A 123055-nucleotide genomic window follows, 5' to 3' on the forward strand; every position below is an offset into this window, starting at 1 on the left:
AAACTAAAGTGTTCATATCCTTGTCATTTACTTTAGCTCGTCACCACCCCTCCCCCACATCCTTCTCTCCATCAGAGTCATATTTTTGTAATAAACTTTTTCTTTCTGTCCACTTTCCTGTCCTTCACAAACCCTATTTCCCTTGATTACCCAAGCATCTGGCAAAAGGAAAACTACTTACTGTACAGAAATCTGGTTCTCATTGTCATTTATTTCAACTCATCATCAAAACAACTCCCTCTGTCAGTGAATTAATTCATTTCACAAACTTTCACCTTCCTGTCATTCACAGAGCAATCACTCCTGGCCTTCACCTCCCACTACCATCGGAGCGAATGAGGCTGAGAAGGGGCAGACCTATGTCATTGACGTTGATTATGCTGGCCGTTATCCTTGGGGCTCCCCGTTACGCTGGTTTGCGAAGTGCAAATCTTATGCTGCACGTACAAACCTGCGTTTGTTGAGACTTCGAGGAACTTTGGGCAACAGCAATTGGTTAGATTTATTCAGTTGTTTTTAAGTTAAAACAAATCAGATATTTTTGCATTCAGGGATTTTTAAATGTCCACGACAAGTAGTCCTGCATGGACTCGTTGACAGGGCATGTGAAATGTGAGTTTGGAAAAAAATTGTAAGGAAAATTTCAAATAACGGAACAATTGAAAGCAAGTAGTTAGTTGCTTTGTTTTAAAACAACGAGTTCTTGAACTTTCTCAAAGGGTGTGATCAATCATGTGTGAGATTTTACTGAGCTGTGAAAATCAGCAAAAGTAGTCGCCCTTTCTTGAAGTTTCAAATAACAATTCCATAATTTTTAAATTTTGTTTTTGTTTCTCCAGGACCGATTTGGCTCTTGGTGAGGAGCCAGAGCAACAGATAATAACAACATCCTGCTCCATCGGTAAGCTCGCTGCCGTGGAGACGAAGTATCCATCATCAGACGGCACCATCTACTTCTCAAGGCAGATGCCTCACCTCAGCTTCGGGGCCTACCTTCGTGGACTTGTCAACAGGGCATGTGAAATGTGAGTTTAAAGTTTGGAACTTTCAGAGGAGTGGCCAAATGAAATTGTTGTCTCAGTGGTAACAAATAAATCAAAATCAATCAGTAAAAGATGTTCTTAAAGCAGAGACCACTTCTTGATCAATAAACTCCATTTTCCAGGAGCTTCAAAATATGCAAAAGCAATTTTTATGAAATCAATACAAACTGCAATTTTATGAGATAACAACCAGCCAATGAAATGGGGTGTGTGTAAATAAACCTGATTTCTTCTGCTTATTTCAGAGAGATCAAGAACATCAATGTCCTGGACACCAATACCCAAGACCGTTTCGTCTGTAAAGGTTGCACGAGCAACGGCGGTATTTCATCCTCGGAGCAAGGCATCACGACTCTCCTTCCGCTGCTTCCCTTCACTGCCAAGCCAGCACCCACGGTCAACCACTTCGCTTACTTCATCAAGAATGCTTTTATGTTGACATCAACCTTCATTCCGTGGCGCCAGGGGAACTTCACCGGTGTTCGACACATAACCTGTATCTTTGCATGCATCACGTCCACCATGTTGGCTGTACAGGGGGTGTCGATGCCACTCCTTGAGCCGCCTCTTGGTGACCTCATAGTGACACGTTTTACAGGCTACGGAGTCACCTTCCAGGTGGTTGTCAAGGCATTGGGAGTAGGTCTCCTGGTATATCCATTTGTCTTGCTGGTCGAGTTGCTATTTCGTTGTCTCCCAACAGTGATGTCTTCTCATAAGAAGTCAACCGGTAAACAGCAAGGAAGTGCCTCCTTTCACAATATAATACCTCAATACCAGCCCGAGACTGAGAGTCAAACCGAAGATGGTTCTATACCAAGTCTCCCATCCTCAGACATCTTATATGGCGAGTCATCTTCTCAAGACACCATTCAAAGAGAAATCTCACCTAGCTTGGATGGAGACATCGTCAACAAAAACAACAACAAGAATGATGTGACGATCGTAGAGATTGACCCAGCTGATGACCTGCCTAATGGTATGCAAATTAGCTGTAGTGACAGTGTTTCTGTGGCAACGGCGACACCCTCAATGAGCTCGAGTCTAGACACTTCTAGCTGTGTGACCATCATCAACATTGAAGATGATGACGTGAAAACCGACCAACTTGTCATGGATGCTGATTCAAAATCTCAGTCCGACTTGGTTCAAACCAAGACGCATCGCGACCATGGACACTGCGCACCGGTTATCGCCCTCGCTTGCCATATTCTGCTGGTTGGGCTCGGCATGCTTTCCCTTCTTGCCTCAATGATGTTCATTCATGGTTTGTGCTGGGATGCTTTCTGGGATTGGGTCGTCACTTCAACCATTGCCATTTTGACTCAGATTGTAGTCTTGGATTTGATTAAAGCAATTGCTATGACCGGGGTCAGAGCACGTACTAACAAATGAAGCTGCTGTATCTAAGCCACACTCCATTATTTACTAATGGTATTTTGCAAGACTTTGGGACCCAAGACTTTGGAACACGCCGGGCTACGTTTGCTGTTGGGGAAACACTGTTTATAAAGAACACAAAGCTCTATCCATTAAAAATGTTGATGCAAACAAAAACTTGATACTATTTTAATTTCATTTGGTAAAGAGGATCGTGCTTGAAAGATCAGTAGAGCCATTGTTTAAAAAACTTTTTTAGCAGTCAGTTATGAAAAGGTCCCAATTTCATAAAGGTGCTTAAGCATGAAACTAGCTAAGCACAACAAAACTGTGCCTTTCAAAACAGTTTGCCGGTCAACCTACCATGTCACAACTTGTGACTGGTATCCTGCTTATTTCTGCTTAGCACAAAATAGTTAAGTATCATTTTCTGCTTAAGAACCTCTATGAAAATGGGCCAAGATCAGCTTCAAGTTTTACACCGATTCAATTATTCCTGATAATTATTTCCAATACAGTTTGGATTTTTTATTAAACCGGAAGAGAGTACAAACTACACGAACCATGCAACAAGTTTAAAGAAAAAATATATAAGCTCTATAATTTTTAATGATTGTAATTAATAGAAACAATGAAGACAGGTACATTACCACAAAATATTCTATTGAACCATCTCATGGTGCACAGTGCACATTGACCTGTGCCTGACCTCTCCACCATTTTGGGAGTCAATGTCCACAAAGGAATTTACTCCCAAAATGATTGAAATGGTGGACACGAACATGCTTTGTGCAGAATACGAAGTGAAGTCCTCGATGTGCAATGGATCAACGGGGCCCAATTTCATGACTGTGCTTATCGCCGAGTTCTGCGCTTATGATCACCATTCTCTGCTTGCAAGGCGAGCGCCTACTGCGCTAGCTGTGTAAGCAAAGAATGCCTAGTAACTTGGGAGTACGCATGCTCACAAGCCAAAATTCCCTGCTAACCTGGGAAATGCTTGACATAAGCACATAATTCCCTGCTTCTGCAAGCGCCGATTCTTTGCTTGAAATTGGGAACCACCTACATGAATTTGATATTTATATTATAAAAGTAAATATTTTTACTGTTCAGAATTTGCAATTGGGTAAATTTCAAGCAAAACCATCTAATAAATATAGATAAATGGAAACTAAAATTTAGGAACTATTTTTGAGAAAAATAATTGGAAAATAATTCACCAAATACTTCACTGAAAGAAACTGCCATTGCAATCAAGAAATCAAAATGCAATTATTTTTCAAACAAATTTTCCATTTTTTTTAATAAAGCAATTGTGGTAAAAATAAATTTTAAATAAAACAAAACTATTAATAGAAACATAAAAAGGTTTAAAATAAGTGTCCAGTTATTCAGTCTTAATCAGTGTCCATCATCCCACCAAAATAAATGTTGACATCTCTTGAATGGATTTCAAACATTTAAAAAAAAGACTTAAAAGGCACTGGACATGTTTGGTAATTGTCTACGGCCAGTATTGACCCATTTCACCTGACGTCATCATCAGAAAAATCTTGAATGCCATACTGGTGGGCAATTTCACTGTGCGTTTTCATATATAACTCTATGCATAGAGTATGCTGTGCGTTACGAAGTGAAGTGCGCATTTTAGGCGACGCGGCGTTAATACACGTAAACCGTACTGCCCACCAACATGGTGAGCGTGGCACCAGTCGCCGCGTGTGAAGCGCGTGCAAGGGGCCAATTCTCACCGTTTTATACTTTCAGCAGCTCTCCATTGGATGTTACCGAGTAAGTTTTTATGCTAACAATTATTTTGAGTTATAACCAATAGTGTCTAGTGTCTTTTATTCAATTAAAACAAAACTTTTTTTGTGTAAATCTGCCAATTTTCCTAGCCTAAACTTTCTACTTTGACTTCAATGACTTAGTATTCAATCCAAAAGAACAGGTTTTCAATCGGAATATTCCCATTTTTGTTTGATCTTCATTAATGATATCACCTGACACAAGAGGGCAGTTTTTACACACTGCCTGCTCAACATCACTCCATTTCCCCCCCCCCCCCCCCCACTTCTTGTTGCTCTCGAGAGGGAAATGCATTATGACCAACTCTCATTAACCTGATTCCTCAAGCATCTAATGATTCCTCTTCTCCATAGTCGTTCCTACAGAGTTATCATCAACCATCAACCATCCCCAATTACAGTTTCCTTTTTTCATTTTTAGCTCCCTTTTTACTCTTTTTCTTTGACGACACAAGATCAAGTGCTCCTTCATTGTCTATTATTCTTTCCAACTCGGATTTTAAAAGCTCTGCATCCTCCTTTTTGCGTTTCTTCTTCTGTTTCTTTGAAACTATTTCATCACTATTATCTTCCGACTCAACAGATATCACGATTCCATTATCCTTGCATTCCACAATTTCAAGATCCTGATCATCATTTCTCTTGTGTTTCTTCTTCTTTCTTTTCTTTGACGGCTCGCTATCTCCATTGTCAGTTTCTTCAGTGGCATCAGTCGTTTCATTCAAACCATTATGTGTACTACCATCATCCCGCTTCTTGCGCTTGTGCTTTTTATGTTTCTTTGAAACTAGTTCATCACTATTATCTTCCGACTCGACAGATATCACGATTCCATTATCCTCTTCGCGTTCCAAAATTTCAAGATCCTGATCATTATTTCTACTGTGTTTCTTCTTCTTTCTTTTCTTTGACGGCTCGCTATCTCCATTGTCAGTTTCTTCAGTGGCATCGGTCGTTTCATTCAAACCATTATGTGTACTAACATCATCCCCCTTCTTGCGCTTGTGCTTCTTGCGTTTCTTTGCATCTCCGCTTTCTTCATCGGAAGCTTTCCTATCCTCCTCTTCCTCACCATTTGAAATTGATTCTTCCGACTTGTCATGACGTTTCTTATGTTTGTGTTTCTTTGATGATTTCTTGGCTTCATCAGAGGAAGGTCTCTCCTCATCACTCTCATCAGCTTCAAAGACTTCCTTATCCCTCTTCTCCTTCTTGTTCTTCTTCTTGTTCTTCTTCTTCTTGTCACTCTTTATAGATTCCCTGTCATCTTGTCCAATTTTTTCTCCACCATCCACGACCATCTCCTTATGCGACTTATCTTTTTTCTTCTTTTTGAGGTCCGCCTTAGTGTCGTCGCCTTGGCCAGAAGGTTCTCCCGAAGAGGTACCATTCTCCTGAGTTGTATTCACCGTCACCTGTTTGGTTCCTTCTTCAGTCTTTGCTGAAGTTGTGTTTTTCTGTTATAAAAGCAGAGTTTGGGATTTTGAAAAATGGTCCAGTCTAAATTAACAGTAACTGAAAAAGTCAAAATGAAAGGATCTTACGAAATGTGGCCAGCAGAGGGCGCTGTGATGATCGACGACACAGCCTTGAAAAGCTACATCAATATCGTAGTGAAATAACAATGTGTTTTTTTCCGGCCGGTTTCTGTATAGAATAAATCCATGTGACCAGACTTGTCCATCATTCTTGTGTTTTAAAATACGAATACAAATACAAACGGTATACTAAACTGTATTTGTAAGTCTAAAATACAAATACAAACGATATACTAAACTGTATTTGTAAGTCTAAAATACAAATACAAACGATATACTTAACTGTATTTGTAAGTTTAAAACACAAATACAAACGATATACTAAACTGTATTTGTAAGTCTAAAATACAAATACAAACGGTATACTAAACTGTATTTGTAAGTCTTTCCTTGATGTTTAAACGAGTCTTGTAAAACTCTGCTTCTTAAAAATGTTGAGAGACAAGCCCATCATTTTTGTTGGTTTTCCAGTTCCACCCCAACACAATCCATATAAGTTGGGTATTAAGATATTTACTCAAAACTACAGCAAATTGTACCTGTTTGGCTCCTGCCTCACTAAACACAGTCCAGATCTGCTCGATGAGACTTACATCACGCACATTCAGACCATTCTGTAAAAATCTCTGAAAAATTGAGAAATAATTTTTTGTGAAACATGCAAGGTACAAGAATACCGGTAGTCAACCTTTTTACAGCACGAGCAGTAGTATATTCAACAAGTTCACTTCAGGGTTAAAAATCCTTTTCCCGTTACCTATGCAGAATTATTAAAAAAAAATAAATCTCCTTTAAGGCACCCATAAAAATATGTTTACTCATTGACATTGCAGATTTGAGTGGCTCATAATTTTTGTTGCGGTCGTGTTTTTGAACACACCGTTAGAAAGCCGTTATGGCAAATCATCACCCAGTGTTTATAAAGGAACAAGTCTTCATCAAGGGCATTAGGCACAAATCTATTCCCCGAGTTGAGGCCTGGTCCCACTGCAGCGATAAAGAGAACGACGACGCAAATAGAGCGCATTCTATTGGTTGAATTAGCGTGTGCGTATTCTGCGTGGAGCAATTCAACCAATAGAACGCGTTCTCTTTGCGTCAGGATTGCTATCGTTCTCGTTATCCCTGCAGTGGGACCAAGCCTTTAGCCTGTTCATTACTTCAGTGCCTTTTGTCTGGGGCCACCAAAACCATGACCACAGAAGCTATGTGAACAGTTGTTGCCAGTGAACATGCAACCAGCCACAGTGGCTCACCACATGTGGTGTGTTGCCATATTTACCACCAAACACGCAAAGAGACTTGAATACCAGTTTTAATAATAATACTAATTACGTGTTTATATAAAGCACTATTCACACCCGGAGGGCGTCCCAAAGCGCTTCGCATTATTACCCCTGGTTACTGGGCCTTAATTCACTCCTTAAACCATCTCAGCTCCCTGGTGGGGAGTATAAATGCAATGCAGACTCACTTCAAATTTGACCTTCTTGCGAGGAATGTTGTCGTAGTTCGACAGACGCTCTAGTAGACTTCTCACTCTTGGACTCAGTGACTGTGAGGAACTTGCCGCCTGAACGCACTGCAAAACAAAACAAAGGTAAACTTTCTTCAATTGACTCAGCTCAGGTCAAAATTAGCAACACATGGAATACAAAATTACAAAATGGAATAAAAACATTTACAAAGGCTGCCTTTTCCTGTTCAATAAACTTTGTTGACATGCACAACCCCAGCATAGACTCCTCTTCAAAGAACCCACAGACTTCACGTTTATTTTGCCATCACAGGTTCTGATAATTTTGTAGGCAAGTCAGTGGCAGATCAAAGTTAAAAGGGGGCAGGAGGGGCATGAGACATAAACAAAGTCCATTGATGCCAGGTGCTGTAACCTTGTAAACAAGGTTTGAAACCAGGCTCAAATCCCAGTCAAACCAGGTTCGATTTCCCACGCAAACTTGTTCAAATCCCAGTCAAACTAGTTCACATCCCAGGCAAACCAGGGGTGCGTTCCACTCGCGCAAACGTTGCCAACAGTTGCGCACGTTCGCCAACAATTTCAAGTGGAACGAGTTGTTCGCCGCCACCGTTGGCGAACGTTGGCAACTTTAGGCGAACATACTTCGGAGGTGTTGGCGAGTGATTTTTAAAATGGCGGACAAGCATACGGTATTATTTCTTTGTCACAAACATAATTACATTGTATTTTCGGTGGATGATAATGCAGATTTGGAATAACAAAGTTAATTAGTTGATGTAATGATGTCAAAAAGAGGACTATTGCAGCAAAAACGAAGTAAACAAAAAAACTACGTATGGTGCGCGCCATCTTCATTTCAGGGCGCCGCCATATTGACATCGCGTATACGCACCAATCGTTCAAACGATAAAAAAACGTTTGCGCGAACAGTTGCAAGTCGTTTGCGCGAGTGGAACGCACCCCAGTTCAAATCCCAGTCAAACCAGGCTCAAATCCCAGTCAAACCAGGTTCGATTTTCCAGGCAAACCAGTTCAAACCAGTTAAAATCCCAGTCAAACCAGGTCCAAATCCCAGCCAAACCAGGTTCGATCCCAGTCAATACAGGTTGGATCCCAATTCTACCAAGTTGAATCCCCGCCAGGATTGACTTACCTCAATCCACTGAGACTGTTTTACTTCTCCCTTGTTGGCCTTGGCATTAGCTACATAGTCTTTTCCTCCGTACTTCTCATTCTCCGTTATGCATTTTGTATGTAGTTTATAATCATCTCCACTGTACGAAAAAAACAAGAAGAGAACATAACAGAATTGAAAGCTGATCCCCGGAGTGTGGTGGCTTAGTAGTTTTGTTAACCGCACTCAAATTCTGGTGTTGTTGGTAGGAGAGTGTGGGTTCAAATCCCAGTCACTGCATGTGTGTCCTTCAGCAAGGTGTTTCACCACAACTGCTCCACCCTTTGGATGGGACATATAGTCATGGGCTTAAAGAGTGTTGTGTGGTGCACATAAAAGAAGCCAGAACAATCATAGTCAAATAAATCATGTTTTTACACTGTCACCCTAAACTGCATCAAAGGCAATGGACCCTATAAAAATATATTAAACGGCATTTATAAAGCGCCGTATATCCATTAAATTGCTTAACAAAGGGACTGTACGTAACACTCAACATTATTAAAAACTAAATAAATGCTACAAAGATAAAAAATTGATACAAATCAAGTCAGGAGAACTGTTTAAAAGTAAAGATGGTACAATTCACAGCAAAAATGCTTGAATGACGATGAAACAAGTGGCCAGAAATCTGACCGCCGTTACTCACAAGAAGTCTTTGCCACAATCCATACAAGAGAGAACTTCACAGTTACGACACTCTCTCATGTAGTGCTTCTCAACATGAATTTTCTTGACGCATTGGCCACAGGCATTACACGTGAAGAACACCATGGTGAATCTTGGCACTGCAATCAAGATTCTTTCAATCTGGAAAACAAAACAAAAAGTTCACTGTATTGTAAGGCACAGTTGAATAGTTAGTATTTAGTAAGCCTCGTGCTGGAACAGGTAAGTTGTAAAATAAGCTGCCGTGTCATGGCCGAGCGGTTAAGAGCACAGGATTCAACCTCTGGTCTTTGATCGCCAGGGTGTGGGTTCGAATCCCGGTCGTGACATTCGCTACGTAAAATTGGGGAGGTAGTGCTTTCTGCTCTACCGGCCAGGCTTCGGACTGATGATACCCAAGCCTCAACCGTATGGACTGTAAAAGGGGTAACCCTGTTTCAGCCCTAAGAGTAGGTGGCAACGACCTCTGGAAAAAAATAATTGTAGCCCACACCTTGAAGTGGCCTTCAGACCTTGTGTGTCTGGTGACTTGCATAAAAAAAGCTAGCTTGGTCACTGAAGAAAATTCAAGACTGTGGATCCTTTCAAGTTTTACAAACTTTCCAGAAGTACATTCAAGAATAAGAAGTATGCCTGGGGGCTGGTGCCTTTAAAATTGTGATTGTACACCGCAAAGATCAATCAATGGCAAACGTGTCTTCGCATTGACACAAATGCCACAGCACAAAACATAAATGCGCAGGAGGCACGACACAATAAATAAAAGGCGCGATACTGGTTGCTGTACGGTACAAACGACGGGTATGTATTTTTTTAAGGGTAGGAATACAGGATACAACGGTAAACTTTCTGTACCCTGCTACCACTTATTCACTATTTAGGGTCCGTTCGTTTAGCTTCCCTGGGTCGACCCCGGTCTGCCCCGATATGTTCGAATAGCTTTGACCACTGTCCTTACTCTATGCTTTGACGGGGCTCACCCGGGTCAGCCCCCAGTGCCCTGCTTGTGGAGTGGGTCACTTGGGGGTGACCTGAGGTGCATGCCGTCACCATGAGAGGGCGAGTGTGATCATTCGATTAGCTCGTCAGGGGCTAACCCGGAGTGTGAGCACTGCGGGGTCGAATGCATTTGCCATTAAATGTTGAGCACCTCGCCACCAGACCATATGGTCAGTCAACTGAGGTCAAAGATCATGAGGTGTACTACAGTATAGTACTACTACTAGATTAGTAACTAATCTAGTACTATACTACTGTGTTATGTGTATACAAAAAAAGGGTAAACTAAAAATAGATTTAGAATAGGTTTAGTCCACCTTGTTGAGCTGTTAATGGCTCCGCTTTTAACATCGGTCTCATCAGAATGGTGACAGTGAATAGTGATGAGACCGATGTTAAAAGCGGAGCCATTAATTAACAGCTCAACAAGGTGGGCAGAATAGGTTGATCACTGAAAATTATCAATACATACTCAATCAAAAATGGCTAAATCTATGGTCCAATTTAACATCTAATCTGTGATTCATCTGTGTGTAATACCCATTACTATTAAACAATGTTTACTAAATCATCAAACCTGTTCCTTAGTTTGTCATCAACGCATGGAGGTAATAGAGCTATGCACGATACACGCCACTCACTCCACGTGTGCGGCGATGTGCGGTAAAAACTACGTACAAAACTATTGGTCTTGTGTCCTTTCACGCGACATGAAATACAGTAGCCCTTTAAAAACATTTTAAGGAAACAGACGTTCCAGACTTAAACAGATCCCCTGAAAATATTTGTTGCAAATTTGCCTGCTACGAGTCGGGAACTTAGATTAACAGGGGCATTCCATTTGGGTTGTGGGGGTGGCCTACCTCTGCTCCTTTTAGGGTTGATGAATAAAGTTCTAATTCACTTTTGTTTATTGAGGCACTTTGTCCAAAATAAAAAGCTATTGTGAATAACCACATTATAGATAATTTTCTTCTTTAATTATAACATATTCACGTCTTTAAATTGTCTGTTTTTGACGTTTTTTTATAGGATACTACTTGAACTGTCCCACTGTTTTGAGATAATCCCTTACTGCTGCTTAACTTTTTCATTGTTGAGAGTGCGTATGTGATGTGTGTGAGCATGCAGCTGACTGCATGATGCTGAACTCAAGAAGTTGTTTATCTCAGAAGTTCAGAGAGAGCGCGAGAAACGGGGTAGAAAGAACAGCATAAGATCAACAGCTAAAGTAAAAATTTCGGGAAATTATTACCACCAAAACGTCATGTTCTTTACCCAGTTACTTCTCCTCGCAATAGTGGGTTATTCCCTCAGCCAGCGGATCGACACAGATGACCGGGTAGACTGCGAGTTGTGTGACAAGTCAGCGTGTCCCACCGATCTCCCCTGCCTGGCCGAGCTCGTGCTGGACCGTTGCTCGTGCTGCCAAGTCTGCGCTAAAGTTCTCGGTGAACGGTGCGGTGGCCCGGAGTCCGTAGACGGGCGGTGTGCAGACGAGTACATCTGCGCCGGGAAATCTGTCTATGACCCCGTGAAGGAAGGAGGCGTCGGGCAATGCGTCTGCAAGAGTTTCGATCAAGTTTGCGGGTCAGATGGAGTGGTTTATGAGAACGAATGCGAGATGAAAATGGAGAGTTATGGAAGAGTTCAGAGGGGGTTGTCGGCCATTGAGGTAGACGAAACAGACGTGTTGTGCTTGACCCGTAAGTATTTAGAAAGTTTTATAAACGTGAATTTTATCACCAGATCTAGGCCCACTTGTGTGGCCAAGGATAGCTGAACTAATCCTTGGCCACACAAGTGGGGCTACACCAGATGGTGAGTGGCAGATCTTGCTTTGAACGAATGGACCTGCTCAGCAGTAAGAATCGTTTCACTTCTTTGCAAATGCTTTATTTTCTTAATCTTCCATTTTCAATGTTTGTTGTTTTGTTTTCCTTTGCTTTGTACTTAATTACTTTTTTGTTAAATGCAATCATTAATTGAATAATACATTTTCTTATTGTATGGAGTCACGGTCCCCACTACATCTCACTACATATGGCACTATATTGGTCCATGAAATCCTCTTTTTCTCTTGTCTCTTTTTTATTAATTACTATAAAAAGTTGAATGCTGTCTGTCCGATGCAGTTTCTTCTCTCCCGAAATAACCTACTGGTGGAACCGGGTAACAGTAACAACTTTTTACTAATATATTAGTCATTGGTTTTCAGATTTATAACAAATTAAAAAAATAGGCTGACTCCAGTTGTGTCCAAAATATTTACAAATACTAAGAGTGAAAGTTTTTTGGAGTAAAACATCCTTATAAATGTAGTGATTGGATTCAGCTAGCCCACCTTGTTGAGCTGTTAATGGCTCCGCTTTTAACATTGGTCTCATCACTGTCACCATTGTAATGGTGACTCTGAGACCGATGTTAAAAGCGGAGCCATTAACAGCTCAACAAGGTGGGCTAGGATTCAGCATGTTTTCTAGCATTTCTTGTAGAAAAATGAAAGGTTAATTTTATTACTAGAAAGTGGTAATTCTCACCTACTTTTTATATTCATTGAATTTTAAAAGTTATTGGAATGGATTTGTTCCCAAATGCCACTACATTTATTGTTAAATGTATGAATTCTGACCTATTAGGGAAGGCTATGCAAACAGCCTTTTGTACGTTTACCTAAATGATAACAGCATGAAAGAAATAGTTTGACATCCTGGCGTCTGAATGCCCTACCCCAAAACACCCCTGTTTACATTAATAACAATCAAGTTTTTACTTCATAAAGGAACTTGATTGTTATTAAATTATGCAAACATGGGCCGGTTGTCCTTGACTGTGCATTCTGTTTCAATTGTACAATGTAATTTAACATTGCTTATTATTAATAGAATGTGTGGGAGCCCGGACTATGTACTTAATAGGGACAATTAGTTATTGGAAACAAATTATTGGGCTGTTTCAAGCGCATTGAAGTCCATGCTGGAAGTTCTGGATACGATGAGATTTGTATTTTTTTGGCCAGCCAGCTGGCTTGTGGGGGGAGGACTGTGATGAGAATGACTGGGGTGGGAGAGAGTAGCTTAGATTTAAAAAAAAGTTTATTTTTGACATTGTTGTCATCCCTTAGATCGATCTTTGATGCAAATTAATCTTAATTGACTGTGATGTCACAAAACTAATTTGGTAATACTGACGGCGTGTCTCAGGGATAAATCTTAATAGTCGTGCTTTGAGAAATGATCCCACCTGGCAGTGAGGATCATTATTTTACACTAGGCCAATAAAGATTAAATCTTGGTTTTTATATGACCCCTATTATATTTTGTGTATAGTTAGAATGTAGCTCAAATTAGTTCATCTGAAGTTCCCAAATGATTATAAATCAATAAAAGTAAAATGTCAAAAAAATGTGAAAGATCTAGAATGAAATGTTATTAACCCCAACGGAATGGGTATGGGCCTTCACATAACCCACACTCTCCTCCCTTCGAGTAAACTGCTATGGATTTTTACCCTTCTTCCAGTTTTGCAGGATCTGGTCCAAGTTGTCTCTTCCTTTTCTACTCAAGTCTACATAATACATACATACATGTAGGTCATTTGGCTGAGACTTTCCAACAACAGCATTATATTTCATATGTTGATACTGCAAATAACTTGCATAGCTTTACAACATCTGGGCCCAATTTCATAGAGCTGCCAAGCACAAAATTTCGCTTAGCATGAAATTTCTTCATTGATTAAAACAGGATACAACCAAATTCCTTTTGTTGCACTTAGCTTGTTAATATAAGTATTCAGCTGTCGTTTGCTCATCCTGAAAATCACATGGAAATTTATCAAGGACAAAATTTCAATGTTACGCAAGTTGTTGTGCTTAGCAGCTCTATGAAATTGGGCCCTGGTTTGGTGGTTCATAGCGCATTGTGTGTCATAGCCGTACTCACTCTTTTTAAATTTGAACAGAGGCTTATAGAGTTCTTTTCGTTCTTAAACAAGGTTATGAATTTATCTTTCATCAGCCAAACATGTCATTTTTGTATGGGACTTGTAGTTTGTAGGCCTATATATATTAACAATTTAGCCAGACTTATTTTTCCAAGAAATTCGACCAGTCCTCAGGTTTTCACTGGTGTTTGGCAAGCCAACTAGTTCTGATTTAACAAATTCAGATATCATTCTTGTCCCGGATACATGTTTTAACAACATGTTTTTACTTCCATGCTTATGCTTGCAATTTGTATGCTTTTTTTGAAGTACATGTGTCTGCGTTTATTTCTACCTCCATGGTTAAACGGTGCACTGCTCTGTGATTGTATACACTGTACACCAACATTCAGACATGTCTTGGATTTTGTAGACACCACATTCTTAGAAATAGGAAACTTCACTTGTGTCCAGAGACCCTGCCAAATATAGTATGGATACCCTTTGCAGCATTGTCTAGAAAGAGTGCAGACCAAGTCTGTCTAAGAGAACTGTATAACCAACATTTTTTTTTTTTTTTTTTTTTTTTGGGGGGGGGGGGGGCTAAAAGGTCACAATTACAAGTGTTTCTGAATGATTTTGTGCCAATAAAGGGAGGGTGCAGCCTACTTTGGAGTTTGGTGTAGTATCCAACATTAGTAACCATATTATTAAACTTTCTTGGTGAGAGGCACTGCACCTGTTCATAATGTACAACAACATAGTTGAGAAATGATTCCTTTCATGGGAATGTGGTTTTAGAGAGCGGGATTTAAAAACATTTCAATCTGAGATTGAACATACATACATGTATAATAACCGCTCCAAATTTTTGGTGATATCGCAAAAATGCTACCCATTTATAAATTAAATTTTCACAGGTTTGTTGTATGATTATTGAATTATCTTCATTGTATCCACATTCATAATATAGGGTTAAAACTAAGTAAATGGTTATTTAAACCAATATACTAACCCGTTAATCATGTTAATACAGTTGCGTTGATAAAAGACTGTTTGCTGAAGAGATTTTATCCAAACTTTTGTGTCATCATAAAATTATAAGGGTAGGGTCCAATGTAGTCGCACAGTTGTACTGAACTTGTAGACAAGATGTGCGTTTTGAACTGAACCCCAGTTCCTGTCTAGACCAGTACTAGTGACTGATTGAGACACTTTCTCACTCAGTCTGGTACTAAATGTAAATGTCATTACTTAAATAGTAATACAGTGCAACAAGGAAACCCATACAGGGCTTAAAACCAGGGTTTGCCCAAGCCAGCAAGACTTGTCAGTAAGCTTAAATTCTAGTCAGTCAGCTCATGGTCAGCTTTTTCAATAACTCATATTTCAAATGAAAACCGGAGGCTTTTCAACACCAAAATAACCAGGCGGATTTAATTTTGACTTGTCCTCTGCATGGTTTTTAATTGGCCTTTGTTAAAGCCAGTGGACACTATTGGTAATTGTTAAAATCCAGTCTTCTCACTTGGTGTATCTCAACATATGCATAAAATAACAAACCTGTGAAAATTTGAGCTTGATTGGCCGTCGAAGTTGCGAGATATCTATGAAAGAAAAAAACACCCATGTCACACCAAGTTGTGTGCTTTCAGATGCTTGATTTCGAGACCTCAAATTCTAAACTTGAGGTCTCGAAGTCAAGATCGTGGAAAATTACTTCTCACTCGAAAACTACGTCATTTCAGAGGGAGCCGTTTCTCACAATGTTTTATACTATCAACCTCTCCCTATTACTGGTTAGCAAGTGAGGTTTTATGCTGATAATTATTTTCAGTAATTACCAACAGTGTCCACTGCCTTTAAGGGAGAATCTCCACTTTACCACTGGCCAGAGATTAAGACCAGTACAGGCCCATTATTTGCAAAATTGATGAGGGCTACAAATTTACAGTAGGCCACAGGGCTGAGGTAAGCAATTTGAGCTTTGGGCCAGTACTGTATTAATTTCATGACTGTCCAAGTCTGGTTGTCTTGTGTTCAACAAGTCAAAGGTAGCTTTTGACATCAAATAAATTATCATCAATAATCTAAAGGCCCTCATAAATGAAGACGCTGTTAAACATGAAACTAGCCCAAATCCTTCATTTCAACACTGGTTTTTCAATGGGGTGGTAGTGTTTAGTTTCAGTCTCAACCTACACTATTGTACTAGAATGGTGAGTAAAACTAATGCTGGTATTGAAACAGGAGTGAACTTTTTGATGTGGTCCCTTAAACTGTCAGCCATCCATCTCCATATCTAAGCCCAAGGCTCTGGTTACCTAGCAACAGTTGGCCAGCTTTAAAGGGAATGTTTGAAACATGATGATGTCAAGGTCCTTTTGACAATGGATAGTTACTCACTCGGAAAAGATCTGAGTTTGTGAGTACCTTTTGAGTTTTCTTGGTTTCATGGATTTCAAAAAATCTTTTTGGGCCTACTTTTTGAGTCTGTTATTATTCTTAATGGGGGACTTTCAGGACGCTTGGTGGCAGCAAACTTACCAGGTAAAATCCATTGTTCTCGGTAATGTGCGCATGCTCAGAAGTACAAAACAATGACAATTTACCTGGTAAGTCTGCTGCCACCTAGCGTTCCAAAGTCTACCATTGTAACATCTGGGGAGGTTCCAGGTCTCCCTATCAGCCCTTTATTTAAATGTGAAACATTTCACCTGAAATGGGCACTTGACAAGGTGCCACAATGCCAAGACCAGAGTGACAGAGAGGCAGTGAACTCTGCAATGATGAAGCCTTGAATTAAAAACAAATGATAATTTAGAAAATGATTGGGGAGACTGACTTGGTTTTGTTAAGTCTTTGTTTGGAGTTGACCTTTAAAGGGAAGGTATACGTTTGTTAATTACTCAAAACAAATATTAACTTAAAAACTGACTTGGTAACGGGCATTGGAGAGCTGTTGATAGTATAAAACATTGTGGGAAACGACTCCCTCTGAATTAACGTAGTTTTTGAGACAGAGGTACTTTCTCACTAAAATAATAAAAGACTTCTAGCTAGAAGTATTTTATTCCTATCTGAAAGCAAACAAAATCGTCTAGCAAGGGTGTTTTTTCTTTCATAATTTTCTCGCAACTTTGAAGACCAATTGAGCCCAATTTTTCACAGGCTTGTTATTTTATGGTTATGATGGGATACACCAAGTGAGTTTGGCAACTACCAAACGTGTACCTTCCCTTTAACAAAACTGAGACCCAAGCTGGCATTCCAAAGTTGTTAATCAGTCATGGAGTGGGGTTTGGTGTCAGGGTGTTTACACCAGGCATGGTCTCAAGAACTGTAGAAACATACACCCAAGGTGAACTTGTCAAAACATATTACTTCTCAAAAACCAGAACCTAAACATTGCTTCGTTTTTAGCCTAAACCCTGGAGGTAAAGGACCTGAGAGTGACTAAAATAAATGTGTGGATTTTTTTGGACATCCTGCGGAGCTGAAACTATTTTAGGTGGATATTTTTTAAAGTTTTGGAATAAAAAGTGGTTTTGCGGTGTCTGAGTCATGACTATTGTGAACACAGGGGGGTAATTGAATTATATCAGTTTCATTCATTAAATTTAATTCAAAACAAATTTCGGGAAATCTTTTCTGACTGCTCAAAATTGAACTGTATGACTCTGGACAAAGTTGTTTTTTGAGAAAACTCTTTTGATATGGTTTGATCTTGATCAGTTTTAAATAGTTGACATTTTCATGGAAGATTTATTTTATGTTGTCATGACCCCAAATCCATATGGAATTTAAAGACACCATCATGTGCCTCCGGCTAGAGCAGTATGCCACATTTCCAATCAAAGACTGAACTCCTTGTGTTTTGTGTGTTGTTTTTTTGCTACCATTCACACAGGAAGAAAATAAACCATGAAACCTCTAGCCTTGTTTCACCATGGTTTCACTCGGTATAATCGGCAAATTAGTGTTTAGGGTGTTCATTTCTCAAAGTATGATTGACCATAACAACAAATCATTTCAAAGTAATGTATTTGTAAATAGTAGTAGTTTTTTTCCAGAACAACAAGCCATTTCAAAGTAATGTATGTAGTTATTTTTCCCGATTACGTATTATTAGCACTGTTACTGTGTATGTAGGCTATAGGCCCTATAATCAGCAGGCTTACTTTCCTGAGTTCTGTAACAAACAAAAACCCACATGCATATCATTCGGGTTGAATTCCAATCCAACCAACGACCTTTGACATTCTAGAGCAGATGTCTTATATTACCACTATTGGCAGGGTAGCTAGAGAGGCAGTTTCAATTCTATATCTTTGCAGCTGGTACCGCAACAATTTCACAGTATGTTAAACTTGTGTCGGGGCTAAAGAATATTATTTGGTTTTACCCATACACCGATGTGTGTAAAAACCACTGAATACTCAGTATTTTTCCAAGTCCTGTGAAAGCGCCGTAAAGCCCCCTACTTTTGGTGAATCGCTGTGCCAGTGTATAGTATTGAATGCAGTGTTGATTGAATGGGACAGCAAAATTCGCTAAGGATGTCTTTACCTAGGTGCCTGTTTGCATATGTACACCAGATTGGAGGCCTGTAGGTAGATTTATGGACCAAGGGCGTATTGACTGCTTAGGAGGTCAACTACTAAAGTTGACAGGATTTGTGACACCCAAGGAAAAACAGCCTGAATTGATTGTCCTGAAGTGACAGTCTCACCAGATTTTTACCAATAAACTCAGAGGATCTGCTGACTAAAGTTGTTCTGTAATTGCACCTGTTAAAAGTATCTTCCTTTGCTGTGTTGAAAATGTGACAAAACAAAGCAAGTGTTAAAGGAACACGTTGCCTTGGGATCGGTCGAGTTGGTCTTTGAAAAGCGTTTGTAACCGTTTGTTATAAAATACATATGGTTAGAAAGATGTTTAAAAAGTAGAATACAATGATCCACACACATTTGCCTCGAAATTGCGTGGTTTTCCTTTTACTTTGCGAACTAACACAGTCGGCCATTTATGGGAGTCAAAATTTTGACTCCCATAAATGGCCGACCGTGTTTGTCGACGAGATAAAAGGAAAACCACGCAATTTCGAGTGATACTTGTATGGATCATTATATTCTACTTTTAAAATATCTCTCTAATCATGTGCATTCTATAACAATTGGTTACATACGCTTTTCAAAGACCAACTCGACCGATCCAAGGCAACGTGTTCCTTTAAGGATTGTGAGGCAACAAGTTTGTCCAAGTTTGTCCTAGCCTTGCTCAAGGCAGTCGAATTATTCACTCCGAAAAAAGACCGCCGCTGTATAAAAATCCCAGCCGTATTCACTGTGCGTAACATCGCACGACATGATGCCCCCGTACACTATCCACATGCGGAGGCCGTCAGGCATCCGCATGCGGTTAGTGGTACGAGCGCGAATGACTTGTGTGCACAGTAGTCGTACGATGTGACAGTGTGTATACGGGTGGGTCATGCGGTGTGATCGCACGCACCACGCACAGGGTATACGGGTGGGTTTACAGCGGCGTCTTTTCGGAGCAAATAATGCGACTGCCTTGAGCAAGGCTAAGTTTGTCCATGATAGCACACCCTCTTATGGCAAATTGAGGAGAGTCTTGAACCAAGACTAGGCTGAGCTTAGAGAGCTGAGCTGAGCCTTAGGCACTGGCATCTTCCTGAGTACAGGTATGGAAAGTGCACATTTCCTAGTGCAAGTCTGGTTTTCGTCTGAAACGGTAAATGCCAACCACCTGAACCAGCCTCTGCCTTGTCAATAAGGAAGTCCCTGGTGTAGTAGTCTGTCTCTACCCACCAGACTCCAGTCAGCTGCTTGGAGGCAATTAGCAAAGACCCCCCATGTGGGGCCTGGCCAGCCTGCCATTCCCCCCTGAGCTAGAATGGAACTGTTCAATAATGCAGTGTAAACATTCCATTGTGGGAGTAATTTGTTGGGCCAGATAATTTTTGATATTTTGACTCCTAGTCCTATTTAGCTCACACCAAGTGAGTTATTTTTGAAACAAAGAAACAGCTTTTTAGTTGTATCATTGATTTTGGACAAGTATACTTTGGTCTGGTATGACTCCCCAAATGTTACTAAAATTTAATATATATGATTTTGTTTGTTTTTGCTTTCTGTACATTCATCGAGGGTTGAGATACTTTCATGAAAATCGTTTACTATTCTTACCAGGATCTTTGTTTTACCCCCCTGTAAATTAAGTAATTCATTTTGTTTATTTTCAGCTCCTTTCATCACATCTCCACCAAAGGACGCCTTCCTGAAGCTTGACTCTCAGTCGGAGCTGAGTTGCGAGGCTATCGGAAGACCCGTCCCTGACATCATCTGGACTAAGGATGGGGAAGAGTTGCCAGGCAACCATATCAACATAGCAACGCGCAAGAGAAACGGGCCAACCAAATTTGGGATGACGAGTTGGGTGCTGGTAAGTTTTTATCACTCTGAGCTGCTTGATTAGTTGATTCAGATGCACTCGACAAACTCGGCCATGAAAACACATAAGACCCTTAAATTTGTCCTCATCAACGAGGTCCCCCCCCCTCTCCCCTCATCAGTGTCTAAAAATGATTATGTCTAGGGATACAAAATATTAATTTTGGTTTTAACCCTTACATCGATGTGTGTAAGCACTGTACTTTTCCCGAGTTCTGTAAAAAAAAATCCCAGGCATATTTCTAGATTAGGATTCAAACCAAGGACCTTTGCAATTGAGGTTGTTGTTGTCAGGGATGAGGAAAAGAGCTCCCTCAATCCCTTGATCAGCTTATCTTTGGGGCCTGTCAATCAACCATAAGCAGTAAACCTGTTCTACTGTTCAGCCACCCTAGTTTTCCTACAACCACCCACCCCTCCTTCCGGTCCCTCGAAAGCCACCGACCCATCTTACTCAAAAAATTGCGTCTGGAATGATCCGGGACTTGCGTCTGAACTGGAAGGTGTGTCCATGAAAGTCATCTATCAGTCGTTGGCCTACAAATAATAGACAGTGAACTTCCTGGCAGTAATTGATGACTTTGAATCCGGTGGTGGGCAACTGCTGCTTGCCGGCAAAGCAGACAGATCATGAATAGTACGTTGACCTGCAATTTTGGGGGCCAATTTTAAAAAGCTGCTTTAGGTAGAAAATATTGCTTTTGCTGCTAAATGTTAATATAAGCACCGTCACAGATGATATGGTATTTTAGCTGGTAAACCTATTCTGGTTAGCATAATTTTATTGTGCTTAGCTCATTTTTGTGCTTAAGCAGCTCCAAATTTCATTTGATTTATGCTTAACAATATTTTGTTAAGCAAAAACAAGCAGGATACCATTCACAAATAGTAAATGTGAAATTTTGCTTTTGTATTTACTTCACATCTCTATTAACTTTTGCTTCTCTTGTGTTTTCATTTTTAAGCGCATAGGGACTTCTCTGTGATTGTAATATGCGCTCTACAAAAATGGTTCATTATTATTATTATTATTATTATTATTATTATTATTATTATATGGTATTATAGCTAGTACTAGTAAGCATAATTTAGTTGTGCTTAGCTCAGTTTTGTGCTTTTTAAAAAGCATATCTATAAAGTTAGGCCCTGTTCCCATTTTCATAGAGTTGCTAAAACAAATGGTATAGCTTATCAAGTTTCTGTTGAGCAAAAACTGGCAGGTTACCAGTCAAAGATTGTATATGTGAAATGGCATTTTTGCTACCATCTTAGCTTAGGCCACTTGAGGAAATTTGGATCAATGTTTGATTAAAGTGTTGTTTTCTGTTTCAGCTCAATGTGTCTCCAAATGATGGAGGAACCTACATGTGTAAAGCTATGAATAGCCAAGGAGAGACCAGTGTCTCGGTCACCATCTTGGTCCCCACTCCTGAAGATATGAACAACAACAGTGCTAATGATGTTGCCCTCGAGTTGTAGAAGGTGAAGATAACATTTCAACACTTCTATAAAAAACTTAAGTTAGCCTCAAACCAGCCTTCTCCATGTTAGCGTAGGTTTGCTGGCCAAGTGCTACTTTTAACAACTGAGGCAGGTCTGCAGCCGCTTTCACAAAACTTTACGCAACTACGTAAGTACACTTGCGCAACGTTTATGGCGTAAGTTGCGCCGTGAACGTTGCGCAGGTGGACTTCTGCAGTTGCGTAAAGTTTTGTGAAATCGACTGCTGGAATAACATGAAGGCGATGGCCTCTGTTGCCCTCGTCTTGCCCTTGATGCCCCTTCAAAAGTTTCCAATAGACTTTCAACTTTTCTAATTGAAGTGCCCTTTGCCAAATGAAAATGGCCTTGCCCTCTCAAAGATGAAATTCCAGGCCTGCAACATTCCTACAAACTTTGGTTAGCTTTGAACCATTCTTTTCCTGCAAGAGTGGGTTGGCTGGCCCAGTGCTGGTTTTAACAACTAAGGCAGGTCTGGATTAACATGGATTCCAGGAGGAGAGGCCATGACCTCTGTTGCCCCCTGGTCTTGGCCTCGGTGCCCCTTCAAACGTTTTCCATAGACTTTGAGATTTTCCAATGGAACCCCCTTTGCCAAATGAAAATGGTCTTGCCCTCTCAAAGATGAAATTCCAGGCCTGCAACATTCCTAAAAACTTTGGTTAGCTTTGAACCATTCTTTTCCTGCAAGAGTGGGTTGGCTGGCCCAGTGCTGGTTTTAACAACTAAGGCAGGTCTGGATTAACATGGATTCCAGGAGGAGAGGCCATGACCTCTGTTGCCCCCTGGTCTTGGCCTCGGTGCCCCTTCAAACGTTTTCCATAGACTTTGAGATTTTCCAATGGAACCCCCTTTGCCGAATGAAAATGGCCTTGCCCTCTCAAAGATGAAATTCCAGGCCTGCAACATTCCTAAAAACTTTGGTTAGCTTTGAACCAGCCTATTTTTTAAAGAGTGGGTTGGCTGGAAGGGCTGATTACAACAACTGAGGCAGACCTGGAAGTACATGAAGGCGATGGTCTCTGTTGCCCTCGTCTTGACCTTGGTGCACCTTCAAGACTTGCATCTGCCCAGCAAGTAGATATACACATGGTGTTACCACAAACCATCACACTGTTGGCTTCAAGTTTTGACGTTTTATCTTCCTTTTTATTCCGTTTTACAGGTCAGTGCTTTCTGTGACACTTTCTCAGATTTATCTTCGGTGTATAGAAACCAAACCAAATACAAGAATGGCTAGGGTATAGCTTGATGCTTGCAGACTGCTCATGGTGCTAGAGTATCAAGAGAGGGCGCTATATAGATAGCCATTTAAATCAATGATAGAATGTTGTTTACTTCTGCATACTGCATGACTATAAGGAGAAGAAACTGGCATTAAGAAAAGCTTATAAAATTTTAAAGATCGTTTAAAAATTTGTGTTGATTTCTCAACCAAAATTAATTCCCGAAAACCCTCCTGTAAGCCAAGTTTAGATATTTGAACCCCCCCCCCTGCTATAATAATGTGTTTAAATAGAATTTATAAACTAATTTTTAATAACAGCCACTTTCTTTCAACCATTTTCAAAATACATGTATTAATCTTTCCCAGAATCATTGAAATGTTTCTGAATAACCTGTTTTGAAGGCTTTCATGATAACTTAATGTTACAGTTTCAGTATTTTAAAACTAATTTATTCATGTATTTATGAAACAGAGTTTGTAGATAGAATTTAGGTTAAAGCAACAGTGCATTTTTGGCTTGTTTGTTTAAGCTGTTATAGAAGATATACAAAGAACAGAGCACACAGCAAAGGGATGGAAACAAACAAAAACAGATACAAAAACAATCTTACGACTAGTCAAGAAAACTAACCAGAAAGAGGAGGAAGTTTTGATCATTGGAAGTGTCTTAATTAAGGAAATGTGCATGCACGTGTAAACATGGCCATCGACTCAGCTTCTCTTAAACTTGTATCTAGCGTGTTCCACATGCAGCAACTGCAAAGGCTGTCCGAAGATTCCCCCCCCCTCCCCCTCCCCCCAAAGTTGACAAATTGCTTTTTACAATCAATAAATCTTGCCTAGATGATGAATGGTGCTAAGTTTAGATAGACTGGGTAATATGATATTTACTTCACTTTTTGAACTATGCAACTAAACTTTTTAGTTTTAGAAAGGACGACTTATATTTAAATGTCCAGAGTTTTGTATTAGTATTTTTAAAGCATTTTTTACATATTTAACCAGCAAAACGTGCCTTATCTTATGTAGGTATTTATATACATTGTCTAGAAATATATTTATAGTTGGATCTCTGAATGGCTCTTTTTGGATTGATGTGAACCATTGGTTCTTACTGAATTGTTATTAGCATGCATGTGCTGTGATTTTGTATTTTGATGCGTTTTGATTGTTTAAAGGCAGTGGACACTATTGGTAATTGTCAAAGACTAGCCTTCACAGTTGGTGTATCTCAACATATGCATAAATAACTAACCTGTGAAAATTTGAGCTCAATCGGTCATCAAAGTTGCGAGATAATAATGAAAGAAGAAAACACCCTAGTCACACGAAGTTGTGTGTGTTCAGATGGTTGATTTCGAGACCTCAAGTTCTAAACTTGAGGTCTCGAAAATCAAATTCGTGGAAAATTACTTCTGTCTCGGAAACTACTCCACTTCAGAGGGAGCCGTTTCTCACAATGTTTTATACTGCCAACCTCTCCCCATTACTCTTTACCAAGTGAGGTTTAATGCTAACAATTATTTTGAGTAATTACCAATAGTGTCCATTGCCTTTAAATATCAATATTTTCTGTTCAAGTCTTTCTAAGGCCATCAGTATCACTTTATCTCAGTAAGTAAATTGTGAATTTTGGTCGCTAGAGAATTCAAATTCAGTTCAAATTCATATTGAGGAACTATGGTTCAAGTCTGCTTCTAAACAGTTGTAGGTTGCAAAAGTCTCAGATTCAAAAGGGTTGGTCTCAGTCTTTGCCTCGTTCTCAGATATCAAGGCCTCGGTCTTGATTTTCCTAGTCTCAACTCAGGCCTGATTTACTGAGGCAACTGCCTCCATGCTCATGTGCCCCCTGGACATGCCCTGGTGCCCTTGAAATGCTTCAGTAGAAATTTAAAATTTCCTCGTAGGGTGACCTTTACCAATGAGAAAATGCAATGGTGCCCTTACCCTTTTGAAAAAAACACAGCATACAGGCCATGCCTGTCAACTACAATACTGCTTCCAAAACCCAATGGTGTATCATATACCTTAAATTAATTATGACTACTACCCGGTCAGAAATCAATGTTTATGTTATAATAGATGTAAAATTTGCATCGGGGATAAAGAATATTAATTTTGTTTTTTTATTATCGTTGCAGTACCCGCTGCCAAAACATAGGATTCGAACTGCCTCTAGCTACCGGCCAACCTCGGTAGTCTAGTTGGTAAGACACTGCTCTAGAATTGCAAGGGTCGTGGGTTCGAATCCCACCCGAGTAACATGCCTGTGATAATTGTTCACGTTGTATGGGTAAAAAACCAAAATTAATAATGTTTATGTTGTTTTTTAGAATCTTGAGCCACTACTAACTCTGTTCAAGAATTTGTTAGAATGTATTTTTTATTATCTTGTTCTATTATTAGATTTTGTAAAATGCTGCATATTTTGTACTTAAACTCATTTTTGAGTAAAAGGCAAAAACAACAAAAGATGTCTTCCATTCTTTCTGTAAAAATTATTTTAATTCACATGTAATGTAAAACAGACACATGAGGCTTCCCTAAAAACAGCGTCAAATGTTAACAGCGATCTCTTTCACATGCTGAATTGAACATTTTTACAGTTTATACTAATATTGTAAACATATTTACTTTTTAAAATATATGGCTTAAAGCTTACAATAAAATAATAAGTTTTGCGATGAAAAATATTTGTATGGTGTGCTTCTTTTCAGTTTAATTAAGGGTCCACCTTCATGGAGCTGCTTAAGCAGAAAATATTACTTAAAAGTTTTCTGCTTAGCAGAAAAGAGCAGGGTACCAGTCACAAATGGTACATGTGACATGGTATTTTGGGCGGTAAACCTTATTCTGGTAAGCAAAGTTTGGTTGTGCTGAGCTAATAATTGTGATTAAGCAGCTCTATGAAAATGGGCCCAGTATTCGAGTCTAAGTCCTGGAAGTGTTTTTCTGTGACTTGTTCAGACATTTTGATTTCTTGCAGAGTCAAATTAATTCACTCTTAGCCCACCAAATTATTTAAAACCATTTATTCACATGGCATTTATAAAGTTAGAAATATTAAGATTATTAGGTACATAATATTAGTGATACATGTACATGAGTAACTAGTTCAATTTCATTTGAGGTTACATTGGCACAATTTAATTAATATAATTGAATAACACTTAAACACCAAGTATATTACAAAGGAAAGTAACAAAACATGAAATTTATCGTGAAACTAAATACAAAAGTATTTCTGTACAAAAGCTTAAATCGGTTGGACCTATTTAATGTTTTAGTGGCAAGTTTAACCAACAAAAAGTTTCTTAAAAAACTGATTTTGCCTACAAACTATCAACAACAAATGTTTGTGTCACAATTGTTCGTGATACTGGTAATATTTCCTTTAATTATCCTAATAATGTGGGAAATGAATTTGACAATTATTCATTTTTTTCTAAATTAGGTTTAAATGAATTACCCTCATTGCAAAGCTTGTTGAAAAGGCATATAGATAGATGTTTTCCCCAACCCAATTGTTTCCTCATCAATTGGAAAACAATTTTGCTTTCTTTTGAAAGCCTACCATTGATTGCACTGAAGTTTAAAGACTCTGGAGTCTTCTCACTTGGTGTATCTCAAAATATGAATAAATTAACAAACCTGTGAAAATTTGAGCTCAATTGGTGGTTGAAGTTGCAAGATAACTATGAAAAAGAAATCCACCTTTTTCACACGAAGTTGTATGCTTTCAGATGCTTGATTGCGAGACATCAAATTCTATATATCTCAGGTCTCATAATCAAATTCGTGGAAAATCACTTTTTTTCTCGAAAACTAATAATTCTATCACTAACCACTGATTCTCAGATTACCAAAAAGAGGACAGTCTAGATTTCTATATTTTTGGTAATAATATTGCAAGACCAAGGCCAAGTTTTAATAAGCAGACAATTCTGCTGAGCAAATTCTTTGCTAAGCAAAAAACAAAACAATGGGGTACCAGTCACAGCAATGGTAAGCGCTATAAGCGCATAGTGTCCCGGCTGGTAACTTATTTTTTGCTGAGCAAGATATGTTGTGCTTAGCACGTTTGTTTGCCTCAGACTTTGAAATACGGCCCATGGCCCAATTTCATCTTACAAAGCTGCTTAAAATAAATGTTCTGCTAAGCACTAAAGAACAGGATACCAGTCATACATTGTACACGTGACACAGTATTTTGGCTGGTAACCTTATTCTAGTATTACACATAATTATGCGTAGCATGTTGTGCTTAGCTGCTCTATGAAGTTGGGCCCAGTAAACCAACTTTGAATTTTACTTGGCCCAATTTTATTGGATGAAGGTCGCCACTAGAGGGCAGTATACATAAACATTAACAGTGAGTCAGTTGGAATCACATGTCTGTGGTTGGAATTATAAATCTTCGGTTGAACACTGAAGTTTGGAGCAATAACATCCCTCCATCCTCCCTGGAATTTACTCATGAGTCATCGTCGTCACTCAGGTCGAGGGATGAATCATCATCATCACTTGAGACATAGGAAGACACTTCAGATATATCATCTGGATGGGAATAAACAAAAGACTGTTCATTTAAAGGAGGATGGTAAGTTTACATGCTTCTTGGGAAAAGTTTCCGTATCCTGCCACCACTTTTTAATTTCTTATGAAATAAAATAGTATCTAATTTACTCAAATGATAACTATATCCTTTTTGTAAACATGAGTGAGAAAGTTGTGGCAGGATACAGACAGTTTTCCGCTTCTTAATTGTATCTTGCTTGCTAAATAAAAACGTGTTGTATCTAGACCCAGTAACTGGGGCGCTGTACTCCTTTTCTCCCGAAATGTTGCTAGTATGACAGATAATGTCAAAATTTCGAAAGGGGAGTACAGTGCCCCAGCTGGGTCTATATGTTGGTTATGCCATGGAGGATAGTAAGGCCCGTTTTAGTTTTATCTTGGTGATTGCTTGCGTAGCCAAATGTACATGTACGTCTACACTTGCTCGGATTTGTAACTTGTATCTTGAATAATCTGTTGCTTGTATTTTGTTAAAAAAAAAAACGTCCTGTCTTGGTTGCATGCAAGTTGTACCAGTACTTGTTGTATTGTAATTTTGTAAATTGTATCATGCGTGCTTGTATTGCGAAGTAGTTACAACTACTTTCTTTACAAGAAAACATGATACAATTTACATCTTGATACTGTGGATAAATAAATAAACTGGGACAAATAAATAAACTGTAGACATTAAATCACAAGATAAAACAGCTAAACAAGTGTCAGGTGTGACTGGTTCTTCACCTCAAAAGTTGATACAAATCAGACAAACAGTTTTTCATTTAAGATTTTGTGTTTCAAATTTCCCCAATGTGCGTCAAAAACTTGCCTGCATCAATCCAGGCTCTATTGCTCCTTTGTATTTTCCCATGTGATGTTACAGGTTACTTTTTTGTATGCAGTAAAACAAACCAATTTGAACAGTTGTGGATTTTGCGTGAATCAAAGTGGTGTCTTTGCATTCATTGGCTAAGACTATAGTTTATACTGGCACTTTGACTTTGAGCAGTCCGAGACAGACCCACTCAGTGATAAAACCATTGTCTTTTTTTTTTACCTGGTCTTAATTTTTTTAATATATATGGCTTCAGTCAATTTGGAAATAAAAAATCACTTTTACCAAAGTTATTTTCAAAGAGGAAAAAATACTTACCCATATTGTTTTCAGCGACTGCCAGAAGTTTCTTGGCAGATCCGATGAGACGTTTTACATTGACTTTCTTTTTACGAGCAGACCCTCCTGAAAAAAACCAAGTTGAGATCATAAAAAGTGTAAGAAATGTAATAAAATATACAAAATATAATATATATATGTTTTTTTTACCCCCAATGCATGCAAATTTAACATCTATAAGAAATGTCTACTTGTCTAGAGAGTTTCCAGCAAAATTTTACTTAAACCTGAAGAGGTTGTCTTTAAATCAACAAAAATTGCACCATGTCCCGAAGGATGTTGGCTTCACTCAATTTTCACTCTCCATTCCACTATCATGCGTTCTTCATTGTTCCAGATAGAATGTCATTTTCCCATCTTTTCCTCAGCCTACAGCCTCAGCTCTTATAATTATACCTCTTTGTATTGTAATATGTTTTTACCATGAGATATGGTCAGGGTTTTCGGGGGTGGTAGCAATCTGGCAAGCTTCTAATTTATTTTGCTGTCATCCTGATGGTCCAGGCTGCTGAGCCATACAGGAAAATAGGATATAATATGTAAACTAATAATGCATTTACCAAGTTGGTTTAACCTTCGAGAGAGATTCTGCTAGGGCCAAAACATTAGTCCAACAAAAAAGAACTATTGTTTTCATTTATACCATAGGTCCTTTTGGTTGGTAAACTGTTTGCAATCAGCTAGATCCATTTTCTCAAAGTAACTATTTTTAAGGTACTTTTTCAGAATTATTCAAAGTTAATAATCATAAAATCTTCTCTTACCATTGTCGTCCAACTTGACTGTATCTATTCCTTCCACGATCGTCTTCACCTTCTTCGCCTGGAACAACCCTTCCACGTTGCCTCTAACCTTCGGATTCAGCATGCTCTCAAAAACCTTCAAGTTGCGGACCCATGTCGCGTACTTCTGGAACTTCTTCGGCGTTTTCTTGGAGGAGGTGGCTTCCTCGGACTCCGGGATCTTTTTGAGAGTCTTCTCGTAGCGGTCCTCGTAGATGAAGTCAGGGAGACCGTAAATCTCGCTGCTCGTGTTGAGACGTTTCTCTTCAACGCTTCGCCAGGAGACGTATTGGTTCCGGAAACGGCGAACTTGCTCCTCGTCAAATCGGTCTCTAGCCTGGAAAATTAAAAGTTGAAGCAATAACTATTTAAAGACCTCGAACATCAATGCTGATTATATTTGTCATACTATTTGAAATAAGCCTGTGTAGATGTGCCAAAATCCTGGAAAAAACTTTCTTATTGGTTGGTTTTCAAAACAAAAGGATGGATTGGAATGATTGTACTCTCTCACAAGTCAATGATGTAATGTAACCTGTAATTATAAGGAATTGATATCAAACAACCTGTTTTCATTGACAGGCAATGTTGGTCACGTGCTTTGTGCTTGGTCCTGTTCTGTATGTAATAATACCTCTAATGTGATTGTTTTGTGGATGTGGCACTCCCAACACAAGCTGTGCTTACTTGACTCTACCGCTTATTCCTTAAATTATTGTATCAATTTGTTTAAGTTGTATTTACATTGATTGAGGAATTTTGGAAATTAATGTTGTTGAATTGAATGGAGATTGAATCTTGCTGCTTTAGTGCAGATATCTTTAAAACCTTGACAGTGGCTGAAAAATAGTCATAAAGGACTTACTCGTTTCAGAGCCATTCTCTGCCTGACGACACTCGCCATTCGTTGGTTCTGTTTGTCTTTCAACTCCTGATTAAACTCCTCAATCTCTTTCCTCTGTACTTGTTCCATCTTCTTCAGCACTCGTATCTGTCTCTGATACTTAACCGTCTTATTCCCGTAGACCGATTGCAAGGATTTCTGCTTGATGACACTCTTCCTTGTGATAATAACAGGCCTTCGGATTCGTTTCTTCTTGGCAGGCTTTCCAGGCTTCACACGACTTTGTTGAGTTGTACTGGTGCTCTGGCTATCTCGAGAATCAGTCTGCACTCTGATGTTCGGAGTTTTGTTCAAAGGTGATGCCGAAGCTTCTGAGTTTTGTCTCGTCACGTCTGAACGACTGGTAAGAACGGCACTAGATTTACTTCGTAATGGCACTCTTTGTTTCACTTTAGTGTCAATCTTCGACACGGACGTAGTTCTCATGCCTTCTTTAAGTGCAGTTTCTTTAACAGGTTTATTTGTAGCGTTTAATTCAAAACTGCTTTTAGATTTTTGCTCTTGAGCCTCAGTTCTCCGACTTCCTTTGTCATGCTGCGTATGTGATTTGGGGTCTGGTTCTTTAGAAGGCTTAACAGGCGAAATACTACCAGTTCCAGGAGTTGATGACTTTGTTGATGGGGAGGTTTTTGGTGTGTCCTGCATCTGCTGGTTGCTTTGTCTTGCGGATGGAGTCTTAACTGGAGAGGCAATATTGCTGGCTGGTTGGCTAGAGTTGTCAGATGTTGGGACTCTGTCATCAGAACAAAAATACAAACCTACAATTATAAATAAGGCCCAACTAGAAGTAGTATATAAAATGAGTTGGAGAATGTCAAAGTTATACTGCTAGTCCATACAGTCCATTGAAGAACTATTGACTTAAACAAAACTGAAATAAAGGAAAGGAGGGGATAATAATAGCCCACATGGGGAACAGCCACACACGGTAGATGGCTCTCACCAGCTTGGCCAGTGCTAAGGAGATCAGCTCTTGCATGCTGGACAAGAGTCTTGTGGACCAAGGATCACTGGATAGGCTCAAGGAGCCATATATGTACATGATGTGTACCTAGTATGATTTGGGATAGCAAAAGTATTTTCTTCTCATTTAAAAAGAATAGTTGGACGGCTTTCAAACATAATGAGGCAAGTCAGAAGTCTGAGGAGGAAGCGCCTCATGTATCTCTCTCCGCAACGATTTCTCAGTAACCCCATCAATTTCTCTCGAAACACCAGGGCTCAATAATAGTATGCTTACCAGAATAAGGTTACCAGCCAGAATACCATGTCACATGTACAATTTTTGACTGATACCCTGCTAATTTCTGCTTAGCGGTACATTGTTACGCTCTATGAAATTGGGCCCAGATAGGGTTCCCCTTTAATCATGCCCACCTTATTTCATCCCTTGTTGTGGGGTTTGTTGCCCTGGCACCAGCCCAGGAAGATGCCCACCGTTTCCCGCCTTTTTCCTTCCGTCCTGTTTCAGTTGCTGTTGATGTTCCATGTACCTGCTGTTGCATGGGTTCTGGAAACAAAGAATTAAAGCTTCAATTTACAAAGACATGTCTGACTAGGGTCTACCTCCATGGTTAAAGGCATCGTTTCATTAGCATAAAAAACTTCGCTTATAACGAGTAATGGGGAGCTGTTGATAGTATAAAACATTGTTAGCAACGGCTCCCTCTGATGTAGTTTTTGAGAAAGATATGATTTCTCACTCCAATATTTGAATCTGAGAAAAACTTCAGGCCTGAAGCCTATACGCATTTGAAAGCGCATAATTTGTGTAACAAGGGTGTTTTTTCTTCCATTATTCTCTTGCTACTTTAATGACCAATTTGGTCAAATTTTCAAATAATTGTTATTTTAAATTTATTCATTTGGAAACATCATGGAGGAATACACCAAGTGAGAATATTGGTCTTTGATAATCACCATTTGATAACCAACATGTGTAGGCCTATCTCTTTGTGAAATAGTGGATTATTTTTTCCTAGGACGAACGTGGGCAATTTACATAAATGGGCGTACACATGTAGTTAACTATACATTTTCCCATGCACATGCGTACTTCGACGTAATAATAGTTGTGGAAATACACTCACGCATCTTAAACATGTACACATACACGCATACACAAACAGATGTTACATGTACAATGTACATGTATATTTAGTACCATGTACCATGTAAAACTGCGTATTATTTTGTACAACTCTACCTTTTGTCCATAAAATGCGTCGCGCTTGCTGCCATTGCCAAGTCTTGATTGCCCGATAAAATATATTTGGATAAGGTTGGGAGGGGGAGGGAGGGCAATTATGAAAACAGACAGACGGTCATAATGAACGGTTGTGGACCCTAAACTAATGTTTTTTTGATGAAATTTAATAGTACACTGCATTACAAACATCACTTATGCATCTGGAGCCCACAAAATTATGCAACAAAAATAATGGGTTTTTTTCCACAGGTTTGTTATCTTATGCATGTTGGGATACATCAAGTGAAAATACTGGTTTTCGACAATAATTACAAAATCGAAGTGTGACGTCAGTAACACGCATTCCGTTATTGATCTCAGGAAAGTATAGACACAATGTATTGATTTGTTTCGTTACCAAGTGGGGATAGTTACATCTTCAAGCAAGTGAACAATAAGACCTCTCCAAGGATTAACACAATGTTTTCTTATTGCTGCTCTAATCTGCTAAGAAAGTTCGGACAAATCCATTAATCTGGGTTTGCCTAACCCTCTTAACAAAGCCTGCCCTCTCGATCACCTCTCCAATGTTACTTGGTTAGCAACAACATCCCAGCCATTTTGTGACCACCAAGGTCTTATGGTGGAAGCACATACCCTTTATAAAGGAATATACCCTTGTTTTCTTGTGACCGTTTTATTTTGTTCAAACCTTCTAAGAAAGTTCAGACAAAGCCATTAATTTGGGTTTGTCTATTCCTCTTGAAAAAGCCTGCCTTCTCCCAAAATGTTACATGGTGAAAATAACGGTCTGTTATCAACAACACGGTCATTTTGTGGACATCATGAACTTATAGAAGCAGTGCATATGTCTTGACAGGTATACTTTTAAATTGTGATTTTTGTTTTACCGAAAACTTGGCATTATTGATAAAATTGTATTAAAAATATAAATGTAAAGATGCTCATGGTGGAAAACTTCCCTTTACAAACGTTTTGCCTGAAACTCTCAAGGTTTGGGAAAAAAAGGGGTTTAAAAATATTGTCTTTTCAATTTCGAAATCGGATTTGATGCCAGCCACCGCTGATGAATAAATGTTCTAAAGATTATTGATCTCGAAGAATGTTTTGCCTAAATTATCAAGGTTTTGAAAAAAGGGTAAAAAATATGGTATTTAAATTTCGAAATCGGATGTGGTGCCAGCCACCGCTTACGGATTATGTTCTCACCTTTGAGTAGATTATTGATCTTTGGAAGTTTTGGGAGACGAGTTCCTGGTTTTCTGTCATGGTTGCTTCGATGATGACCATTTGGCATCGGGGCTGAGTTGCTTCCACGATCTGCTGAGAAAAATAATAGTGAATGTGATGAATGCTAAAATAATGCAAAAAAGAAAAGAAAAAAAAATCCTAAAGAATTTTTGATAAAGAAATAATAGAAACTATCCATGTGCCTCTCTGAAATTCTTTCTTAAGCTTGTCTTGTCTTTAAAAAAAATAAAAATAACAAAAGTCTTAATAATGGCACCACAACCTCAGGGGAATTTCACAACGTTATTTAAAAAAATATATATATAAAACAAATAATATGTAAACATATTAAGATAAGATTATTAATCTAAGACAAATTTTAGATAAACCTCTCTTTAAAAAAAAAATTAACCTGGTTGTTTAAAAGAACGTGTTTTAACTTTAAATCCACCGTAATTTGCAGCTCAAGACTCGTGTACAGATAATCTATTTTTTTTTGTGGGAAACAATATTACTCTTTTTTTTTTTTTGGGGGGGGGGTTGAAAAATGTTCTACAAGAAAAAACATACATGATTTTTGTAGACGGAAACTACCTTCATTTTGCTCGTGCCTATACAGGGAAACACCTTTGGGGAGATTTATGCGTTTAAAAATATTTTCTACATGAACAAAAATCCATCTTCGGTGATGGAAACTATACCTTCATTTTGCTTGTGTCTCGCTGAATGCACAGGGACACTTCTCGTCACATAGCGTGAGTCGTCTTGTAATGTTTTCTCCCGTCTTCCTTTCGGTTGTGGTAAGGCGACAAGAGGGTCTTGAGTTCTTCTAACAGTCTTCTCTTGCCGTGGTTTGGGTTGGTATTTCACGTTGCCTCCGCCACTCAAACTGCAAGAAAGTAGATAATAGTAACAATTAGTGATTTTTAAGTTAAAACTATAAGTGCTTTCGAATATTAGTTAATAAACATGTTTACTATGAATTGAATCTGTTAAAAAAGGTAGGACCTGTGTTAAAGTTCAGTGGTCCAGTTTGTAAAAACAAAATCACAAAAAGAATACCATTGGTTGATAACAGAAAGGTCACATAATATTAGTGTGCGTTTTCATAAAGTTAATGATGGCAAGTTCAAATGTCAACCCATAAAAGGGAACACAATTTTATTTAATAGGTATCCTCCCCTGAACCTTATCTCAAAATGCTTGTCATAAACAAGGCCATTCAAACACTACGTCGTAATTTTATATGCTTCAAAGTTCAAAGGTGTTCGATAAATTCTGTGTTTAATGAAAGAATAAAATCAGTACTTCGGTTTTGAAGTTCGGGTTGACAAGATGAAAATATCCAAAGAAGGAACGGGGAAAATTTTTCTTGTTTGGAAAGAGTACATCCGATACTTCTGATAACCAAATAGTGGTGTAGATTGTGTCAGTTCGAAACGATCGTTTTATAGGAATCCTTTAGGCTTTGAAACTTTGCCAGTGGTGTGAAATTAGTACAAATATATTAAGGTTTGCGCTGACTTGGGGCCTAAACACCTGCATACCTATCAGTTATTCTAAGCATGTATTCAAAAACAATAATATGATTTTTTTCTGATTAAAAAATAATCTTGTTCTCTTTCTCTTTATTGTGATCTTGTATACTTTTATTAATTTGAATTTGTCTTACCAACCAAGTGGTTTTAATTTTGAAGTTAACACGATTAAACTTTAAATTCTGATGTAAAAAATGTTTAAGTAATAATATGCCCATCAGGGGCTACTTTCGATTACACTTGGTTTTGTACTTTTTATACTTCCCTTGACGACCTGTCATGGTGGTTTTATCGTCCAAAGTTAAATACTAATTAGTGTGTTAATTGTGGTGAAAGTATTCAACAAAAATCAACTACTAATGAAATTTGGATTTGAAAAGAGGAAACAACATTTTTACTGAACATGGCCAACTCAAAGAACAAGGTAGATCAGATACCAAATATGGCGTACACAAACCACCCAAATATACACCGTTTTAAATTACAAGCGAGTTTCAAATTGCTGCTTGATTGGGAAATAAAATACACAAAAAAAACACATGTTACATCGTGTTAATTAAACAAACCCAGTAGTGTTTACATCAGGGGGAGTATATACAAAACTACAAAATGGCTTCCCAAAACAACTTGACACGTCGCTAAGGTAATGACATCCAATACACCTATTGATGGTTTGCGTTGTTGTCAAGGGGGGCGTATTGTTCGGAATCAAAAGCTATGTTAACCAATTTCAGGAGATTTATTTATAGCATTGCGGAACTAACAAAGGGCTACTGAATAATACACGATTCAACGGCATTTGGAAAACCTACAAGCCTGCTTAGAAAAAAATGTATAATATTCATGATTGGTGAACCGTTTAGGGTGAGCAGTACGGGAGGGAACTTTTTTATTCTTTCGATATTTTGTTAGAATTTTTTCAAGGTAAACATTGGTAACTATAAACAGAGATTTTGTGGAAGTTTTAACAATGCTTTTCGGTGCGCTTGGCAAGTTATGGGACAGTGGGAGTCGTAGGCCTACATGTAATATAAATAATGCACCATGCTCCGGATTTGTTACAAAGAAAGAAACAAAGGGATTGGGAGCGTTTCGCCCTGAACTTTTCCAGTCATCGTTACTTATTAAATTTCTGATAGATCATTAGATCATTAGGTCATTAGGAGCAAAAATTCGAATGAATTCAAAAAGAATTTGACTCACTGTCTTTAAACTAGTTAAATTACACAATGAATGAGTTGTTATAGACTGACAGAGCAATCTGTGTTTTTATGGTGTTGAGTATGTAAACCACAGATGGTGTATATTATAACCCACCACAGACCGTTGGCTTGTAATGGTATAGGGATGAAGGGAAATAGTGTATTTTTATGATAAAAACATGGACCAAAGTATGACAACTAAATAATGACAAATAGTTTTCATGTAAAATATGTCTCATCCCACTTGTCCCATCCCCTCTTGCCCCATTCCATTCGCGCCACTGATCCATTGTATCTGTTCACAGCAACAACAAATTGGTACAACAAAAAGTTGTGTTCATTTTATAAACAACGTTTTAAAAACCACTGTAGTTACCTCCATTTTAATTACATATTGTATCAATTAACAGTCGCTATGTCAATTGAATGAATTAATAAGTGCTCCACAAGATCTCCAACAAGTTAGTCCTAGGACTACGGATGTGTTTCTTGTAACAACAAGTGTAGGCCATATCCATGATTTTGAATGTGCACACATACTGTATGTTTTTTGTAGTTTGATAAATTATGTACAGTAACAACTGAAGCTGGCGCAATTTCGCAAAATAAAAACTGGTTAGATATTTTGCTAGACATTTTGATTGCCCGTGCCGTCGCCGACCGCCGACGGACGGTAGGATCACACCGTACCGCATGACGCTCTGCACACCCCTCCTCCCGCACTCACCTCGGCAAAGAACACCATCCCACTGCCCCAGAAGTAACATCCGATGTGACCATTTAGACTTCAATAAAAATCCCACCCCGTCAGGCATAAGTCTCTCCTTGTCACAACGAAATAGGCTGGAAAGTTTAAGTCCTCCATCGGCTCCATGGGATGAGGGTGGAAATGGGTGCAAACGTACCCCTCATAAAGAAATCACAAAGTGTCACAGTGCCGGTCTATCGCCGAGCGGTACACGGTTAATCCATGGAGGTAGAATTAGCCTCCATGGTTAGTCCAATGCGTGTTATTGATAACAAAATGGATTCTTCACGCATTACGAAATACAGCTTAGGCCTAAGGGCAGCACGTACCGTAGCTCTAACAATTCGGTTGAGGTGCATTGAGCATGCAATGAGGAATGTTTATCGTGCCCTTCTTGCTTGGGTGACGATCTTTTCCAAAAAATGAAAAGAACTCGAACTTTCCCGTTTGGAAACAGATTTGCACCACTATGTAAATGAAGCTGATGCATATTCATTAAGCATATTTAAATGAAGCTAACACTCAACAGCTTGGCAGGCTGTTGTTGTCCCTAGCTACCTGCATAAGCAATCACTAATTGTTATCTCATCCGTGGAATCTTTGATCCGGCTCTATTGCCCGATAACGCCGTTTTAAGTGTTGAGCAATCATGAAACGGATTAGTAAGATCCCTTTGGCATATAAACTGTGTCTGAAATCTCTTTATAACTATCATGGGTGCGTATTATTAATGGATTCATGATGGATCAAAACTGGTTAGTGTGTGCCTATAAACTGTGATTTAATGGCACTGTTTGCAGGCCTATTATATACAAACTTTACTCTAGTTAGAAAAGTTTACTGGTGAGCTGTTGATTGTATAAAACATTAATGTTAGGAATGACCACAAATTTAATGTAAGAAAGGCGCCAGGCATGTCAGGAATATGACACTACACAATTCTATGCAACAATGGTGTTTTCCGTCTTTCATGTCTTGCAACTTTGATGGCCAATGTTGAGCCCAAATTCCACAGGTTATACGGAAAGTTTGATGCAGTAGGCCTTTGTTGGGAATACACCAAGATTGAAAGTTATACCAAACGCTGACCGTTACCAGAGCACTAGAAAAATCATGACACAGGCTCGTGCATGCTTCCAGGCCTCCCTGCTCCATGCTTTTACCGACGGAGGCCGAGGGTTCGGAAACTTGATGTTCCGGGTGCGAAGATGCACATCATGAACCGAGCTCGGGACCATCTGGTGATGTCCCGTATTGCCCTGGCACAACAATAACGAAATGCAAGTGTTTTCTCACAGAAACATGTACAGTTTTCGTTTATCCTTGAGACATTGAAGTCAGATCACTCTTTGAATTTGATAAAGGAAAGGGGATCCTTGGATCCATTAAAAGATGTTTTTGATGGTGAGCGGCCGGGTCATAGTTTGGCGGAGCTAGGTAGATTTTCGGGGCTGTCCCGTTTCGGGCCAACAGGTAATGAGACACTAACTTTTATTTATGGTGATTGATGCCTCAGGGAAGTATTTGGGGGTATTGTGCCTTCAACAATGCGGACACTTTGGGCACTGGACACTATTGGTAAATACTCAAAATAGTTGTTAGCATAAAAACTTACTTGGTAACAAGCAATGGAGAACTTGATAGTACAACACATTGTGAGAAACGGCTCCCTCTGAGGTAACTTAGTTTTTGAGAAAGAGATGGTTTCTCTAAAAAATATTTGAATAGAAATAAAGAGACCTCATGCAGCTGAGATCTCGAATTCAACCATCTGAAGGCACACAATTTGTGCGACAAGGATGCTTTTTTTTCCATTATTGTCTCGCAAGGTCGACGACCAATATACGTCCCCTCATGGAGTACTGTTGCCATATTTGGGCTGGAGCTTCTGCCTGCCTTTAATCTTTACTGGATCGAGTGCAGAAGCGTATTATAAACCTGGTAGGAGAAGAATTAGGATCTACACTACAACCCCTTTCTCACCGAAGGTCTGTAGCCAGCCTCTGCCTGTTTTACAGATATTTCCATGGTCAATGTTCCACCAGTCTATCCAACCTTGTTCCTCCTGTCAGGGTGTTTGAGCGCGGACCAGGCTTTCTGCTTTTTCTCATCCTTATACGGTGGCTGTGCCGAGATGTAGAACAAAGAGCTACTCCAGTAGCTTTTTCCCTCGTACTGCATCTCTTTGGAACTCCTTGCCTGGTGCATGTTTCCCTTCAACCTATGATCTTCCATCTTTTAAGAGGAATGCCAATTCCTACCTTCAGCTCCACTGAGTTTCTGCATGTCTATGTTTTCTTCCTTGTATCCCTTAACCTAGAGTGGCTTTTAGCCATGTTTTGGGCGACTTGCATAAAAAAAAAAAACATCAAAAAAAGTTCAAATTTTCACAGGTTTGTTATTTTGTGCATATGTTGAGATACACCAAGTGAGAACATGGTCTTTGTTGACACTTTACCAAAGGCGTCCATGCCTTTAATGGTATGGAATTTGGCACTCAGTCAGAAATATGCAGCGAAAGAGATATCTGGCAGTAGGGCCATCTCAGATTTATCATTTGAAAAAAATAAATACAGAGGGTAACGAACTGTGACCTAAAGTCTATATAATTCATGGAGTATGGACATTTCTATACCTCCACGATGAGTTAAATTGAGGATTTTTACGGAGTCCTATCATAAATTACATCACAGGGGAAACTGGGTAAAATAAATGTTTAATGATTATTTTGTCCCTTAAAAACTTGAGGAAAACTAGAGCGGGATTTGAACCAACGATCTCCGGATTAACGGAGCATACCAAAATCTAGCCCTATTACATTGTGTATATGGCGGTCTCTGTATTTTGTCACATCTTTGTTCGGGCGCCAGTCAGAAGCCATACAACCGCTATACTGACGTGTAGCCAGGGATACTAAGGCCATGTCCGAAACGACGACTTCGGCTACAGCTACGGCTAGATCGCGCGCGTCTGCTATTCTTCAACACTGGTAGACGCGCTGATCTAGACGTAGCTGTAGCCGAAGTCACCGTTTCGGACACGGCCTAAGTTAAAGGAACACGTTGCCTTGGTTCGGTCGAGTTGGTCTTTGAAAAGCGTTTGTAACCGTTTGTTATAAAATGCATATGGTTAGAAAGATGTTTTAAAAGTAGAATATAATGATCCACGCACATTTGCCTCGAAATTGCACGGTTTTCCTTTTACTTTGCGAACTAACACGGTCGGCCATTTGTGGGAGTCAAAAGATTGACTCCCATAAATGGCCGACCGTGTTTGTCGAGGAGGTAAAAGGAAAACCTCGTCGACATACCAAACGCTGACCATTACCAGAGCACTAGAAAAATCATGACACAGGCTCGTGCATGCTTCCAGACCTCCCTGCTCCATGCTTTTACCGACGGAGGCCGAGGGTTCGGAAACTTGATGTTCCGGGTGCGAAGATGCACATCATGAACCGAGCTCGGGACCATCTGGTGATGTCCCGTATTGCCCTGGCACAACAATAACGAAATGCAAGTGTTTTCTCACAGAAACATGTACAGTTTTCGTTTATCCTTGAGACATTGAAGTCAGATCACTCTTTGAATTTGATAAAGGAAAGGGGATCCTTGGATCCATTAAAAGATGTTTTTGATGGTGAGCGGCCGGGTCATAGTTTGGCGGAGCTAGGTAGATTTTCGGGGCTGTCCCGTTTCGGGCCAACAGGTAATGAGACACTAACTTTTGTTTATGGTGATTGATGCCTCAGGGAAGTATTTGGGGGTATTGTGCCTTCAACAATGCGGACACTTTGGGCACTGGTCACTATTGATAAATACTCAAAATAGTTGTTAGCATAAAAACTTACTTGGTAACAAGCAATGGAGAACTTGATAGTACAACACATTGTGAGAAACGGCTCCCTCTGAGGTAACTTAGTTTTTGAGAAAGAGATGGTTTCTCTAAAAAATATTTGAATAGAAATAAAGAGACCTCATGCAGCTGAGATCTCGAATTCAACCATCTGAAGGCACACAATTTGTGCGACAAGGATGCTTTTTTTTCCATTATTGTCTCGCAAGGTCGACGACCAATATACGTCCCCTCATGGAGTACTGTTGCCATATTTGGGCTGGAGCTTCTGCCTGCCTTTAATCTTTACTGGATCGAGTGCAGAAGCGTATTATAAACCTGGTAGGAGAAGAATTAGGATCTACACTACAACCCCTTTCTCACCGAAGGTCTGTAGCCAGCCTCTGCCTGTTTTACAGATATTTCCATGGTCAATGTTCCACCAGTCTATCCAACCTTGTTCCTCCTGTCAGGGTGTTTGAGCGCGGACCAGGCTTTCTGCTTTTTCTCGTCCTTCCCGGTGGCTGTGCCGAGATGTAGAACAAAGAGCTACTCCAGTAGCTTTTTCCCTCGTACTGCATCTCTTTGGAACTCCTTGCCTGGTGCATGTTTCCCTTCAACCTATGATCTTCCATCTTTTAAGAGGAATGTCAATTCCTACCTTCAGCTCCACTGAGTTTCTGCATGTCTATGTTTTCTTCCTTGTATCCCTTAACCAAGAGTGGCTTTTAGCCTTGTTTTGGGCGACTTGCATAAAAAAAAAACATAAAAAAAAGTTCAAATTTTCACAGGTTTGTTATTTTGTGCATATGTTGAGATACACCAAGTGAGAACATGGTCTTTGTTGACACTTTACCAAAGGCGTCCATGCCTTTAATGGTATGGAATTTGGCACTCAGTCAGAAATATGCAGCGAAAGATATATCTGGCTGTAGGGCCATCTCAGATTTATCATTTGAAAAAAATAAATACAGAGGGTAACGAACTGTGACCTAAAGTCTATAAAATTCATGGAGTATGGACATTTCTATACCTCCACGATGAGTTAAATTGAGGATTTTTACGGAGTCCTATCAGAAATTACATCACAGGGGAAACTGGGTAAATGTTTAATGATTATTTTGTCCCTTAAAAACTTGAGGAAAACTAGAGCGGGATTTGAACCAACGATCTCCGGATTAACGGAGCATACCAAAATCTAGCCCTATTATATGGCGGTCTCTGTATTTTGTCACATCTTTGTTCGGGCGCCAGTCAGAAGCCATACAACCGCTATACTGACGTGTAGCCAGGGATACTAAGGCCGTGTCCGAAACGACGACTTCGGCTACAGCTACGGCTAGATCGCGCGCGTCTGCTATTCTTCAACACCGGTAGACGCGCTGATCTAGACGTAGCTGTAGCCGAAGTCGCCGTTTCGGACACGGCCTAAGTTAAAGGAACACGTTGCCTTGGTTCGGTCGAGTTGGTCTTTGAAAAGCGTTTGTAACCGTTTGTTATAAAATACATATGGTTAGAAAGATGTTTTAAAAGTAGAATATAATGATCCACGCACATTTGCCTCGAAATTGCACGGTTTTCCTTTTACTTTGCGAACTAACACGGTCGGCCATTTGTGGGAGTCAAACGATTGACTCCCATAAATGGCCGACCGTGTTTGTCGACGAGGTAAAAGGAAAACCTCGTCGACATATACCAAACGCTGACCATTACCAGAGCACTAGAAAAATCATGACACAGGCTCGTGCATGCTTCCAGACCTCCCTGCTCCATGCTTTTACCGACGGAGGCCGAGGGTTCGGAAACTTGATGTTCCGGGTGCGAAGATGCACATCATGAACCGAGCTCGGGACCATCTGGTGATGTCCCGTATTGCCCTGGCACAACAATAACGAAATGCAAGTGTTTTCTCACAGAAACATGTACAGTTTTCGTTTATCCTTGAGACATTGAAGTCAGATCACTCTTTGAATTTGATAAAGGAAAGGGGATCCTTGGATCCATTAAAAGATGTTTTTGATGGTGAGCGGCCGGGTCATAGTTTGGCGGAGCTAGGTAGATTTTCGGGGCTGTCCCGTTTCGGGCCAACAGGTAATGAGACACTAACTTTTGTTTATGGTGATTGATGCCTCAGGGAAGTAATTGGGGGTATTGTGCCTTCAACAATGCGGACACTTTGGGCACTGGACACTATTGGTAAATACTCAAAATAGTTGTTAGCATAAAAACTTACTTGGTAACAAGCAATGGAGAGCTGTTGATAGTACAACACATTGTGAGAAACGGCTCCCTCTGAGGTAACTTAGTTTTTGAGAAAGAGATGGTTTCTCTAAAAAATATTTGAATTGAAATAAAGAGACCTCATGCAGCTGAGATCTCGAATTCAACCATCTGAAGGCACACAATTTGTGCGACAAGGATGCTTTTTCTTCCATTATTGTCTCGCAAGGTCGACGACCAATATACGTCCCCTCATGGAGTACTGTTGCCATATTTGGGCTGGAGCTTCTGCCTGCCTTTAATCTTTACTGGATCGAGTGCAGAAGCGTATTATAAACCTGGTTGGAGAAGAGTTAGGATCTACACTACAACCCCTTTCTCACCGAAGGTCTGTAGCCAGCCTCTGCCTGTTTTACAGATATTTCCATGGTCAATGTTCCACCAGTCTATCCAACCTTGTTCCTCCTGTCAGGGTGTTTGAGCGCGGACCAGGCTTTCTGCTTTTTCTCATCCTTATACGGTAGCTGTGCCGAGATGTAGAACAAAGAGCTACTCCAGTAGCATTTTCCCTCGTACTGCATCTCTTTGGAACTCCTTGCCTGGTGCATGTTTCCCTTCAACCTATGATCTTCCATCTTTTAAGAGGAATGTCAATTCCTACCTTCAGCTCCACTGAGTTTCTGCATGTCTATGTTTTCTTCCTTGTATCCCTTAACCTAGAGTGGCTTTTAGCCTTGTTTTGGGCGACTTGCATAAAAAAAAAACATCAAAAAAAGTTCAAATTTTCACAGGTTTGTTATTTTGTGCATATGTTGAGATACACCAAGTGAGAACATGGTCTTTGTTGACACTTTACCAAAGGCGTCCATGCCTTTAATGGTATGGAATTTGGCACTCAGTCAGAAATATGCAGCGAAAGAGATATCTGGCTGTAGGGCCATCTCAGATTTATCATTTGAAAAAAATAAATACAGAGGGTAACGAACTGTGACCTAAAGTCTATATAATTCATGGAGTATGGACATTTCTATACCTCCACGATGAGTTAAATTGAGGATTTTTACGGAGTCCTATCAGAAATTACATCACAGGGGAAACTGGGTAAATGTTTAATGATTATTTTGTCCCTTAAAAACTTGAGGAAAACTAGAGCGGGATTTGAACCAACGATCTCCGGATTAACGGAGCATACCAAAATCTAGCCCTATTATATGGCGGTCTCTGTATTTTGTCACATCTTTGTTCGGGCGCCAGTCAGAAGCCATACAACCGCTATACTGACGTGTAGCCAGGGATACTAAGTTAAAGGAACACGTTGCCTTGGTTCGGTCGAGTTGGTCTTTGAAAAGCGTTTGTAACCGTTTGTTATAAAATGCATATGGTTAGAAAGATGTTTTAAAAGTAGAATATAATGATCCACGCACATTTGCCTCGAAATTGCACGGTTTTCCTTTTACTTTGCGAACTAACACGGTCGGCCATTTGTGGGAGTCAAAAGATTGACTCCCATAAATGGCCGACCGTGTTTGTCGACGAGGTAAAAGGAAAACCACGCAATTTCGAGTGATTCTTGTGTGGATCATTATATTCTACTATTAAAATATCTTTCTAATACTATGCATTTTATAACAAATGAATGCAAACGCTTTTCAAAGACCAACTCGACCGAACCAAGGCAACGTGTTCCTATAATGAAACCATGGAGGTAGAATGAAACAACATTGGGAAGCGGCAGTCAGCCCTGCAACATAACTTCTGAAACCGTATTTTGGTACAGGCTGCATGGTCACGCTTGTGACAACTTGGTGTCTAACGCAGTTCAAGTTATGGGAATTATTTTAATTTCAAACAAATAATTATTTAAAAAGGTCATCACAAAAATAGTGTTCCATCGATGAACCAGTGTGATAGAAACATAATGCCAACGAAATTAGTGCAATTATGAAACAAAATTGGAGGATGCAAAAACAAATTTAAAATTCAAACCTTTAAACTAATTTTTTTTTTTTAATCCCATATCATTATTTGTTTGTTTCGATTCTGGAATATCCGCTCCACCTTACCAAAACTGTTCGTAAGACGTTCTCGTGCAACTTCCGTCCACCGTGCTCGACACCGGCGCGCTCCGGGGGTGAACGGTGACGACCGCCGCCGGGAAATCGAAGAAAGCACCGGCGGCATAACCGGATGGGAGATGGTGGTTGGAATGAACCTTCCCCTCCTCCCGGTCAATCTGTCTCTGTTCGCGGTAAACATCCTCCCCGGGAAAACCGTATGGGTGGCCCCGTTGGCTTCGGCGGTCGAGTTTGGCCGACAGCGGTGGGGAGCTCGGCTGGTAGTTAAGGATCCCCATGGTGAACAGGGATCGAATGTTACACTGGCCCTAGGCCAGTATTTTCAGTGTCAGGCCAGTAAACTCAAGACAAGACGAGTCCGGTGGTCTTAGTTTTTTCTTTTCAATTCAACATTTTTGTTAAGGTTCAAATTTTGAACTTGAGTCTCACAAAAATGTCCTTCAATCCTGCTGAGTATCACCCATACAACCGAAGAAAATAAACCTTTATACTTTAGTGTTTTCTCAATACAAACAGCTCAGATGATAAAACGGTGTTCTCATTATGATTCTGGTTTGTAAATAAAATCCCGGTCCAGTAGAGATCCTGAGCTACAAGTCCTGCAGTCTTGTAGATTATTCGCCCCCCAAAAATCGAGCACTGTTGAATTAAAGTACGCCGATAACAAGTTCAACATCACAATTGCTTGCACCCATATACTGCACAATAAGCTATAAACTGCCGATTCGTAAGTGCATAGCAAACCTATGTATACTGGAAAGGTTGGTGGTATGTACACATCCAATACGGCAATAGCTAACCAGTGATTACATGCTACCATGCCAACATGTTGTCTAGACCCCAGGTTATTAAAGCTATGCGGTAGTGTAAAGTATTTAGTGTAGGATTACCTTGGTGATTAGTGGCGGTTTAATGGCCACGTAATAAATAAATGTTGGTGTATGTCATGGTTGAAAAGAGTTTATTGTCCGTACCAGTTTTGATTTAAATGTTAAGAAGTGGTCAAGTACAGCGCAGGTCAGGTAATTGCAGACAGAATAATATAATGTGACAATATTATTAGTTGTTGAAAACTGCTTACCAACTGTAAGCACCAACCAAAAGGACCCATGCTATAGAGAAATGTACACAAACAATGAATGGCCTAATACTTGAACCATGGAGGTAGAACTATAGAATTAGACAACCCTAACAGAGTATTTCTGGAAGGCTAAATGACAATTAACATTTCTGTTTCTAGGTGTCAACTCTGCTATGGTAGAAACGTCAGAAACATTTAAAAACAATTAGCACTTTAATGTCCAGATATTAAGTAAATATATGCATAAGCGTTCGTTGTAGCAACAAGCACTTCATCAGATAATGAGTGTTAAACGCAGTCACACGGAAGCGAACAGGTGTGTTGTTCAGTTGAATGGTTTATTGTTTATTTTATCCAAAACAATTTTGGTCCAAATTGAAATTATATCCAAATTAATGACCCATACGCTTGTTTATGACGAAAAGCTTTATTTTGGATAACCTTTTTGTATTCATTTTATTTCAGAAATATCCAGCTGCGATTCTGTGTTTTTCTTTCATTAGTTTGAGCATAGAGTAAGGACATAGAGTAAGTCTCTGTCCTTACTCTATGGTTTGAGTGGGTATAGATAAGGCCTATATACATCCTGAGCCGAACCAATCAAAAACACAAATTGTACACCCAGGATTGTACCTTTTTGATGTTGTACTTTTTTTCACGGCAAATTACCCCCGCCCCTGAGTTGGACACCCAAGCGCGACCAAGAAAAAGAGCCGGGATTTAGGGCTTTAGGCGGTAAACGATGTGGAGAGTAAATATCTCATTCAAGTAACAAGGGTTTTAAAAATGTCAATGTTGTTTGTATTTCTTAATTTTGTGGCGAAGCTGTGACAACGTTAAGCGGATTTTCCACCAAAAAAAGCTAATTCTAAAATCAACTTTACACAATTGCGGCATCAGATTTGTTCTTTACAAGCTAAAGCGACATTTTTGTTTTGTTTGTTTGTTTGGGGCTTGTTATTTTTGGGAGAGGGTGGGGCCTGGGGGGGGGGCTTGTTATAAATCGTTTGGCGTAAGTTCAAAAGTCTCCAACGAGCATATAATATGATGATATAGAAAGTCTAACCATGGAGGAAAAATTAATAATTTTTCCTCCATGGTCTTAACGTATGTTGCACTATTTTACAGACAAAAACACAAAAGTACATTTAAGTTACTATGAAGTAACAATGACTGAAATTAAATCCCATTGAAATAGTTTTGCCATGTGTTATTATTTTTATTTTAGAGAAAAACACAATTTTGTATGATTTTGAATGAAGCGATGGTTGATCGTCCATCGTTGTCTGAACGTGTGTGAATACATCAAAATGGCTGACAATCGTCAACATTCTCTCTCATTTTCCCTCAGTAGTCACAGACTGACACAATGTAAACGGGTCGTTGGAACGATATTTCTTACTAAATTCTACCACAACAATCCACATTTCTTGAAAAACACAACAATTACAAACGATGTAATTACCCTTTATTAGGATAAGTTGATATCAAATAATGGATAGGAATTTGGAAGCACATCAGTAGGAAACTGGAGGGAGATGACATAATAATGGTTCACTTAAAGTAATATTTTTACAAAATGGTTGATTTTAAGAACGAAGTGAAAATTTAGAATATGTTTGATCGATGGTTCTATTCACTGCAGAACAAACATTATCCTGCAAAACCAATTAGTTACACCTTTCATGCAAACAACATCATTTTGTTTTAGTCCAACACTTGTGGGCGGTTATTCCGTGTAAACTGAGCTGATTACACACAAAACGACATGCCTCCATACTCGGTTTCATTGCTGTGTGTTTACAACCGGACTTGCTGTTGACAAACCGAACACTCGAAAAGTCCAGCACATAAGAAAAAATACCAAAATCGAAACAAATCTGCCTGAGTTATTTAGTTTCAGATTCGTATATCACTAATGCAGAGGTCACTATTTACAATACTCAAACAGACCAAAATAACTGTTGGGAAATTGGGCCTGAAATTGGGCTCAATGCAGGTGCGTGCCCCCAGCCTAAAATAGTTAAAAAAAGTTCTATTCTAGACAGATTTGAGAGGCCAATAAAAGGCTAAAGGGGTACTGTAAACAAACAAATGCTGAATGGTTAGAGGGTTTTTGGTTGACATTTACGCACGGAAATAAATGGTCCTGCCTGCAGAGAGGTGTACACAGCCCAGGGACATTAAAATTTTCAAGATTGATGTTTGGACGTTTGGCAAATTACACTTGTCTGGGTTTGTATTTGAAGGGAAACTAACTCAACGGGCCCTGGGACTCCCCAAAATAAATTGAGCAAAAGATACAAGTTCAAGAGTCAATTATTAATTTCCACTTCCTGTAAAAACCTGTGAAACTTATAACTGTTTTTGGACTTAGCAGTGTGCACCGTACGCTACAGGAGTTTATAATACTAAAATAGTGGGGTGCAAACATACAGTGTTGTTGGAGACTGTTGCCATGGCGAAGTGAGACGCAAACTGCGTGGGAAATCCACATTGATGTGGTCTATTGAAAAACCCGTGTTTGCCCAGATGTTGTTGGCATTGTCCTCCTCTCGAGTTTAGAGTACAAATTATTAAACAGCAGGATGATTCTGTGAGGATATATTATTATTTTGTCTTCTTTTTAGATTGTGTAGTAGCTGTATTTTTTTCTGTAATTCGACCCTTGGTCGCCGGGAAAATTCGTTTTTAAAGGCAGTGACACTATTGGTAATGACTCAAAATAATTACATGTATAGCATAAAAACTTACTTGGTAACGAGCAATGGAGAGCTGCTGATAGTATAAAACATTGTGAGAAACAGCTCCCTCTGAAGTTTATATGTAGTTTTCGAGAAAGAAATAATTTTCCACGAATTTGATTTCGAGACCTCAGATTTGGAATTTGAGGTCTCGAAATCAAGCATCTGAAAGGACGCAACTTCGTGTGACCATGGTGCGACAAAGGTGTTTTTTTTTTCCTTTCATTAATATCTCGCAACTTCAACGACCGATTGAGCTCAAATTTGCACAGGTTTGTTATTTTATGCATGTTGAGACCTGTGAACACTAGTCTTTTACAATTACCAATATATAGTGTCCTTTTTTGTCTTTAAATGATGATGATGAAACTTACTAATGCAGGGCAACTTGACCAAGCAGTGTCCGTGCATCTATTTACTCATTTCGTTCTATACTCATTGTTGCTCTTTAGCATGTATATATTTGTCAAATATTTCTGCCGAAAAAATTGATTTGTTTATTTGAGCTGGAAAGACAAAAGCGTGTTTCTGACAACGGTCATGGTCTTGCATGTATATTCTTTGAACACACTTGACCCTAAACTATCGCCTCTAACTCCCAAAGGTCCACACTTCAACTCTTAAAAAAAAAAAAAAATGATTTACAAAAGTTATATTAATACAAGGAATTCACTCAGGAATGTTGATTTGACCACAACTAACAGGGGACACGTTTCAAAATAAAAATGTGCCGGGCACATTTTACGTTTACGTAATTAATAGACCTTCTCGCAGAGAAAAGGGCAAAATAAGTTATGACCCAAGCCGAGGCTTTTTGCCAACGAAGTATTTTCCCAATGGAGGCAGGGGCATGGCACGAAGTTACACAATCAACAACACTTTATCAATATTACTCAATCTCAACATACAAAGCAAGATTGTTATTTGATGGTAAATGACGCATTCAAGAAACAGACCAAAGCAACAGAATTTTGTTTCGGTTTTTCTCTAGATATATTTATTAAAACGCTCTTGTTTCGTTTTCCCCGCGTAGTTTATATGGACACGCTTAAGTGTAGGGCGAACCAATCAATGTACGTTCTCGTCATAATTCCCCAATTTTTGTCCCGCGCTTTCCATACATTGTTATTCACCCGAGGGCTTAAATTGACCCGCAAGCAATAGGCCTATACCTTTAACGTGGTGCGGCCATCTTGATTTTCCGAGGATGGAAGGAGAAACAGTCTGGTTCCTTTTTGTAAAATGAATATTAGCATACATTGCTGTTACTGGGTCCAAGAAACATGACCAATAATAGCAGCATTATAATGGTCTATACAGTTGAGGGTGCACATGGGCTGCAAGTCAATTGTTTGAGCAACCCATTATTTATGCACAAGTTCGAGACCAAATCATCAAAGGTTATAAAGGAAATAGCTTGGCCAAATTCTTACGGGAAAACCCAAAGAGAACGTACCTTTAATAATTGCAGGGCAAAACCATGTCAGGGTTGGAAACAACATTTGAACGACCTTCGCGTAGAATGTTTGATTTCCGCCCCGTGCTTTTTATTCAAATTAACAATTGAATGTGGAAATTGTTTCCAAACATTTTTCCTTCGATGGCAAAAGCATGTTCAAACAAAGTCCAATGTCATCGTGAAATAAATCAACAATTCCATCCACTCAGATATTATAAGTAGGCCCTATACTTCTGTGAACATTTTGATGTCAGTTGCCCCTGGTTGATGAGTTGATATTTATTTTATAGAAAGAGGTTGCATCTTCCAAGGTTTGTAGTGGGGTTGATCCCTCTGTCTTTACGACAGTATACATGACTGTGGGCTGCCGTCAATGGGCTGATATCTCGGGAACATAAACCCAGAGGTAGCAGGTTCAAAACCTATTCTAGTCATTTTTTCTTTGTTCGCCCCAAACTAGTTTATTTTACTGATTAGGCTACCAGTGACAACTTCGTGATGTTAATTATCTTGAACAAATTTAATTAGTGTTAGTACTTAATGTTCACTTTTATATAACGACTTTTCAACTTTGGTTGAGTTCATTTAATTTTAAGATTTTTATTTTGTACTGACTGAACGTAAACTGTTCAGTTCCTTTATTTGCTTGGTGTCTCTTATTAAAAAAGTACAAAAACTATAGATTATATTGCTGTAGCTATGGGCACCGGGGGCACCCCTGAAGGGGCAAGTCAGTCTCTTCTATTCCTCCACGAATATACTGCCCCTCCCTGACGCCTCTCCAAACTTGTTGATCCCTACGCACTCGTACTCCCCCGCGTCGTCAACCTCCAACCTCGTGATCTGCAGCCAACCCGTCACCTCGTACTCTTCCGGTCCGCCCCTGGTCTGCACGGTGTACCTATCCCCGCTACCCTGGGGGATGTACTCACCAGGGTGGCCGTCGGGTCCTATTTTACGCCACTCGACCCTGGGGACGGGGTTGCCTAAGATCTCGCACTGGAGGTAGACGTTGCCCACGGTTGAATTGGTGACGTCATCGGGTTCGGTGGCCACCACGGGAGCTAAACAGAGAGGAAAATGATAATTCATTCATATATTAACGAAAGTCTGAGAATATTACTGCCCTACTCAAAGATCCCCAAATAAGATATCATAAAGAAACCCCAAGAAATAAAGATAATAATATATCCCAGATAGATACCCCAAGAAGGTATCATTGCGATACCCACACAGAAATTATCATGGAGATGACATCAAGAAGGTATCAATCCATTGGGATATACCACAAAGAATGTATCACTGTGATTTCCCGAAGAAGGTGTCATGGAGATACCCCCAAGATGGTGATACTCCCGAGAAGGTATCATGGAGATGGACGAAACCCCCCCCCCCCCCCCACACCACATTTCCTGATATGTATATAGTTCCTGCAAGGGCAGGTTTGCATTGCTAAAGTTTACCCTCAACGACAAACGGAAAATAATCTACTAATGTAATACTAGAACACTTTCATTGATGGGCATGAAAAGGCAATGACTGCATTCCTTAAATTTGCCCCTTTTTATTCTAATCGTGTCCACACATAGATGTCGTGCTTCAGCCAGAACTGAACACATCTCCTAGCAATATCATTGTTCTCTGCAAGGCCCCTGTGAAGTATCAAATCTTGACCAAAATTTTGATCCGACCCAATGCCACTGTTGAGAAAACTGACCTTACTGGATCAGCAAAAAGTTATTCCCGTCTTGTTCAGATCACCTTGAACTCACGGGAAAGCTGCCACAAACAATTATGCTTACATGCAGTAATTACTCTGCATAGTTTGGTGAAACTTTAGCAACATGTGCTTTTCACACTGCGGTACAAAGCTTGATACCAAAATTGACCCTGGTTTGATATCGATATTTTATTGATGTCTCGGATTCTATACCGTGAATAACGGGGCCAGTCAGTCGACGGGTGGGAGGTCCACTTGTACATATTTCACCCGGTGAGATTCATTACTCATTCTTGATGATCCTGAGTACTAGGCCTACCCAATATGTTCCCCATACTGGAACTCGTGAGCATGAGACAGTGGTTTTTGTTTTTCTGTACTTTGGAAAAAATTCCTGGCGCAAAAATTTTGGCCCGGAATTCATATACAAGGCGTCGTCGATTCAAGGACTTCTTCCAAGTGTTTTAATTGTTGATTTATAGGTAGTTTGACTTCGACTCGAGAATTAAAGGCACTGGACACGTTTGGTGTTATTGTCAAAGACCAGTATTCTCACTCGGTGTATCCCAACATAATGTTTAATATAACCATGCTTGAGGAAGGAAATCCCTTCCTCCATGATGAACTAAATCTTTGAAAATTTTGACTAAAAAAATTGGTAATCGAAGTTGCAAGAGAATAATGAAACAAAAAACAACCTTGTTGCACAAATTTCTGTGCTTTAAGATGCCTGATAAATAAAAGGCTTCCGGTCTGAAGTCTTTAAGTATTTACATATTTCTTTATAAAGGAGCCGTTTCTCTCATTTGCTTTTTACAAAATAAGTTTCTATGCTAAGAATTATTTTGTGTAGTTACCAACAGTGTCCTGCAGTGCCTTTAACATAATGGCATACGCCGAACATTCCAAAGGATTGGAAAGCCATAAGCCCCTCTGCCTGGCAACACTCCCAGCTGTCATGATTAATTATTACTGAATGCGGATTGTTGTCGTCAATTTCCACTTGTTTGTCGTGAAATTACATTTTAATAGCGGATGCCCAATACGTCCATAGAACCCTGATAAAACCTTGTTCTGTATTAAAATTTAGTTGGGGAGGGAGTTACAATTTTAAGAAAGAATGAGTTCACATCGTTTTTGTGTGTAGAATTCCAATCTTGAAACTCTTGAGAGATACTTTTTTGTTGTCTTTTGTTGTTGTTTTTCAATTCATTGTCTTTTATTATTGATGGTGTTTGTTGTCTTTAGTCATCCTTATTTGTCGTTTATAATTGCTTTAAGTTTTTTGTTCTGTCTGTTGTTGCGGCGTTGTCTTTTGTTGTGGATGTTTTTGTTTTGCTGGTGTTGTCTTTGACACTGATATCTTTGTTGTTGTTGTTTGTGTAAGTTTGTTGTATCTGTTGTTGTTTTCTTTTGTTGTCGTTGTTTGTTTTTGTTATTTGTTTTCTTACATTTATATGTAATGGGCAAACAAAAAAAATAACTAACCTCCTTTGCATCTCCCGTGTCTCTCCTTGATAACACCACTTCCAGACTCAAAAGCTATCTTCTCCAGCAAGCACGCCGTTTCATAGGTAACTCCATCCGACCCGCAAGCCAGCTTCTTGTTCACACAGAAGCAAACCGTCTCGGGGTCCGCCCCGGGGTGGACGTCATAGTTGGCGCGGCACTCCATCCCCCGTCCGCAAAGTCCGAAGTTGTGTTTCTTGTCGGTGAGTTCCTTGGCGGTGAGATTGGCCTGGTCGCAGAACTCGTACTCCCCGTTGCCGCAACGGTTGCAGCACTGGCACGGCTCCCTGGTGTCCGGGACCAGCCCGTGAGGACATTTATCTTTGGTGATGAGGGGCTCACATACGACACCCTCGCAGCTACACTCCTCTTTATTAACCCCGACAGATGCCTTGTCGTCAAACTTCAAACTTTCGTTAGCATCTTGGGCGAAAGAAGTGTCTTGAAGCAACACAAGCAAGACACAAACCGATACACACCATATTACGTATCCCATTGTGTACAGCTATTATAGAAACTGGTGCGAAAATAGTCGATGGAGAAAGATACTGATGAACTTTTTTATCAGTCCGGTGTATGAGATGGACTTACTTCCCAGCGAGGTTCATCTATATACAGAAAGTTGGTAAACGCCCCGTTGCACGAACAACAGTTGAAGTCAAAACCTTTCTATTGAACCAAATAATTCAAGAGTCACCGTTTTGAGTTTGAACTTCTCAAGTTCAACATCAAGGCGTTAGTTATCAAGGAGGCCTCTACACCCAGCAGTGAACCGACTATGCCCTCCGTCCTTTTAAACAGAGTACAAGAATGCCAACAGATGAAATACTAAACCCACGAAAGATGGTTTTTACGCACCACAGGGGTCCCGGCTGACTGGCCTATCATAACCAACCATCTATATTGGTCTAATCAACATTAATAATAACCACTGGTTCACATCAGCGAGAAACAATGTCCCGTGTCCCGTCACACAGCAGTGTGTGGTTCCGACCGCGAGGAACCAGATTTCAGATGCTGTGCGAGCGGCAACGATATTTCGATGACTTATCAATAATTTCGTAAGTGGTGAAGGTGTTTCATGCACTCCTAGATACAAAATAAAATCAGCACAACTTTTCAGAGCTGGTCTCGCCATTGTCCAAAAGTTACAGGTGACGGAAGTCGATTTAAGTGTGGCAAAATCCACTGGCAATGTTAAATGCCTTTCTGGTTTTCGTCAACGGTCTAAGGCTAATAAATCTTTGGTGGATTTTTTTGTTGTCACCTGTTCCATCGATGTGTTCTTGTGAGAGTTTATGAACTGTTATGGGTTTCTTTTTATTTCAGTTATTTGTTCAGTACACTTCAGGCAAATTTGATTTTATTCTGCTAAGACCGATTCTTTTTGTAAGGTTCCTTTTCACTCTGTGGACATCTCTTCAACATTGTAAATGACACAATGTATGGACGTGGGTAAGTCCACATAGTGTTCCAAGTCCCTACATATAAATGTGGACCTCAGGCCTTTGTTCTCAAGTCCACACTTCGTAACACTCGGTGTGCACTTTATGCTACACATGCACCTAAACCCATAGAGAAAGGATCTAATCTAATTCTACCTCCATGACCCAACCACACCTCTCTTGCTTTGTGTACGGCACTGTGAGGGGGGCACACATCCGTCCCGCTGGTAAGGTACCCTGCATACAACAGTAACAGTGACACTTACCATTCTAACTCTATGAAAAGGAACCAGACTATCTTTCAAGTTTCTCCCAGCCTCGGTTCGGTATCATTGGGTTGAACAGAAGAAAAGCAAGATGGCAGCACCACGATAAAGGTTAATACAGCCCGCCTTTGGTAAAACTGTACCCAAACCCTTCAGTCAATCTGCTGTCTTGGCCATTTCGATATCCAATTTCGTAAATATTCTTTGTTTTGATCGATAAAATAACGAACCGATTGTCTTCATATAGTATTGTACATGTTTTTTCACTTTTATTTCTTCTGATTCACAGATTAAGCCCAACATTTCACAGGTTTGTCATTTCATATGATGGTTGCTAACACAAAACAATGAACACTGGCCATGAGTATTTTTGTCGGCTCTAGCTACAAATCCTGTTCATAGATTAAGGGTTGCAATAGTCATCACATCATAAAAACTGAATTGCAACTGTACTCAACATGTTTAACCATATAAAATGTTTAATATTGTACATTTAAAAAAACAAAACTAATTGTTATTTGGAAGTTTGGAGAAACTTCACAATTACACAACCTCTGCGGTGACTCTGACATGTTTCGCCACAGACTTCGCCTGCGGGGTCGATCCAGTACAGGTCGATCCTGCAGAGGTCGTTCCAAACCCCTCGACTCGAAACCAAGGAGAGAGTGCGAGAAAAAAACAAAATAATAGTCATCAATCGAAAAACCTCAGAAACAGACTTGACTTTCGACTATACACAGATCAATGTCAACAACGTTTATGCAGTTTAAAGGCACTGGACACCTAAATATTGTCAAAGACGTATTTTTCCACCTGGTGTATCCAATCAAATGCATAAAATAACAAATCTGTGATAATTTTGCCTGAATTGCTCGTCGAAGTTGCAAGGGAATAATGAAAGAAACACCCTAGTTGAGCAACAATGTGTGTGCTTTCAGATGCCTAATAAAAGGCTTCAGGCCTGAAGTCTTTTAGCATTTTAGTGAGAACCTCTTTCTCAAAAACTAGAGGGAGCCGTTTCTCACAAGGTTTTATACATGTACTATCAACACCTCTCCATTGTTCGTTACCGAGTAAGTTATTCATGCTAACAATTATTTTAAGTAGGATTTGAAACTTTGCATGGTGGAAATAAGATATAGAAGAGTTTGCGGTAACACCATGTAATGACTATCTCTAAATGAGTTGGGGTGGTTATGGACAATTATTTTGAGTGATTACCAATAGTGTCCAGTATCTTTAAATAATACAAACATTTTTGTAGGGATTGTGGGCTCCACGTGACAATTGACGCTAGCGAAACATTCCTCAACCTCGATGAAATTTACGACCTTGGTTGGCAGGATTGAGAACTTGATTCTACCTCCATGGACCTATTAAAGCAAACATTGGAGTGGTCTTTTGATTGCCCTAAAACATAAACATCAAAAGTTTCACATTTCAAATCACAAATACGAGCCAAACAATATTTTCCGTGACACATTTTGTAGTTTTTGAGAAATGAGTAACAAAATCTCTCTGAAGCAATTTTCGTCTCAGTGAAACAAACATTATTTTGTATGTAATACATTGCTAACATTTCCATTTCCATGGATCTGTGGTGTTCTTTTTTCCATCAAAACGCGTGACGGCTATAGTAAAGCTGAAATTTGTACAGGTAAACTATCTAATACATACATGTCCATCTTCATTCATATTGAGATGGGATTCATCCCATGGCCATTAACTTGATCTACAAAGGATATTTTATGGAAATTACGTGACCTTAAGTTGAAGGTCTAATAGTACATTGTTCTCAGTGACTGTGTATCGTTTTATTGGAAGTGATTTGGAACATACTTCCCTTGATTTATTGTTTGACAATACCACATCAGGAAATACTTGGTCGAAAAATAAACATTATATCCATTGAGTTGACTTGATTTCAAGTCAGTCACCCTGTGTATTTGCCTGGTTGTGGACTTAACGGGTTAGTTACCTAATGTAGGCCAATTTAGTAAAATGCAGCAGGGTTTACATATGGATTCCTTGCTCTTTGTTTATGGTAACTGTCGAAGTCCAGTATTCTCACTTGGTTTATTCCAACATTATGTCTAAAATAACTAACTTTGAAAATGCCGTGGCTCAAATTGGTCATCCGAAGTTGGTAGACAATGCCGAAAGAAAAAACACCCCTGTTGCCTTGAATGTGTGCTTTCTCAGATGCATGAGATTTGAGAAAGGCAGACTCAAATTTTGGGGCGTGAAATTGGATCTTTCTCTAAAACTATGTATAAAGTTTATAGGTGTTTTTTTTATTCTCGATTTTGAGGGTTGAACAAATAATTGACATGAATAGAGCGGGATTCGAACCAACGACCACCGGATTACCGTGCCGGCGCTCTAACCACCATCCAACTGAGCTATATATAGCCCTATGTTGGCGGTGTCCCTATTTTGTCAATATCTTTGTTCTTTTTTTTTATTGAAACATGACCGTGACGTGGTCCAAGTAATTGTATGATAGTATTCCACTCTGATGTGAAAATGAGTAAGATGTTGACAATTTCAAGAACTGAGTTATATACATGGCTGGACAGAACACACCAGCAGCAGTAATTTGGTATATGTCTAAGCTTTTGGGAAGTATCGCATTGCTGAGTTACTCCTGTTTGAAATAAGCCACTACACCAATTTTGGTGAAAAACGAATTACAAGTATTTATAGTTATGTTTTAAACTACCATTTCGCGCAAAAGGATACAAATAAGACATATGTATGACCACAAAATTGTTGTATTCATAGCTTTATGCCTAAAAATAAGTGTTCTAAAGGTTAACCATGCAAGTAAAGATCTTGAAAATAAATTAAATACAAAAATTGGGGGAAAAAAACATTTTGTTTTTATACTTTCCATATTGTCCATGCATTGGGCAACATCAGACTAATTTTCGCAGAGTGGGGAATATAAAGCTACAAACATTCTATGTCATATAGTTCAAATGAACCCGAAAACCTCATTACACGGCTGGCGAGGCTTGTACCTTATATAAACTCGTATATTGACCTTCTTCCCCTCTTGAAAACTAGGTCGATGACAGAGCCCTTTTGGTTTGACCCGATTTCACGTTCCGTTAAGAACAAATTGTTCCAGAAAGTGCGTTTGGAACCTTTGGTCCTTTCCGAACCTCGGCTTGTGCAGCGGGCTCCGTCATCAGTTTTGGAGCACGAGTTTTTATTTGCAAGTTGGTGTGTAACAACATCAAATGTAGGTCGGAAAAACCGGAGCCGTTATAACCCGATGTTTGGAAAAGGCTCCATAACCGTTTGTGATTGATGAAAAACGATGACATAGCGGGGTTATAAAAGATGGCATGCAATGGGGATGTACACAAAATAGGCCTAATGTACATCAAGAAACCAAAACACAATTTGAACTTTGTCAACTAGTCTATAAATCTCCATTCTTTAAAGATCTTTTGTGGGGTACATTGTTAACAGTCAACTTGACTTTTAGCAGAAAATTGCGCAGTTTCTTTACAGACGCGCTATGTTCAACCACGCTCCATGGTTTATTCCTCCATGGTTCAACGAATTATACGTTACCAAACATAATCCATTGGTATCGATTGTCGAGTATTAAACCATTCGTGGTTTGTTTTTAAAAAATCCGCAACTGTCGAAAGAGGGCGGTGTTAACACAGTGCAATGACCAAAACTGAGAGCTGTCAACCCAGAGTTCTGTTTTCATAGGGAAGCCATATATTTATAAGGACCTAACATAGCGCAAATCCCGTAAGAAAAACAGAGATATAATGTATAGGTGTAAATATTTGCCAAGGACCCTGTGTTGTCTGTCGTTTTACTTAACCCAGCGTTCTTAGAAGTATGTCAACACAGAAATCGATCCTCACAACTCGAACAAAAGGCGAAAATCAGGACCTTCAGAATCTAGACTCGAATAAAAGCTCCAGGGGTTCAACAAATAATACCCTAATGTGTAATTTGTGCCTAGAAGACGCAAGCTCCCGATCGGTGAGTGTTGTTTTCGGTTGTTTGAGTCACACGTTCATTGAGGGTTTCACCTTTAGCGAGCGAAGCAATTAAATGCTCAAAAATTGCTGGAAGTATGAATAAAAACAGTGACATTCTTCAGTTTATGCGCCATCTATCGAAGCAATTTACCTCTAATTAATGTAACCATGGAGGTAGAAGGTAATATACAAACAACCATTAAGCCTCCTCGAGACCTACAGATAGGACCAACATGTTGGCAAAGTATAGGACTCGAGAAGAATAACTTGCACACAATGCAAAGCACTGTAAACCCATAGAGAAAGGACCCACTTCTATAATGGTAACCCTTAGAAATGTACCAGTAGGGAATTCTATGTGGACTGATGGATTAGACCATTGTTATGGTTATTGGTGAGGGTGGCTAAGTCGTGAACAACATTAGGGGGTTACAATAGAAAGTGGCACCTGTGGGCTACTTGTCTATAAGCTTTGTTTGAGATGCACGCCGTATCAAACGGCAATATGGCTTCTGTAGTTTGCTGTTTTCTTAAACATAAAGCACGATGTTCGATGTTCAGAGCTCGGTATTTGTGTGATACTTCGTTCCTTTTTACGAGACTCTTCGTACCTTCTTACGAGACACTTCGTACCTTCTTACGAGACACTTCCTACCTTCTCACGAGATACTCCGTACCTCGTTCCAATTCAGGAGCCAAACCGCCACACACCGGGGTCGACCCGGGGAAGCTAAACGAACGCACCCAATGAAGCAAACACTGGCGTTCAGCAAACAAATTCACTGGTATGTACCTCCTTCACGATTTCAAGCACTCCTCTATCTCTCTCTTTACAAAAAGCCAAACTTATTTTTAGATTTAGGCTAAACAAATAAATAGTACTGGGAATATTTAGAAAGATCTCTGTCCTTCAGTGTAAAGGCGATTCCGCCATTTCAAAAGAATTGAACCATCTAAAAAAAGTATGAAATACATGCAATGAACGAAAAGGCATTACATGATTGGAGAGCTAACCAATGCAGACTGTGTGCATGTTTGGTGTGCTGATATGATCATCACATGAAAATAACAAACTGAACATTGGGCTCAATCCATTTTTTTGAGTAAGGAAAAAATAGTGAAAACCATGCACACAATAACTACATTGTCCTAACATGCACACAATAAGCACATTGTCCTAAACTTAACCTGACTAACTTTGTAACAACCGAGATCTGTTTTCTCGAATATGACTTCATTTCAGAGGGAAATATTTTACACAAAAAATGGTATCAACCTCGTCATTGGGTCAGCTTTTCGAACTTAAAGTATGTTATAAAAGATTGGGTTATCCTTTTGTATACGTGTGGGGTTGACGCCTTTGAAGGGACACACACGATTAAAAACTCGTCAACTTATTGCAGAAACTCGACCGTGTTTTATTTACAAGTGTATTTAAAAAGTGCATCTATTGTTTGCCGGTTGACTTTCAAAAACATGGACAAGTATCATTTCATATTGGTAGAGCTCTGATGATTGTAAAACAGCACCACAGAGCCGATAGTTGTTAACAATTTGTTATCAGCTACTGTCATTCTGTTACCATGACAATAAACAACAAAGTCCTGACCGATACACGTTATATGTCAATTGGTAGAGTCTGCACAGAGAGGGCACCTAGCAACCGATATATTGCGTTTATACTTTATAACGGGCCTCCCGAGTCTCGAGATTTAAGTCAAACAATCCATGGTACACAACATTCAGGTAAAATACGACGACCTTTTAAACTGTGATAGATTGATAACATGCCGGGCTGAAGTGCATTACAATGGTCATAAAGTCCACATAAACTACATGTGGCGCTCTCTTTCTAATAATTATTATTGTTTTATGATATCTGAACACAGTATTGATATTATGGAACTGCTATTTAAAGGCACTAGGTACTAGTGGTAATTAAATTACTCAATAGATAATTGTTAGCATAAAGACTTTCTATAAAGACATTTTTTGCACATCTAATCATCAAGACATTTTTACTTCTTCTTAAAGTTATTTTCTCTTCTGGTTGTAGAGCTGCACTCTCAAAACTAAAGAGTTGAATCCAACACTTGCATGAGTTCGGTGAGTGACTACATTTTGAAAGTGTTGGATCCAGCGTTTTGTTTGTTAAATCTAGCATTTAAAATTTTTGACACAACGCAAATTAAAAGGGTTAATTCAACAATTTAAGTGTTTAACTTTGAATTGTTGGATCTCAGCTTTTTAAACGTTAAATTTACACTTAAATTGTTGACCAAATACTTTAAAATGCTGGATTAAGAATAAAAACGCTGGATTCAACACTTTCAAAGTGTAGATACTCACCGAACTCATGCAAGTGTTGGATTCAACTCTTTAGTTTATACCAAAAAAAGCTCCATGTTCTGATCTGCAGATAATATTATCAATCATAACAAGAACTAAATACATTTTATCTCGGGAGGCTGGCTGTTTTTCCTTTTTACTACATAACTCCAGGGATTTGTAAAAATTGGGCCAGCTGTGTCACCTGCTGAACGAAGTTTGTCATACAAAGGAAAATTGTCCCGCCGGTTGGCATTAAATATAAAGGACGATCAATACAAAGAATTAAAGTGTTTGATTGGAAAATCAATTACTTGTTAACTATTTACTAGTTTTGTCCATTCAACTGCAGTAGCGCTTCCGGCTTGCTGCAGGTTGTTGAGTAGGCCTACTATACAGGTTGTGGGCCCGTTCCCTCATTTTTACAGGGCAAAGGCACCAAGGCATTTTCTCCTCGGTAAAGGGCACCCTATTTTATGAGGAAATTATAAATTTATACTGGAGCACTTCAAGCTTATATAGGGCACCAAGGCAATGACCAGGGGGCACAGAGGCAATCGCCTCCGTGAAGTATGGCCTTCCAGCCTGGATCAAACAATAAATTGCACTTACTCAACCATAAAAGTGTTGACGTATTATACGAAACACTTAATTGAAGTTTCATTTAAAAAAAATCAAGACAACTCACCCACATTATTGGAGAAGGTTGTATTGTATTTCAAAAACTATTATACATTGTTTTACTGTAAGCCAAGAGATTTAGGACACGTCGTACCTTTGCCACTTCGTACCCTGGACACTTCGTACCTTCGGGCCAAGTTATGATTTTCAAAAGCAAAGTTTTAATTCACGTATAATTATTATTATCATCGCCGTCATCTTCATATCACTATGGAGTATACTCACACAATATCGAGTGAATATCTTTAAAAGCAGAACTTTTAAAATGCATTCATGAAATCTCCATCACATCATTTCCCAATAAAGCCATGGCGTTTCTGTGTGATCATCCATAGTGTGATTTGAGGACAAACGGCAAGGTGATGGCAGTCGATATTATGTTGGTGTTTCTTGACACCATCAGCAGTTAGTAACCACAACAACAGCACCACGCATCAGACATTGTTTAAAATTAATCACCCAACACTGAGACACGATTCATTTATCATAATCCGACTTGGACAGATGCTTGTTGGATATTCAGTTAGCCGACCTTAGCACATGCCTCAAAAATCAATTCATTATCGACTTTCATTCTCAGAAACCTCTTCAAAGTTCAGCAGCCTCTGTGGTATCATGGTGTGATGGTACAACGCCAAGTGAGGTCCTTGATAATACCATGTCATTTGCTGTACTCACAACCTCTACTATAAAGTTAGTTCTCTTTGGTGGGTTGAAAGCACCATTAGTCCGAAGATGTCTTAATTAAGCATAATGGTCTACTAACCATCCCCCTTCTTGGTATATTTTTTCTTTCTCCATTGTCAGTCCGTGGATAAGAGAGAAAGATGCTCCATATACTTAACTAATATTACTTATATTTAACTGATATTACTGTAATACATAATTATTTTTAATCACTATGCCACATTTCACTTTCTTAACATAGCCGTCAGTACCACTTTTTGTCAGTATTCATGAATAATAACAAACTGGGTTTTTTTTTGATAATGAACTAACATGGGATGGGTACTATAATATGTGGACAATTTTTTTCCGATAGTTATTATTTATTTACAATTTAAAAGTTAGTTCGTTCGAAAGTTACCTGTGCTCTTCTTAATACTTCAAGTCATTTTATTTGGACGTTTTTGTGCACATGGTATGACCGTATGACCCACACTGCAAAAACAGAGCACTTAAATAAATTGACGCACCCTGGGTGTTCGATGTCGTCATCGGGTCATCACTTCGTACCCAAGTCACTTCGTACCCAAATTGCCGTACCCACTTCCCAAAGAGAGATCAGAATTAACACAGTGTGTTATGGTTGAAATAGCACCCATGTACATTAGTTTGTTGTGGTAGCAGACAATGGGTGTATTTTAACACACACTTTTTTTGCAGTTTGTGAAACGGGATATAACTGGTGATATTTCCTATACCATTTTCGAAAGAGCAGGGACGTCACACGTGTATGCGTAGCGTTAAGGAATGGTCGAAACGTCAATAACATACACCACCAGCCAACCCTACTAATAATTTAGAGCCAACCCCCTCCTAAACCTAAAGGCGCTTACTTGAGGCTGGATGGTCTGCTTGTTTTCGACACTAGTCCTTGCTGACCGTTTATGGTTTAACCCTTACAAAATTCACTTGGCAAGAATGTTTTGCTAAACAAAACCCAAATAGATCGTCAGCTATGACTGAGTGTAGAGCTGTAACTTGTATGCCATAATATAGCCTGCCACTATATCAAATTCGATCTACATCTATGCATGTGAGGATAGGCAGGGTGTGCTTTTGGGACCTACTCCGAGGAGAGTGTACATGCTGCAACTTTAAAAGGTTTGTCAAAATGGTATAATTTATAATACTCACGCTATTTTCAGCATGTGCTGAACCAAATCCACGTCCGATCCCATAGCGGTCACGACGTCCTCAGCTTTTCACAAAGTCAAAGTAGCCCACTTGAAATCAACCCGTCATTTCCGAGTCCACAACAATAATAAGATGTATCCCGAGCATGCAATTGATAAAGTCACATAAGAAAATATCATAATCTCTGAAGTTCCTAATCCTGGGATAGAATGATAGTTTGAAGATGATCCGTTTCTGTCAAGGACGAGACGTCTTTAGAGGTAAGCTGATATTAAAGCTGTACATGTAGCAGTGTTCCGAGTCCCGAATTTTCAATTCACACTTTTTACTCAATGGGACAGGACGGGGTACACGTTGCCAAGCAAGCGTACACATTGTTGCACCCGTATACAGTCTGCGCTCGGTCACCACCTAGTCTTGGTGCAAGACGTTTCTCGTTTACCTTTCACGCGCAGCTCGGCCAAGTTGTCTGCCGCGCTGTACGGGAAACGTCTCGAACAGAGACTAGTCACACCGCGTGGGGTGCCTGCATTACACATTAAAGTGCCTTTAGGCATACCGTGTGACCTTCGGGACTCTTTCAGCTAATATTTAATGCTGAACACGTTCACTCGCTTATCTGAATTTAAATATTTCCGCTTGATCGAATCATGACAGATCGTAACAAATCAAGCGCGCCAACTTATTGTTGTTGTTGATTGTTGGAGTATACTGCCTCATGGCAACTTGACTGTTCATTGTGTTTACTTTTCAACTTGATTGTCACTGAGCTAGACATTTAACTGCGTATCCACAAGTCTACCATTGAGCTGGAAACGGCAACCAATAATCTATACATAAATACATTTAGGCAGGGGTTGTTTTGGTAGTTACTCCATTGTTAAACGATCATACAAATTTACTTCATGGAGAGCTGATGACAATACCAAAACCACTCATCTATCATGTTTAATTCTCAAGAAAATGTCAATGCCTCTAGGTTTCAGGAAGTGAACCATTTTATTATTTGAGTGAAAAATAACCACTTTCGCAAAAACTACGTTACTTCAGAGTGAGCCGTTTCTCACCATGTTTTATTCTACCAACTGCTCTCCATTGCTCGTTTGACCAAGTCGGTTTTTATTATTTTGAGTAGTACCACCAGTGCGAGGGGTAATGTTAATAATGTCACATTTTCAAGTATTGTATTTTTCAAAGCATTCAGCTTGTACACAACTATCACATTTAACATTATTTTCATTGGTAGGCCTTAACATTTATAATGTAATTCTGTTAAAGATTGGTAATCACAGTATAGGCGTTGAGGCTGTGCAAGTCTAACATATGGCGCATGCGTAGTGGCTTTGTCATGTTTACAAATTGGATTTGTATAAATACCGTTGGATTACTCTATCTACCGCCTACGGCCATACTACGTTGAATACACCGGTTCTCGTCCGATCACCGAAGTTAAGCAACGTCGGGCCCGGTCAGTACTTGGATGGGAGACCGCCTGGGAATACCGGGTGCCGTAGGCTTTTGCTTTTTTTTTTCGAAATATAGAAATGATATAAAAATGTTTTTGGAAAAGAAAAAAAAAACGGAAAAAACCCGATTAATATTATTTATTTTCCTCAATTCGTATCTTTACAAATATAACTCACCGTGTTTTTATGTTTTACTTGTTTTTTTCGAATTATAGAAATGATATAAAAATGTTTTTGAAAAAAAAAACACACACACAAACCCGATTAATATTATTTATTTTCCTCAATTCGTATCTTTACCAATATAACTCACCGTGTTTTATATGTCTTACCGGCGCTGCGATTTCAGACCATGTTGTTTTGAACTACTCTGTGCCACCATGGTGCCACAGGGGTCGGTACTGGGCCCGCAGTGATACGTTGTAATGTACACTTTACCGATACGTGACATCATCCTGAAATTTTATCTGAATTACCATGGATTTAACATGTGTACGCACACGACACTCATCTATCATGTTTAATTCTCAAGAAAATGTCAATGCCTCTAGGTTTCAGGAAGTGAACCATTTTATTATTTGAGTGAAAAATAACCACTTTCGCAAAAACTACGTTACTTCAGAGTGAGCCGTTTCTCACCATGTTTTATTCTACCAACTTCTCTCCATTGCTCGTTTGACCAAGTCGGTTTTTATTATTTTGAGTAGTACCACCAGTGCGAGGGGTAATGTTAATAATGTCACATTTTCAAGTATTGTATTTTTCAAAGCATTCAGCTTGTACACAACTATCACATTTAACATTATTTTCATTGGTAGGCCTTAACATTTATAATGTAATTCTGTTAAAGATTGGTAATCACTGTATAGGCGTTGAGGCTGTGCAAGTCTAACATATGGCGCATGCGTAGTGGCTTTGTCATGTTTACAAATTGGATTTGTATAAATACCGTTGGATTACTCTATCTTCCGCCTACGGCCATACTACGTTGAATACACCGGTTCTCGTCCGATCACCGAAGTTAAGCAACGTCGGGCCCGGTCAGTACTTGGATGGGAGACCGCCTGGGAATACCGGGTGCCGTAGGCTTTTGCTTTTTTTTTTTCGAAATATAGAAATGATATAAAAATGTTTTTGGAAAAAAAAAAAAAAAACGGAAAAAACCCGATTAATATTATTTATTTTCCTCAATTCGTATCTTTACAAATATAACTCACCGTGTTTTTATGTTTTACTTGCTTTTTTCGAATTATAGAAATGATATAAAAATGTTTTTGAAAAAAAAAACACACACACAAAACCGGATTAATATTATTTATTTTCCTCAATTCGTATCTTTACCAATATAACTCACCGTGTTTTATATGTCTTACCGGCGCTGCGATTTCAGACCATGTTGTTTTGAACTACTCTGTGCCACCATGGTGCCACAGGGGTCGGTACTGGGCCCGCAGTGATACGTTGTAATGTACACTTTACCGATACGTGACATCATCCTGAAATTTTATCTGAATTACCATGGCTTTAACATGTGTACGCACACGACACTCATCTATCATGTTTAATTCTCAAGAAAATGTCAATGCCTCTAGGTTTCAGGAAGTGAACCATTTTATTATTTGAGTGAAAAATAACCACTTTCGCAAAAACTACGTTACTTCAGAGTAAGCCGTTTCTCACCATATTTTATTCTACCAACTGCTCTCCATTGCTCGTTTGACCAAGTCGGTTTTTATTATTTTGAGTAGTACCACCAGTGCGAGGGGTAATGTTAATAATGTCACATTTTCAAGTATTGTATTTTTCAAAGCATTCAGCTTGTACACAACTATCACATTTAACATTATTTTCATTGGTAGGCCTTAACATTTATAATGTAATTCTGTTAAAGATTGGTAATCACTGTATAGGCGTTGAGGCTGTGCAAGTCTAACATATGGCGCATGCGTAGTGGCTTTGTCATGTTTACAAATTGGATTTGTATAAATACCGTTGGATTACTCTATCTTCCGCCTACGGCCATACTACGTTGAATACACCGGTTCTCGTCCGATCACCGAAGTTAAGCAACGTCGGGCCCGGTCAGTACTTGGATGGGAGACCGCCTGGGAATACCGGGTGCCGTAGGCTTTTGCTTTTTTTTTTTTCGAAATATAGAAATGATATAAAAATGTTTTTGGAAAAGAAAAAAAAAACGGAAAAAAACCGATTAATATTATTTATTTTCCTCAATTCGTATCTTTACAAATATAACTCACCGTGTTTTTATGTTTTACTTGCTTTTTTCGAATTATAGAAATGATATAAAAATGTTTTTGAAAAAAAAAACACACACACAAACCCGATTAATATTATTTATTTTCCTCAATTCGTATCTTTACCAATATAACTCACCGTGTTTTATATGTCTTACCGGCGCTGCGATTTCAGACCATGTTGTTTTGAACTACTCTGTGCCACCATGGTGCCACAGGGGTCGGTACTGGGCCCGCAGTGATACGTTGTAATGTACACTTTACCGATACGTGACATCATCCTGAAATTTTATCGGAATTACCATGGATTTAACATGTGTACGCACACGACACTCATCTATCATATTAATTCTCAAGAAAATGTCAATGCCTCTAGGTTTCAGGAAGTGAACCATTTTATTATTTGAGTGAAAAATAACCACTTTCGCAAAAACTACGTTACTTCAGAGTGAGCCGTTTCTCACCATGTTTTATTCTACCAACTGCTCTCCATTGCTCGTTTGACCAAGTCGGTTTTTATTATTTTGAGTAGTACCACCAGTGCGAGGGGTAATGTTAATAATGTCACATTTTCAAGTATTGTATTTTTCAAAGCATTCAGCTTGTACACAACTATCACATTTAACATTATTTTCATTGGTAGGCCTTAACATTTATAATGTAATTCTGTTAAAGATTGGTAATCACTGTATAGGCGTTGAGGCTGTGCAAGTCTAACATATGGCGCATGCGTAGTGGCTTTGTCATGTTTACAAATTGGATTTGTATAAATCTACATCTACATACATCTAGGCATTGTCCATCCACTGCAGGATGTAGCCCTCTGTCAGATCTTTCCAGGTATGCCGTTCCTTTGCTATCCTTGTCCAGGTCCCCCCCACCAACTTTGTTATGTCATCCCTCCATCTTTTCTTCGGTCTGCCCCTGGATCTTTTTCCTACTCGGGGTTGCCATTCTGTGGTTCTTATGGTCCATCTGTTATCTGTCATTCTTGACACATGGCCTGCCCACTTCCATTTCATTGTGCTGACATATTGGATAATGTCTTTGACTTTTGTTATATCCCTAATTGCTTGGTTGGGTATCCGGTCTTTCAGTTTAATCCCTAGCATCCTTCTTTCCATTGCTCTCTGCGTGGTAGCTAATTTCTTGTTTATCTGTTTGGTAGTTGACCATGTTTGGCATCCATATGTTATTGTTGGGAGTACACATAGGTCAAACATTCTTTTTTTCAGGGAAATTGGTAGTTGTTTGTCGCATAAGATTTCTTTGTATCTTCCAAAGAGACCCCATCCTGATTTGATTCTTATGGATACTTCTTCTTTGGTTGTGTCTTGCATTTTTAATGTTTGGCCAAGATACTTGTATTCATGCACTTTCTCTATAATGTCGTTATCGATTCTGACAAGACTTTGGGAGTCGATGTTGGTCATATATTTTGTCTTTCCTTTGTATAAATACCGTTGGATTACTCTATCTTCCGCCTACGGCCATACTACGTTGAATACACCGGTTCTCGTCCGATCACCGCAGTTAAGCAACATCGGGCCCGGTCAGTACTTGGATGGGAGACCGCCTGGGAATACCGGGTGCCGTAGGCTTTTGCTTTTTTTTTTTCGAAATATAGAAATGATATAAAAATGTTTTTGGAAAAAAAAAAAAAAACGGAAAAAACCCGATTAATATTATTTATTTTCCTCAATTCGTATCTTTACCAATATAACTCACCGTGTTTTTATGTTTTACTTGCTTTTTTCGAATTATAGAAATGATATAAAAATGTTTTTGAAAAAAAAACCACACACACAAAACCGGATTAATATTATTTATTTTCCTCAATTCGTATCTTTACCAATATAACTCACCGTGTTTTATATGTCTTACCGGCGCTGCGATTTCAGACCATGTTGTTTTGAACTACTCTGTGCCACCATGGTGCCACAGGGGTCGGTACTGGGCCCGCAGTGATACGTTGTAATGTACACTTTACCGATACGTGACATCATCCTGAAATTTTATCTGAATTACCATGGCTTTAACATGTGTACGCACACGACACTCATCTATCATGTTTAATTCTCAAGAAAATGTCAATGCCTCTAGGTTTCAGGAAGTGAACCATTTTATTATTTGAGTGAAAAATAACCACTTTCGCAAAAACTACGTTACTTCAGAGTAAGCCGTTTCTCTCCATCTTTTCTTCGGTCTGCCCCTGGATCTTTTTCCTACTCGGGGTTGCCATTCTGTGGTTCTTATGGTCCATCTGTTATCTGTCATTCTTGACACATGGCCTGCCCACTTCCATTTCATTGTGCTGACATATTGGATAATGTCTTTGACTTTTGTTATATCCCTAATTGCTTGGTTGGGTATCCGGTCTTTCAGTTTAATCCCTAGCATCCTTCTTTCCATTGCTCTCTGCGTGGTAGCTAATTTCTTGTTTATCTGTTTGGTAGTTGACCATGTTTGGCATCCATATGTTATTGTTGGGAGTACACATAGGTCAAACATTCTTTTTTTCAGGGAAATTGGTAGTTGTTTGTCGCATAAGACATGATATATAAAATGTTTTTGAAAAAAAAACCACACACACAAAACCGGATTAATATTATTTATTTTCCTCAATTCGTATCTTTACCAATATAACTCACCGTGTTTTATATGTCTTACCGGCGCTGCGATTTCAGACCATGTTGTTTTGAACTACTCTGTGCCACCATGGTGCCACAGGGGTCGGTACTGGGCCCGCAGTGATACGTTGTAATGTACACTTTACCGATACGTGACATCATCCTGAAATTTTATCTGAATTACCATGGCTTTAACATGTGTACGCACACGACACTCATCTATCATGTTTAATTCTCAAGAAAATGTCAATGCCTCTAGGTTTCAGGAAGTGAACCATTTTATTATTTGAGTGAAAAATAACCACTTTCGCAAAAACTACGTTACTTCAGAGTAAGCCGTTTCTCACCATATTTTATTCTACCAACTGCTCTCCATTGCTCGTTTGACCAAGTCGGTTTTTATTATTTTGAGTAGTACCACCAGTGCGAGGGGTAATGTTAATAATGTCACATTTTCAAGTATTGTATTTTTCAAAGCATTCAGCTTGTACACAACTATCACATTTAACATTATTTTCATTGGTAGGCCTTAACATTTATAATGTAATTCTGTTAAAGATTGGTAATCACTGTATAGGCGTTGAGGCTGTGCAAGTCTAACATATGGCGCATGCGTAGTGGCTTTGTCATGTTTACAAATTGGATTTGTATAAATACCGTTGGATTACTCTATCTTCCGCCTACGGCCATACTACGTTGAATACACCGGTTCTCGTCCGATCACCGAAGTTAAGCAACGTCGGGCCCGGTCAGTACTTGGATGGGAGACCGCCTGGGAATACCGGGTGCCGTAGGCTTTTGCTTTTTTTTTTTCGAAATATAGAAATGATATAAAAATGTTTTTGGAAAAAAAAAAAAAAAACGGAAAAAACCCGATTAATATTATTTATTTTCCTCAATTCGTATCTTTACAAATATAACTCACCGTGTTTTTATGTTTTACTTGCTTTTTTCGAATTATAGAAATGATATAAAAATGTTTTTGAAAAAAAAAACCACACACACAAACCCGATTAATATTATTTATTTTCCTCAATTCGTATCTTTACCAATATAACTCACCGTGTTTTATATGTCTTACCGGCGCTGCGATTTCAGACCATGTTGTTTTGAACTACTCTGTGCCACCATGGTGCCACAGGGGTCGGTACTGGGCCCGCAGTGATACGTTGTAATGTACACTTTACCGATACGTGACATCATCCTGAAATTTTATCGGAATTACCATGGATTTAACATGTGTACGCACACGACACTCATCTATCATGTTTAATTCTCAAGAAAATGTCAATGCCTCTAGGTTTCAGCGAGTGAACCATTTTATTATTTGAGTGAAAAATAACCACTTTCGCAAAAACTACGTTACTTCAGAGTGAGCCGTTTCTCACCATGTTTTATTCTACCAACTTCTCTCCATTGCTCGTTTGACCAAGTCGGTTTTTATTATTTTGAGTAGTACCACCAGTGCGAGGGGTAATGTTAATAATGTCACATTTTCAAGTATTGTATTTTTCAAAGCATTCAGCTTGTACACAACTATCACATTTAACATTATTTTCATTGGTAGGCCTTAACATTTATAATGTAATTCTGTTAAAGATTGGTAATCACTGTATAGGCGTTGAGGCTGTGCAAGTCTAACATATGGCGCATGCGTAGTGGCTTTGTCATGTTTACAAATTGGATTTGTATAAATACCGTTGGATTACTCTATCTTCCGCCTACGGCCATACTACGTTGAATACACCGGTTCTCGTCCGATCACCGAAGTTAAGCAACGTCGGGCCCGGTCAGTACTTGGATGGGAGACCGCCTGGGAATACCGGGTGCCGTAGGCTTTTGCTTTTTTTTTTTCGAAATATAGAAATGATATAAAAATGTTTTTGGAAAAAAAAAAAAAAACGGAAAAAAACCCGATTAATATTATTTATTTTCCTCAATTCGTATCTTTACAAATATAACTCACCGTGTTTTTATGTTTTACTTGCTTTTTTCGAATTATAGAAATGATATAAAAATGTTTTTGAAAAAAAAAACACACACACAAAACCGGATTAATATTATTTATTTTCCTCAATTCGTATCTTTACCAATATAACTCACCGTGTTTTATATGTCTTACCGGCGCTGCGATTTCAGACCATGTTGTTTTGAACTACTCTGTGCCACCATGGTGCCACAGGGGTCGGTACTGGGCCCGCAGTGATACGTTGTAATGTACACTTTACCGATACGTGACATCATCCTGAAATTTTATCTGAATTACCATGGCTTTAACATGTGTACGCACACGACACTCATCTATCATGTTTAATTCTCAAGAAAATGTCAATGCCTCTAGGTTTCAGGAAGTGAACCATTTTATTATTTGAGTGAAAAATAACCACTTTCGCAAAAACTACGTTACTTCAGAGTAAGCCGTTTCTCACCATGTTTTATTCTACCAACTGCTCTCCATTGCTCGTTTGACCAAGTCGGTTTTTATTATTTTGAGTAGTACCACCAGTGCGAGGGGTAATGTTAATAATGTCACATTTTCAAGTATTGTATTTTTCAAAGCATTCAGCTTGTACACAACTATCACATTTAACATTATTTTCATTGGTAGGCCTTAACATTTATAATGTAATTCTGTTAAAGATTGGTAATCACTGTATAGGCGTTGAGGCTGTGCAAGTCTAACATATGGCGCATGCGTAGTGGCTTTGTCATGTTTACAAATTGGATTTGTATAAATACCGTTGGATTACTCTATCTTCCGCCTACGGCCATACTACGTTGAATACACCGGTTCTCGTCCGATCACCGAAGTTAAGCAACGTCGGGCCCGGTCAGTACTTGGATGGGAGACCGCCTGGGAATACCGGGTGCCGTAGGCTTTTGCTTTTTTTTTTTCGAAATATAGAAATGATATAAAAATGTTTTTGGAAAAGAAAAAAAAAACGGAAAAAAACCGATTAATATTATTTATTTTCCTCAATTCGTATCTTTACAAATATAACTCACCGTGTTTTTATGTTTTACTTGCTTTTTTCGAATTATAGAAATGATATAAAAATGTTTTTGAAAAAAAAAACACACACACAAACCCGATTAATATTATTTATTTTCCTCAATTCGTATCTTTACCAATATAACTCACCGTGTTTTATATGTCTTACCGGCGCTGCGATTTCAGACCATGTTGTTTTGAACTACTCTGTGCCACCATGGTGCCACAGGGGTCGGTACTGGGCCCGCAGTGATACGTTGTAATGTACACTTTACCGATACGTGACATCATCCTGAAATTTTATCGGAATTACCATGGATTTAACATGTGTACGCACACGACACTCATCTATCATATTAATTCTCAAGAAAATGTCAATGCCTCTAGGTTTCAGGAAGTGAACCATTTTATTATTTGAGTGAAAAATAACCACTTTCGCAAAAACTACGTTACTTCAGAGTAAGCCGTTTCTCACCATGTTTTATTCTACCAACTGCTCTCCATTGCTCGTTTGACCAAGTCGGTTTTTATTATTTTGAGTAGTACCACCAGTGCGAGGGGTAATGTTAATAATGTCACATTTTCAAGTATTGTATTTTTCAAAGCATTCAGCTTGTACACAACTATCACATTTAACATTATTTTCATTGGTAGGCCTTAACATTTATAATGTAATTCTGTTAAAGATTGGTAATCACTGTATAGGCGTTGAGGCTGTGCAAGTCTAACATATGGCGCATGCGTAGTGGCTTTGTCATGTTTACAAATTGGATTTGTATAAATACCGTTGGATTACTCTATCTTCCGCCTACGGCCATACTACGTTGAATACACCGGTTCTCGTCCGATCACCGCAGTTAAGCAACGTCGGGCCCGGTCAGTACTTGGATGGGAGACCGCCTGGGAATACCGGGTGCCGTAGGCTTTTGCTTTTTTTTTTTCGAAATATAGAAATGATATAAAAATGTTTTTGGAAAAAAAAAAAAAAACGGAAAAAACCCGATTAATATTATTTATTTTCCTCAATTCGTATCTTTACAAATATAACTCACCGTGTTTTTATGTTTTACTTGCTTTTTTCGAATTATAGAAATGATATAAAAATGTTTTTGAAAAAAAAAACCACACACACAAACCCGATTAATATTATTTATTTTCCTCAATTCGTATCTTTACCAATATAACTCACCGTGTTTTATATGTCTTACCGGCGCTGCGATTTCAGACCATGTTGTTTTGAACTACTCTGTGCCACCATGGTGCCACAGGGGTCGGTACTGGGCCCGCAGTGATACGTTGTAATGTACACTTTACCGATACGTGACATCATCCTGAAATTTTATCGGAATTACCATGGATTTAACATGTGTACGCACACGACACTCATCTATCATGTTTAATTCTCAAGAAAATGTCAATGCCTCTAGGTTTCAGGGAGTGAACCATTTTATTATTTGAGTGAAAAATAACCACTTTCGCAAAAACTACGTTACTTCAGAGTGAGCCGTTTCTCACCATGTTTTATTCTACCAACTGCTCTCCATTGCTCGTTTGACCAAGTCGGTTTTTATTATTTTGAGTAGTACCACCAGTGCGAGGGGTAATGTTAATAATGTCACATTTTCAAGTATTGTATTTTTCAAAGCATTCAGCTTGTACACAACTATCACATTTAACATTATTTTCATTGGTAGGCCTTAACATTTATAATGTAATTCTGTTAAAGATTGGTAATCACTGTATAGGCGTTGAGGCTGTGCAAGTCTAACATATGGCGCATGCGTAGTGGCTTTGTCATGTTTACAAATTGGATTTGTATAAATACCGTTGGATTACTCTATCTTCCGCCTACGGCCATACTACGTTGAATACACCGGTTCTCGTCCGATCACCGAAGTTAAGCAACGTCGGGCCCGGTCAGTACTTGGATGGGAGACCGCCTGGGAATACCGGGTGCCGTAGGCTTTTGCTTTTTTTTTTTCGAAATATAGAAATGATATAAAAATGTTTTTGGAAAAAAAAAAAAAAAACGGAAAAAACCCGATTAATATTATTTATTTTCCTCAATTCGTATCTTTACAAATATAACTCACCGTGTTTTTATGTTTTACTTGCTTTTTTCGAATTATAGAAATGATATAAAAATGTTTTTGAAAAAAAAACCACACACACAAACCCGATTAATATTATTTATTTTCCTCAATTCGTATCTTTACCAATATAACTCACCGTGTTTTATATGTCTTACCGGCGCTGCGATTTCAGACCATGTTGTTTTGAACTACTCTGTGCCACCATGGTGCCACAGGGGTCGGTACTGGGCCCGCAGTGATACGTTGTAATGTACACTTTACCGATACGTGACATCATCCTGAAATTTTATCGGAATTACCATGGATTTAACATGTGTACGCACACGACACTCATCTATCATGTTTAATTCTCAAGAAAATGTCAATGCCTCTAGGTTTCAGGGAGTGAACCATTTTATTATTTGAGTGAAAAATAACCACTTTCGCAAAAACTACGTTACTTCAGAGTGAGCCGTTTCTCACCATGTTTTATTCTACCAACTGCTCTCCATTGCTCGTTTGACCAAGTCGGTTTTTATTATTTTGAGTAGTACCACCAGTGCGAGGGGTAATGTTAATAATGTCACATTTTCAAGTATTGTATTTTTCAAAGCATTCAGCTTGTACACAACTATCACATTTAACATTATTTTCATTGGTAGGCCTTAACATTTATAATGTAATTCTGTTAAAGATTGGTAATCACTGTATAGGCGTTGAGGCTGTGCAAGTCTAACATATGGCGCATGCGTAGTGGCTTTGTCATGTTTACAAATTGGATTTGTATAAATACCGTTGGATTACTCTATCTTCCGCCTACGGCCATACTACGTTGAATACACCGGTTCTCGTCCGATCACCGAAGTTAAGCAACGTCGGGCCCGGTCAGTACTTGGATGGGAGACCGCCTGGGAATACCGGGTGCCGTAGGCTTTTGCTTTTTTTTTTTCGAAATATAGAAATGATATAAAAATGTTTTTGGAAAAAAAAAAAAAACGGAAAAAACCCGATTAATATTATTTATTTTCCTCAATTCGTATCTTTACAAATATAACTCACCGTGTTTTTATGTTTTACTTGCTTTTTTCGAATTATAGAAATGATATAAAAATGTTTTTGAAAAAAAAAACACACACACACAAACCCGATTAATATTATTTATTTTCCTCAATTCGTATCTTTACCAATATAACTCACCGTGTTTTATATGTCTTACCGGCGCTGCGATTTCAGACCATGTTGTTTTGAACTACTCTGTGCCACCATGGTGCCACAGGGGTCGGTACTGGGCCCGCAGTGATACGTTGTAATGTACACTTTACCGATACGTGACATCATCCTGAAATTTTATCGGAATTACCATGGATTTAACATGTGTACGCACACGACACTCATCTATCATGTTTAATTCTCAAGAAAATGTCAATGCCTCTAGGTTTCAGGAAGTGAACCATTTTATTATTTGAGTGAAAAATAACCACTTTCGCAAAAACTACGTTACTTCAGAGTGAGCCGTTTCTCACCATATTTTATTCTACCAACTGCTCTCCATTGCTCGTTTGACCAAGTCGGTTTTTATTATTTTGAGTAGTACCACCAGTGCGAGGGGTAATGTTAATAATGTCACATTTTCAAGTATTGTATTTTTCAAAGCATTCAGCTTGTACACAACTATCACATTTAACATTATTTTCATTGGTAGGCCTTAACATTTATAATGTAATTCTGTTAAAGATTGGTAATCACTGTATATGCGTCTTAGAATTTAAACCAGTTGAGGCTGTGCAAGTCTAACAAATGGCGCATGCGTAGTGGCTTTGTCATGTTTACAAATTGGATTTGTATAAATACAGTTGGATTACTGTATCTTCCGCCTACGGCCATACTACGTTGAATACACCGCCGCAGGCTTTTGCTTTTTTTCTATTGAAAGAAATGTTCTATAATGTAAACAAAAAAAAAATCGTATCTTTACTGATAATAACTCACCGTGTTTATATGTCTTACCGGCGCTGCGACATCAGACCTTGTTATTTTGAACTACTGTGTGCCACAGGGGTCGGTACTGGGCCCGCAGTGAAACGTTGTACACTTTACCGATTCGTGACATCATCCTGGAAGTTTAATCAGAATTACCATGTGTATACGCAGACGACACTCAGCTATATACATCACGTTTAAATCTTCACAAGAAAATGACAATGCTCATAGGTTTCAGGGAGTGAAGCGTTTTATTATTGAGTGGGAATTAACCCCTTTCTCAAAAACTACGTTACCAACTGTATTAGCAGTGGACACTATTGGTAATAATTACTCAAAATAGTTGCTAGCATAAAACCTTACTTGGCAACGAGTAACGGGGAGAGGTTGATGGTATAAACGTTGTGAGAAACGGCTCCCTCTGAAATGTAGTTTACGAGAAAAAAGTAATTTTTCACGAATTTGATTTTGAGACCTCAGAATTAGAATTTGAGGTGCCCGAAATCAAGGCACAACTTCGTGTGACAAAGGTGTTTTTTCCCTCATTAATTAACTCGCACACGACCACTAATTGAGCTCAAATTTTCACAGGTTTGTTATTTTATGCATATGTTGAGATACCCGAAGTGAGAAGACTGGTCTTTGACAATTACAAATAGTGTCCAGTGTCTTTGTGATTCAGTAAAACATAACGGATTAAAACAAGAAATTGTAAAAACTACCAATTTACACCAAAGATCAAAACTCACCCAAAGATGTGTAGACTGTCTCTAAACGAGCTCATCGATTCAGAATGACGTTAGGCCCTCTATACCCTAAAAACATCTGCTGGTCAGCGACGCCAGACCAATCTCTGATTGGTTTATCACTGAAGGATACTGAATATTTATAATGCCTAGGGAAGTCTTAAATGCTACCATTGGTCGATTCACATAGTATCTTGCATAAGGTCACCCAGTCTAGGGTTGTGTAATTCAAGATTTTGCTCTGGGAGAAACTTTCCAGACCCCCATTTCAACCTTCAAAGCTGATTGCTTCATTACTCAATGACACCAAACAATGAACCCCAACTCACAAAAACGCTGTCAAGGCTGTGGGAAAAGATCCTTGAAACAATGAAACCCATTGAAATTGTGAAAGGCTGGTAACTATTCCAGTCATTCCCACAATTACTGTTCAAGTTTACTTTGATGAAAGCACTTGTGTTAAAGGCAGTGGACACTATTGGTTATTACTCAAAATATAAAACCTTACTTGGTAGCATAAAACCTTACTTGGTAACGAGTAATGGGGAGAGGTTGGTAGTTTTAAACATTGTGAGAAACGGCTCCCGTTGAAGTGGAGTAGTGTTCGAGCAAGTAGTAATTTTCCACGAATTTGATTTCGAGACCTCAGATTTAGAATTTGAGGTCTCGAAATCCAGCATCTGAACGCACGCAACTTCGTGTGACGAGGGTGTATTTTCTTTCATATTATATTATATTGCAACTTCGACGACCGATTGAGCTCAAGTATTCACAGGTTTGTTATTTTATGCATATGTTGAGATACAGCAAGTGAGAGGACCGGTCTTCGACAATTACCAATAGTGTCCAGTGTCTTTAACAATTTAGGAGTTCTAAAATGAGTTTCTCACTGCCAATTTGAAACACCAGACCATCAAGATGTACAAATTCTATTAATCATATTAAAGGAGGGCAATTTCTATTTCCCGACATATCCAAAGGATACGCCATGTGCAGTTCTCTTGTCAACAAAAGCATTCTGGAAATTAGGAAATGTTGCCCCCCCCCAAAAAAAAAAAAAAAAAAAACACAAAAACTATTAATATATTTTTTAAATTAAAATTTTTGAATTAGTGGACACTATTGGTAATTCCTCAAAATACTTATTAGCGTAAAACCTCACTTGGTAACAGTGTGCTTGGTAACAAGTAATGGTGAGAGGTTGATAGCATAAAGCATTGAGAGAAACGGCTTACGGCTCCTTCTGAAGTGACGTAGTTTTCGAGAAAGAAGTAATTTCCATGAATTTGATTCTGAGATTTTCATTTTGTATTCATTATTTGCTTTTATTTCATCAATAAAATGTGGTAAATATCTGTTTACAAGTTTCTTAAAATAGCTTTATATTTAGGCAGGCGGATGTTCAAATGATTATTGCAACAACTGAGTGCTGACTGTCACAAAGTTTGGTCAAGAGGCAGTCTCAACTTCATTACACCCAATTTGAGTATTGTGTCCTAAATTCAAGCCGGTGTCGCATGCAATTATGTCCTCCATGCAATACTATCCAGAGGACATGATTGCATATGCAATAATGTCTGCCGGACGGTTTTGCATATGCAATTGTGTCCGCCCAGACACTGTTGCATAATGCAATTGTGTCCGCCCGGACACATTTGCATATGCAGTTGTGTCCACCCCAGTGCAAAACCGTCCTTGCTTAAATTAAAGGCCCTCGGTCGAAGGAACACAGTCGCCGTTTTTTTACAAGCTAAGTGCACGTCATGAATGACATGGGAAATGTTCGGCCGTGGTATTCTATTGCTGCAATCATAAAATACGTGAACATTCATGCTACATATACGTAGGCTCAGTGCATGCCGCTTATGCACACACGTACAGTCATGTACATGTCCGCCGGAAGGTTTGTTCATAGCCCCGGACACGATTGCATATGCAAAAGTGTCCAGTGCGGACAGTATTGCATGGCGGACACAATTGCATCCGACACCGGTATATGACATGCTGTCCCAACTGTAGTTAACTTTCCAAACTGTAGTTAACTGTCCGAAATCTAGTTAACTGTCCCAATTATAGTTAACTGTTCCAACTGGAGTTAAATGTTCCAACTATAGTAAACCAACTATCAGTTAACTGTCCCAACTGTTGGCGCCATTAATTCTCAGTTGTTGGTGTAGAGTCACTCAGTGAGAACAGTACTGCTTTCAACTTGTAAAACATCATTGTTGTGCAGTCTTGGTCAGTCCCACTTTGACCTTTTGATCCTTATTTCTTTTGTCCCGTCTGGGTGGTGTTCCTCATACATCCTGTCTCTCTTGTTCTCCGTCGTAGCATTGAGGTAAGCTATGTAAGCCACGCAGCCCGTTAACGCAACCAAGCCAAATCCCATCACATACTTGTTCTGTGTTGAATAAAGAAATAAACATAATAAATCATTCACACATACCAAAAAATAAATCACTGAGGGCCCAACTTCATAGAGCTGCTTTTAAACACTGTAGATGGGAAGCTGCACTTTTTGTAGTTACGATAACGTAACCCTCCTTCTGATATTATCGCAACTACACTTGTTGATGCTCCATAATTTTGTTCATTTCATAATTCTGATTTCATCATATCATGTATGAGCATGGCTTGATGAAAGCTAGCTGCTAGAATAATCTATTTTTGACAACTTTCCTTTAGAATGTCGAGAGTTACAATTATATTATTATAACAACCAAATTATTTACACTGGGTAAAATGTATTAAGTTTCTGTAAAACAAAATATGGTTTTGCTTAAATTTCTTTTTTTGCAGATTGCCTTTCTTTCCAGTCATGATTATTCAATGAACCAATGAGAAATTAACAAAAAGGTAAAAACTTGCAGAGCAGGCAAAACTGAATGAATTATAAAAACTAGTACTGTTGCGATAACGTAACCCTCCTGCCGACGGCGTAGCAGGAGGGTTACGTTATCGTAGAACTAAAATAAAATTAACAACAATAATTATTCACCTGTCGAGCAAAAAGTTCAAAGTTGACGGCCCTGAAAAGACTAGTTGTTCGTACAGTTCCCAGTCCTCCTTGTAGTCGACTACTTTTCTGTCCAGATCCAGTGGATGGCTTCTGGTTGTTGTCGGTCGACTCGGCCATTTCTCTGTTCAGTTCAAAAGACTGTCTGTACTAATTGGGTTTACACACAGTCAACAGCATGTACAGTGCAAAGTCAAAACTATGCCGTCTGTTTTTCTTCACAATCAATGCAAACCTAGCTATTTCACAAACATAAATGAGTCTGGTTGCTTTGTCTAGCTCACTACCATAATCACGCAATGACTTGATTTTGGTCCACGTATTTCTTCAGTCAGTGCAGATCATGAGAAATATTACAAGCTCGCTCAGAAAGCATCGAACACATTTGCAGCATGAGCAGCAGACGACAGCTTTCATGACCTTTGGTTTCGATTGACCTCTTTATAGGTACTTAAAGTCTCGCGAGAACGTCGAAAAATAGAACATTAAATAGAATAAATTAAATCAACAAGCTTTTACACAATACACATACAAAATATCTATTAAATTAAATTAACAATTTGTGTAAATGATTGCTACAAAAATGAAATAGTTAATTAATAATAGACTAAAGAACTTACTGCCCAAAACACACGAGATTTGGATCTAGAACAAAGATGGCTGCGCCCATGAAGCGACGCAAAGTTGTCGGTGCAAAGGAGAGTATTGTTTTTCCTATTAAGTTTCCAGAAATTTCCATATTTATTGTCGATATAAAAATACAGCGTATACGTTGCGAGCATCTAAAGAAATTAGCAAGAAAAAATGGCTTCCCAGTGTCTGAAAAATTAGAGTAAGTAAAGTCAGTTGCGCGTCCGTATGTTAGCATGCATGGCATGGATGGTCAGTCAGTGACAGTGACACTGACAGTGACACTCAGACTCAGAGACACTGCACTGTCTGTGTGTGGGTATTCGTCTGTGTGCATGGTGTGTGTTCTTCCTCCATGGTGGTGTGACTTAGTCGCGAGGGGTAGGGGCGGAGTGTATCTTTTTATTTTATTATTATTTTTTTTTCTCCATTATTATGCGACAAAAAACATACAAATACAAAAAATCACAGAAAAAGCAAACAACAGGATTAAACACAAATGCCTAAAGGGCAGTAAACAAGAAAACCACGGACAGAAGACAAACGAGAATGGACAACAAAAAGACCAAGGACTAGACAGTACCAACTAGACATCTACACACCAGATAAACAAATATAAACCGGGCAGAAAGTCCTAATTAAAACATATTAACCCATTTTTTGTTATGGTGATCGAGTGATCCATTTCTCGTTGCTATGGATTTTTCTGTTTTAAAATAAGAATAAACAGAGTGTATCTAGGCGGCTAGCTAGCTAGGCCTTGCCACAACAGTGGGGCTGGTTTGGAAGTCAATCTCTGGTGTTACGCTGGATCTTTATCATATAGGACGTCCTGTTTTCAAGGTGGTGTCCCTAAAATCAAGGCAAATCTGTGACCTCTCTGTGCCCGATGTAAACAGTCCCTCGATAAAACGTTTGAGGTTTGACTTTTCAAGCAAATAGTCTCCTCTCCCTTGACCAAAACTTAGAAACGTGTAAGGCTCCACTGGCACTGGTTAGTTGCACTACTTGCAAATGCAAAAAGTTTGGTTGGGCCACATACAAACAAAATTGCCTGCTGAAAAAGTTTCATCAAACACTTTTTCAATTGACAATTCACGATAATCAAATCATGTGATTGAATATTCTGCTGAGCATTTTGGGGAAAAAATACAGAGGCCATGTGCCTTATATCATTTTCTAATATATTTGGAGCATTTTTTAACACTCAAATTACCATGGTATTTTTTTAATGTCAAAACAAACATGTTGAATAAAATGAAGACAACAGCTGGCTATAGAGTCATACACAAAGCCTTATAGAACACTTGCAGTCACTGCATATATATGTTTCTTCCCACGTATGGCTTCACCGGGAAACCATACTTTCTCGTTTGCCTCGAAAACAGGAAAAACTCAAAACAAATGGGACGCTGTTGAAGAATTAACAGATCGGTGTGTGGTGTAAAAATTTCAATGTCCATCAAGTTTTAATATAATTATGTTTGCATACTTCTTACATAAACAAATGAAGCTAATTAGCGCATCAGTTGATATATTATGGCATCATTATATTTTTTTCCAATTTAAAGAAAAAGCCATAAGACCTTGAAAATGGGACAATGGAGGATACTTTACTCTCTACTGTACTACCCCTTGTACTGGTAGAGGTCTATGATCTGTAAATTTATAAATATTCTCAACGCTCTAACAACTCTTCAATTCAATTAACAAGAAGAGAAGATGAACACAATGAAGAAATTTTATTAGTTTTCTTTTACTTTTAATACTTATAAGCGGGAGGGAAAACCCCATGCCCAGATGATAATTTAATCAATTATATATATTTTTCCAGGGAAAACCCCTGCAGTCATGTATGAAGTAGGGACTGAAAACCCAATCCACATAGTTCCCCTGGTGGGATTCGAACCTAGACCCAGTGAATGGGGCACTGTACTCCTTTTCTTTTAATATGCAAGCTGAGATAAAAATGAATTGTGCACAAAAAAGTTTCAGGGCGGCTGGTGGTTTGGAAATCCTTTTTTTTTTTGCTCATCTGAATGGTAAATACTACCCACAGGGACATGTCGAACATGGACAGAGACTACTTCTAGAACTATAAGGTTTGTTACGCTATCGTCTCCACGAAGACGATAGCGGAACAAACCTCATAGTTCTTTGAATAGACAGAGACAGTCCTTTAAACAACTTTTTTTTGCTTTCACAGCGAGTCAGTCACCCACATAGTTTCCGAGCTTGAGACAAGAGAGGAAGTTTTAGAGATTTTGGAACGATCAACCGATGTGAACGTTGGTCTCCTGTTGGAAAATGCAGAGATTGTTTCCATGCGCTGGTTCTCGTCTTGCATGGAGGAAGGGGCACCAGTTGAGGTAACGCAGGAACACCAGCTGAAAGAGGCAGACAAAAAGGTATTCCAAAACTATAGAATTTCAAGTGTTACTATCATTGTTAGTGGGTACGTTCCTTGAGCTCCCGGCGAGAGTGGGTTTGAACCAACGACCTTTGGAAATGTGCCAGCAATCCACCAACCACCATCTATCCAGCACAGTTTGTCTTTGTTCAACCCCAAGTCATGAAACAATTTTGCCCAGCCAGTTTCCTGTGTGGTTTAGTTTTTGAAATCTGAAACAAAAAGTTGCATCCCCTAAGATGCAAAGAAAATACAGTAAAAAGGAGCTGACCCCCAGATGAGAAAACAAAAAATATGAACAATTTGTTATTCTCCCCAGGTGACGCCCTTATGCTCGTGCCCAGCACCCACAAAGGCAGAGTATCAAGATGCCAAGTTCAGCTGTCAGAGAAGAACACCATTGTATCATCACAACAAGAAACTCACTGTAAGAAAACCTCTTCTCACTTTGTGTACATGAATATTCTGTGACTGCTCTATATTCCGCACCCCTATATGTCCTGGCAATCTCTATGTTTAAAAAAAAAAAAGCACTTAGGGTTAAGGTTATGGTTATTAGGGTTAAGGTTATGGTTAGGAAAAACGCACAAGCGGTGTCCGAACATAGGGGTGTCTAAACATAGGGATGTTGGAATAGGGGTGTAAACAGTTGTTCTGCCATTCTCGTTTGCAGGCCTGAATATCTGTTTTGAAAGGGCAATGAGCAAGGTGTTTTCTCCTTGGTTAAGGTCAACTCTAGGAAGAAGTTTTGCCTTTCTATTTGACAATTTTAAGGGGTACCAATGGCATTGACATGGGACAACTTGCATCCATCTCCTCAATGCAAGTATCAAAGTAGGAAGTTTCAGATATAATACAGGCATGCAATCTTTCCTAGGATCAGCTAATTTCCTCTTTTTTTAATCTCAGTTTTACCATTCAAATTTGAAAAATATTATACAAGTCATTGACATTTTGTAACTTCCTTTTTTTGGTGAAGTTACAGTTGCATGCCTGGTTTTAGATGTGGGAGAAAAAAAACAGATAATTATTCGAAGGAAAACCCACAATCAGGTAGGGACTGAAAACCCAATCCACATAGTGCCCCCAGTAAGATTCGAACCGGCGCCCTGAGGTGGAAGGCGAGAAAAGAAATAATGATGGTTGTGATCATTTTTGTACAGGATGCATTGGAGACTCTTGAGAAACAAGCAGACTTCCTTGGTGGTGACCAGAATGCCTCAAGGGCACTTGCCTTCCGCAAGGCATCTGCTGCCCTCAAAGCCCTGCCAAGGCCAGTCAGGAGCATGCGTGAAGTGGAAAACTTGAACGATCTTAAGGGTGGGAAACACTGCAAGAGACTTATCCAGGTAGATTTAGTTTTTTTGGTTTTGTGAAAAAAACTATAAATGATGAGATTTTGCTATTTTTTTTAAGATTTTTTTTTACTCTCACAGTGCACCTTTGAGTGCAAATGCAAGAGTCCATTTGATAGCCAATTTCAAAAAACTTAATACAACTGCATAAGTCCACTTGCACAGATTTATTGTGTTAGTGTTACACAACTTATAAGTAGGGGCATACGATGCGTAATGACCCTGAAACAAATTGTGTGATTTATGTTTACTTGGTTGAAAGATGGTAATGGTAGTAAGCTATTTGCAAAATGTTTTCTTCTGAAATGCTCCTGTTAATTAGAAATCAATAACAAAAATTTGAGTAACTATAAATATAAATAGAGCCGGTTTGGTCTCAACGCTTTGAGCAGTATACTCTGCTCGTCTAAAAAAAATAATAATAACCCTTCCTTTAGGCATAAGATGATGCGCAAAAGAACCTACACAGTTGCGTAAACGCTTTAGAAATCGGGCAGCCAGGGGTCGATTTCAAAAAGAGTTAGGACTAGTCTTAGGAGATCTGAAAATCGTTAGGCTGGTCCTAAGTTAGGACGAGTAACTCGTACTAACTCGAGATAAGACTTGTCGTGAAATCCACCCCGGACTATTACGGCTGGATGCTATTCCATTCCACATGCCAAGACTTTTAAAATGGTAAATTTCTTAGTGGGACTTATGTTTTTTGTTTTTCTTTAGGAGATTCTTGAGGAAGGATTCTCATCGGAGGTGGAAGGAATCTTAGATGACGAATGGTTCAAGACCATGAAGGTAAAAATGTCCCCCCTGCAAGGCCACCATATGAGGGAGCTGTAACATTCTGCTTTCAAGTTACAAACCAAATCGATCCTGACAAGTTCTGATAACGCTGTAGACAAAGCTGTAGTCAAGATTTGATAAATGGGTGTCACAAATTGCTGGAAACTTAAAAACTGGGTTTTGAAAATGTTCACTTACATGTGAAAGACAGGTGAAACTGGTTGTCCAAATTTAAAACAGGGTGTCCAAAAGACACCCGGACACCCCTCTGGCTAGAACCAACTTGACTCAAAAGATATTTACACATAGTGCTACTGCAAACCTCACCTAATTATGCTCCCACCTTGCAAAGTTCCAAGTGTACAATCCGTACACTATTTCAGGAAACCGCTGAACCAATCTGATATATTGAACTTTCTAAGCTTTTTTTTTTTTTTTTTTTACTTCTCGTCTTTCAAACAGATTTTCACTGGTGTGTTTGGTTGCGGTACTGCAACCGGCAGGAAATGGTACGATATGAAGTTGAGGACACTTGATGATGTCAAACGATGTCCGCATGTCACCTTGACAACTGAGCAGAGATACGGTAAATCTTCTTGACATTTAAGAAATTGTAAAGAATTATTCCAGTGAAAACCAATGCAATAAAGTAGGGACTGAAAACCCAATCCACATATATTGCCCCCAGCTTGATTCGAACCGGGGTCCTAGAGATGGAAGGCGAAAAAAGATATCACTTCACCAACCCGACCACCCAGCTGGCGATTTCACCAAACTCTTCCTAACTTTGGATTAATCTTAGGACTTAGGACGAGTTCAGTTACGTATCGTATCCATAGATGTTATGACGAATTAGACTCATTCTAAGATAGGGCGAGTTACTCGTCCTAACTCGAGATAGGATTAAGTGTTTTGTGAAATCGACTGCAGGATTCAATAATAAACGTCCACAAGAAATTTGAAATCTCTCAAAATGTTTCCTTTCTACTTCCCCAGGTATAGATTTGTATGATGATATTAACACACCTGTGAGCAGACAGGAAGCTAACGTCATTCAGAAGATTGTGGCAGCGGAAGCAGAGAAGATATTGCCAGGGACTACAGTCACAATTACTGGTGGCTTCAGTAGGTAGGATCAATTTTGTATGCAAGTCGCCAGACACACTACCTGAAGGCCTGCAAGTGTGGACTACAAATTTGTTTTCCATGGGCCGTTGCCACCTACTCCTGGGGCTGAAAAAAGCACTACCTTTGAGCTCCCCAACTTTATGAAGCAATAATTGTTAAGTGTCTTGCTTATGGAAGCACGTGTTACGACCAGGATTTGAACCCACACTCTGCTCGTCAAACACCAGAGCTTGAATCCGGTACTGTTAACAATATTTCTAAGTTTTGCCCTTCTGAATCTTTAGGGGCAAGGCGACGGGGCATGATGTCGACCTTCTCATTTCACATCCAATGGAGGGTAAAGAGAAGGGTCTCTTAGCCATGATTCTCAACGCTCTACAGAAGAGACAACTCTTGGAGTATACTGATGTTCAAAATAGCTCCTACAGCGAGGCAGCTATAAGACAGGTAAATATTTTTAAATACATTTGTAAAAGACTCGTTTTTTATGCAACATTTTTTCTGAAGTCTGATTTCCGATTTGTTTTGCCCCTGGGGAAAATCAGACGAATTGTGACTTTAACATGTGTACATGTAGGTAAGCCCTTGTACTCTAAAAAGTATTCCTACTTTTTACCAGGTACAAAATGTCATGCCTGCTTTGTACAAAGAAGTGATTTCTAATGTGATAGTACTAAATAAGCCAGAAATAAATAAAAAACTTAATGGAAGTTTTGCACCAGTCCCAAAACCCTCAAAAAAAGTCCTGTCTGGTCTCCTCAGATTTTTCCACCACTAATTCTCAAAAGTCACCACTTTCATAAAATTCAAAAATAATTGTAAAAACTTATAAGTAGGTGAACATGTCTGACAAAAGTTGGTCACTTTTTTTTAACCACCCTGTATACACAGAATCAGAATTGCAAATGTCGAATGTTGGCCCGTCTCTTGCATCTTGCTAAAGTAGATAAGCATTTTCATCATTGTTTTACCTATAAGATGGTGTTGTGATGACGTCATTGCATAATGTCTGTAAAATTGTGTCTGCTGCTTTTCGTGTTAATGCTTCAATTTGTCAGGTTTGTATTCTTGTTATGTTGTAGTGATTTTTCTTGTCAAGCGCTACACGACTATTGAGTGTGAAGCGCTAAATAAACGCTGTGTTATTATTGTTTTAGGTGAGGCGCAATCTTACCATGGACCATTTCGAACGATGCTTCAGCATTTTCCGACTGCCAAAACATCTTAAAAATGGAGCGGTCGATACCAAGCTGAGACAACATAGAGCAGGGTGTAAAGACTCTGATTCAAGAAGTGATGAGGAGGGAGTGACTGCAGCCGAACTTCAAACTGTCGATAGAGCGAGGAGAGTGGTTGATGTGCTGGGGGACGTAGTTGTGATGGATATGACGAAAAGAAGTGGAGATGATGTTGAGACGAGGCTTTGCTCATCAGTTGGGGCATCAGAGGAGAGAGGAGCCCGGGAGGGAGAAAGTGGTCTACAGTTTAGGAACGCTGAGACAGCTTCCCTGGCAGGCACTCGATGGAGTGACAACAAAATACCCAGTGATGCAGTTCTGATGGTAACGCCTCGTGACAGTGAGCAAACCTGCAGAGACAGAGACTTGGATGGAGGATTGACCAGAAGCGATTGGGTCGCTCGGCGCGTCGATTTCATCATTACGCCGCAGAGTCAGTACGCTTATGCCCTTTTGGGTTGGATCGGGTCGCGGATGTTCAACCGATCAATCCGGGATTATGCAAATAAGGAGATGAACATGACGCTGACGAGCCATGGGTTGTTCGACAAAGTCAACGTAAGTCTCCTTCGTTATTATCCTTCGATCGGGTAAACAACTCCTTATAAGGGAATGATGTGCGCGTCGCACGTATCGCGTGATGTGGCACAACTGTCCCGGCAGTTGCTCTCTTCTAGGAATGAAGAAACTGTCTATTTAATCACGGGTGCAAGCTCGCGTGTCATGCCCATGTTTCAACACTTTTTACTGGTCATAAACAAAGGTTTATACACACCCACGTGACGCGCTCTCCACCAATAGGAATAACAAAATTGTCTGAGGTATTTATGAATGTTTTTTTTAATACTTCTCTTCCATCCAGAATAAATTTCTTCTTGCGGAGAACCAAAAGGAGATATTTGAGCACCTGAAGCTGGATTACAGAGAACCACATGACCGCAACTGCTGACTTTCAATTAAGAAATATCCTCATAATTCCACAACCAGGTCAACATCACACGAACTGGCTCCACTGATTACCGGAATCCAGGAGCGGCACTGAACTAGTTTTTCTTTGATGGTTTATGCAAGAATAGTTTAATGTAAGTGATGTCTGAAGCTTTGCATGGTGTGGAGAATAAGAATTAAATATAAATAATAGTACACTAACAGGTACAACCGTGTCTCTTTTGAGGAGGTGATGGCTCTGAAAAGAGCCGGTTTAGTCTCGTCGTTTCAAACGGTATACTCTGCTCGCTTTCAGGGAAAAGCCAACACTCCCTCAAAAGAGATTCGTTACATGGTTGCACTCGCAAGTTAACTATTATTTATGTTTTTTTCATCAGCATGTTAAGTATTGTACTTGGCTGTTAGTAATTACAGAAGTTCTTCAAAGATGCAAAGTCTTCTCAGAAATGTTAGTTTTCTGCCATAAGAAATGCAATTGAACGATAAAACAGGTGATTTTGTGAGAGCTCGATGGTTTGAGGGAATAGGGGGTTAGATTTGACAAATGGGGGAATTGTTTAAAATGACCTGCAGGCATCCTTTTTCTAGTACTTGTACTTTCTGTATCTTCAGAAATACAAAACAAAACTACAGACTATTTCTTTCTCCCGTTGGTGATTGTTTTACTTCTTTCAAGACAAAATTTGAAAACTCAAGGGGATGTTGAAAAAGTCCGGAACTCAAGAAGTTCATGAATTTTCTAATACAATGAAATATATGAATATATATCAATGAATTTAGTTTTGCAAACTAATTTAGCAACCAATAATTAAAGTATTCTGGTTGAATCCTGGCAATCCTTTTTCCAACTTTAAAGTAATGTATCAAAGTCTATAGACATTTTTTTGAAAAAAATGAGAAGAATTGTAGATATGGTGAAATTTTTCTGAATAAAATTAATGTTATGCAAAGTCTATGTAAGAAAACTAAGCCCTTTAATTTGCCCCTTCTAAAGGAACCAAAACAGTCTGACCACATTTCTTATGCAGTGTTTGGTGTAAGAGGGTCATTCAGAATAGTCAATATTAAAACAGTTTGATTTTGTTACAAAAATTGAAAAAATCAGTAGGGGTAAGTCCAGCATTTTTCTCAAGTTTGGGCAAAAATTTTAAAATATCACAAGGGGCAAGTCCAGCATTTTTATCAAATTTTGGCCCGAAATAAAATAACAAAAACACACTGGGCAAGTCCAGCATTTTTATCAAATTTTTGCCAGAAATAAAATAACAATAACACAAGGGGCAAGTCCATCATGATTTTTCTCAAATTTTTGCCAAAAAATAACAAGGGGGTCCAGCATTTTTTATCAAATTTTAGGAATAAAAACAACAAAAAACACACCAGGGGCAAGTCCAGCATTTTTTTTCTCAAATTTTGGGGGAAAATAAAATATCACATGGGGGTAAGTCCAGCATGAATTACCAAGTCCTGCATGATTTTTCTAAATTTTTTGCACAAACTTGAAAACATCAGGAGGGGTAAGTCCAGCATTTTAGAAAAATCACAAGGGGTATATCCAGCATGATTTTTTCTCAAATTTTGGCAAAACATTGAAATATCACAAGGGGTCAAGTCCAGTATGATTTTATTCAAATTTTGGCCCAAAAAATTGAAAAATTACAAGGGGCGAGTCGAGCATAATTTTTCTCAAATTTTTGGAAAAATTGAAAAAAAAATCACCAGGGTTAGTTAGTCCAGCTTGATTATTTTCAAATTTTGGCGAAAAATTGAAATTATCACAAGGGGTAATTCCAGCATTTTTTTCCCTCAAATTTTGGCAAAAAATTGAGAAAAATCACGTCCGTATTTTTCTCTCAAATGTTTGCAAAAAATTGAAAGAATTGCAAGTCCTGCATGATTTTTCCCAAATTTTAGTAGAAATAAAAAAAATCACAATGGCTAAATCCAGCATGATTTTTCTGAAATTTTCGCAAAAATTTAAAAAATCATCAGATGTAAGTCCAGCTTTTTTCTCTCAAATGATTGCAAACAAATTAAAAGAATCGCAAGTCCAGCATGATTTTTCTAAATTTTTTGTGAACAATTAAAAAAATCACAAGGGGTAACTCCAGCGTTTTTTTTTTCTCAATTTATGGCAAAAAAATTAGAAAAATCACAGGGGGTAAGTCCAGCATGATTTTTCTCAAATTTTGGCAAAACATTGAAAATTCACAAGGGGCCAAGTCCTGTATTATTTATTCAAATTTTTGCAAGAAAATTTAAATATCACAAGGGGCCAAGTCCAGTATGATTATATTCAAATTTTTGCAAAAAAAATTACAAGGGGTAAGTCGAGCATGATTTTTCTCAAATTTTAGGATTTTTTTTTTTTAAATCACAAGGGGTAAGTCCAGCATGATTTTTCTCAAATTTTGGGCAAAAAATAAATGCACAAAGGGTGCAAGTCCAGCTTCATTATTCTCAAATGTTGGCAAAAAATTTAAATCATTACAAGGGGTAATTCCAGCATTTTTTTGAATCGAAAGTCCTGCATGATTTTTCCCAAATTTTAGCATGATTTTTCTGAAATTTTCCGAAAATTGAAAAAATCACAAGAGGTTAGTCCAGCTTTGTTCTCTCAAATTATCAAATTATTGCAAAAAGTTGATAGAATCTCAAGTCCAGCATGATTTTTCTCAATTTTTGGGCAAAACATTGAAAAAATCACAAGAGCTAACTCCAGCATTTTTTTCTCTCAATTTATGGCAAAAATTTTAGAAAATCCAGCATGATTTTTCTCAAATTTTGGCAAAACATTGAAAATTCACATGGGGCCAGTCCAGTATTATTTATTCAAATTTCGGCAAGAAAATTGAAATATCAGAAGGGGCCAAGTCCAGTATGATTTTATTCAAATTTGCAAAAGAAATGGAAAAATGAATACGAGCATGATTTGTCTCAAATTTGAGGAAAAATTGAAAACAAAATCACAAGGGGTAGTAAGTCCAGCATGATTTTTCTCAAATTGGGGCAAATAAAATGCCTAAGGGGTGCAATCCAGCTTGATTTTTCTCAAATGTTGGCAAAAAAATTGAAATTATCACAAGGGGTAATTCCAGCATTTTTTTCCCTCAAATTTTGGCAAAAAATTGAGAAAAATCACAAGGGGGCAAGTCCAGCATGATTTCTCTCAAATGTTTGCAAAAAATGAAAGAGTCGCAACTCCTGCATAATTTTTCCCAAGTTTTAGCAAAAATAAAAAATAAAAACAAGGGCTAAGTCCAGCATGATTTTTCTGAAATTTTCGCAAAAATTTAAAACATCACAAGTCGAGCATTTTTTTTCTAAAATTTTTGCCCAAAAGATTTGAAAGAATCACAAGCTTGACTTTTCTCAAATTTTTGCAAAAACAAATTGAAAAAAATCACAGAGGTAAGTCCAGCTTATTTTTTCTTTACTTTTGGCTAAAAATAAAAAATAAAATGACAAGGGTTTCCAGTATGATTCTTCTAAAACTTTGGCAAAATCTTGAAAACATCACAATGGGCAAGTCCAGCATGATTTTTCTCAAATTTTGGGCAAAAAATAAATGCACAAAGGGTGCAAGTCCAGCTTCATTATTCTCAAATGTTGGCAAAAAATTTAAATCATTACAAGGGGTAATTCCAGCATTTTTTTGAATCGAAAGTCCTGCATGATTTTTCCCAAATTTTAGCATGATTTTTCTGAAATTTTCCGAAAATTGAAAAAATCACAAGAGGTTAGTCCAGCTTTGTTCTCTCAAATTATCAAATTATTGCAAAAAGTTGATAGAATCTCAAGTCCAGCATGATTTTTCTCAATTTTTGGGCAAAACATTGAAAAAATCACAAGAGCTAACTCCAGCATTTTTTTCTCTCAATTTATGGCAAAAATTTTAGAAAATCCAGCATGATTTTTCTCAAATTTTGGCAAAACATTGAAAATTCACATGGGGCCAGTCCAGTATTATTTATTCAAATTTCGGCAAGAAAATTGAAATATCAGAAGGGGCCAAGTCCAGTATGATTTTATTCAAATTTGCAAAAGAAATGGAAAAATGAATACGAGCATGATTTGTCTCAAATTTGAGGAAAAATTGAAAACAAAATCACAAGGGGTAGTAAGTCCAGCATGATTTTTCTCAAATTGGGGCAAATAAAATGCCTAAGGGGTGCAATCCAGCTTGATTTTTCTCAAATGTTGGCAAAAAAATTGAAATTATCACAAGGGGTAATTCCAGCATTTTTTTCCCTCAAATTTTGGCAAAAAATTGAGAAAAATCACAAGGGGGCAAGTCCAGCATGATTTCTCTCAAATGTTTGCAAAAAATGAAAGAGTCGCAACTCCTGCATAATTTTTCCCAAGTTTTAGCAAAAATAAAAAATAAAAACAAGGGCTAAGTCCAGCATGATTTTTCTGAAATTTTCGCAAAAATTTAAAACATCACAAGTCGAGCATTTTTTCTTCTTTGGCAAAATCTTGAAAACATCACAATGGGCAAGTCCAGCTAATTTTTTTCAAATTTTTGCAAAAAAATTGAAAAAATCACAAGGGGTAAGTAAGTCCCGCATTTTTTTTCTCAAGTTTTGGTATAAATTTGAAAACATCACAAGGGGTAAGTCTAGCGTGATTTTTCTCAAATTTGGGCAAAAAGTAAAAAAATCACAAGGGGTACATGTGTAAGTCTAGGGTTTTTTTTCCTCAAATTTTGACCAAAAAATTGAAAAAAAAAAATAATAATAATTTTTCCCTCAAATTTTGGCAAAACATTGAACAAAATCACAAAGGGCAAGTCCAGCATGATTTTCTCAAATTTTGGCAAAAAACAAAAAAATCACAAGGGGAAGCAAGTCCAGCATGATTTCTTTTAAATTTTGGCAAACAATTGAAAAATAAATCTGGGAGGTAATTCCAGCATGATTTTGCTCAAATTTGGACCAGTTATGGAAAAAATAACTAAGGGTAAGTCCAGCATTTTCTTTTTCTCTAATATTTTGGAAAAAATTTGGAAAAATCACAATGGGTAAGTAAGTCTAGCATAAAGTTTGTTCTGGACCAGATATGGAAAAAATCACAAAGTGAAGTCCAGCATTTTTGTTTCTCAAATGTTGGCACTTTTTTCAACTTTACAAGCAGCAATATTATTCACACACAAAAAACCTGTACGTCAGACAAGACTTGGAAATAAACAAAAGTCAATAAACACATTCTTTCTTGATGTCAAAAGTCACTTTATTATTAAGTAAAAAGTGTCTACTTATACCAAGACTGGCCAAAGTTAATACATCTCAGAGGAGCAAACAAACTTTGACTTGACCAAGAAACCCTCAACCATCCCCCATCGGGATTTTTACATCACGTCTCTTGATCTTAACTACGATTAAGGAACCCTTCAAGCATACTATCCAGAATGGGAATATCCTTCACATATTGTTCCGATTGATGGTGCAAAATAAGTTGTCAAACTACCCCCACTGGGGTGCGTTTTGGCGGCTGTAACAAATAACAGTTTCAGTCATTAGCCAGTGATTAACCAAAGGCCAATTCAACCAAAACAGTTATTGGTTTTTTTTTGTTTACGACTGCGAAAACGCGTCCCAGCCATACTATCCCAAACAGGTGACATTAATGGGAAACTTTTGGGACGCTTGGTGGCAGCAGACTTACCAGGTAAATCCATTGTTCTCGGTAATGTGCACATGCTCAGAACTACGTAAACAATGGAAATTTACCTGCCAAGTCTGCTGCCACCTAGCATTCCAAAGTCTCCTATTAAACGCACCTTGCATATAACGAGTATCTGCACTGGATGAAGGTGATCAAAACAAAGAGAGTTATTGAGAAGAAAAATAAAGCTCAAAATTAGCCGGAACTAAAGAAATAGAATCAGGGACCAAGGGTGAGCACGTAAATTTGGCAAACTTTGCTTTTATGAAATTGATCGATTGATGTCTGTACATTCAATATTTAAATTATATCAAAAAGAAATGGGAAAGAAAAGCAAATGCAAATGTTGTATAATAATTAAACTTGTGGGTTACAAAAACCAATGCCCTATAGTGTTTTTATTATTTTGTTGTCTTTTTAAAGGATTTTGGGTACTTTTTCAAAATGTCCATAGATTTATATTAAACTTACAGGGTTTGAAGATCATGATAGTGGAAAGCTTCCCTTCGAATCTAACTTACTGAGGTGCTGTAGTTTTTGTGAAATGAGTAAGACAATGTCATGAAAATCTGTTTGTAAATGATGACAATTATTTTCATGACATTGTTTTACTCATTTCCCAAAAACTACAGCACCTCAGCACGTAGTATTTTCAGGGAAGCTTTATACTATCATTATCTTCAAACTGTGTAAGTTTAGTGTAAATCTGTGGAAATAGTGTTTTTTGTCCTACAAAAGTTATAGACCCTTTAAAGAAGGTTGGCAAAACTGCTAAAATTAATATATCCTATATAAACCCTGAAACAACTTGTCAGTTCTTGTATAGAATTTGATTGATATGCAAATAAGTTGAAAATAAGACAAACTGTTAATAACTTTCTTGAAATATTCATCTTCGGAATATAATATAAATGTATAAAATTCCTCAGGAAAATCACCTTCTTAAAAACCTTGTCAATTCAGATCTAATCTCAAGTCTGGATAAATCCAAAATTTACATCCAAAAATTCCTCAAACAGAAATTGTTCTTTACACATTGGTGAAAGAAAATAAGTCGTAATGGAGCCAAGCTTTGAACTGAACTGCAGTTACTTCATTAATTTTTTCGGAGACTGTAATCTCCTCTCCAGCTGACTTTTTATGACCTCATTTGCATATATATAAAAACAAAAAGATAACCCATGAGTTTTCCAACTGTTTGAGTCTATGATTTCGCATAATTCCTTCATATGCCCCTTTTTCACTCAATAGCTCCTCCCCTAATTCTTTCCTCAGGTGTTGCATCAAACACCAGTCTACAGGTGTCGAAATGCTGCCTCTTTTGCATCAATTTTTATATCTTTTTATCAAAATAGACAATTCTAAAGAGAAAATATTTGAATAGAACTTTTTATCGTAATACAATGTACAATTTTGTTTATGCTCCTGTAACGACAACGTAAACAACTCTCAGCTTCTGCCCCTCAATGGGCAAAACCTGTCCACTTGGACGAAAAATAAAATTATCATTTTTAAATCATTAAATGATCAATAAGTATTTATTTTTAAAGGATCGACTAAGTCACTTTTACAAAGGATCACAATTACTTCAAAGTAACTTTGGATTAATTAAAAATTAATTTTGCTTCCTCCCTCAACCCGTCAAGTACTTTAATAAATGACCCCCAAAACTCCTCAAATCAACTGCTCTTCAAACTTTGTACACAATTTAAATTCAGTAACGTTTACTCAAAATTCCTAACTTAAACCTTTAAATTTAGCAAACAGTTTAACCAAAGTTACTTTTCTCAGAACTTTTTTTTACTTAATAACACATGCATTTTTTTTCTTGTCACTTTTATTCAAAAGCAAGAACCCCATTTTGAAAATCGAGGGGAGGGGGGGGGGGGCAGATATTATAGCCAGGTAATATTCACATCACATCAACACAATGTACATTCTTCCGGCATGACTGACACAGAAACCCATGTGGTATGAACTCTAGAGGGCGCTATACTGCTCACACATCTTCAGCCAATTCAGAGTTGTAATTTTCTGAACTGGAGGGAGCACCCGCTACGCCACCGACATAACTCCGCTAACCGGCCATAGGCACAAATCTCTTATGGGTAAACTGCATACAAATGTCCACTTTGAAAATGTTTTCTGTGCAGACCTGAACTGCTGGGTGACTAGTGCAATACGAGTCAGCACATTGTCTCAATAGGCAGAACTGTCAGGCCGCGTTGCATGCATCTGTACGCCCTCTAGTTTTGATTTTCAACCCTATGCACCAATCACAGTATAAAAAAAACCAGTAGAGCCTTGAGTATATCGCCCTCTAGTGTTAATTACCACATGCCCATCTAAAGGCCAACGAATATGTACGAAACGTTATTAATAATGTTACTTAAAATGTTAAGTCTTGTTTTACCATAAGTTTGAATGTGTCAGTTCAGCCGCTGGGTTCAAATAGTTCTTACTCCTTGAGGCGTCCACCGTCACCCTCTGACACAAAACGCTTGCGGACTCTGCAAAGGAAATAGAGATAGCGCTGACAACTGAGGCGGAACAGTCTTGAAAACCCATAACAAGCAATTTTGTTTCAAGAAAATTGTACTTGCAATGATTATTCTTAGTCAGATAGAAGTGTAGTGTATGGCCAATGTACCGTATTAATAGCATGTAGATGAGGCCACTAATATTAAAAGCATGTAGATGAGGCCACTTATTTATAGCATGTGGATGATGTCACATCACATGAGCTAAAAGTGTACACCAAACCTTGGAAGAGACAATGAAAATCTTTCATTTCTTGCAGTTGCTTTTGTAAAATTGGGGGGGGGGAGGATAACTGACTCACCTAGTTGGCACCTCAGCTCTCAGTTGGGCTGATATGATGTCTTCCTGGCGACAGATATCTGCAAACCTCTCCATGATAGTGAAGGCGTGAGGGACGTCAATCACTATGTCAGGCAAGCTTGCAAATACACGCCGGAAACCCTAAGGGTGGAGGGGACAAAGAAGATATAAATATATTTTTTTAATAATGGTTGATAAGAAAAAACAAAGCTTAAAAACAACCACAGGGACAACACTGGTAAATGCTATAGACCCGTGTCAGTACTTTGTGTGTCCCTACATAAACATTTACAGAACAAACTTGGGGAAGTTTAAGCTCAATTGATCATCAAAGTCACAAGAAAAGTGTGAAAAACCCTGGGTTCAAAATAAAGTGAGATCAGGACTTACCATGTTTACTACCCATTTCCGTATTTTTTCCACCATCAGGTGCAAATCAGTTAAAATTTCTATTTCACTCTATTTGTTTAATTGTTTAGATGATCTTCCCATCAAGGGAACTCGGCAAACTCCCTCAAGGGGATATAAACACATAGCTGGCAACAGCCAATTTCTCTCCAACATAAATTGGTGTAATGTCTATGACGTAGAATTGCACAAATCAATAAATTGTGAATCACTAACTAGACGACAATACTTATTCTAGTCGTTGTGAAATCAGCGGTTAGTTTAGTAGGATTTGAACCCACAACCTTATAATTGCAAGTCCTGCAGTCTAACCACTGAATCATTGTGCACAGACTTTGACTGTGACCTCCACTTACCGTGTTCATCTGATCGATTGTGACGACGTTATGATCAAACATGTATTTCAGTAGCACGGCGATAGATTGAGCCACTCTTTCAACTGACTCATATCGCTCTAGAACCATGTACACAGCCTGCAATGATGGACGGAGGGTTGAAAAATAGGAGCTAGTTAGATTTTGTTATCGCATGGTTCAATTTAGCAAAGAGCTAAAATTTATCTAAAGCCCGATTCATACTGTGAATGCTCAACTCCGGCGCAACATTCGATCCCAGACCAAAAGTTATTTTGTTTTGAATCAACCAATGGGAATTGACTGCGGACTACTTTCTGAGATTTTTAAAATACAATTTCACAACGTCAAAATTAATTTATCAACAACAAAACTGTAAAGGATTTGAGGCATTGCATGGTAAAGTATCAATATATATTTAGTTTGGGGTAATACCATGTGTGTAAAAAAAAAAAAAATGGTGGGTAGATTATGTTCTTTTGAGAACTTGTCTTGCTTTATATTCTACTACCGCGAAGTAGATATTCCAAATTTGGGAAACTTCTCAGTTCTGCAATGATGGATTTTTTAAACTACTACCTGGGCGGAAGGTAGAAAATGGGCTGGGACTACTACTTTAGATATTGTGGATTGAGGGGGACAAATGAAAATAGCAGAAGATTACGAGGCGGTTGTTGTGGTACATTTTCTTATTTGACACTTACCTCATAGACGAGTTCGTGATGGAAGTGAGGCACGTCTAGTTCCACGAGACAGCGGAAGGCTTCCTTGGCATCCCCGGACGAAAGGAACTCCTTAATCAAGAGCACCACCTGAGGAGACAAGATGAAAAAACGACAAGTTTTAAGGCACTGGACACTATTGGCAGTTATTCAAAAATATTATGAAAACTCACTTGGTAACAACCAATGGAGAGCTTTTGATAGTACAAATGATTGTGCGAAACGGCTCCCTCTAAAGTAGTGTTGTTTTTGAGAAAGAGTTGATTTTTCACTCAAATATTAAAAGACTTCAAGCCTGAAACCTTTCATCTCGCAACTGCGATGATCAATTGAGTCAAAATTTTCTCTGATTTATTGTTTTATGCATATGTTGTGATACACCAAGGGAGATTACTGGTCTTTGACGATTATCAAATGTGTCCAGAGATTGATTTCACAAAGAGTTTCAACTATTCCTAACTTTGGACTAGTCCTAGGATATAGTAAAAACTTAAGGGTAGTGTAGTCCTAAGTTAGGACAAATAACTCGTCCTAATAACCTAAGATAAGACTAGTCTTCGCTCTTTGTGAAATGCACCCATGTGCCTTTAAATGAGATCTATAACCCCTCCCCTGTACCCACCTTCTTGACGAGGACCTTGACTGGTCTGCGGCCACCTCCGACACCCCAGACATTGTCTAGCTTCAGCATGCCATGTTTCATATTCAGAAGCAGATCGGCACGGTTCAAGGCCTGGAAACTGTCAACAAAACAATAATGGGATGCAAATGACAGTAAAATCAACAAGTCTTCTTAATTACAAACCAGTTTGAATCTTAATATTTAAGCGTTACGTATTAGTCCCTTCTTGGCACATTTCGGATCGGACTCTTTTATCAGTTGGTTAACTCATGACTTTAACACTTGGATCAAGTGGGATGTGCATTATCAACTCCATCAAACTAAGGCAATTTTAGAGGTTACAAAGACGGAGTTCAATCTATCCATTTTCATAGGACTAAACAAAAATACAATTTCGAGTGAAAAAAAAAAAGAAAAAAAAAAGCTCTGCTGATTCAGGGTCCGAGTCCTAGTCATGACACCTGTAATCCTTAGGCATGACACTTATCCATTATTGCTACGTCTTTTCAACTGGACGTAAAGCAACATGTCCCGTGTGTTGTGTAAAGAACCCAGTACACTCATCGCTGAGAGAAAAGTTTTCATCCACTGGTTTCTGGTAGGGTTGGCGGTAAATTAATCGGTCTTACATTTCAAACATAGCTCAACATACCATGTAAAAAACAAGGAAAACGAGTGCTTTAAAGTACATCCTCGTATGTGATAAAGTACCATATAAGAACTTTGTACTATGAAGAACTTACCACAAGATGTGTTCCTCCTTGATCTTCTTCTTAAGTGACTGCAGGAATCTTGGAGCAAGGCAGTCATCAGCAATAGCACGAGCAATGAACTGACCCAGTACCTGAAGGAACACGGGTAAAAGTAAAGAGTCAAATATTGAACCTCATACCTTTTTTTCAAAGGTTCTGTTATAAATAATTGAGGGTTAAAGTTATCTTTATATATATGCGAAGGCATATGTTCTTGCGAAATAAATATTTTACGGCTTTACAACTTCCTCTAAAATATGTTATTTTACACTTCACACCAAAAATGCAGCCTTCTCAAATTGTTCTTTCTTTCTAATCAGTATTCAATTTCACAGCGCTGCTCTTTTAACGGGAAGCAAATTTTTGTACTAACTTCAGCAGAAAAATTTGCTTTAAAAAAAGTATATAAGCGTGTTTCACAGGTTAGAAAGAAATTTCCATTTAAAGGTTTTCAATGAAAAAGTAAATTGCGTCATACAAATGTTCCTAAGACAAACAGGTATCTAATGCCACATTTCAGTTGGTTTGAGTCTACTTTTATGATCAAGTGAAATCTTTTTTTCCGCCTCTACAGAAATCCTGGGCAGAACCCTGCTTCAGTAAATGTATTCTTACTTGACAGCAATCAAGACCAATATCCAAGTATCTCCCTATCTGCTTGACAAAATGGAGCATTACTGTCAAAATACTTTTTTTCAAACATGTCAAAATGTCAAGTCAAAGCTTTTACACAACCATAATCCATAACACTTCACTAATCTCAGCCCAAGGGTGTCTTTACAGACACATTCTGCACTCCCCAAATCACACGATTAAATCAACTGAGGTGTCTGGAAGTCAAGCTGATATCGAAAGGCTAAGGTGTAAATGTCAAGACACTTGCTATTTTAGAAAACCACTGGGACAGAAGTAAAATATGTTTTGCTGTTGAGCAACACTTGTGAGGTACAACAGTTTAAGAATTACATTAAAATGTTTTTCATAATGGAATTTGTAACTTAGAGGGAGTTGAAAATGATATTCTTCCTACATTCACAATCTGAAGGAATTTTTTAGACAGTTTAACTGCAAATTTTCTACTCAGTTTCTAAAACCAACAGTTTTACAATTAAACTAACTCCATACCTGGAAGCTTCTTGAGTTAATTTTGGAAATTTGCATCGGGATAAAGACTGTTTTTTCATCCATATACACCGATGTGTTTGTTTCAAAGGGCTCGAACATTGTAAAACTGTGGGTTTTAAAAAACAAAATTAATCTTCTTGAGTATTCCAAACAATTACCAAATCAGCTGTTAATTTCAGCAATTTTTGAGAAAGAAGTAATTTCTCACTTAAATATTTGAATTGAATTTGAGACCTCAGCTGAGGTCTCAAATTCAAAGCATCTGAAAGCACACATCTTGATTGACAAGGGTGTTTTTTTCTTTCATTATTCTCCAGCAACTTTGATGACCAAATGAGTCCAAATTTTCACAGGTTTGTTATTTTATGCATGTTGAGATACACCAAGTGAGAAGAATGGTCTTTGACAATTACCAATAGTGTTCAGTGCCTTTAAGGCTAAAGAGTTAAGACAAATCTTATCTCGATTTATGAACAAGTTACTCCTCCTAACTTAGGACTAGGATTAAGTTTTTAATATCTCCTAGGACTAGTTCTAACCCAAGTTCCTTGTGAAATCGATCCCTGGCCAATTTAAACTAAAGAACTTACAATTGGAGCATCGGGTGAGTCAAGGGTCAGATCTGGCAATCCGTGAAGCAGCTGCTCAAAAGCCACCTCCAGTTCAGCCTCAGACACGACCTTTAACCCGTATAGGTCAGAGATCAGGACCGAGGTCAATTCCTTCTCGGGTGCCTTCCTCTCCATGGCTAGAGTTAGGGCATTGGAGGCAACTTCGTGACGGTCCATGGTGTCGATGTTCAGTTGAGACAAGCACTCCTAGGATCATAACACATAATAAACAACTTGAATTTTTTTATTATAATAATAAGACACTGCTCTAGAATTGCGAAGGTCTTGGGTTCGAATCCACTTTAAGTAATATGCCTGTGTGTTTTTTTCACAGAGCTCGGGAAAGCACTGAGTATACAATGCTTACACACATCGGTTTATAATTATAATAATATCAAAGTCATATACAGCGCACGTATCTACCACTTATATAGCGCACGTATCTACCAAACAAGGTACTCAAGGTGCCGAGTATACAAACTTTCTGAAAGATAGGTAATTGCAGTGATGAACTTTGAGACCCAATTATTTAGCACCTTATAAGGGTTTTACAAGGTGCTACGGCGCATACAGCGGCCACAGCCAGGAACACCGGGGCAAACCCCTTCTCTTTTCGAAAAGTGCACTGTCTTGCTTAAGGACACAAGTGTCACGGCTGGTTTATACGGGTAAAACCAAAATTAATATAATATTAAGTAGCATAACTCTTATACAGCAGATTAGGGCCTATACATAATTTGTAACTACATTGTAGGAGAAAACCCAATCGCTTTACAAAATGTGTTTGTTTTGTTTTCAATAGACAATAGAAGGCTGGCTGAAATCTATTGGTGAGATTTGAGGTTTGATTTGTCAAATGAAGGAGAGGTAACATTCCGTCATTCCTGGAAAAAAATAATTACTTTAAAATAGTCATTGACTAGTTTGTAAACAAATAACACAAACTGTGGATGCTGTAGTAATGAATGCCCACTTAGTAATTAACGTAAGTAAGGAATTAAGCCTAATTTTAATTGAGCAACAGGTCAAGATAGCCTTAAATAATATCTAAAGGCAAGAAAGTATAAACAAATCAAAAATGTGGAAAAAGTGATCTTTGACAGGCCAGTCAGTCCCTTCGTGAAAACAGTGACAAAATGTACTTACCGCGACTTCATCAGTATCTCCATTCTCAAAGTATTCCTGAATGATTGGCTCAACCATGTCCAAAAGCTCCTTGCCTTTCAACTTGGGGCTGGTAGCTTTCAGGGCAATGTCAGCCTACACACATTCAGCAAAAAAAAAATAGAATATAATAAGAACTATTATTAGTATTTTTTTCTTCTGGTATTGATGCCTTTAATCACTGTAACTTGCAAGCCTGAGGAAACCAGAGGTCACATGTGCTTGAAATGTAAACCATAAACATCGAGGTTAACCCACACTTTTCCAACACAAGTGTATGGGTTCTTTTACGTGCACTGTACCAATCCTAGTAGAGACCTGTGGCTTAATTTAATGTTTCATCCAAAGGACAAAGCATGGTTAAAAGTATTTTCCTCTACGACACAAGTGCTACAACCAGGGCCCATTTTCATAGAGCTGCTTATATAAAGCAGAAAATATTGCTTTGATAATTTGTTGCTGTGCTGGACACCAGTCACAATTTATGCATTTAAGACATGGTATTTTAGCTGGTAAGTGCATAGTTATTCTGTTAAAGGATTCGGGTACTTTTTCAAAATGTCCACAGATTTACATACATGTACATTAAACTTACAGGGTTTGAAGATAATGATAGTGGAAAGCTTCCCTTCAAATATATTACTAACTGAGGTTCTGTAGTTTTTGAGAAAAGAGTAAAACAAGTCACAAAATAATTTTCATCTCAGGAAGACAAAAATTATTTTGGCATGTAAAATCCCATTAACCAGTTAATATATATTATAATACCATAACCATAGCATGGTGGGGAGTACGTTTTTAAATGCTAAAACTGAGACAAAAATTATTTGTTGTACTCATTTCTCAAAAACTACAGCACCTCAGTTTAAAATTTCAAGGGAAGCTTTCTACTATCGTACTCTTCAAACTGTGTAAGTTTAATGTAAATCTGTGAACCTTGTGTTTTGTGTTAGAAAAAAGTAACATAGACCCTTTAAGTATCTTTATTTGTTGCTATAACTTTTCGTGCTTAAGCATTTCTATGAAATTGGACCCAGGACTCAACCCACACTCTGCTGATCTAAAACACTGGAGGGAGGTAGAGTCCGTTGCTCTTTATTTTCAATCACTCGGCCATAAACACGCCACAGAATGATAAAAAGATCCCACCAAAATATTTCAGGAACTGCAGCTCACACTAATTACCAAGGTTATGGTTGGGTGATTGAGATGATGAACTGGTATCACCAGCTGCAGCATGCCCAAGGTTGCAATTCAGGTCAGTTCTGGCAAACGTCCAACTTTGCGCTTTGTGGTTTTCGATTATTTTTATCACATTCTCCCCCTTTGTTTTGGGGTGGGTATCTATTTATCTTTTTTCGTCATTGAACACATATCAATACAAAAATTTCATTTACTTTTACAACTTCACTTTAAAAAAAGCAAGATTTAAAAATTGCTCTCTTAAATTTGTTCCCTCTCAACATTATTTGATTTTACCCACTGATGTGTGTAAAAAGCACTACTAACTAACTTTCCAAAAGTCCTGTAAACAGAAAAATCTACGAGCATACATAACCCGGCATCAGTGTGAGGGTAAAACTATCTAATTTTGTTTATCCCCGATGCAAATTTATACTGGTACAAATTGCAGTATATGGCCTATTGTTTGTTCTGTTTCCCTGTTGAGGGAATAATTTGCAAAGCACAATTTTCTGCATTAACAGCACCTCTCTACACAAAATAATTTGACCCCATAAATCGTTGGGCTATTTGTTACACTTAAAACCTTTATAGCCAGGCCTGTTTATAGCACTAGTTTAATTTCACTGGACACACAAACCAACACTTTAGTCCTTGGCCTTCAGTATGGTTCCACCAAGTCTGCACAAATATTACAGTTCAAACTTAAAATGGCATGAAAACTTGTTTGCATATTGTTAATTCCATCCCTAAACACCAAACGTTTTGCATACAGTGTATAGTGTGAACTTGCGCTAATTTGAAGATAAATTACACGATTGTGGTTGCGGTTGCATTGAGGTCAGATTGGCTGCATTAAGGCCAGCCACAGCTTCCAGGAAAGTGGACAAATATTATCATAATCACCACAGGGGGGTGTCTAGAGTCTTGAGTTTATAGTTCTTGAAAAGAAATAATGAGGCTCATTGCATACAATGAACATGTTGTACAATATGTAGTAGATTGTATGTGTACACTATGTCAAGTATAATTTCAAAAAGGCGAGTAACACAACCTCGCACTGTGACCAAAATAAGTTTGTAAAACAAAAAATACTTTAGAGTGATAGGCAAAAAACAATGGGGTCAGAATCTATGCAAATATTTTATTGAGGGTGTAATTAATACATTAATCATTGTGCCAAAAGTGTAAACCAACCTTTACTATAAATATATTAACTTATTTTGAAATCAAAAAAGCAGTTTTAATTATCATTACCAGAGTTCCTTCAGCAGAGAACAAATATTTCAAAAATTAAAATCCTGTATCATAAACCCCCAAACAAAAACAGGATTATTATAAATGACAACTTAGTTACCACACACACACACGCGGGCACCTCCAATGAACCTTCCATGTACTCTTCTAACACTGCAGGCATTATCATCATGTCTCTGCGTTCATGTATCTCTCCCTTCCCTTCCACACAATAAAGGTCCCCAGATCCAGAACCCAAGACTTCACAGGCAGCACTAAACGCCCACGTACATTTCCTTTAATAAATATCATTACAATGCCCACTGAAACGTTTCAACTTAACCGTACGAATCAACATCAGTCTGAATATTTGTTTACTATCATTTTATCAATGTATGTAACATTTCATGTACAGATCAATGATTGCTTGTGTTTGTTAAAGGAACACGTTGCCTTGGATCGGTCGAGTTGGTCTTTAAAAAGCGTTTGTAACCGTTTGTTATAAAATGCATGGGTAGAAAGATGTTGAAAAAGTAGAGTACAATGATCCACACAAACATGCCTCTAAATTGCACGGTTTTCCTTTTACCTCGTCGACTAACACGGTCGGCCATTTATGGGAGTCAAATTTTTGACTCCCATAAATGGCTGACCGTGTTAGTTCGCACAGTAAAAGGAAAACCACGCAATTTCGAGGCAAATTTGTGTGGATCATTGTATTCTACTTTTAAAACATCTTTCCAACCATATGCATTTTATAAAAAAACGGTTACAAACCCTTTTTATAGACCAACTCGTCCGATCCAAGGCAACGTGTTCCTTTAAAGCCATTGGACCCTTTCGGTAAACAGTATTGTCCAAGTCCCACACTTCGTGTATCACAACTTCTATATGAAATAACAAACCTGTGAACATTTTGGCTCAATCGGTCATCGGAGTCGGGAGAAAAAAACGGGAAAACCCACCCTTGTATCCGCGCGTTTCGCCGTGTCATGACATGTGTTTAAAATAAATCCGTAATTCTCGCTATCGAGAATTGATATTGTTTTACTGTTTTCTCAAAAAGTAAAGCATCTCATGGAATAATATTTCAAGAGAAGTCTTTCACCACTACCTTCTGTAAACCCTAGAAGTTATTTGTAAATCTGTGAACTTTTTATTTTTTTTCTGTACCGAAAGGGTCCAATGGCTTTAAGTTATGGATGTGGTTTGCCAAAAAATATGGAAATTTTCCTGAAAATTGCTAGCATTTTAGCAGGCGTAGAGTCCCCCTTATTCTGGACCCACAACCTCCCAGAGGGTCCCTCTTTTTTTTGCTGAGAACAATAACAAATATCCTTTAAAATAAATTATCATTTAAAAAAGGGAGAGAAAAAAGGAGGTGGCCCCTTAAAGGGATGCAGGCGGGACGCTAAACCTGTTTTTTTATTTGTCCAAAGCAGTTTGTTTTTGTTTTTATCTGAAACACATTGACCTTTCATACTGTAGACGTAACAGTAAAGTGACCTCTGACCTGGAAGAATGGTAGAAAAAACTACCACAGCTGGTTTTGACCCGAGTATCAAACACACATGCCTTGTTGCTAGACACAACCTGGATGTGACTTTAAACACTCTTGTAAACAGATGGAACACTATTTAATCATGGAGGTAGATTTAATCTGTAGTCCCAGTGGTTTGTTAATATTTAAAACCATAAGAGGTCTACGTGCAGGTGTGGCAGATGCTGGGCCACAGAATTCCCACTTGGGTAACTACTACTAGATGAAATGGCTTTACCAAGGTTCACACAGGATGACTAAAACACTTGAAAGTATTGTTCTTAGTCTGCAATTGGGCGATTGAGTCCCATTCGGAGTAATTTTAATAGCAGTTACATCCAGAGAACCATGGTCCAATATCACTCATAAAGCACAGCTCTGCCTCCAATGGATTGTTAATTACTTCTTCATCAAAACTTAATCGTTGTTTTCCGGTTTGTATTTCCTGGCGGTGACCTTTTTAAAGGGCAATACAAAACTAAGAGTGCACTTCGTCATCATAGGACACATGTTTTTACTATTATTGTCATTATAGAAGATTAACTAGTAAGGCTTTCAAAACGTCTCAGGAGACAAACAGTGCAACCAAATCGGATTCTTAAAATGGGCACTACATTTCTGGAGAAAGTTCCAGTACATCCCTTGCATGGTGTCACATTTACAAGCTCAAACAGCACCTTGACTGGGGTCAAAAGAAGTGGCTGAGATTTGTGCACATCAGGCATGTACGTGTATGTGTGCACATTTCTATTGTTTGACATCAGTGCTAGTGACCTGAGCAAAGGGTGTACTGGTCCTTCCAATTAGTGGCATGTCCGCCCCATTCTCACCTGGATATCGGAATCATAGTTGGGGTCATTAACGTCCTGGCAGTCGGCGTCATTCTCTTCATAGACATCGTCTGGCTTACCCCATGTGCCCTTGCCCCCAGCGCCACCTGGAACGAAATAACAATATCATTACACCCTCAAATTCAACTTTCTAATATTCTATAACATGAAATTGTGGTAACGGCTAAACTTGTGCCAGTTATGATGCAAAGTTGAACTGCAATTGTGGATTACAATGTAAACTCTTGTTTAACCAAACTGTAGTTTTCAATATAACCGACTCAAGGCTCAAATTTTGGGAAAAATCTTTGAGACTGCAGAGCTTGTATAGGCTCAGAATTGTTCTACTGAACTGGAATTCTTTTTACAAGACTAGATTCAAAACTAGAAAAGATAAGACAAGGCCAGAATCAAAAAGACAACCCAGTTAAACGTATGCTGTTTTGATATGAACTTACATTAACTTACATCAAAGAAGCAAATAAAATTAGCTGTTGCAAACAACTTACCAACCAAATGGACCGAGAGTATAAATGCAAAAAATAGTTAATGGCCTGACGTTTCGACCCTAGCAGAGTCTTTCTCGAAGGCTAAATGACAACACAACAAACATGAACAGGTAACTGAGTGAAACACAAGCAGTGAAGTGGAAATACATGAATGGGGTTAGAAACGTCAGGCCATACAGAGAAGCACTTAGGGAAGATATTTTATTTATTTTCTATTTCTCTGGTAAAGTAAGTTTGTATTGGTATGAACTTTTGGTATTATCAGTGAGCTATCAGACGGAATAAATGAATTACCGTACTTTGGCACTAAGGTTTCTGTGCACCATTTCAGCGTATGACAAAGAGTTTGCTGACTACGAGGGAAATTTTGTATTCACTTGGTTTGAGTTTACAAAAACTGTTTTGAAAAAAATATTTTTTTCTCTGGATTTGTTTTAAAAACAAATCATATATGTTTTTATTAATTTAATTCACTTGTTCAGTTTGTTTTCTTGTCTTGGAAGTTGTACAATATTTTGAAATGGCAAGAGCACCACATTTTCTCCTTGGTGAAGAGCACCACATTTTCTCCTTGGTGAAGGGCACCCTATGAGGAAATTGTAAATTTCTACTGTGGGGGGCATTTCAAGGGCAGCAAGGCAATGACCAAGGGGCGAGGAGGCAATCGCTTTGGTTGCCTCTTTGAAGTATCATTACTGTTTTTTTTTTTTTACATGTAGCTTGTAGCTTATTCACTTAAAACTAAATTGTTATATTATTTTATTATTGTTTTATTACTCTGATTTATATTTATTTATAAAAATTTGTTTATTTTATTTCAGTAATACTTTGTTATTCTATTTTTGTATTTATATTATTATTATAATTTTTTGGGGAGGTGGGTAAGCAGTCTGCAATCACCTAATTCATACAAAATTCATCGATATGAAAAATTAACACCCTTTGGACTTGACAAGATTAGCCTGTCTACAGGCAAGTCAAATGAGATTGGATGTTATTGTTGTCTATGTAATTTAGAATTTGTAGCAATGTTTACTGTTGATTCCAATTTCCTCTGGAACGTTCAACGTACATGTAAACATTGCACCTGAAGTATTGCATCAGCCGTGCACGGTCACCAAAGTACACAGTCCACGATGAACACTCGATGGGTTTTCTATTTGTATGCCAATGAGATATATTTGTTTATTGACATGTAATTGAAACTACAGACAGTTGGCTGGTAGTTCTAGTTGATACATGGAACAGGATTCTGATATGACTCATACTGGTCAAATTATATCAACAGACCTGGGCCCCAATTTCATAGAGCTGATAAGCACATAAATTTGCTTAGCATGAAATTTCTTCCTTGATAGCACAGGATTACCATTTACCAACCAAATTTCCCTTTGTTGCATATTGCTTGTTACTGATATTCAGCTGTTGTTCGCTCATCTTGAAAATCCTGTGGAAATTTGGTGGGTAATCCTATTTCAACTGAAGGAGAGGTTCAAAGTTTGTGGTAGGGCTTAAGTGTACTTCACCTACAATGGCCTAATTGGTGATCCAGTTAAGCCAGAGTCTAGTTTTGGAACTCAGGCCAAGCACAAATGCTCTGTTCAGGCCTGGAATTACACGCAGACCATTGCCTCAGTTGCCCCTGGTCTTGGTCTTGGCCTTGGTGCCCTTCAAAAGTTTCCCATTGACTTCATTTTCAAGATATTCCAAACGAATTGGCCTTTGCAATATGAAAATGACCTTGCCTTTTCAACGTGCTCAAAAATGAAGTTCCTGGCCTGTCTGTGCATGTGGAGATGCATGTGGAGGTAAAATAGTGAAAACATCTGCACCATCAAATTTACCTACTACAGAATACATGTCACAATGAGCGGGTGGGGAACAGGATCTGTCATTGCTCATGTGAAGCCTTCAGGGCTTTAATTAATTGACTGGTTGCATTATAATTAATGTTCAGTCGTTACTTACATGTATAATGTACTCTACACCGCACATTTTAATTAAAACAAAAACAGTTTGCCATCAAGTCATGATTTCTCCAGTTTAATTTCCAATAGGAGACTTTCTGGGATTTTAGGTGGCAGCAGACTAACCGGGTAAATCCATTGTTCTCAGAACTATGCGCATGTTCGGAACCACGCAAACAATGGAAGTTTACCCGGTAAGTCTGCTGCCACCTAGCATTGGAAAGTCTCCCATTACAGATTATTTTTTTCTGCATCGACATAGTACCATTCCATCCCTGAGAGTTACAAACAAATCTCCACTATGCATCAGTGTTTCAAATATTGATTTATTTGTTTACATGACTAATAATATTTTACTTAACAATAAACAATGAACATGAGTCATCGTTAAGAGGATTATTAATCAGACTTCAACTGCTGCGCTTCAGTTGGGCTTGAGTTGGCGACTGAACTGAACACCTGTTACCAGTATTATACCTGGGGCATGTCCAGGGTACCTCCAAATTGGCTGAATGCTTGATCACTCTTGGGCAGGTATGCCTTGAGGGGATGTTTAAGGTCAACAAAATTAATAAAAATGCTAGATGATAATATCAAATGTCAGGGAGAGGATATTGATATTTTGATTTGGCACAAAGTGTATCTGTGATTAATTATCTTCTCTTATCATTATAATATTGCCATCGTTTGGTTAGGGCCAACAAAGCCTACAATTTGCTAAGCAGAAACAGGATATATATCTGGAGTTTTGCTAGGAAGCCAATGTTTTATTCAAGTCTGCTTCGAACAGCATAAAGCTGTTTGCATTATAAATCCCTTAAGAAGGGAATCAATGCCTTGCTTTAACAAATACATGGATGAACTGAAGCAAACACTTCTATCCAAACCTACAAAGCTTAAGGCTCCCTAAGTAATCAGTTTGTGAGATCTATTATACCATACAGAAAGGACCTGTTCTCTATGATTATACCATTGAGGTCCATTTCTACCTCCATGCATGGTCATACAGCCATTACTTACAGTGGAAATTACCACAAATAGCTGGTTTTGTGGTGGATTACAGTTTAGATCAGGCTTGATAATGTCCCCATTGTCACTGTCCTTCCCAAGGCCCTTTAACAAGGATTTGTGCAGAAACTGTTTACTTATCCAAGGACCTTCGTTTCAAGTCTAGGGTCTTTGGTTATCACCTCATGTTTGTTTTGATTTAGGACTGACTGCAAAGAAAAAACAATCAACCTGGGGGAAAGCCTTGTTGCTGGGCATTCAATTTAAAAAAGTTAGAACCATAGAGGAACATAAAAGAATGACTTTGGTTCTATTGTTAGAAGCAAATCCAAATTTGTAGAAGTAAAGTTTGACTCAAGGGGTAAAGACAATATTGGGTTACCTTTTTAAAGGGAAGGTACACGATTGGTAATTACTCAAAACAAATATTAACTTAAAAACTGACTTGGTAATGAGCATTGGAGAGCTGTTGATCGTATAAAACATTGTGTGAAACGACTCCTTCTGGAAGTAACGTAGTTTTGGAGAAAGAGGTAATTTCTCACTAAAATAATAAAAGACTTCTAGTTAGAAGTCTTTTATTCCTATCTGAAAGCACACAAATTCGTCCAACAACAAGGGTGTTTTTTCTTTCATCATTTTCTCGCAACTTCGATGATCTATGGAGCCAAATTTTTCATAGGCTTGTTATTTTATGGCTGCTTATGATGAGATACACCAAGTGAGAACACTGGTCTTTGACAATTACCAAACATGTACAGTGCCTTTAAGAATAAGAAACTGCAAACTCCAAAAATGTATCATTACAGGCAAAGTAAAGACTTGTATTGGTTGTGGTTAAAATTTCAGCATGGGCCATGGATGATTGAATCAGGATTTAATTGTAGGCCTATTGACTAGGCCTACATGTTGTCAACAATAATGTTTGATCACAGGGAGGATCTGGAATAACACCTATTGGATTGAACAAAGAAATATGAAGTAGTTCATTCAAATTGAAAACATTTACATAGTTGCAATGCGAAAAAAATACAAACAAAAACTAAGATAATTCCGTGGAGGTAAATAATTCTGAACACAGGTTTGTGCAAGCCACAACCATTCCTCACCCAGGGCCACACATATACATCACAACAAACTGGTTAACCTATTTTTCATTGTAAAAATACAGGTCACTCTTTCAACAGTTATATTCATGAGTTAAATACCTCAACTCAAGTGGTGTGACACATATAAACTGCACCACAACAAGCTGATATTACATAACAACATTACCCAAGCGCAAGCAGCCATTGTGTTTCGACCAATCACCAAAGATCAATGCAAACACACCCACGCCGTTCTATTTACATTCAACTACACAACCACAACACAGGCCCCAACACACACAACACAGGCCCCAACCCCAACATACACGCACTACACCACCACGCGTGGCAAGGCACAAGTAGTTCATAAATAAAATTTAAATTGTATTTGTAGGGTTGTTTTTCAAATCATTGTAAGCTTCAAGATTTCTTTGCTTATTTTCCTACCAACCATGTGTCTAGTAAATAAGTTTTAATTATCTAAAACAGTAGTATTTAAATTGATCTTTAGCAAGCGTGCCCAACGCACACAAAATGTCCAGAGTAATGACCCCCCAAAACAAAACAAACAATGAAAATTTTGCCTTACCCTTTTTGGGGAGTCCACGTCCCCGACCAGCACGAGATTTTCGCATATTCTTCTCCTTCTGAGGGACGGTGACAAGCCCATTCAATACCACGGGTGGTAATTCCTTCGAAGGGCTTTTGCGAAGTCTACGCTTGGCCTTCCGGGTGATTCTGCCGTCGAGAGCGGAGGTTGGGCCGCCGTTCATACCGTCGCCCTCTCCCGATGTGTTGTTGTTGGTGTCAGCCTCGTCGCTTGAAACGTCTCCATTTTGTTCGACGAAATTCACGTTTGGCTCAGCCTCGTCGCTTGAAACGTCTCCATTTTGTTCGACGAAATTCACGCTTGGCTGTGCGTCCACTTCCATTTTTCTCCGGTTTCGGTTGGCAGAATCCCCTTCTTTCCCACCTAAGTGACTCTAAAGAGTCTCCAATGTGCCTTCGACTATCCCACAGTTACTACTAACGGGAATTTCGAAGTAAAAGGGGGATAATTTATCCCGAATTTGTGGATGGTTTGGATGTGTAGTTGTTTGAGAGCTGGTGTTGTTTTGATTTTACGTGCGGCGGCGACCTCGAGTGTGTGAGCTTCCCTTTGGAGCAGCATGCAGCGCACAACTCGTGACATTGTCGTTATCACGTGGCTCTTGAACGATATCCGATTGGTTGTTGAGAGCGTACATATGTAAAATAGAATAATAAAGCAGGGGAAGCCAAAAATAACGCTGCGGTTTAGTCAGGTATGCCTTTGTTGTTATATTTTGTGCGATTAGTCATGTACAACAACAGGGGAACTAGACAAGTTTTGTTTACATTTTCTATTCGGTTTGTTATATTCATTTTCGAGGAATATTTAGGCCTATAGATGACGCATAAACAAATAAATCGGATCAATTTTTCCGGGCTAAATCGCGACAGGCTTTTAGTTACGTCAAATGGGTTTGTGGTTCGACAGACTGGCCGCTGTTCTACATAAACCCATTTTGAACAATGGTCGAGTATCATTCTTTGCTGTTGATATCATCGTTTCCAATGATTAACTGGAATGTATTTTTTCAGCGAAATGGCAGCGTTGTAAAAGGTGTCTCTCATAATTGTTTTAACTAGTTCTGCCATAGTGGTTCTACCTAGTTTGGAAATTACCACCCTATACATTTTATTTTCTTCGTGTAGATCTCACTACCTGGAAGATGGAGCTCGCCTGCTGTGCTTCACAGATGTTCGAGGTTAACCGATGAATCATGGCGAGATATAATTGTAGGATACACATACCCCTGGGGGTCACAGTTTATCATTTTCAGGAGTTTTTTATAGGCCCTTTGTACTGGTATATATTAGGGAGTGTATACTGACTGTACTATTTGTAGAACTCTTTATTGTTAACAGTTGCCATAGAGTCTGGTCCTTGCTCTATGCAGTTGCATGCCCATTCTTTTATGATTCAAACCGAAAATTAGGCCTATGCAAAAACTTTTGCATATCGAGGAATAACACATCATCAACAACAACAACAACAACAACAACAACAACAACAACAACAACAACAACAACAACAACAACACCAACAACACCAACAACTGAAAAAATAACAACAACAACATCAGTACCAACACCCGAAAAAACCACCATACAAACAAACCAAAACCAAAAATAAGAACAATCAAAGCTTTAAAGGTGTAAAAGTAGAGGCCTTTTAAATGCGACCAGTATTATTATTTGTATCAGATCGGGGGGGGGGGGGGGGTCATGAGTAATCTGTTACATGTAAAGATTTGTGACACGTGGACAAATCCAGTTATTTTATAATTTTCAAGTTATTTTGGAAATTCCCCAAGGTCACGAGCTCTTACATATTCATCCGGATAACTTATTTTACATGCCTCGCTGAAATAGATTGCTATATTTCAAGATAAATGATTTAGCTTCCAACGTGTGCGCGGGGAATAAAACTGTGGGCTTGAATTGGAAGACCGGTGACTCTACATTAAGCTCGTTAACTTGTAAACGGACTCGATGCCTTCCTTTAAGGCAGTGGACACTATTGGTAATGACTCAAAATATTTATTACCGCAAAACCTGACTTGAGAACGTGTAATGGGGAGAGGTTGATGGTATAAAACATTGTGGGAAACGGTCCCCTCTGAAGTGACGTATTTTTCGAGTAAGTAGTAATTTTCCACAGATTTGATTTCGAGACCTCAGATTTAGAATTTGAGGTCTCGGATTCAAAATCTGAAAGCACTTCGTGCGACAAGGGTGTTTTTTCTTTCATTATTATCTCGTAACTTCAACGATCCATTGAACTCAAATTTTCACAGAATCATTATTTTATGCATATGTTGAGATGCACCAAGTGAAAAGACTGGTCTTTGACAGTTACCAATAGTGTCCACAGTGTCTTTAATATTTTACATCCGGTGCACAAAATGACAACCAATAAATATCTCAAGATATTTATACCGCATTCTAGGGCTTGGGGTCGGGTAGGAGCTCGAGATGCATATACAATGATGTGTGCTAACACAGACAAGTATAATTTTAAAACAATCGGCCGTTAAGCAGCTCTACATTTGAAATTGGGACGTCTGCAGTATTTTTTTAAACTTAAAGGAACACGTTGCCTTGGGTTGGACGAGTTGGTCTATAAAAAGCGTTTGTAACCGATTGTTATAAAATGCATATGATTGGAAAGCTGTTTTAAAAGCAGAATAAAATGATCCACACAAATTTGCCTCGAATTTGCGTGGTTTTCCTTTTACCTTGCTAACTCTTACACGGTCGGCCATTTATGGGAGTCAAAAATTTGACTTCCATAATGTCCGACATGGGAGTCAAAAATTTGACTCCCATAAATGTCCGACCGTGTTAGTCGACGAGGTAAAAGGAAATTTTTACCGTGAATTTTCGAGGCGTGCTTGTGTGAATCATTATATTATACTTTTACAACATCTTTCTAACCATATGCATTTTATAACAAACGGTTACAAACGCTTTTCAAAGACCAACTCGACCGATGCAAGGCAACGAACAAACTGCACATTAAGAATAGGTGAGGGAATTTCTATATTGTGGTAATTTCGATTTTTCTTGTTAAAATTCCTTATTGGCTGAAACACATTATTCATAACAAAACATTTGAGACTCCCCTGGTTCGACGCTATTTAATCATTGTTTATTTCATACGTTTACGTAATGCCATAATGCAATGCCGTTATCATTATGGCTGCCCTGGGGAACGGATAGCCCGGGCATCTGACGTCACACTTACAAATACAAGGAAGGGACCACAGTCTGCCCTGGGGATTTCTAGAATAGAGGGCGCTATTCATTCCAGTATGGTCAACTGTTATGGCGCAGTTTCGTTCTCACGCATAATTCTGAATAAAAGAGATTGATAAAACAACTGTATACTATGCTTTGTGAGAGCTTCAAGAAGCCCACATGGCATGATTCAGACTTGATTGTGCTGTTTAGCTTTGATGGTCATGAAAGCTTTACACAATGGCTCGCGAACGTTATGAACATTAACATGACATTATAAACATGCACATCCCAAAATGAATAACTCGTGTGTAAGAAGGCATTTCAACAATTCAACCAAATTTACGTCTTTATTCATTCATACAAATTATTAAAGAACACAAACAATTAATATAAATCATAAACCAATCATGGCCAAATTTCATACAGCCTCTGTGTAAGCAAAGTCACCAGCCCAAATTACATTAAATTTGCATTTTTATTTGTGGCTGGTGCCCGACTCAATTAATTTTTGCTTATTATCAAAGAAGTTTGTCAATAAGTATTTTCTGTTTAACAGCTCTATGAAATTTGATCCATCCTTTGAAAGTAAGCTTAGTTTTAAATCTCAAATCTCAAATGTTATTGTAAAGGACCATGCATGGGTATCTTTGTCACGAAACTTTAGTTGACTTTTCTTGAAGTTCCGTTTCTAAAGATACTTTAACAAAATTCTTGGTACATACTTCATGGTAACAAAAATAGTGTTGAGGTAAATAGATAAACTTACTTTCTGAAACAACCGTTAAAAGCAGTGGACACTATTGGTTTACTCAAAATAATTATTATCATAAAACCTTTATTAATTACTGGGGAGTAATGGGGGAGAGGTTTATAGTATATTACATTGTGAGAAAAGGCTTCCTCTAAAGTGAAGTAGTTTTCGAGAAAGAAGTAATTTTCCACGAATTTTATTTCGAGACCTCAGATTTAGAACTTGAAGTCTCGAAATCAAGCATCTGAAAGTACACAACTTCGTGTAACAGGGGTGTTTTTTTCTTTCATAGTTATCTCGCATCTTCGATGACCAATTTTGGAGCTCAACTTTTCACAGGTTAGTTATTTAATGCATATGTTGAGATACACCAAGTGAGAAGACTTGGACCAATTACCCATAGTGTCCATAATGGGAGACTTTCTGGGACGATAGAGGGCAGCAGACTTACCGGGTAAATCCATTGTTCTCAGAATTATGCGCATGTTCAGAACTACGTAAACAATGGAAATTTACCCGGTATGTCTGCTGCCACCTAGCGTTGGAAAGTCTCCTATTGTCTTTAAAGGTACTGGACAATAGTGATAATTACTCAAAATAATTTTTTGGTAGCCAGCAATGGAGAGCTATTGATAGTACAAAAGAGTGTGAGAAACTGCCCCCTCTGTAACATAGTTTTTGAGAAAGAAGTAGTTTCTCCGCAAAATATTTGAGTTGAATTTGAGACCTCAGCTGAGATCAAGCATCTGAAAGCACACAGCTTGTGGGACAAGGGTGTTTTTTCTTCCCTTTTCCTCTCGCAACTTCGACGACCAGTTTTTAAATCAAATTTTCACAGGTTTATTACTTTATGCATGTCGAGATACACCAAGTGAGAATGAGACTGATCTTTGACAACAATACCAATAGTGTCCAGTGCCTTTAAAGTAGGCCCATACAACGCGGACCAAAGTGACGGAAAATAAACACAGACTAAGAAATCTTTTTCAGGCACAAGATCCATTTTGGGAGGAAGACAATCCTATTTTTTCATGAACCCAACCCTAAACATTGTGTGAAGAAACCAAATGAATACAGAAAACATTTTTTTCTGGTCGATCTCACAGTGTTGTGCCTCACTCATTACGAGGCTCGTCCATTGCTGTCGCCGGTCTGGAGGTGGGACGAGGAGACCCTCTGTTCCCCGCTCCGTCGGGTTGGTGTCGTCGGCCGCCTGCCATACAGTCTACCATGAGATGGGTACCCCTGATTACCACTGCCGTTGTACTCATGGGTCCGTTGTTGACTGGAGTGCCTGCCGCTATTCTCAAAGTCTCTGTCGTTGAACCTGAACCCTTCTTCTCGCTGCATTTGGTTTTTGAAGAACATGACGTGGTCCGTACCGAACACGGACTCCAAGCCAGACTCTGCAGCGCGGAGCAGACGTTGCGTGCAGTCGTAGTTAGGGCCGCGTTGATGATGACCATTCCGCTGGTGGTTGTATGATGGGCCGTGCCAGTTGTTGCGATAAACCGGCCTCTCAGGATGCCAGTTGCCGGGGTGATGGTGACGATTGGCGGCGTCATGGTGACCCGAGTAGGACGGATACCTAGAGTTCCAACTGTCGTATCGTCGAAACGATTCTTGTCTATTAGGAGCTCTAGTAGGCATCGATTTAGTACCAATTCGATTCTGATGTGGGCTTGGACTGCTCCTTGGTGGTTCACGCCTGTAGTTAGTTTCAAATCGACGGCCTCGGTTGATACTTTGAGTTGAGGAGCTGCTTTGAGCACGCGCTTTGGGCTTATTGTCTTGAGGTAGTTTGTAACTATCCTCACTGTTTGGAAGTGATCCAGTGCTCGCTGGCAGCGACAGTGACGAGTAGAGAGTTGATTTTTCGCTTGGGGACGATGTCACTCTTGGCTGTGTTATGTCTGAGGCAGCACCAGTAGCCAATGGCTTCGGACGACGGCGGGCGGGCACTGAATGAGAAGATCTATCGGTAGCCGTTTCGGAATTCGAGAAGGTCTGGGCATCCACGGTGGCATGTGATTCGGTTAGTGTGGGCCAATCTTGTGGGTCCTGGAGGTCGTGTTGTCCGCTTGGGTTCCAAGCACCGGTCGCTGAAATCACACCATCGTCCTGTACGGTCTTTGGAAGCCATGTTTGCTGTAATGCCGATGGATGATACTGCATTTGCTGTTGCTGCTGTAGCATTTGAGGCGGATACTGTTGAAACTGATATGGTTGATGTTGCTGTAGTTGTTGTTGTTGCTGTAGTTGTTGCTGCTGCATTTGGTCGAGGTTGGGTTGTTGCTGATGTGGTGGTGGCTGTTGAGGAACTCCGGATACAGAATGTTGTTGTTCCTGTTGTTGTGATTGACTTGACGGGTCGACAGTGGTTAGGACCTCCTGTTGTTCCATTTTCTTCTGTTGCATCTGCTGTTGATGATCCAACTGTTGATTGATCTCCCTCCATTGCTCGTGGTGATACTCTTGCAGCTGTTGCAGTTGTTGCTGCAGAAACTGGCGCTGCAGTGCATCGTGTTGGATATACTGCGGCTGGTCTGTGTGCTGTTGCTGTTGTTGATGCAGACTTTGAAGACCGAGCTCCCCTGTGTCTCCCCCAGTCTCCGGAGCCTCGGCTCGCTCGTTCGCCTCCCGGAGTTGAGCTTCCAGGATTTGATTTTGTATGCTTAGCTCTTCTATCTGTGACTCGTACTCGTACATCTGTGTCGCGCTCAGACCAACATCATCGGCAGGGGTAGGGGTAAAAGAAGGGTCGACTGTAGATCATAAGAAGGTTGGGAGTAGAACAGGATATGAGTCAATCAATATTGAACTGTAAATATTTGTAAAGACTAAATGACAGTCTTCCAAGGGCCGGGATGTTAAACAGGCTGAGGCATCAGAACAATTAAAAACCTGGATGAAAACATATCTGCTTACTTCGTACAATTGTTGATTTCCCTTTTTCAACACATAGGGACCTCACGGTGATATGCGCTATATAAGAAAGGTTTATTATTATTATTATTTGTAAAAATAATAGTTGACGATCAATCACAATAATGTGCAACTATGTGAAAATGTACCGGTATGTAAGCTGCCGTGTTGTTCAGTGAACGTTGTGCCACCTGTCGCAGTTAAAGAAACTGACTGACTAGGAAGGAGTTTTATAGCAGGTGGAACCCCGGAGCCTTCTTGAACACCAAGACATTTGGGGAAATCTCTGCATTGACTCACGTGTGTTCTCAGCAGGCTTATCCGTATCGCCCCAGCCACTTAGGTCGACAAACGGCGGCTTGCGGCCGTCCTTCGCGTAGCTCCAGAGCGAGCGAGACGGTATCCCGTTGAAGGAGCTCAACTTGTAGCCGGCCTTCACTTTCACTCTGAACAGGCATAGTGGGAGCTGCGTGATCACAAGACAAAGTTTCAAGATGATAGAGTCGCAAAAATCATTAAACAAAGCTGCCCAGTCTGCGAACTTAACTGACGTCAACACTGATTGTGAATCCCTCAAAGTTAATAACAAAATGGACGATTTTTTGAATATCCGGATCCGGTGTAGCAGAAGAGTATAAGTCCCCCGGAGATTCTGTCACCCCCCCCCCCATACGGCGAAATGTGTACAGACTACTACTGATAGCGCCCTCTTTTGAAACATCCTTCTTCAGCCCACGTTAATTTTCCATATGGGGGACAGAACCTCCGGCGGACCGATTTCCCCGGGACACCGGCCGGGAATAACAAGTTTCATACACAGGATCTTTTAGATGAAATTAATGTTTAAAGTGCTTTTTGTTGTACACTGAGAGAGAATTGATATTAGCTAAAAACTGACCGATTTTTGATCGAGGTCAACTACGTCCGTGACCTCCAGCACTTCCAGAGTCTTGATGAGGCAGTCGATGTACGCCTCCAACCTCCAGTTCCGGTCTCCAAGAAACGTCAGGTTCAGTACCAGATTCTTTATCTGTTGATCCAGGGCTACGATCTTCTTCCTGAGTCTGTCATTGATCAGGGCCATTCCACTCTCAACGGCCTCTCGGTCCGGGCCGTGCTCCTGATGATGCAACTTCACTTCATGTTGTGGTTTTGTAGAGATGTTTTCCGTCTGACTTATAGGTAGATTATTATTGACTCTCTTTCCTTTATGGGGTATTTTCGAATCTGACTTCGAGGGCCTCATGTCTTCTTTGCTTCTCCTCGCTGCCATCTTGTCAAATTTTCTCTCAACGCGGTCACATGCGTCCTCCTTGTATTTCTTCAGAAGGTCAGTGACACCAATGTGGGATGTGTTGTACGACGGGTAGTAGCTGTTGTAATTATTGTCGCCATAGTGGACCAGTGTGCTTTGAGATCTGCTTATCTGTCTAATGGCGAGACACTCCCAGTCGTTTTCGTAAAAAAGGCTTGGTTTGGTTTCGG

At 38.8% G+C, this 123055-nt stretch overlaps 7 protein-coding genes and 10 non-coding genes across 17 annotated transcripts; 12 read left to right on the forward strand and 5 right to left on the reverse strand.

Annotated features, from left to right (window-relative positions):
* Window positions 1–4619: 4619 nt before the first annotated feature.
* Window positions 4620–10801, reverse strand: LOC117294801 (cell growth-regulating nucleolar protein-like). The gene is made up of 6 exons (XM_033777331.1): window positions 10672–10801; window positions 9076–9236; window positions 8406–8526; window positions 7247–7354; window positions 6312–6398; window positions 4620–5691 (listed from the first exon to the last, which is right to left on the reverse strand). The coding sequence occupies exons 2-6, from the start codon at window positions 9198–9200 to the stop codon at window positions 4630–4632; spliced, it is 1503 nt and encodes a 500-aa protein (XP_033633222.1). The 5' UTR covers window positions 9201–9236; window positions 10672–10801; the 3' UTR covers window positions 4620–4629.
* Window positions 10802–11288: 487 nt separating this feature from the next.
* On the forward strand, window positions 11289–23537 carry LOC117294767 (insulin-like growth factor-binding protein 7). The gene is made up of 4 exons (XM_033777283.1): window positions 11289–11800; window positions 20287–20486; window positions 21827–21976; window positions 23160–23537. The coding sequence occupies exons 1-3, from the start codon at window positions 11362–11364 to the stop codon at window positions 21971–21973; spliced, it is 786 nt and encodes a 261-aa protein (XP_033633174.1). The 5' UTR covers window positions 11289–11361; the 3' UTR covers window positions 21974–21976; window positions 23160–23537.
* Window positions 23538–26978: 3441 nt separating this feature from the next.
* Window positions 26979–37773, reverse strand: LOC117294553 (J domain-containing protein DDB_G0295729-like). The gene is made up of 8 exons (XM_033777010.1): window positions 37546–37773; window positions 34780–34967; window positions 34058–34168; window positions 32017–32149; window positions 30601–31372; window positions 29718–30072; window positions 28933–29019; window positions 26979–27779 (listed from the first exon to the last, which is right to left on the reverse strand). The coding sequence occupies exons 1-8, from the start codon at window positions 37596–37598 to the stop codon at window positions 27697–27699; spliced, it is 1782 nt and encodes a 593-aa protein (XP_033632901.1). The 5' UTR covers window positions 37599–37773; the 3' UTR covers window positions 26979–27696.
* Window positions 37774–49838: 12065 nt separating this feature from the next.
* Window positions 49839–55089, reverse strand: LOC117294554 (insulin-like growth factor-binding protein-related protein 1). The gene is made up of 2 exons (XM_033777012.1): window positions 54185–55089; window positions 49839–52040 (listed from the first exon to the last, which is right to left on the reverse strand). Exons 1-2 carry the CDS (start codon window positions 54699–54701, stop codon window positions 51718–51720), a joined length of 840 nt encoding a protein of 279 aa, XP_033632903.1. The 5' UTR covers window positions 54702–55089; the 3' UTR covers window positions 49839–51717.
* An 11107-nt stretch (window positions 55090–66196) lies between these two features.
* Window positions 66197–66315, forward strand: LOC117295185. The gene has a single exon (XR_004519649.1). It is a non-coding gene; the product is annotated as a 5S ribosomal RNA (ribosomal RNA).
* Window positions 66316–67234: 919 nt separating this feature from the next.
* LOC117295192 lies at window positions 67235–67353 on the forward strand. The gene has a single exon (XR_004519656.1). It is a non-coding gene; the product is annotated as a 5S ribosomal RNA (ribosomal RNA).
* A 922-nt stretch (window positions 67354–68275) lies between these two features.
* Window positions 68276–68394, forward strand: LOC117295204. Its single transcript, XR_004519667.1, has one exon. It is a non-coding gene; the product is annotated as a 5S ribosomal RNA (ribosomal RNA).
* Window positions 68395–70001: 1607 nt separating this feature from the next.
* On the forward strand, window positions 70002–70120 carry LOC117295190. Its single transcript, XR_004519654.1, has one exon. It is a non-coding gene; the product is annotated as a 5S ribosomal RNA (ribosomal RNA).
* Window positions 70121–71827: 1707 nt separating this feature from the next.
* On the forward strand, window positions 71828–71946 carry LOC117295205. The gene has a single exon (XR_004519668.1). It is a non-coding gene; the product is annotated as a 5S ribosomal RNA (ribosomal RNA).
* Window positions 71947–72868: 922 nt separating this feature from the next.
* On the forward strand, window positions 72869–72987 carry LOC117295206. Its single transcript, XR_004519669.1, has one exon. It is a non-coding gene; the product is annotated as a 5S ribosomal RNA (ribosomal RNA).
* Window positions 72988–73909: 922 nt separating this feature from the next.
* LOC117295186 lies at window positions 73910–74028 on the forward strand. The gene has a single exon (XR_004519650.1). It is a non-coding gene; the product is annotated as a 5S ribosomal RNA (ribosomal RNA).
* Window positions 74029–74947: 919 nt separating this feature from the next.
* Window positions 74948–75066, forward strand: LOC117295189. Its single transcript, XR_004519653.1, has one exon. It is a non-coding gene; the product is annotated as a 5S ribosomal RNA (ribosomal RNA).
* A 921-nt stretch (window positions 75067–75987) lies between these two features.
* Window positions 75988–76106, forward strand: LOC117295187. The gene has a single exon (XR_004519651.1). It is a non-coding gene; the product is annotated as a 5S ribosomal RNA (ribosomal RNA).
* Window positions 76107–77027: 921 nt separating this feature from the next.
* LOC117295188 lies at window positions 77028–77146 on the forward strand. Its single transcript, XR_004519652.1, has one exon. It is a non-coding gene; the product is annotated as a 5S ribosomal RNA (ribosomal RNA).
* A 3423-nt stretch (window positions 77147–80569) lies between these two features.
* On the reverse strand, window positions 80570–82364 carry LOC117294923 (small integral membrane protein 8-like). Its single transcript, XM_033777471.1, has 2 exons — window positions 81938–82364; window positions 80570–81340 (listed from the first exon to the last, which is right to left on the reverse strand). The coding sequence occupies exons 1-2, from the start codon at window positions 82073–82075 to the stop codon at window positions 81179–81181; spliced, it is 300 nt and encodes a 99-aa protein (XP_033633362.1). The 5' UTR covers window positions 82076–82364; the 3' UTR covers window positions 80570–81178.
* Window positions 82365–82611: 247 nt separating this feature from the next.
* On the forward strand, window positions 82612–91545 carry LOC117294420 (DNA nucleotidylexotransferase-like). Its single transcript, XM_033776810.1, has 10 exons — window positions 82612–82787; window positions 84792–84993; window positions 85315–85422; window positions 86159–86344; window positions 87068–87139; window positions 87590–87713; window positions 88124–88256; window positions 88540–88702; window positions 89413–90051; window positions 90356–91545. The coding sequence occupies exons 1-10, from the start codon at window positions 82612–82614 to the stop codon at window positions 90440–90442; spliced, it is 1890 nt and encodes a 629-aa protein (XP_033632701.1). The 3' UTR covers window positions 90443–91545.
* Window positions 91546–97215: 5670 nt separating this feature from the next.
* Window positions 97216–115222, reverse strand: LOC117294421 (programmed cell death protein 4-like). The gene is made up of 10 exons (XM_033776811.1): window positions 114656–115222; window positions 109495–109601; window positions 104689–104802; window positions 103522–103749; window positions 101798–101898; window positions 101055–101172; window positions 100415–100522; window positions 99714–99830; window positions 98951–99090; window positions 97216–98618 (listed from the first exon to the last, which is right to left on the reverse strand). The coding sequence occupies exons 1-10, from the start codon at window positions 114996–114998 to the stop codon at window positions 98567–98569; spliced, it is 1428 nt and encodes a 475-aa protein (XP_033632702.1). The 5' UTR covers window positions 114999–115222; the 3' UTR covers window positions 97216–98566.
* Window positions 115223–123055: the final 7833 nt, after the last annotated feature.

This window comes from Asterias rubens, chromosome 9, assembly GCF_902459465.1.
Source record: "Asterias rubens chromosome 9, eAstRub1.3, whole genome shotgun sequence".
Classification (NCBI taxonomy): Eukaryota; Metazoa; Echinodermata; class Asteroidea; order Forcipulatida; family Asteriidae; genus Asterias; species Asterias rubens.

Excerpts from the sequence above, each read along its gene's own strand:
- LOC117294801 (XM_033777331.1), bottom strand. The coding sequence starts at position 9,200 with ATGGTGTTCTTCACGTGTAATGCCTGTGGCCAATGCGTCAAGAAAATT. Across the intron at positions 7,355-8,405 it reads AACAGTCTCAGTGGATTGAG|TGCGTTCAGGCGGCAAGTTC; the intron begins GTAAGTCAATCC and ends TTTGTTTTGCAG. Across the intron at positions 6,399-7,246 it reads GCAAGAAGGTCAAATTTGAA|AGATTTTTACAGAATGGTCT; the intron begins GTGAGTCTGCAT and ends TCAATTTTTCAG.
- LOC117294767 (XM_033777283.1), top strand. The coding sequence starts at position 11,362 with ATGTTCTTTACCCAGTTACTTCTCCTCGCAATAGTGGGTTATTCCCTC. Across the intron at positions 11,801-20,286 it reads AGACGTGTTGTGCTTGACCC|CTCCTTTCATCACATCTCCA; the intron begins GTAAGTATTTAG and ends GTTTATTTTCAG. Across the intron at positions 20,487-21,826 it reads GGATGACGAGTTGGGTGCTG|CTCAATGTGTCTCCAAATGA; the intron begins GTAAGTTTTTAT and ends TTTCTGTTTCAG.
- LOC117294553 (XM_033777010.1), bottom strand. The coding sequence starts at position 37,598 with ATGGTCACATCGGATGTTACTTCTGGGGCAGTGGGATGGTGTTCTTTG. Across the intron at positions 34,968-37,545 it reads GGATGGTGTTCTTTGCCGAG|TTTGAGTGGCGGAGGCAACG; the intron begins GTGAGTGCGGGA and ends ACTTTCTTGCAG. Across the intron at positions 34,169-34,779 it reads GAGACACAAGCAAAATGAAG|ATCGTGGAAGCAACTCAGCC; the intron begins GTATAGTTTCCA and ends TTTTCTCAGCAG.
- LOC117294554 (XM_033777012.1), bottom strand. The coding sequence starts at position 54,701 with ATGGGATACGTAATATGGTGTGTATCGGTTTGTGTCTTGCTTGTGTTG. Across the intron at positions 52,041-54,184 it reads ACACGGGAGATGCAAAGGAG|CTCCCGTGGTGGCCACCGAA; the intron begins GTTAGTTATTTT and ends CTCTCTGTTTAG.
- LOC117294923 (XM_033777471.1), bottom strand. The coding sequence starts at position 82,075 with ATGGCCGAGTCGACCGACAACAACCAGAAGCCATCCACTGGATCTGGA. Across the intron at positions 81,341-81,937 it reads TTGAACTTTTTGCTCGACAG|AACAAGTATGTGATGGGATT; the intron begins GTGAATAATTAT and ends TATTCAACACAG.
- LOC117294420 (XM_033776810.1), top strand. The coding sequence starts at position 82,612 with ATGGCTGCGCCCATGAAGCGACGCAAAGTTGTCGGTGCAAAGGAGAGT. Across the intron at positions 87,714-88,123 it reads GACAACTGAGCAGAGATACG|GTATAGATTTGTATGATGAT; the intron begins GTAAATCTTCTT and ends CTACTTCCCCAG. Across the intron at positions 90,052-90,355 it reads GGTTGTTCGACAAAGTCAAC|AATAAATTTCTTCTTGCGGA; the intron begins GTAAGTCTCCTT and ends TCTTCCATCCAG.
- LOC117294421 (XM_033776811.1), bottom strand. The coding sequence starts at position 114,998 with ATGGAAGTGGACGCACAGCCAAGCGTGAATTTCGTCGAACAAAATGGA. Across the intron at positions 103,750-104,688 it reads GAGATACTGATGAAGTCGCG|GAGTGCTTGTCTCAACTGAA; the intron begins GTAAGTACATTT and ends TTATGATCCTAG. Across the intron at positions 98,619-98,950 it reads AGAGCTGAGGTGCCAACTAG|AGTCCGCAAGCGTTTTGTGT; the intron begins GTGAGTCAGTTA and ends TTTCCTTTGCAG.